General features: G+C 40.3%; 2 protein-coding genes across 9 annotated transcripts; both read right to left on the bottom strand.

Moving 5' to 3' along the window:
- Positions 1–29,300: 29,300 nt before the first annotated feature.
- On the bottom strand, positions 29,301–37,773 carry EDN1 (endothelin 1). The gene is made up of 5 exons (XM_081953059.1): positions 37,275–37,773; positions 34,838–34,991; positions 32,896–33,054; positions 31,771–31,884; positions 29,301–30,642 (listed from the first exon to the last, which is right to left on the bottom strand). Exons 1-5 carry the CDS (start codon positions 37,336–37,338, stop codon positions 30,501–30,503), a joined length of 633 nt encoding a protein of 210 aa, XP_081809185.1. The 5' UTR covers positions 37,339–37,773; the 3' UTR covers positions 29,301–30,500.
- A 14,039-nt stretch (positions 37,774–51,812) lies between these two features.
- Positions 51,813–139,777, bottom strand: HIVEP1 (HIVEP zinc finger 1). Of its 8 annotated transcripts, none has more exons than XM_081950111.1 (10): positions 139,628–139,777; positions 138,663–138,788; positions 132,966–133,095; positions 91,470–91,523; positions 80,617–86,465; positions 70,669–70,796; positions 65,277–65,452; positions 63,506–63,607; positions 56,422–56,939; positions 51,813–53,876 (listed from the first exon to the last, which is right to left on the bottom strand). In XM_081950111.1, the coding sequence occupies exons 3-10, from the start codon at positions 133,009–133,011 to the stop codon at positions 52,704–52,706; spliced, it is 8,046 nt and encodes a 2,681-aa protein (XP_081806237.1). In that variant the 5' UTR covers positions 133,012–133,095; positions 138,663–138,788; positions 139,628–139,777; the 3' UTR covers positions 51,813–52,703. The 8 variants fall into 8 exon arrangements, with proteins under 8 accessions (XP_081806237.1, XP_081806244.1, XP_081806238.1 ...); XM_081950118.1 differs by having other exon boundaries at positions 70,669–70,793; XM_081950112.1 differs by lacking the exon at positions 139,628–139,777 and adding an exon at positions 139,211–139,338.
- Positions 139,778–144,179: the final 4,402 nt, after the last annotated feature.

Raw genomic sequence — 144,179 nt, 5'->3', positions numbered from 1 at the left:
TTAGAAACAACAAAGGACCGGTCCACTGTGCCTCTGCCAGTGCAAATGGCGCTTAGGAAGGCTACATGCTGCCCTTCCAGGCTCCATTTTTGGCTGCAACAGCCTCCTGCTACCCTCTGCCAGTAACAATGGAGCTTGGTGGGGGCTGCATGCAGCACTCCCTGAGCTCCGTTTTCACTGGTAGGAGGCTGCCGTGGCTGAAAATGGAGCTTGGGAGCCCGTTTTCGCTGGCAGGACACAGATGTCCCTGACATGAGTGACCTCGAGCTGGCATGCCCACCCTGACCACACCACCCTGGCCCCCAAGGTCAAACACAACTCTGATGCGGCCCTCAATGAATCAAGTTTGACACCCCTGATCTAAGACATTCATTCAGACATTCTGTTCAACCTGCTCACTTAGAGGCTTCCAGGTGCCATCTGTGAGACACGGGTGTTGCTTTTTTCTCTGCTTTTACATTAGATCGGCTTTTAATCATATCTAGAAATTCAGTGTAAATCCATGTTCAACACATATTCCAAGTAATTACTTTTATTCAAATTACTTGTTCACTGAGCACTGGTTTTCTGTGTTTAATCAACAAAACAGCATTTATTAAGAACATAACATATTGCAGGAGAGTGTTTGATGTTAACCACTTTTATATGTGTCAAGAAAAAAAAAGTGGAAAAAACCCAGCCTCAAAAGAAGTAGAAATTCAAGTGTTTCACGGATTTATGAACCTTGTTATTATCCTTGCAAGACAAACATTTTTGACGTCATATTTTTGTTTCAGTATACATTTTGGAGGTGCACCTGGGCTAGAAAGCAGGTTATTGGCAACAGAAGGTAATTGTCCTGAGGGGAAGAAAAGAAACAACAAGAAGTTTTTCTGATTTTTAGAATCTGTAGGTCAGCCCTCCGAATGGCAACCCTAAAATCTGATTGGTTGCTAAAACTGCCATTGGTGGAGTAGGATTCTCTTTAAAGCAAGGGGGAAAGATGCACTTTCTATGACTTTTAATAGAAAATTATGTTGACTCCATTATGGTCAGTCATTTTTCGTAGGCTATTATACCATTATTTAACAGGATTGTGCAGTGATCTAGATTCAAATAGCAAAATATGGAATGTAAATGGACATCTATGCTAGAAAATCTCAAACCATGTGCATCTTTTCCTGGGCTAACGTTAAGGGAGACACTGCTTTAAGACATTCCTGACAGGCTCCATAAACCTGCCCAGATGCAAAAGGAAATGCTGTTTTGAATCAGATTCCTCCATCCAACTCGATCACTGAGTTCAGGGTTCTTGAGTTCTTGATCTATTTCACCTTAGGTGCTCAAAGATTCATAATCTCAACAAGGCATGATAACTGCTTCCTATTTGTCACTTGATGTGTTCATTTAAAATATGGTAATATGATAGAGCCATTTTCTGCATACTTTCAATCAATCAGAATAGAGCTGGAAGAGACCTTAGAGGTCTTCTAATCCAACCTCTTGCTAAAGCAGAAGACCCTATACCATTTCAGACAATTGGCCGTCCAGCCTCTTCTTAAAAACCTCCAGTGGTGAAACACCACAACTTCTGAAGGCAAGCTACTCCACTGGTTAATTGTCCTAACTGTTAGGAAGTTTCTCCTTAATTCCAGGTTGTTTCTCTCCTTGATTACTTTTGGTCCATTGTTTCTTATCCTGCCTTCTTGTGCTTTGGAAAATAAGTTGATCTCTCCTCTTTGTTGCAACCTCTCAAATACGGGAATACTGCTACCCCATACCTCCCCCCCCCCCCCCGGCAGTCCTTCTTTTCTCTAGGCAAGCCATACCCAGTTCCTGTAACCGTTTTTCATATGTTTTTGTTTCTAGGCCTTTAATCATCTTAGTTGCTCTTCTCTGCACTTTTTCCAAAGTTTCAACATCTTTTTTGTAACGTGGTAACAAAAACTGTATGCAGTATTCCAGGCCTGGTCTTAATCAGGTTTTATAAAGCGGTACTACTAATACCTCACATGATTTTGATTCTATGCCTCTGTTTATAAAACCAAGGATTGCATTAGCTCTTTATGCTAATCCTGCTCTGGTCAGTGACATGGTAGACAATTCTAGGAGGATGTGTATCTAAACGGAAGACCACCAAGCCAGGTATAGTTCTCAGGATATCACTAGCCACTCCTCCCTGTTGCCAAAGTTGGCTACAACTGTGAAACTAGAACTCACTCTTATCTTCACCTCAAGCGATGTGTGTTAAACTGATTGGAAGAAACATAAGTGATTATATGACAACTTCTGACTTCAAGTTCTACTTCTTGTTTGATCAGCTGTTTGGGGTTCAAGATACTTCAAACAAATCCCCAAAGAAAATGTATAGATAGATTTTTGGATAGATACAAAGTTGCCCTTTCATCGTATATAAGCTGCAATATAACATGGAAACTAATAAAACCAAAGTTCTGGTCCTGAAAGTCCAGCTAGGATAGGATACATTTATTATCCATTAACTGGTGGGGCAAGAGCCACGTTTTTGATCAGGAAAAGGAAAAGCAAGTCAGACAGCAGCTCCAATCCACCTAGATTTGATCCAAATATTTCTACAACTCACCCCTAAGGGATTCCCAATTACCAGTCCTCCTTTCAACTTTTCAGTTGTCTCCCCTGTTTATTTGTTTGGGCTTAAAAAACCTTTTAGCTATTTACAGTGCATTTCTGGTTCAAGAAATCTGCAAAGGTGGCCGCATTAGTTCTGCTAAAAGAACTCCGCAGCCCATGTCTTCTTCTGTTCCTTATACAATGTAATTCTTTGGTTCATTAAAGCCAAGAGACTGACAGATGAAAGGGTGATAGATTAACTAAAGAAGACTATTCAGGACCAGGCAGTTTGGAGTGTTCTTTGTGCACTATAATTATTTCTTCCTTCCCTCCTTTCCTTCCATCCTCCCCCACCTCCAAAGTCAGGAAGAAAAATGTCAAACACGAGAAACAAGGAGCGGGTTTGCAAACAAGTTGTATAAACAGATGAATTACCGTGCTAGATCAGGCTGCTGGTTCATCCCGTTTAACATGATGTTTGTGTCCAAGTACAGCCGGTCTTATCCTCCTGGGAAGCTTCAAATGAGTTTGTGAAATGGATAGCCATTCACAGTTTTGTTTTCCGCCCTTGCTTTGGGTAATGAAATTGGCCTGGCTCCTAAAAAGTGAGTTTCTCTCTTGCTAGTTCTCTCATCTAAATGGATACGGATGCTTTCTAAGAATCTGCCAGAATCACTCTCAACATCTAGTGCTCCCCAAGAGAAATGTTAATGCATTCTTAGGGCTAATGCCATAGATGTGGTTAATGGGTGTAACGATAAGAATAACTTTGGCAAACATGCTGCCGTGCCCCCCCCCCCAATGCTTTCTGTTCTTAACATCTATTGTTTGAGCCAAGCAGAATTCCATTAAATAGAAGGACACTGTGCACCATCTGGGTTCATCCCTGGTGTGATACCCAGCAACACTTTATGCTATTAAAAATTGCTTTGAATATGGTTAGGAAATATGGTTAGATAACGCATAGAGTTCAAGCCAGAATTATTTCTATTAGGCATTATAACAGATGGCTATGATAAAGGAACAATACACCTAATACTACGCATCCTTACCACAGCAAGAATGGTGCATGCACAGCAATGGAAGAGTGAAAACACCCCTTCGGAGGAGGAGATAATAAGGAAGATACTAGTCTGTGCAGAAATGGATAGGCTAATGTTAAATATAAAAGACAAAGGAGAGACAGAATATCATGACACATGGAGCAGATTCTATCAATGGTTAGAAGCACGAAGTAGAAGTAGGAATACGAGAGAATTAGGGTAAGGGGACCTGGAATGAGATATGCATCATGGTATTAGAATGAATTTGATGGTCAAAAATAATTGTACCACACTAGCACTGTTTAAGTAGTATATATGTTATTTGCTTTTACTTTGGTTTTTATGGCAAGTGAAATGCCAGGACAATCACACTGTGTTCAATATACTTATATGTAAATAATAAAAATATATTTTTTTTAAAAAAAGAATTGCTTTGAATTTTGGCATACGGTAAATGGGATAAATAAATAAGGCTATCGAAATTGAGGGGTTTTTTTTCCCCCATTAAGACAGCTAGCTTCAGGGAGTCCTCAACTTACAACAGTTCATTTAGTGACCATTCAAAGTTACAACAGCAGTGTAAAAAGTGACTTACAACCATTTTCACACTTATGACCGTTGCGGCCATCCCCATGGTCATATGATCAAAATTCAGATGGTTGGCAACTGGTTCATATTTAGGGCTAAATTGTGGTCGTAACTCAAGGACTACTTGTATTGAAATGGCCAAAAGGTTTTTTTTAATAAATCAGCAAAACTCTCAACTGTGAATATAGACCCTATAAAAATATTTAGATTTAAATAAGGTGTCATCTACATATTACTAAGGTATCCTCTATCTGGGTATAGAAGTAAGGATAGGATTCTTTCAAAATTATGCCTTATAATGCAAGTAGTCCTCATTTAGCAACTGCCTTAGATAGCCACAATTCGCAAATACAATGGTAATAGGCAATAGGAAATGGTAGTAAAAAAACATTTTCCTATTAGTGAGTGCGCTTATGCCCAAATTTGTGTATTAACAACAATTCACTAATGCTGGTGTTACTGCACAAGAGAATCTGAATGAGACAGCAGCAACAGCAATCTTAGCAGCTTACCACACCGGTGGTGGGTTTCACATTTTGTTACCACTGGTTTGCCCCACATATGCGCACCCACTTCACATGCCTAAATAGTGCCTAAAACATGCCTAAATAGGATGGCATACAGCCAGGACGGGTGGGTAGACCCACCTGCACTTTCTGCTACCGGTTCGAGGGGTTGAAGGTAGTGTGTGTGTGTGTGTTTATAAAAAAAGATCAAAACTTTATTTGAAGCTCCAGCCACGTTTTTATAAATATTTATTCCCACCTTTGAAAGGTTTCATCAATTGAATATAACTCTATTGGCATTTCTATCTTTCCCCATCCCTTATTAAGCCCACAAGGCTTTCATACAAAGGTGCCCCTTAATAATTGGAGGCACACTTATACTGTGCCCTACATTGTAGGGAATTCAGCATGGTTTATTGCTGCATTGTCCCCCCAAAAATTCATCACATTCCTGCAAATTGGGTGAGATTAAAACCTAGGAGAGAGCAAGGTAGAATTAGGGTATTCGTGGCATTGACCTCCTTGTCTAAAAAAAAAATATTTCCATTTAATCAATTGCACATATATAGAATTAACGGCAGCATGACTCTTTTTCATCCACACTCTTTTGTGAATGCCTGACAGTCTTCTACAATCTCTCCTTAAACCTTCCATTCACACATCTGTACATTGCAACTGAGGACACCCTGGTCAAGACTTTAGGAAGAAAAATCCGTCTGGTTCAGTTCCAAGCTGGTAGAAAGACGCTGGAAATAAAATGGAGGCTGAATGGAAAGAAGGATTCAGTTTACTGATAAGCAGAACCAGCATGTGGTTCTGGGACAGCTGACAAATTACCTTGATGAGTGCAAGGATTTTTATACAATTTCAGAAATGCTGCAGGGGTTGTGCAATGTAGTGGACCTGGTGTCTTCTGCTATTCTAATGGTGATGGGTCAATCGAATGATGTCCTAAAACAAGGGTATCAAACTGGCAGTCTGTGGGGTGGATGCGTCATGTGCAGGCCACGCCCACCCCAGCTTCGTGAAGGGAAAAAACATTGTGATACATCATGCGACGGCAATGTGATGCAGCGAGTTTGACACCCATGTCCTAATAGGTCACATCCTGTCCATAGAATTTGGGGGGAGGGGCATACATTTTAATCCCAGCTTTGGGGGAGCTGTGGCTGAAGGTGCTTTGAATAAACTGGCCTGGATTTCTTAATGGGCACAAATTATCCATCTCTAAAGACTTCAGGCATCTGCTGGGGGCTGTTTTACTATGCAGGAAAATGGGGCTGCTTTCTGCCTTTAAGACAGGCCTGTCAAACTCTCAGCCCACGGGTCGGATATGTCACATGCTGGCCATGCCCACGCCTGGTTTAACAAAGGGGGGGAAAGTCCCAATACGTCACATGACACCGCCATGTGGACGCGAGTTTGATACTCCTGCTTTAAGAGCATGTTTCTCCATTTCTCCTTTGGAGAAATATAATATTCTGCCTCTTAATATTCCCCAAAATAGTTCATTCTCTAGGAGGGGGGGAGCTTTCCACAAGGCTATTCACTGAAATGCTTTCAATGAAATGGCATAGACGCTGTTTGCCCTCTCAATCTATTATTGTAACAGTTGACTTGAAACTCAAAACAGCTATTACGTCTTTGACTGTAATTCTTGCAGTCTCAGGACACTATTCTAGCTAGAATGATAAAAACCGCAGCCCAGAAATCTAGAGGGAGCTAACTTAAGTGACTGCTTATCAACCAGTTAATGTGAACTAATCAACTAAGTGCAAATAGGATGGAACATAAACAGAGAAAACACGTAAGTGTAAGGAGCTGCTTTATAGTGAAAATGATGCCAGATAGCCATTGATTCCATGTCTCAGATGATCCTATAAATAATAAGGAAGAATGTTTTGGATTAATTGGTTTCTCTCACAAAATATCTTTTGCATTGTTTCAAATAGTATCTATGTTAATTATTGCAGGAGCTATTTAATTTGATTACTAACCACATATTTCTTCCTTGGCTATTATCTGAGCACCACATTTTCTAATTAAAGGCATTCAGATCTTTCTACTTTATCCAAGGAAAAGGTCAGGCAAAATTCATAGGAGGTATGTGTGAGAAAGATAGATAACTATGTTTTTTTAGGGGGGTAAAAGGAAACAAAACAGTTGCTGCAAAGGAACAGGGGTACATTGTGTTACTTGTCTTAGTACTGCCAGTTCCAAAGAGATCTATGACTAAAGATCTCAAGTGGCCATGCATTTCTCCAGGTAATCATTTCCAATTCAAAAGCGTGAACATATTATTTAGAATAACCATTGGCTACTAAGAAGCTGGAGCTGATTTCCAAGAAATAAGACACACCTATTTTTATGTTGCTGATTAGTTAAGAATAGCACTAGGACCATCTCAAACCATTAAACCAAAAATACATTTGATCCTGGACTGTATCACTAACTCTGTTCATGCCAATAACTTCTTCCTCCCTCTCCATGCCCTGAACTTTCCATACTCTTGTTCCATTACAGTGTTGTTTAGGGTTGACATAATTACTGTGCAATGGTTTTAATTTATTAGTATTGCCCGAAACTTCCAGTATCTCAAAGGGGAACAGTCTGTAATTTTACTATGAAGTGAGTCTGAGCCATGAATTGTAGAAAAAATGATAAAGGGGGGTTTTAATAAACCTACAAGACGCTTATGACCACAATTCATGCCTGATTTTTTTAAACCATGGTTATTAAGCAAATCACTGCAGTTTTTAACTGAATCACATGATTGCTAAGTAAATCTGACATCCCCCCATTCACTTTGCTTGTCAGAAGCCGGCTGGAAAGATGGCAGATGGTAATCACATGACCCTGGGACACCACGTATGTAGTAAGTACATGCTAGTTGCCAAGTGTCCAAATTTTGATCAAGTGACCATGGGGATGTAACTTTGAACGGCCATTAAACAAGTGTTTGTAAGATGTGGACTTCCTGTAACAAGCTGTTTTTCAACACCAATTCAAATATACACTATCTATTTAAATGTCCAGATATACCCTGCAAACAGTAAAGTAATATTTTCATGTTACTCTTGGTGACTTCACAAAAAAAACATCCACCCGGGGTCTCATGTTTTTGTTTTACAACAGTATGGAAGTGGTTTGCCAATGATTTCCAGGATGTTTTTGTTTTGACTTCTCAGTATAGTCTACCAGCCTGGTATTTCCTGGTGTTCACCCACTGAAGTGTTAAGCAGACCTCACCAAGCTTAGCTTTCATAAATCAGCCAAGGTCAGCTAGGTGCTGCCAATCCTTAATGAAAGCACAAAGGCTCTTTGCATTTCTTTTAAGGCCAATCAAGACAAAGTGAATTTTCAAGAAGGTTCTTTAAAATACTCTAGATTTTTTTTTAAAAAAACCATGTGCAAAACAAAACAGAAAATTCCACCAGTGTCGTTGTTTATGTTGCTCAGGAAATACTTTTTTATATTTACTCTGTTGGAGTTTACCATGTTGGTCATGCATGGTCTTATCAGTTTTTCTAACTTTGGTCAATTTTTGGATCAAGAACCTGATGAGATAATTAAAGATCTTCTCCTAGGTAAAGGTACCCCCGCACATGCGTGCTAGTCGTTTCCGGCTCTAGGGATGCTGCTCATCTCCATTTCGAAGCTGAAGAGCCAGCGCTGTCCGAAGACGTCTCAGTGGACATGTGGCCGACATGACTCAATGGCGAAGGCACACAATGTGCTGTTACCTTCCCACCAAAGTGGTCCATATTTTTCTACTTGCATTTTTTTACATGCTTTCAAACTGCTATGTTGGCAGAAGCTGGGACAAGTAACAGGAGCTCACTGCATTATGTGGCGCTAGGGATTCGAACCGCTGAACTGCTGACCTTCAGATCGACACACTCAGCGTCTTAGCCACTGAGCCACCACATCCCTGATCTTCTCCTAACCGATGTATATTACACCGTTTTTTTTTCTAAGGATGCTTCATTGCTTTTGAGCTATTACTCCTGTGCTATTTCTTCAGTAGGAGTCACAGCATCTGCTTTTTAACAAGCAAGCAAGGTTGCACAGGTGATTCTTTTGCCCATCAATTTCCAAAGGACCCTTTCATTCAGAATCCATTGGAAGAAACCCTTCCACAATTTTGTTCAGCATATCAAGACTATAGGATGGGTCTCCAACCTTGGCAGCTTTAAGACTTGTGGACTTCAACTCCCAGAATTCCTCAGCCAGCATGGCTAAGAATTCCTCAAACAGCTGAGGAATTCTGGGAGTTGAAGTCCACAAGTCTTAAAGTTGTGGAGAACCCTGAAGGCAAAAATGCAAAATTGTGGGAACCTACTCCCTTCCCTGTTATTTAAGTATTGGTCCTGACAGCACCTTTGACATGCCAAAAGCTGAAGCTGTAAGGAACCACAATTGCATGATTAGATACCAGAAAAAGTTGACGTCTCCTGGATACAATTTGTCATGAGGTGTGGGAGACATGCCATTTGCCTGAGGCAGCATGATGGCCCTAGTGATTTCCCATTCTGATCAGTAAAGTCACTCTGTTCTTTTCACTCAGCTTAATTGTTCTAATTACAACACAAGCACTACACACCCAGAGGGGAAAAATGTACTCATTTTTTTTATGAGCCCATACCCAACTCACTATTGTTCGATACTTCACCCTATTTGGAACGGATGCCCTTTGAGCCATGACTAACTCAATCCCAAGACCTGAATCAGTCTGAATACACCCCACAGCTCTTCTCTATTTTTGTCATCCAGGTTTCTCACTGACTACCGGTATTCACGACGCCAACCATCGAAACTCAGAGTAGTTTCACTGATGAACACACTAGAAGTTGGATTGAATTGATTATGAAAAGCTGGTATCACGGGATGGCAACAGCACTTCTGAATAGCTTCCGCTTGAAGAGTTTTAATTCAGCCGATTTACCTTACAATAATTTTTTCGCTGTCTCTGCTAACTCTGCTCACTTTCAGTCTCACTGTAGAGGTTTAAATCATCTCACACTTTGGAAATGCCCTTTCACTACTAATTACTCTGTAATAGGTTTGACAGCCTAATCTGTTCCCAGCTGTTTCTCCACTCCGTTGAGGGACAATCACAAGAAAAAACAAATTATATTTGTTTTTCCATAGCTACCACCCATTTTTTAGACTTAGTCCACAAATAAACAAAGGGAGTTATAAGTGCTCTATTCATTTCCAGGTCTTAAATTCAATTCAATTGTACACAGTAAATCATAGTTTTGGAATAAAAGCTACATAAATTAGTGCAGCCTTATTCAACCTCTAAATATATTGGATTTCAGCTCCCAGAACTTTTGAAATTATTAATATCAAAGCATTTATAGAGTCCGAGATTGGAGAAGGCTGAATTAAGAGCTAACTTCTATATTAATTATATGTGTCTATATTGATTTCTATATTAATTGTAAGTTTCAAGTCAAGCTAATGGTAGAAATAGCCTTAACCCAGTTTAGAATAGAGGTGCATAACCTAACACTACAGATATGAAAGAGGAGGAAGTGGTGATGGTGGTGGTGGTGGTGGTGGTGGTGCTGGTGGTGGTGGTGGTGGTGGAGGAGGAGGAGGAGGAGGAGGAGGAGGAGGATAGTAGTAGTAGTAGTAGTAGTAGTAGTAGTAGTAGTAGTAAATTTGTATGCCATCCAACTTCCAATGATTCCGGGTGGCTGAAAACAATAAACTGAGAAATTACAATAAAATAAAAATATATAAAAGATGGCAAGCATAATGAATTGAGAGGACCTCACTCTCCTTCACTGAAGGCTTGGGTAGAGATCTACGTAAGTCTTCATGGCTTTTTAAAACATCAATAGAATGTATCTAGATCTTGAGGGGAGGAACAACGTTTTTCCAGAGAGAGATGCTACTGCAGAGAAGGCACACTTCTGAGGTGCTGATATATGATGGATGTGGTCTTTGCAAGTTTGTATTCAAGAATATGGAAACGTATCTCTAGTATTTAGGAATATACGGTTCCTTGAATTTTCAGCTAAATAGGTATTTTGGAGTCATGGGGGCACACATGGTGCGCCTATTAGTGACTTCTTATAAAAGCTGCACCTTTTTTTGGTTTCTCATAATAGCTACAAGGAGGTACACATGTGAGTTAAAGAGTGACTAGCAGGGACAACAAGATGCTTCAGAGCAGTCAAGGATGACACAGTTGACTGCATTTGGCACTGATGTTAATTTCACAAAGGCATACACTTCTTCCCTTGAAATATGAGGCTGTCTTGTGAAAAATATTATCCACCAACCTATTAATCCCTATTAGCACTGTATATAGAGGAAGGCTTAATCCAACTTTCAATAGCACTGTTACAAAATAGTTATATTTTGTTAATGTACAAAAGGTATACAAGATACAATTGCATCTTTGTGAAATATGGGTTGGTATTTCATTATAATGCTGGTACCTATTTTTTCCTTGAGGAACTAGGACTTGCAGTACATGGCATCTTGGCATCGTTCTAGTTCTGTGTAGTTGCCTAGACTATGATGTCATGGCCGAGGTATACATGAGCAGGATACCTCAGCAGGAAATAGAATACTCCAGCTTAAGGCTAATAATTAATTTATTCATTAGGTAAACTTGCCGTTCTATCTTTCATTTAAAATGTTGTGTTTTGTTTTGCTTTGTTTTCTTTCCAAGGGTCTCAAGATCAACATTTTTGAGGTCATGTAAGCTATTCAGAGTCACCTCAAACTGTAAGATAGTAATAGCAAGAGAGATTTCACTCTTCACAGTGTTTTACAGTCCTCTCTAAGCAGTTACACAGTCAACATATTGCACCCAAAAATCTGGGTCTTCATTTTATCAACCTTGGAAGGATGGAAGGATGAGTCAACCACGAGCTGGTCAGAATTGAACTGATGGTAGTCCGTAGAGCTGCAAAACTGCATTCTAACCACTGTGCCACCATGGGTAGGTGGCATATAAGTTTAAGAGAGAGAGAGAGAGAGAGAGAGAGAGAGAGAGAGAGAGAGAGAGAGAGAGAGAGAGAGAGAGAGAGAGAGAGAGAGAGAGAGAGAGAGAGAGAATGAATGAGTCCTATTTAGGGTAACATGCTGTTTCTATTGTATACTGCTTTTATAGCAATTGTCCATGTACAGTTCTTTAAGTTTAATCATAGTTTTTGCAAGAGCTGAGTGTTGAATCCATTGAGTCTCTCCTAACCATAATCCAATCCAATCATTGTCATGGTTGACTAAAGGGTCCCTAGCATCTGGCCCAACATTACTTGTTGGCATGGCTTCTGCAGGGTCTGACTCTGACACTAAAAACTTCCTGCCCTTTGAGATCCTTTAGTTGAAGATGGCTGAGATTCAACCTGCAACTTTCTGCATTGAAACCAAGATTCTTTCCCTGCTATTACAGTCCCTATTACAGCATCATGAAATTGATACCTGCAAAGGATTTGATCGATAGCAGAGTCTGACAGAAATTGCTCTAAATCAAATGGCTTACATCTAGGCCTACATCATCCTAACAAATTATCCGCGGGCAATTTGTGTGTGAAACTCATAAAAAGGAATTGTTTGGTTGCAAGGGCTTGACTATATTTTGATGTGCTGTTCACTCAGCAGTCAGGAATGTAAGACTGCCACACTGTACTTGCTGCCTAAGTTCAGGCTAGACTTTGCACTTATCTGGTGGCATTTGAAGTAGTAACACATGAAGTTCAAGGAAGAGAATCGGGGACAATCAAAAGGACAAATGAAAGAAACCGGAGTGAATCAGCAGTAGCAAACATTCAGGATATTTCCATTTAAGCTCTCTAATATATCCTTTAAACATGTGCTCTTTATCCTGCACTACAATTCTCTTTTCCATAACTTTATAGAATGCTTTCTTAGAACAGCCTTCCTCACAACTAATGTCATCCGAACGTGTTCAATGATCATCTCCTCATTCGTGTTCAGCATAGCTAATAGATGGGGGAGGTCGCTGTGAGCACACGAATGAAGGAGAATATATCTCCCAGGATAATGTTGCAGGATCCAATCTGGGTCAGTCACCGGGACCAGAGGTTTTGTCTTCCAAGCTTTCGGACTCATACTGGAACACATCTTCAGAAAACTTCTCTCTAGGCCAGAGGTGTCAAACTCAATTTCATTGAGGGCCACATCAGGACTGTGGTTGACATCAAGGGGCTGGGTGGGCATTGCATACTGAGTGGGTGTGGTCAACTGGGTGGTGTGGCCAGCTTGATGCCACTCACTGGGCATGGTTTACTGGGTGGGCATGGTCAACTGGGTGGGCATGGCCAGCTTGATGCAACTCCCCAAACTGCTGGTATGTTTCCTCTTCACATTGGGTACATCCGGCTGAAGCCACACTGGCCCAATGTTTTCTCTTTGTATTGGGAAGACAGGGCTCAAGCCATGTGGGCCAGCCCCTTACATTTTCCTGGGTGGCCCCATGGACTGGATCCGACCACATCGCAAGCTGGATCTGGGCTGCACACCTTGTGTTTGACACCCCTGCACTAGGCTAAAGAGAAGTTCCCTAAAGATGGGTTCCAGGACAAGTCCAAAAGCTCAGAAGACAAACCTCTGGTCCCACTGATTGACCCAGATTGGATCCTACAAAGTACACAATGACTTCTAGTCAGCCTTTTGTATATTTTTTTAATATACCAGAAGGCAATGGCTAGTGCCAGGACAAATTTCAATCAGTTTTCCTTTTATTATATTAAATACAGTTATTTTTTAGAACATGTGTGGAAAGAAATTTCCTTTGGACCTCCTTAAAAATGACAATATGATAACAGCTTTTATTGGCCCTTGCACGGGGACCTTTCAGAGTTGTGTATAGTCCATGAGCTTCAAGCTGTGTGTCTCTGGCCTATAAAACGCAGTCAAGGATGTGCAAAAATATTATTTTACACTGTTCAGCTGCTTCAATTATAGTTCCATACCTCAGTCCTTTCTTTCAATAGTCCATTTCCATCGTGGCTTCTGTGTAGCATCATGTTTCAGTGTTTCAGTTTAACTCTTCCTAGTAGAGGTGCCTGCGGGGTATGGTACAAATCTCAAGATGGTGTTACAATCAAAGTTCCTCCTGCTTTCCTTCTGTGCCTCATGTGTGCTTTGAAGCTTTGATCACACCAAAGAGGCCACCACCTTGCCTTTTCTTACAACCCTGCAGACCCTCCTGTTTCCTAGTTCGAGTAATTTCAAGACCCAGCTGTGTAGATGGGCATGGACATATTTTTGCTCTTGCTGAGAAGGGAGTTCCTTCTCCCAGTGAGTTCAGAGTCATGTTTTGACTACTTCATAGCTGTCTAATTGTTCTGTCACTTCTGACTTTTTGTGACCCAGCTAATATCATTGTGTCACTAATCACTTTTCCTCAAAATGTGTATTTTGTAATCAGTAAAATGGGTCTTTTCACATAGGAATGTTTATTAGCTTAGCACCCCTATTGAAAATGTAATGCTATAATAGATATCTTTTCTTCGTTAATCCGTTAATTCAAGGGTTTCCTGTATCGGTACATTGTAATAGCAGTATATTTGTACCATTATATAACATCATATTATACATGTCATATTTGTTAGCGCTATGTTAATATGTAACTTTATTATGCATTTTTGTGAAGGTAATAGCAGTCACGTATGAACAATGAGGTACATGAGGTCTCCCCACAGTGGGCAATAAATAAACTATTTTTAATTTCTTAAGAGAGCTGGTGTGGTGTAATGGGCTAGGAGCAGAGAGACTCACTCTCGACCACAAAAATTCATTGACGTTGGGCCAGTCACACTCTCTCTCGACCCAACCTGCCTCACAGGGAACAAAAAGGAGGAAGAAACACTGTGTACATTGCTTTGAGGACTTTACAAAAGGTGGGATAAAAATGTAAGAAATAAAAAAAAGTGTTTTCTGGTAGATATCACCTTCTGCAGCAGGCAGAAAAAATTCCAGAATGAAGACTTCACAGACAACAATCCATGTGAACTGGATGAAGGGATGGCATGATGGTAGATGAGAAAGGACCAAGATGCATGAGAATAGTACAAAAAGAAGCCCAATCAGGCCTTGTTGGAAATTATACAAGTGGGTGGAAACTGCAGCTATCTCAGAGCTTTCCTTGTCAGTAAGACAGAAAAGGTGATCACATGACCACCACGCCAGGACACTGCAGCCAGGGGTGGGTTGCTGCCAGTTTTACCTGTGTGCGTCAGGTGCGAGAACAATTTACAGTGAACTGCGCACGCGCAGTTGCTGAAATCCAAAATGGCGGCGCCCAGCGGAGGCAAGGAAACCGGTTCAGGGGCGTGGCAGGCCTGGATTGCTGCCAGTTCTGTGACCCAGGCCTGACTTCCACTACCCACCTTCCACTACCCACCTGGCAACCATCATAAATATCACAGGAGATACTAATACCACCCTATAAAAGCCTTAATAAGACCAGACCTAGAATACTTCATCCAGTTTTGGTCACCACACTATAAAAAAGATGTTGAGACTCTAGAAAGAATGCAGAAAAGAGCAATAATGATTATCAGGGGACTGGAGGCTAAAACATATGAAAAATGGTTGTAGGAACTGGGCATGGCTAATCTAGTGAAGAGTAGGACCAGCGGAGACATGATAGCAGTGTTCCAATATTCGAAAGGCTGTCACAGAGAGGAGAGGGTCAACTTATTTTCCAAAGCACCTGAAGGGCAGGTAAGGAATAACGGATGGAAACTTATCAAGGAGTGATTCAAGTTCAAGATCGTTCTCACTGTTCTCAATGGAACAGCTTGTCTTTAGACATTGTGGGAGCTTTACCACTGGAAGGTCTCAAGAAGAGACTGCACTGCCATCTGTTCAAAATGGTGTGAAGTCTCCTGCTTAGACTGGAGGTTGGACTTGATGACTTACAAGGTCCCTTCCAGCTCTGTTATTCTGTTGTTGTTGTTGTTGTTATTATTATAAATATGAACCAGTGGCCAAAACATCTAAATTTTGATGACATGACCATGGGGATGCTGTAACAGTCATGTGAAAAATGGTCATAACTTGTTGTAACTTTGAATGGTCACAAAACAAATAGTTGTAACTAAAGGACTTCTGTACAGAAGCGTTTAATCATGTGATGGTCACCATATCTTATTTGATGTCAGTTATGTCAAAAGTAGCGCATAAGAGTCCCTAATGTTAAACATTTCATGGACAACACCCTTGGAAGTTGCATTTCATGAAGGTTTGTCAACAATAGGAGACAACAACGAGTGGGGTTTTTTGGGAGGGAATGTGCAACATTGTCTTGGATTCATCCCACTCACTGCAAATCTGACTTTGTGGCTGTATTTTCCTTCTCTACTTTCAAGTAATATACTCCTGCTTTTATTAGTTCAAGCATTGCAGCTTGGTTTGTCTCTTGTGCTTTATCTTCTCAGTCCTTGCACTGTGGTGGGCATTTTTACCGATAAGGATCCCCCCTCTCTTGAAGAAACGGTACATCAGTAGCTTTACCAAAAATAAACAGCCCAGGAGAAAACTAGAATGCTTGAAGAAAGAAAAATAGTAATTTGAAAAAATATAGTACAATAAAACTGGTTTCAATATTCGTCAATCACATACATACAGTAGGAAGATGGCGCAGTGGTTAGAATGCAGTATTGCAGGCAAACTCTGCCCAATGCCAGCAGTTTGATTCAGACCGACTCAAGTTTGACTCAGCCTTTCATCCTTCCGCAGTTGGTGAAATAAGAACCCAGGTTGTTGAGAGCAACATATTGACATTTGTAGACAGCTCAGAGAGAGCTGTAAAGCACTACGAAGCGCTATATAAATACTCTTGCTCTTGCAATTATTAAATCTGATAGATTTTAATGTCACTTTGAAATGTTTACCTTTCAAGATTGCAGACACAGATGGCTCTTCAAAGGTGACAGCTCATCTATCAGAAACTGTACTTTCCCAGAATCAGAAAAGCAATTTTCTTTCTTTCTTTCTTTCTTTTTTTTAAAGTATATTTTCATACTGCAAACATTCTTCCATAACTATTCTGTTGCTCCTCGTTATAATAAAAACATTCTGCCCCTGGTGGGTTTGTCAGGTTGCTCCTAATCTTATCTTGCAGCAATCATAAGAAATGACGGCAAACATTTTTTTGACATATTTTCTAGAATTCAGGAATCCAAAAATGGTGCAACCGCTTGATATGAAGAATGTACTCCTTAGAAGAAAAAGAAAATTCAATTTACGCCCTTCAATCTCAGAGACAAACCAGTGATGATCAAAGGGTAAGACCACCCAAAATAGTAAAAACGAATATGCAAGCATGAGTTATCCAGAATTCTTTATCAGTACGAGGGCCCAAGAAGCAGTTCATTAAACAGCAGCAGTTGTTGCTGCAAAAACTTTACTTAGGCTTTGTCCAGATACATTATGCTGACTCTTTACCAGTTTTGATTGTTTGCACAATTGCAATAAATGTAGCACTTAGCAATAGCGCTTCGACTTATATACCACTTCACAGTGCTTTTACAGCCCTCTCTAAGCGGTTTACAATGTCAGCATATTGCCCCCAACAATTTGGGTCCTCATTTTACCCACATCAGAAAAATGGGTGAAAGATTGATCAAGAATCAACCTTGAGCCTGGTGAAATTCGAACTGCCAAATTGCAGTCAGCCGGCAGTCAGCAGAAGTAGCCTGCAGTACTGCATTCTAACCACTGCGCCACCATGGCTCTTATATATAGCCGACTCAGCTCATTCTTTCCATGTTATTTCAAAGGAACCATGGTATTCTGTCCAGATCAGGGAGTGTGTACATGACAGGGTATAAGAATTTATTTGTCGTTACTGATAGTCCTCAACTTGGGATCACAATTGAGCCTAAATTTTCCATTGCTAAGCAAGACACTTTTGAGTTTTGCTAGGATTGAAAAGAGATGGAAAGAAAATATAGTGCGGGTCATAAAAGATGACAAATGTTATCTTCTTTGAAACTGCAGAAATAATTTTTTCCCAATGCACATGAAAAGATCCCTCTCGAGAATCAAGCATAGCCAGTTTATTTGCTTCACTGACTCATTACTTAGATATTTTATATTGGCCTTACTGTACTCCATGAAAGATTCTTTAGGTATGATGATGGGCTAAATCCTGGGGAAAAGTTATTTTATGCAATCAATTTGTGTCCAGGTACTTTTAAATGTATAGGGGTCCCAGACTCAATGTATTTTAAATCTACTTCATTTTTTTTTAAAAAAAATCTGGGAATCATGGTATGTTTATTATAATACACTTAGATACTAATAAGTCCAGGGGTGGGCTGCTGGGGGTTCTCAGGGGTTCAAGAGAACCTCTAGCTAAAATTCTGTGCAGTTTGGAGAACGCCCAAATCCCACTCCTGGCTGGCCCCGCCCACCCTGCCAGGACTCCCACGCAGCCTGTTTTGGATGCAGGTACATGCAGGGCAAGCACAGAGACTCAGGGAGGGCAAAAAGATCGGGAATGCTGGAAACGGGCTTTTACTGGCCTCCAGAGGGCCTCCAGAGCCTGGAGAAGCCATTTTTGCCTTCCAGGAGGCTCAAAGAAAACCTTCAGAGCCCGGGGAGGGAACACCCCCCCCCACACCGTGGTGCAGGAGGCTGACTAGGCCATGCCCACCATGGCCACGCCCACTCAGCAACCAGGCCGAGAATCCCTTGCTAAAATTTTTGAAGCCCATCCCTGCATAGCCATAAGATTTGATGTGCAGCACAATGGCATCAGGCTAGCTTTGCACAAGCAAAATCCGCAAGCAAAAACACAATCAGATAAAGTTAAAACTGTGGAATTTCAATGCCATAAACGTGGGTACAGCCAGAGGTATATTCTGTCTCAGGAGCAAGGCCTGGGACTGAGAGTGTTGGTATTCGGTGCAACTTAAAGACAGTAATTGGTGGAAGCCACTTACTCTTTCAATTACAGGGAGTCCTCAAATTACAACAGTTTGTTGAGTGACTATTCCAAGTTACAACACCACTGAAAAAAGTGAGTTATGACGCTTTTTCACACTTATGACCATTGCAGCATCCCCATGGTCACATGATCATTCAGATACTTGGTAACTGACTCATTTTTAGGATGGGTGCAATGTCTGGGGGGTGGTCATGTGATCATCTTTTGTGATCTTCTCCCAAGCAAAGTCAATGGGGAAGCCAGGTTCACTTAACAACAATGTTTCTAACTTAAGAATTGCAGTGATTCACTTAAGAAATATGGCAAGAAAAGTCATAAAATGGGTCAAAATTCACTTAACAGATTTCTCACTTAGCAACATACATTTTGGGCACAATTGTGGTTGTAAGTTGAGGCCTACCTATAGCCAATCTATCTTGGAGCAAGGATGTTTTTTTTTGAAAATGTAGCCAAAGCACAAGGAAAATTGTCATCCTAGGATATGTCTCATACCATCAATTCTTAAACTGGGGGTAATAATTCTCAAGGGGTAATTTGGGCCTATCTTCTGGATAATGGGATAATTTATGATCGCTTGTTTGTGATCAGGTTTCCAGTTTCCGACTGCTTCTGCTTGCACACTTGTGTAAAACAATAGAATCTGGCTAATCACTTAATTCCGAACTGGGAAAAGAGCAGATTTGGTAAGTTGTAGAACTAACGCCTTATAGGATAGTAAATTTACGAGCTGTACATTTTACTAAACCAAACTTTTCACAACCAAAAGTGGATACAAAGGTGTGGGGTTTTTTGCCTCTCCTCATTTGTTCCTGTGTTCTGTTCCTTCTTTCGGTTTTATTACACTAATAAATTTGATGGTTTGAAAGCAGTGCAAAACAATTCAGGACTGGAAATCCAAATCAGATAAAACTATGCTTAAATTCTTGAAACTGCCCCCACCTCCAAACTTCATTTTAAATTTCGTGACTTGGCAAGACTCTTCAGAGCATTTCAGATCATGTTCAGAGGTCTTAAGAGATGTTATTAACTCTTCCCTTGAGTTACTGACATCCACATATTCTTTATGGGGCTCATCCTAATCACAATTCACACATGCAGATAAATCATTCTATTGATACATGCTTTCATTTGCTGTTGAAAAAGACTGGGTTTGAGATTGTGTGAAAATGCTATCTTAACGGGCCTTTTACCAACTCCTTAAGTTGGCAGAAAATAAAACTGAAACTTGAAACTTGTCCCTATTGTCAATCCCTATCCTGCCTCTGTTTCTAGTCATTATGGTCACCTTATCTCTCTGAAAAGCAGAGGTAGCATTCAGAAGATTCTGACCAGTTCTGGAGAACCGGTAGCGGAAATTTTCAGTGGTTTGGAGAACCGGTAAATACCACCTCTGACTGACGCCCCGCCCCATCTATTCTCTGTCTCCCGTGTCCCAGCTAATCGGAAGGAAATGGATTACAGTATTTTCCCCTGCCACACCCACCAAACCATGCCCACCAAGCCATGCCACACCCACCAAGCCACGCCCACAGAACGGTAGTAAAAAAATTTGAATCCCACCACTGCTGCAAAGTAATGGGTCACAAAGCCTAGCAGATTTTCTACACGTACCTCATAGTGCAGTTCTCCTGACTTGGAGAGGTCAATCCTTGGGATAAATATCATATATTTTGCAGATATGTCACCTTGCATTCCAGGGAGAGTCATCAATACCACAGTCCAGAAGTAGAGGTCACCTTGTAGATGTCGCATGACAGTTCTGTCTAGGCATTGATTTTTGTTAAGGTAACAAAATTGGTTACATTCGACTGATGTATTTAATCAAGGGGACAAAGAACAATTGGGCAATATGGATTATCTAATTTTTCAAGGGATCATTGAACTATCTATAGTTTGAGGGTGAAGGTTCGTTCTCCGAGCTTCTGGGTTGGTTTCTGAACATTTCATTACCAGGCTAGATAAAATCTTCAGCCAAGTTTAGGGGGTGTCAGTGTCAGTTAGTGCCAACACCTGAAGCCCTTATAAATAGAGGAACACCACTGAAGATGTTATCTAGCCTGGTAACGAAACATTCGGAAACCAACCCAGAAGCTTCAAGAACCAACCTTCACTCTCATTCCACACCCGAGCTACAGATATTCGCAGGGGTGGGATTGAAAATTTTTAGCAATCAATTCTCTGCCCAGTTGCTGGGGGTGTGGCCATGGGGGGCATGGCCTACTCAACCTCCTGCAGCATGAGAAGGGGAGTGTTTTTGTCCTCCCCAGGCTCTGGAGGCTTTCCTCGAGCCTCCAGGAGGGCGAAAAAGGCCTCCCCAGGGCTCCAAAGGGCCTCTGGAGGCTGGAAACACACCTGTTTCTGGACTTCCGGAACTTCCAGGAGGCCCGTTTTTCTCCCTCCCACAGCCTCTGTGCAGGCCCTGCACTTACCTAGCATGATGAACAGGCCAAGTGGAGAGTCCTGGGAGGCGAAGGATGGGATGGCCGTGTAAAATTAGCATCCGGTTTGCCTGAACCGGTCCGAACTGGCTGAATCCCATCCCTGGATATTCACCACTATTGCATATCTATAGTTTTTTTTTTCTACAGCATCCTCCATTTTCCATGAATTTGAAACTCCCTCAATTCACAGTTAAATTATTGGTGGCGGGGAGGAATAGAAGAGGGGAAGAAGAGACAATGAGTTAAAGTCTCACCTTAGCCATGAAAGCCAGCTGGATGACTTGGGTGTGTCTCTCTCAGCCCAACTCACTTCACACAGTTGTGGTGGGAAAATAGGAAGAGGATGGTGTGTTGGATATCTTTGCTACCTTGAGTTATTTATAAAAAATAATAAAATAAAATAAATAAAATAATAAATAATAATAAAAATAATAAAGACAGACTCCCCCCTATCTCCCTCACTCCTCCGTTCCCCCCCACACACACACACACACATATGTAAATCCAAACCCAATTTAGATATGTTGTATATTTTTCTTCACACAATTGAATTGAATAGGCCCAGGGTACCTGCGAGACCACCTACCGCCACCAGTAGCCTCCCACCATCCAGTACGATCCCACAGAGTTGGCCTCCTCAGGGTGCCGTCGGCCAGACAGTGTCGGCTGGTGACCCCGAGGGGGAGAGCCTTCTCTGTGGGGGCGCCTTCCCTCTGGAATGAGCTGCCCGCGGAGCTTCACATAATCCCTGACCTCCGGTCCTTCCGACAGGCCCTAAAAAGTTGGGTTTTCCAGCAAGCCGGCCTGGCCTGTTAATTTTATTTCATTTTTTAAATGTTATTGTCCTATTAATTGGGTTTGGTTTTTTGGATATGTATCTAATTTCTTTTAAACTTTCGTGATATGTGTTTTTAATGTTGTACGGCGCCCTGAGTCCTTGGGGAGAAGGGCGGCATATAAATCCAATAAAACAAACAAACAATGAAAGGAAATAAAACTTTGCGTAGTATCTTTCTGGTGACAGATCAGCACTTATCTGGCTCGCTATATTTGCCTATCGACCTACAGAAGCATGGAATAATGATCTTGGTAGCAGAAAGTGGAAGAGCAGAGCCACAAAACTCTGCAATATCTCTGCGATGAAAAAAAAAATCTTCTCCAACATGTAGTTATGCACAAAGTCAAGTTATGCATTTGAAAGAACTTCATTTCAGCACAGAACACGGCCGGACGCTGCCAAAAGACAGTGTTTTTACAAGCACCTTTCACCAACTGCTTGCATTTTAACCTAGAATTACAACACAGGGACATCTCGGTGTTGCCAAACAAACTTCTGCCCCATGTTTAACTCTTGTCATTTCACTTTCAAGAAACTATTCCCGGTATGCTGGGGAATGTGGTTAATGTTACCTTTGATTAAGTTGCTCAGCCAGTTGTATTAAGCCCATTCTTCTACTTTTCAGCGGCCAAGGAGGGTGTGCACTTAATATTTCTAAAGCAAAGGAAACTTTGACATGTCTAACTTCTCATTCCTCCGCGAGAAAAACTACACGTTCTGAAACTGACATTGTACGAACTCAGTGCCAGAATATCTTGAACTGCGATGAGATATTCTCAGCAAAAGAGATTCTTCTTCTTGGAGGAGCTGCAGTTGGAATAGATACTTTGCACATTGCGTCCATGTTCAACCCTTGGCATTTTCAGACAGGAGTGGGGAAAAAACCCTGCTTGAAACCTGGGATTGCTAATACAGTACCACTGACTCAGGAAGTTACAATCCACTCTATGATACTCATTCAGGGGTGGGCTTCAAAAATTTCAGCAACGGGTTCTCTGCCTAGTTGCTGGGTGGGTGTGGCTATGGTGGGCGTGGCCTAGTTGGCCTCCTGCACCACGGGTGGGGGGAGGGCTTTTGCCTTCCCCAGGCTCCAGAGGCTTTCCTTGAGCCTCTGGAAGAATGAAAACTGCTTCCGGAGGCCAGAAAGGGGAGGCTCATTTCCCCCCCTCCTTGAGCCTCCGCAAGGGCCCTGCACTTACCTCACATCCAAAACGGGCCGCATGGAGACTCCTGGGGGGAGAGGGGTGGGCGGGACCAGCCGGGGTGGGATTTGGAGGTTCTCCAAACCAGCCATTATGTTAGCTACAGGTTCTCCCAAACCCGTGTGAACTATAGCAGTCCACCCCTGGACTAATTGATAAATCATTGCATGACCTATGGTTTAGTCCCAAACCCATTTTTCCTGCTTTGCCTGGACAAACTGGCTTATCAAAGTGAAGGAGAGCTCAGAGCCCATTAGAGAGGGCTCAGACTTTGCATTCATAGGCAAACCCATGAAGTTTTTGGGAAAGTGGCTTATTCAGGCAGAGTCAGGAAAAATGTGCATTTATAATTCCGCTCACCTTGTACTGAAGATACTGGAACTTAATCACCTAACGAAAACAATTAATTTTTATCCACTCGTTTTTAATAGAATTTTATAGAACTGTGGCTTATGGATGAAAATTTCTCCCAATTGTGTACATAGGACTATTTAGTTCAACAAGATTTGAGGCACAACTTCATCTTATTTCGAAGCAGAAGGTAAGCAATGAGTTTAGGATGGTAGCTAATGTTTCTTAGTGAGTAAAATCGTTAATATTGTTTTGATTCTCTCACTGGGTTCCACATCATCAATATGAAAAGAGAGGAAAGGGAGGGAGGTTTAAGTAAGAAAGATAATGCTCTCTAAGTCATCAATGCTAAGTATCAAGCAATTTCTCCTTGTCTTCATTTTTTTGATAATTAACTGCAGTTTTTCACTTAACTTACTTTTTATCCTCACAATTTTTTTTTCTGTTCAGCCATGTTCAATTTGTTAATCTTTTTATTTGTACTGGGGAAGAGAAATAAAAAAATGCAAAGAGAAATTGTAAAGAAATGGGGGGGGGAATGAAGGGAATTAGGAAGTGGTGAAATTCATTTTTTTTTACTACCAGTTCTATGGGCGTGGCTTGGTGGGCGTGGCATGGGAAGGATACTGCAAAATCCCCATTCCCTCTCCACTCCTGGGGGAAGGATATTGCAAAATCACCATTCCCTCCCCATTCTGGGGCCAGCCAGAGGTGGTAATTGGCGGTTCTCTGAACTACTCAAAATTTCTGCTACCGGTTCTCTAGAACCGGTCAGAACCTGCTGAATTTCACCCCTGGAATAAGGCTAGAAATTTATAATTACAGCTAAAAGTACTGAACTTCACTAACATACATACTTCTACGAAGATTTCAAATTTCTGTTGCCTGCCAGGCTGGAAGGCACCAAATCAACAGGGAAACTAAAACTAGGCATCAAATATAGCATTGGTGTGATTGGCAGATGGCTTAACAGATGGACTGGAGCCATGTGTTTAGATGTGTTTCATAATTTCCCCTGCATTTTGTTCCACTTGCCCAAAGTGGAAGCAAGTTCTGACAGCACTTGCTTTTTGTCTGCCATCTTTTTTTAAAAAAACTTCGCGACCTCCTTCTATGATATCTGCGACTTTCCAGGATCAGGAACCATTGTTTGAAATATAGAATATCTTTCCCCAACTTGATGTTCACCAACAATGCTGAGATTACAATCCCTTAATTCCCATCCAGCGTAGGAGTAATTATATTGGTTCTCGTTAACTTTCTGGGGCAAACCTTAATAAGATGATGTACATGAGGCACTCTAGTATATAAATGTATATAGAAGTATATAAATATCGTTGCTATTTAAAAAGCAACAGCTTCTGCAATACATTAATTAAACAAATCTTTTATTCTTGCTTGCTGCTCCTGCTGCTGCTTCTCAAAATAGACTGTTTGACAGATGATGGAACTGCCACTGAGGGTTAGTAGAATAATACAATACAATACAATAGTAGAGTTGGAAGGGACCTTGGAGGCCTTCTAGTCCAACTCCCTGCCTAGGCAGGAAACTCTATACCATTTCAGACAGATGGCTATCCAACATCTTCTTAAAGACTTCCAGTGTTGGGACATTCACAACTTCTGGAGGCAAGCTGTTCCACTGATTAATTGTTCTAACTGTCAGGAAATTTCTCCTCAGTTCTAAGTTGCTTCTCTCCTTGATTAGTTTCCACCCATTGCTTCTTGTTCTACCCTCAGGTGCCTTGGAGAATAGTTTGACTCCCTCTTCTTTGTGGCAACCCCTGAGATATTGGAACACTGCTATCATGTCTTCCCTAGTCCTTCTTTGTATTAAACTAGACATACCTAGTTCCTGCAACCGTTCTTCATATGTTTTAGTCTCCAGTCCCCTAATCATCTTTGTTGCTCTTCTCTGCACTCTTTCTACAGTCTCCACATCTTTTCTACATTGTGGTGACCAAAACTGAATGCAGTATTCCAAGTGTGGCCTTACCAAGGCATTATAAAGTGGTATTAACACTTCACGTGATCTTGATTCTATTCCTCTGTTGATGCAGCCTAGAACTGTGTTGGCTTTTTTGGCAGCTGCTGCACACTGCTGGCTCATATTTAAATGGTTGTCCACTAGGACTCCAAGATCCCTTTCACAGTTACTACTATTGAGCACGGTACCACCTATACTGTACCTGTGCATTCCGTTTTTGTTGCCTAAATGTAGAACCTTACTCTTTTCAGAAAGACATGCCTGGCAGGGCATTTGCCCCAGAGAACATCACCAAAGTGATGCTCTGCAGGTAAGTAGGACCAGCACTGTGCTAATATCTCACAATGTGTTATTTTATTGCCTTTCCTAGGGCAGGACCAGGTGAGCAAATTCAGGACAGCTTGGAAAGGAGCTGCAAATCTTTGATCTTTGCAAGCAAGGGAACTCAGTCTGTCAAAATGTGACCTCTGGACCCATTAGCTGCCCTTAGCTATTTTGTTAACCTTGGATATTTGGGGTACTGTAGAAATACGGAAATATGACAGTTCTCCATTTCCTGTTCTTTAATGCATGATAGCCACTCTTCATTATAGCTGACCAAAACAGCTGGAATACGACATCATTTCATTTTGTTCTTTTCATTTAATTAACAACAAAAACAACATTCAATGTTATGTTCAACTTTTGGTAACTTTTTGGGTAACTGGCATGGGCCCAACCATACAAGGTTTTACTTTCTAAAAGTGAATTAATTTATTCTAATAAATAGATCTATTTTGAAACCTACCATTTAATAAAAACAATACACTCAATATTCACAAGCCCCAAATTGATCAAAAGCAACAATACCCTCCAACTACAATATGTACAAAGTTGTAGAGAACAGTTGAGAGAACAGGAAAATGTAATTCAACAATAGCTAATTTAATCTCTTAATTTTGAGGGGAAGGGGCTGGGTCAAAATAGATAATGTCTGTTTTAATGCATTTTGTGGGGTTTGTGTTAAATTATGGCTATATTCCTACCCATCTCTGATCAGAAGCTTTTTAAATTTCCATTTTTTTAAAAAAAGTGTTGTGATTTGTTGAACACCCATCAAAAGCATGGTTTACACATAATGTAACCCACATAACACTGGATAGGTCTACTTATCATGTTAAAAGCAATAATAGACAAAACACATTATGGTTTAGTATGGTATGACAATTAAATTCACTTGAGTACATTTAAAAATAATTACCTACTAATAAGGTTCACATATCAGTCCCTGGCATTTTTCACTTGATATAAAGATTTATTTCCCTAAATTATTTTAACCTTTTGTGAAGAAGTTGGTTTTATGAAAAGATGGTCCTATCTATATTATGGGGAACAATGGCAAGTTTCTTGGAATTTATTAAGTTCCTTTTCATTCCTATCAGAGGGGAGTCCAAGATGATTTTAAACATTTTCTCATAAATGAAAGCACACAGAAGCTTCCAAATTAAAACCCCTAAGAGTTAAAAAAAAGTTAGTTTTTTATCCTCATCTCCAATAAACGAGCCAAGAGTCTGGTTTTCATATTCTTGTTTAGACTTTAGTTACCCAAAAGGTCTTTGAAAGACACCTTTTCAAGGCTTCAAATTACAAGAAATGTCATTGAGAATAGAGTTCTATTAAGTAGAAAATGTTGTGAACAATTTTGTAAAAGCTTTTCTCTTTGTCACCTGAGTTCTTATTATCTGTAAGTTCACAAATGCTTTCAATTTTAAGCTTCTGCTGACTTTATGTTCGTATAGGAACTGACTATTGTGCGATGCAGCTAATGGAAAAATGTCACTCCTACTTTGATGGAAATTGATTCCTTGCAGGTATTCTAGGAGATCATTTGTCTAAATGGGCTTGTCTCCTAGCAGCCCACAACTAAATGCAACCGCAAAGGATGTTGGGTTTATAACAGATTAAAAGAAAAAAAAATTGTTTCTTTTAGTTTTATAAATGTAGCAGCTTCTATTGTTATGTCACTGGCCCACCTTTTCTGGCCCTGGCTATGCTGATCTTTTATTTACCTTGATTAAAAAATGATACCCTATAATGCTTATTCCAATGGTAAAGAAACATTATTCATTTTAAAGTATAGGCATTTTATGTGCATGTAAAATGAAAAAGTATAATATTTAACTGAAGGCCTATTGTCTTCTATGCAAGAAGAGCATTTAATCCTCCCATTTCCTTTGGAGACTATGTTCTGTAACACTTGTATTTGCAGAGACTGTCCCAGTTTCGGCTAAAAAGGACCCCCAAAAAGCTACTAGAATCCTGCTGCTTTAATGCATATGTGTGTGTGTGTGTGTGTGTGTGTGTGTGTGTGTGTGTTGTACTGATAAATAAATAAAGGGAGACTAGTATAGATCTATTTCGAGCTAATTAGCTCTCATCAGCTAGCCATACCCTTACTGGGATATATATATATATATATATATATGCAATACAGCCCTGGTTCGATTCCCAGTAAGGGTATGGCTAGCTGATGAGACCTAAATAGGTTGAAATAGATCCATACTAGTCTCCCTTTATTTATTGATCAGCACAAACGCAACATATATATATATGATTTTCATTTGATAGCCTAGAACTCACTGAAATCCTTAACCCTTGTCAATATTACTAGTGCTAACAGTTGGGAGCTACCAGAGATTGTTTTGGAAATGTTGTGGGAATCAAAAAAGAAGAGAAGAAAGGCCTACCAACCCCTCTCCTCCCCCACACCAAGCATTCTGCTCCAACTTGTCTGCCTTGGGAAGTATCATACAAAAGATTTTACTTTGTACTGTCTGCTTTTACTAGTATCTCCATCAAGGATGTCTTGAAGAGCATTGTGAGTTGGTTGAACAATTCCTTCTTCATTTCCCTGTGTGTAGGTCCTTGAAGCTGAGTCAATCAAATGTTTGTGGGCTCCCCAGACTCATTCAGCCAAGAGGCAACTTATATGTTTTTTAGTTCAGATTAGGAGTCTTGCCGCCTTCTTTATGAGTAAACCCAATTTGTTTTATTATTCAGAGTTTACAGATAGTCCTTGACTTACAACCATTCCTTTAGCAACCATTCAAAGTTACAATGGTCACATAATCAAAATTCTTGACAACCAACATGTATTTAGAATGCTAGCAGCTTCCAAAATTATGCAATAGTTTGCGACCTGCGCAGCTGGCTTCCAACAAGCAAAGCCAATTGGGGAAGCTGGATTCACTTAATGACCATATGAGTCACTTAACATATTACATATAACTTCACTTAATGGTGCCAAAAAAGGTGGTAAAATTGTGCGTGCCTTTCTTAGCTACCTTGCTTAGCAATGGAAAATCTTGTTCCAATTATGTTTGTAAGTCAACTGTAACTACCAGTACCAGGAGTTGTAATTTCAAGAGACTGTTTAGGTTGCCAGTATTGTAGATATACATCAGTTAAACATAAATTATGCATGAAGACCAATTTGTGTTGATATTTCCAGCAATCATTAACCCAAGTGATATGTATTTGTTTTATGAGGTTGTATATTAAAGTTAATTCCAAGTTTGTTATACCATTGTTTAATGTCTGATATATGGTACCCATTCTTGTCTGAAGTACTTACAAGGAACATTAGGTAATGCAATTTAGATGATCCAAGAATGGAATAAAACATTTTGTTTCCTAAGACTCAATTCAATTCAAATTGGGTACTTGCGAGAAGGATACGATATGTGAGCCATATATGAAGATGAAATCTTGTAGTTTGATGAAAGTGAACAAGCAATGTAAGAGTATTTTTTTTAAAATTCAATATACTATAAAAGAGACTGAGTAGTTCAAAATATTTATTTCTAGTATATTTACCTTAACAGGCATAAAGAATTTTCCAATTTCATACAGAAATTTATAAAACATATAAACATATAGACCAATATGGCCTGTTTCAATGTAAGTTCAACATAGTAAATATAATTGACACCCGCCTGAATATAAATATAATATATAATGGTAAAAAGCACATCATACAAAATATGTTCCAGAAATATTATACAGAAAATTTATCATATAGATAAATCCATTGCTATTCATGTTTGCTCAGGATAAGCCTTTGATCTTAGTTTTAAACTAGCTTTGCCTTCAAATTTTATTTATAGAGAGAATAAAGCTAGATAGTACAACCACTTAGTACAACTTTGGTCATCCAAATTCATGTTTCGCTCAATGGCACTCAATGTTGGTGTTTTCATATATACTGAACTCCATGTATTAACAATCCTTTATCACCCCAATTCTAACAACACTCTTTTAAAAACATGATCCCCTGATAAACAGTGAAGATCTATTTTTTCAAATGACAGTATATCTTTTGAGATGAAGGCAATTCATTTCATTCCCTTACCACCAGATTGTAGACAAACGTAACCTGCAATCCTGAAAATCTAAAACTAAATTAACTAAACTACAGGCAGTCATGGTTAATGGTAAGAGGTTGAAGCCAACACTCAAAACTCACAAAATAGTTGTATGTTAGTTTGGCAAGAGTGCAATTCAGAGCATATGAGGTAGACCTGTTAATTTAGAATATGTGCCTCAATCAAAATAGCACAGTTATTTGGCCTTTAATCATGGTCAGAATTAAGGCATCTCGTCTTTCAAATCTTGGTCTTTCCATTTTTGATCTGCCTTTGGATTATACTGTGACTGAACCCTGACAAATCAAAGGAGTTGATGCTTTAAATGTTACTCTCTTTTTGGAGCTGGGACTCAAACATGTCCATTCTTCGTTTGACAGTCTTTAAAGGAATGGGTTGAGAAGATTTTCTTTGACCCACTGAATTCCAATAAGATGCCAGTCTTTATCTGTTTTGACATCAGTCTGAATGGAATATTTATGTGGGCTCTGCTTTACTTTAGAGAGTTAATATTTAGATCAACTTTCCTTGATCTTTTCCTGAAGTGGAATGTTAAGAAGCCAAAACAAAGCCTCAGCAAAGCTTTGTCAGAAAGTCTTGCTGACTTGAGGATTAGGCCTGGTGACTATGATGCCATTTTCAGACTTTGCCAGATGTTTTGTTTTTCGTACGTCCGGTTATGCTTCAGCTGCTTTGGTTTGTGCAGCTTGCTTACCAGTTTGGCAATATTGGAAGAAGCTTTGATGCTGTTTCGAAGAGTATCCAACCTGCAGAAATAGAAAAGAAATCATCAATTTAAATGATCAAATATGTAGGTGTATGCATAGATATAGATATCACACCTGCTAGTTTTCTTAATCACATGAGCATTTAATTATCCTTTTTTTTTTTGGACATACAAATTATTTAATCTCTATAACCCAGAGGTACATACAGCTAAAGGTATAATATTATTTTTCATACTACTTTTGGATATATTATGCAAGGCGTATAATGTAAATACAAATTTACCTCACTTTGGGAAAAGGTTTAGGAGGTAATTAAACTATTAATATAATATTTGACAACTGGATGGACTCAATTACAGCAGCAACAAGTGCATTGTTGGAAGAGTTAAAGAGGCTGAGAACAGGTCATTCAGAGAAAATCTATTTATGGAATTGCTAAGAGTTGACACCAATTAGTTGGCATATTGATTAATCAATTTAATCTACCAAGAAAAGGGGAATATTAAAAGTATCTACTTGCTAAACACCTTCATACTGGACTTCTGTTAGAGCTATAGCAGAAAGGGGGAATGAATGAAACCTCTCCCACCACATTCGACAACGATGTCCCACATGCAAAATTAAAAAGACGCCTCTGGGAAGTATGACATTATCATCGATAAGAACAAGTAACAAAACCTCATTTCAATGGAATAGCTAAAAGGGGACAGATGGTTATTAACAAACATTCATTAAATTAAGGCCATCTCCTTGGGTGATCTGCATAACAATATGAATTCTGCCATTTACATTTTTTATGCAGATGACTTTAATTGGTGCAGAAAATTGGTCAGTTCCCTGCAGAGGCTCTTGGCTCAAAATCCAAATTGAGTTTCACTGTATATAGAGAACAGTACATTGATCTCTTAACTAAAAATGCTTCACATTGGGGAAAAGCCCTCTGCCAAGTCAATCTAAGGGAAATTACGCAGCTATAAATGTCCATTTTCAAGAACTGGAATCAGCTGCATACACCAGTTAAGAAAATGCAGGTTGGCTTAGCTTCCACTGGGTGGGTGGGGGAAAGAATAACTTTTCGCTTGCTTGAGATTTTATGTAATTCTGTTGTGGTGTGCAGTATATTTATTGAAATCAATCATTTTCCAAAAGTGTAAAGGACAATTTTACCTCTTCATTTTCTTGCTCTCAGCCAGTTGATGAAATGTACACTTCAGTCTGAATCCTTTGCATTCTCTCCCTTTAAACAAATGTTTCCATTCCTTCTCTGTAGTGGACTGAGATCTGTTCATATCAATTTAAAAAAAGGTACAGCTGTGAGAAACATTCACATTTCTTGCACCTACTCTAGCATGTTTATTAAACCTTAATCTTAGTCTTCCTCTATGATTTTATCTTTACAATGTTCATTCATTCATTTAACTGGTCAGATTTAGACATCCTATATGGTATAGGGATTGTGAAGCAAGACTAGGAGTCTACCAAGTTTGACTCTACCAAGGCCACAGGAGTTTAATGGGAGACTCTGGGCCTTTCATCCTGCCCAGCCCAACCTGTCCCATAAAGTTATGGAGAAATAAGTTTGGAGGAAGAATTGTACATGTGCCAATTTCGGGGTCTGAGGAAAGGAAGGATGTAAATTTAATAAATGAATAGCCTGGTGTTCTCCAGGACCCCATATCACTATCTGTTCCCCTGTTTCCCCAAAACAACTCTACAGAGTAGAATAAATTGAGAGGGTAACTAACGCAAAGCCACAAAATGAGCTTCCATGGCTAAAGTGGTTCATGTTTAACAGCTTAATCGCATTGATTTACTCCATGGGTCTCCAAACTTGGCAATGTTAAGACTTATGGACTTCAACTTCCAGAATTCCTCAGTCAGCCAAACCCATGGATTTAGTTGAAGAAAATATCCAAGATCAGAGAGAAGCATCCCATGTCTTTCAAATGTTGGGAGCTGCACTCTGATAGACTCTACCATTAATCATACTGGCTGGGAATGATGATATTTGAAATACAAAAGAGGGCATCAGTTGCCTGTCCTGCTCAAAAGCATCCATTGGGTATCATATCTAAATGCAGACTAGCACCCTAATGCTAGTTGAACATGATAAACTTTAACGACACCCTGTTTCTTTAGATGCTTCAAAGCCCGTAGCCTTTGGTCACTTCATTGATATCACTACAAATGATAGGCTACGGTAACTCAAATATTTAGAGATGAAGTAGGTATATTGGGATCCAATTTATAATCCAGTCATTATAGGCTAGAAGAAAGCAAAAGAAAATTTACCTGTGCTCAGTTCCTGGCTGACAAAAATTCGTACACTTCTTGTCTTTCAGGCTGGCACAGTGGCATCTGCTGTGAGATGGCTGAAGTGTCTCAAGTGGTAAATCTTTTAGGGATCGTCTGGTTCGAGAAAGGCTTCCAAGCCCATATGGCACAATCCGCCTATCATGAAAAAATAAAAAATATATATTCAATGAGTGACATGTGGTCTCCCAATTATTCCTAGACTACAACTCCCATCATCCCTTACTGCTGACCATGCTGGCAGAATCAGATTGGAATTACAGTTTGGAGTGAAACGTCTGTTTTTACCAAGCTACATACACACAGTTATCTTTGAGGCCTATCTCAGTTCAAACTTCTAATAATTTGGCACCGTTAATATCCTCTTACCAAAGAAGCCCCCGCAAGCTCCCTCACACACTGTAGGCGGACCTCCTTTAAGCCAAATAATTAAAGCAGGATTGGTATGTGCTAGCAGCAGATGGCGGCGTTCAAATACATTTCAGCACGCTTATCAAGGATTACACAACATGATTTGTCTGATAGCAGCCTGTCTTTGGCCTGCCTTTGCTAATTTGATTAAGTGCAGTTCTGCCTTACATGCTGTTAATGCAGCAGAATCCCATAGGAGAACGCTGGGGCCAGATTTTGTCTTTGCAAACTTTGCTCATGGTGTACCAAGCCAATTTCAGTTTAATACCACAAATGAACCAATTAAAATTGGATTTCATGCATGAGAGCAAATAGCTGAGCTTGTTTGAACAGTGCTGTACTATCAAACATATATATATACCAATATATATATTGTATTGTATGTAATACAATACAATGCAGAAAAATCTTCATTAAACCTTAGGGTTATGCTTGTAGGCTGACAAAGTCGGGCTTTGACAATTTAATAAAAACAGTCCATGCAAATACATTGCAAAATGAAGAAATATATCCAAACAAATTTTTGCTGGTGTTAATAATCCTTACTGCCCATGCTGCAGTGTGGCACCCTTAAATTCCTAGCTACAAAGGTCAAGATTGCAAATCTATAAACTGCTTAAAAGCAAGCAGAATGCAACTGCATTAGATGTAGAGGCCAATCTAAAAGAATTGTGTTAATACAGGTCGTCCTCGATTTACAACAGTTCATTTAGTGACCATTCAAAGATACAACGGCACTGAAAAAAGTTGATTTATGATCGTTTTTCACTCTTATGACCCTTGTAGCATATTCAGAGTCACATGATCAAAATTCAGACACTTGGCAACTTACTCATATTTATGACGGTTGCAATATTTTGGGGTCATGCAATCTCCTTTTGCAACCTTCTGACAAGCAAAGTCGATGGGGAAACCAGATTTACTTAACAGCCATGTTATGGATTTAACCACTGCAGTGATTCACTTAACAACTGAGGCAAGATAGGTTGCAAAATGGGGCAAAACTCCCTTAACGAATATCTTACTTAGCAACATAAATTTTGGGTTCAATTGTGGTCGTAAGTCAAGGACTACCTACACTTATGTTGCCAGGAAAATAGTTCTGTGGTGTGCACTTGTTACCCTAATGCACTTATTTTTGCACCCACTTATTCTGACCTGGTACTCACTGAACTACAACACCCATTGCCACAATCAGTCTGATGGAATTCATGATCCGAAGTATCTGGAAAATAGCAAATTTTGACGTTTGCTTCTTTGAAGTGCTAGGAGCAAGCAACTCTGCCTGAACGAACAGCCTTTTCCCAAGATTATCCTAAGTGCAATTAGACTTTCCATTTGTGGGGCTTTGGATCTGGCTGATACTTGAGATAGCTCTGGCCAGATGCACCAAAAAGGAGGGATGTGCTGAGCTCGCCTTAAGAGAGGAATCCTAGACTTAATTAAACACAATCGCAGAGTGATAAAAACTACATTAATGGCTTAGTGCCAAGGAAGAGGCCCTACTTACTCCGGAGTGTTAATCCAGATGATGTCCAGGTGGCAGAAATAGACGCACTCTTTATCCATCAGGGAGTAACAGGAGCAACGCTTCACCCGGCGCGGCGGCGAGGGGGCGCTCGCGGGCTGCTTGGTGGATCCCACCAAGGCACCGACCACTGCATCTGAGGAGAAAAAAAAATGTCGGTGAGCGGGACAGGGGCAGCAGCGGTCCGAAGCAGGAGGGAGAGATAGCGGGGTGGGAGGGAAAGAGTCGGTTCGGAAAGGGAAGTAGAGCATCTCAGACAAGCCGAAGAAATTTGGGGAAGTCTGTGGAGCAGCTCCCCTGCCGCAGCTTCGAGAGCTGCACGTGGCGCCTCGCTGAGCGACCCGCAAACAACGCAAAGACCAGACCGGGAAATACAAAAACCGGCTAGTCCGCGCCGCTGGTTTGGAACCGAAACTCCCTGCCCGTTCCGATCTTCCTTCGAAGCCAACCAAACTCTCTCTATAGGGTTGACGCCGGGCGCTCTGGCTGCAAAGGCGAGCGAGGCCCCCAGGTTGTTCGAAGGCTATTCTATTCAGCGCTTCCGAGCACCTAGGCAGCGCGGCTCATGGGAAGTGTAGTCCCAAATAGTTGCAGGGAACTGGACCTCTTAAGACCTCTTAGAATTAAGAACATTTCGGGGGGGGGGCGAAATCCCTTTCCTGTCTATGGAGATTCTCAGTCATCCAGCTCAAAGTTGCCCCAAAGGTGCTTTTTTTCAAGAGGCAACTGGACTTTCTGGTTTTTCTTTGAAGACGTTTCGCTTCTCACTCAAGAAGCTTCTTCAGCTCTGACTGGATGGTGGGGAATATGGTTGGAAGAGGGGGGGGCGTTTTAATTTCCCCACCATCCAGTCAGAGCTGAAGAAGCTTCTTGGATGAGAAGCGAAACGTCTTCAAAGACAAAAAAAAACCCACCCCAGAAAGTCCAGTTGCTTCTTGAAAATAAAAGCATCTTTGGGCCCCTGTCCTGTCAGTTTTCGAAGCCCGGGTGCTTTCATGGGATCGCCCAAACGGCTACGTTCGCCCTCAAAATACACCGGGATTGCAAGTCCCCAAATGCCAAACCAGCACTTGTGAATGAGGCCGGGGCTGGGGAAGGCTATCCGAACGGCAAAAGAGGGAAATTGCTTCAATTGGGACGGCATGGGAGTTAGTGACCTCTACCTGGTACAACACGATAAACTTTAAATAGTGGTTTACCTATCACAGTGGCTAAGCCCAAGCCAAACAAAAGCACATTCTGCCTCGAGGAGGTACGAACCCATACCATCCATCACATTAACCTACGATAGTTTTTAGTGCGGCGTATCGTCCGTATAAAACCGTAGTGGCTTGTTCACAGCGGTTTCTGGGTTGGGGGCGCGGATCGCAAGCTGGGGGTGACAGTTTAAATCAATGGATTCGCGCGCTCTTAATTATTTGGAGCCCTTGGTGCTAGCTGAGCTCGGTTGCTTGCCTTCAGACGTTTCATGACCCAATTAGGTAACATCATCAGCGTTCGTGAGTGTGGGGTTTGCTAATGAATGTGAAGTCTCTTTAATTCTACTTAAGATTTGTCCAACCGGCTCTCAGTCGCCCGCTCAAGTGTTCCAAGATTTTGCTGCCTGAATCTCTCAAAAAGTTTCCAACTCTTGAATCATTTCTCTGGCTAATCGCTTTAGAGCAGCAGTCTCCAACCTTGGCAAGTTTAAGACCTATGGACTTCAACTCCCAGAGTTCCTCAGCCAGCTGGCTGAGGAACCCTGGGAGTTGAAGTCCACAAGTCTTAAACTTGCCAAAGTTGAAGACCTCTTAGAGGACCTTCGGTTATGTTTATGGAATGTGGCTTGACCGGACATAGATGAACATTTTCTTATTGTTTTCTATTTTTCTTAAATTAAGCAGAGTTGTTCTAAAGTCAGGTCGCCTCTAAATTTAATAAATAAAATTCTGGGAGTTGGAAGTCCACAAGTCTTAAACTTGCCAAGGTTGAAGACCCCTGACCTAGAGAGCTAATGAATCCAGCAGGCAGAACTGTTCCTACCACAAATTGGAAGTTATTTCTTTAAAAGAATTCTGCTGCTAAAACGGGCTCCCCGACCTCCAGCCAGGTAAAGCAAAATTGGCGAGTGCCGCCGCTAAAGCGAGCTTTACCAGCGGGAGATCCCGCCACCTCTCAGCAGCAGACTTCGCCTGCGGGGTTGAATCTATTAGAGGACCAGATTTCGGATGAATTGTCTTGAGCACCCGGAATCCTGGAGTTGCCCCTTGGCGAGGCTAAGCAAGCGCCTGAAACTGGCTGGGGGATAACGCTTTGGACCGCAAAGCATCCGAGGTTGCGCGGTCTTCCTTGGACGGGTGCAGTCTATCGGCAAAGCCGCACCTGGGCAAAAATCCATCTGCAGAAGAATGGAGAAATTCAACAGGACCCTTTAACTTACCGGCGTGTTGAGCTCCCTGGCTGATCACAAAAAGCAGGGGAAGGATCATCCGCGCGTAATCCATCCCGACGGTTCCTCCTGCTAACCCAGAGGCGGGCAGTGCAAACAATGCCTTATTAAACCCGAGGCACAGGTTGCTTTAGTCCCGAGGCAGGTTGCAGGCGAGCACGAAGCGCAACGACCGTCCGATCGCTCGAGTTCCCCGCCCGAAGCCAGCGAGCTGAGACCCTGCCTGGCCGCAGTGCGCTAAAGTCAGCCGAGAGGCAGGCTGCGCGCCAAGAAGGAGGGCTCGTGGAGCAGGTGGGCAGGCGCTGCTTTCTCCCCGCGAGGCTCCTCGAGCGCTTCTGGCTGAGCTCGGACTCTCGGCGGCTCCTTTTATACGCACCCCCGGAGAGCGGCGTAAACAAACCCGACTTTATTATGTTATTGTGTTATTAGTCACCCGGAGTCAACGTGCAGAAGAAGATAAGGGCAGGCTGGAAAGGAAATCGCTGCAAGCTTCAGAGAGGCAGACGCCGTCTGGCAGGGTTACACAGGAAAATAAATACGCGGCGCAGACTTTTAGGAAAGGAAGACTCCCGAGAGCGAAGGGCACTTTCGGCGCTTTGCCCACAGGGGGCGCGCTGCTCGCCAAAACCACGGCAGGTCGTCCCCCCCCCCCCTCCGAATTTCTATAGTGAATTCTTTCTTGTTCAGAACTGAACAATAAGGAGCCTAATTATATCTTTCCTTTATTAAACACGCACACATTAAAAATAAAACCTGTACCTTGATAAAATTTTCATCAGTTGATTGCAAAAAGGCCAGGGATTGTGGGCTAACTCTGCCGACTGCAAGCAGTTCAATCCTGACTGGCATTAAGCAGACTAAGCATGAGCTTAGGGCACCAGGCCCAAAGGGGGAAACCACAAAAACCAGTGAAGATTTGTACAGTATGTACAAAGGATGGGCACCAAGATTTGTCAGTGCTTAGAGCACCAGTGAGCCTTAATTGGCCACTGCTGACTGGCTCAAGCTTGACTCAGCCTTCCATCTTTCCAAGGTGGGTAAAATGAGGATCCAGATTGTTGGGGGCAAAATGCTGACTCTGTAAAACCACTTAGAGAGGGCTAATAAGCACTGTGAAGTGTTATAGAAGTCTAAGTGCTATTGCCATTGCTATTAAACAGCAAGATCTGCATATCCCAAGTCCTTGGAAAGGATCTGATAGGTGGGTGAATATGCCAAATCCAGTCTAAATATCAGACTGTGAGACCAACCATAATAGTAATAATATTATTCCAACCAATTCCCAGCAACTCTAAATGGCTTAAAATTATTAAAACGTTTTAAATCTAGAGAACACTACAAAAGACATAAAACAGCAGAAGGCAAAGGGACGAGGGTGGCAGAGGGGAACAGAAAGGAAGAAAAGGCTCTCAATTATCCTCCCCAAAGGGTCCTTTGAAATCCCTGTTTGTCCATAAAACTTTCTGCCTTTGGGTACGCTAATAGACATTCAACCATGAGGAAGAAGGCTCATATGGCAATCATCATACTGATGCAGACATCACTGTGTGAATTGACATTTCCTAAATGACACACTAAAATGAAGAATATGATTCAAAGTATTGAAAAACATAATTTTCTCAATTCTGGAGAATGGGTAATAAAAATGATTTCACAGGTTTTGAAGAATATATAGGTTGGCTCCTAAGCAGGCAGGCAGTCCGGAAAGTGTCCCAAGTAAATTTTACTTATCCAATCTGGATTTGGGGGGGGGGAGGAGCACTTGTGGATCATGTAATCATCAAATTGCTAACTTGGTTTGTCCCCCTGGACTCTGCAGCTTAATGAAATACCCAATTAACAACTGGGAGTAAAGATCATTCTTTCCTCTTATCAGAGCTGTTACATTTCCGACACTTGACATGTTGCAGTTAACAAGTGATATCAGGTACCCCTCCCTGTTGTGAACAGTTTCACCTGCTATTTCTTTAATAGCAAGTATAGTTAAAGGCAAAGATAAACAGACAAAGTGACAAAACCACAATTCTTACTAGCCTGGGTCATCTGTTATTTTAAAAGAACTATCTTACCCACCAAAGATCTGGATATATATTTTTTTGTGGGAAGCTTTTTTCGTGACTATTTCTGTGCTTTGAGAAATAGATCAATTAACAGTAAACCAAAATGTATTCACTGTAGCACAAAAAGCTTTCTTTGGCCAGCAAATTTTTGTTCAAGATAGAGAGACCACTTCATACTTTTCACCCTTCCAGTTTTAATCCTAAAAATGCCATGAACCTTTTTTAGTTGGAGAAGTGGAACATGGATATTTAGTGCAGAAATTCACATTTTTGTTACGTTTTATTCTTTTGTTTTTCACTATTAGGTGTACAGCCTATTACTATATTTAAAAAAATTTAGGAAACATGCAACTAGCCCTCCACATTTAGTCCCACAACATATATAAATAGTTTAAATAGAAAGAAAATGATTGTTCACACTCACAGTCATATTATAAAAGAGGAAAAGAATATTTCCTTATTAGGCATAATTGTGTATATTTGCATAGGTACATATGGAGCAGAATGACTTTTGTGATGCTGGAAGGTCTTCTAATATCTATGTTTTGTGTTATAGATTTCTCTGTATCTTTCTGTGACCTGGACTCAAAAGGTTCCACCCTATCTAGGGTGGTTTGATCTCCCTGGTTCTTTCATCCTGTTGAGCCAGAGGACATTACAGTCCCATAATTAGAAGCCTAACCATTCAGAACTGGTGTCAGAGATAAGGGATCTCCATCATTCAGGGCTTCATTGAAGCTCCACACACCTTTTGTCCCTGGGAGCCACCTCTGTGAGGGATTAGTGGACCTTTGAAGCTCTCTCTGCTGCCCCTGTTCATCCTTTGTTGCAGACCACAAAGCATATATTCTTAAACATCAAACATCTGCAGGCATTAACAGTTAATTAGCACTGCAATTTGCTTTCTACAGACAGGCTTGGATTTTAACTGGGAAACTATTGTAAGACTGGGTTTGGCCTAGTACTCCAATGGTGGGCATTGTTTGAGAAGTGATTCAAATTGACAGTTCTGGAAGCTCTGGCACTTTGGATTACAGCCTTGCTTCAACATTGGAGGAATTGGGTCGCCTGCCGGAAAGGGGTATGGTAAAGCTCACCACCGAATCTGGGCACTCACCCACATCAGAGAGCTTCCATGTCATGCCCTCCCTTCCCACTGCATTCTTCCAATGTTGATGAGGTCGTAATTTAAAAAATGCAAGAGGGGGAAAATCTCTTATTTCAGGCATATTTGTGGGCACTTATCCAATAAATCACTGAAATATCACAGCCTCGCTGCTCAGTTCTCTTAATTTACACTCACCTTTCTACTAGATGATTTCACTCAAGGCAGTTCATGGATGTGCAGAAAAATGCAAACCAAATTATAGCAAATCTGGAATGTCACTAAGCTATATTAATAAAAGAGCAGTTTACTTAGTGGCAAACCAGCATCTAAATCAAAGGTGATTTTGTAATTATAACCCTGTTTGCACAACATACCCGCCCATGGTTTATTCAACCCAATTTTCTGGGTTGAATAAACATACGGTATCATATATTTATCGCATGGCTTAAATATATGCGCTAGGCTAAAATGCAGCAAGCCAACTTGTGATTTGATGTGTGATGCAAAGGCAAGCTGTGGATTGTGCAGAAGGGGAAAAATTTCTGTTCTTTATATCTACTGAATCTTCTAAAGATGCAGCGATAAGGTCACACAGACAAAGTATGAAGTTTTTCATTATTGTGGCTTTGCTATTTAACTGAGATGGTAAATTATTCAATTCTCACTAGAGTAAAAGATGACTGACACATTTTTAAAAATGCATTAGGTAACTAAGTGATTATGATCATTAAAAAAGTCAGAGAAATGACAATTATAGAATTTGTTTGTACACACACACACACACACACACACACACACAAAACATAAAGAGAAAGTATATCGAGAGAGTTCACATTAAGTATATTTTGGCACAATTTCTTCAAGTTTCCTTTTTTTTCTGGGCATTGTACGTCAATAAGAACAGTAGATCTCCTAGGTCCTTTCTAGAAATATAGAGATGTGAGATCCTTTCTAATCTTACAAATAGTGTGATAATGGGTTCGGTATCATCATGAGCACATTTCAATAGGTTAGACATTGACACTGTCCTTTCCAAAGGACTGGTGGGCATTTGTTCATACCTGTAACTGTTCTTCTCTGACTTTAAGTTGCAAGTCTAGTGAGATAGTTAGCTGTACTTTCTCCAGAATTACCCATTTGAATACAGAAGACTGCTTTATTGTCACTTTAATACTTCCCAATAGAAAGAGTTCTTTGTATTTAGAAATAGTTGGACTATGGTGGCTCACAAGGTTAGGACACCGGTGTGTCCATTAGCAAGCTTGCGTTCAAGACCCAGTTGCTGCTGCTGGATGGGTTCCTGTCACTCGCTTCAGCTCCTGCCATCCCAGCAGTTCGAAAGCAGGCAATCACGAGTAGATAGATGGGTACCACTATCTGTTAAGTGGGTAACTTAACAGAGATACCAAAGGAGCTCCCAACTCTGGGCAATGGTGATATCATCAGGGGATGCTTTCACCACCAAACAGCGTTGATGCTTTCCGACACAGTTTTGTATTTTGCATTGTATGACAGAGAAAAATACAAAATACAGCTTTTATCTCATGTCTTCATTGTTAAAAATTAAGTTAACAGGTAAGCATGCTGCGGGGTGACCCTGGACATGTTTACTAAGAAGTATGTCCCATTCTGATCCATGGTATAATAGCTAGTGGTTTAAGGTCTAAGAGAGTTATGTGACATATTTTACATAAGAAAGTCTACTGCAGGGATGTCCAGGCTTGGCATCTTTTAATATGTGTGAAATTCCACTCCCAGAATTCCCCAACCAGCACTGGGGAATTCTAGGAGTTAAAGTCCATAAGCCTTAAAGTTGCCAAGATTGGACACCCCCATTCTACTGTCTGAAGGGCTGTCCCAGCCAAGTCTAATTTAAAGGTTCAGAACTACAATAACCGAGCTGTCCACCGCCGCCACCACAGCAATCACTTTGGTTCTGAACTGAACTGCTCACCTCTAACAGTCTTAGTCCAACTGACTGTGGATAGCTAGATTACAGTTCTATTTAGATTACGGAATTAGATCCACCTGTCCATGTATACCTATCATTTAGCTTGCATTGCTTTTGTGAACCGCTTGTTACCAGTTTCTACTGATGCTCTTCTGGTGATGCTTAAACGGTTACCAGATACAAATTGTATTGGAGAAAGTAATAATAAAAGAGAAAAAAAGGAAGTGTGTTTTCAAGGCCCCCCCTCCCCTAACCCCAAGACATATGAATGCACTGATAAAACATGTTGTTATGAATGTATCTGCTCAATTTTTTTTTAAAAAAAAAATCCAGATATAATATTGTATTTGCTTGCCAGTGAGGAAGTTTCTTCCCACACATACATTCCAGGATGATATCTCCAAACTCAGCTGCATTCCTTTTAGGACCACAGATGAGAGAGAGAGAGAGAGAAAAAAAGAGAAAATGATTGAGAGTTCCACCCAAGGGGGAAGATGGATGGGATGCGCATATTTTGTTTGCCCATTTCCCACCTGGTTTTGGAAATAAAATCACTGACTTTTCTCCACTGCTGCTGAATTGGTGTCTAGCAGATAAGAGGTCAACACCCATAATTTCTCCATCATTGCTAGAGGAAGCTACTCGTTCTGGTGAAGAAGGTCCTTTGAAAGCAGAAAGATAGTCTATATCCACACAAGATGCTTAGCCTGGTGATGTTTTCTGGGTTTGCTCAAAACACTGAATAATTAACCAACCAAACAGACTGCATTCAGGCAAGATGCTAAGAGACAAACAAACAAGTCAATCCTATCCAAATTTTGCACATGGTACAAATGCAACAACTAGGTCTTTCAATTTGTTTGGCTAAACATATTATGCAGATTGAAGCAAACATTATAAATTCAGGGTAGAAGCCACAAGCCAATATCCCTGAGGACTTTACTCATGTACAGTGATGTTGGATTCCTTAAAAAGGCACATAACACATTCCCCAAATTTTGCTAGTTATTTTCTTTATTACTTTGCTCCTGCCCACTGCCTTAATCAGATTCATTTGATAATGAGTTTGAGCGAGCTATCAAATCAAATAGAATGAGTTTCGGCTTTGTTGCCTGTTTCAGAGTTGTTGCCATATATTAAAGGAATTCAAAATTTGAGAGGACCTGGGCAACTTTCCATCTAGGGTTGTCGTGAAAGAAGTGACACTATTTGAAAGAGGGAGGGAGGGATCCATTCATTCAGAATCAAATCAAATCAGCAAAGAATGAATGCCTAGATTTTGCTCCTAACTATCCTAAGGGAGGGTTTTTGTAAAAATACATTAGTTTTGGAGAGTATTTTCCTACAAAACCGTGAAATGGTAAACAACCCACAATTCCTGAACCTCATAGTAAATGGGCATGCAGTAATGAATTTGGGAGAAAATGAAAACTAATACAGTAGGCACTATTCTGTATTATATACTACATAATACTATAGTTTTACAGTAGTAATGGTAATAGCCCTTCGTATGATGGAAGCTTTCAAATGCCTATTTTTTCTTCATTTAAAACTCTATGGATGACTAGTGGCCATACTGAAAATGGAGAATATTCTACCCGATTTATCTGTCAAAGAGCAATTGTGTTTGGATCTATTTGGGGAAAGGAATGTCATATGTCATGAAAAAATGCTGTGATGTTGCCTTTCCCTGGAGACCAAATATTAAATTATAAGCCCGCAGGGCTTTTTCAGGTAGGGCTTTTAGACCTTCACATTGCAATGGAAGGTTATATTGATTGGCACCTTGTCGTTCTTCCATAGTGGATTTGAAGATGACACCTTGATGACTCACATGCTGTCATTGAAACACAACTTCTGAGAGAGGACCAACCTGTCCCCCGTAGTGTTAGGTTGGGTCTGAGTGATTCCGATTACATTGTACTGCTGCTGTTGTTGTTGATTGCTTTTTTAAGCTGTTCCTATTTACAGTCTGTTCTATTTCATTGAATGTCTCTGTTACTGTGAAAGACAGAAATTGGTGAATGTCGTCTTTCACCGGTGAATGTCAACACATACCAAATACGTAGGGTTAGGGTTAGGGTTAGGGTTAGGTATTTAGTGTAAGTCATAAATAAGGGTATTTAGCAAATATTTCGGACATACACCAAGCGACTATGTGAATGTTGAAACCCTAACCCTAACCCTAACCCTAACCCTAACCCTAACCCTACGTATTTGGTATGTGTTGACATTCACCGGTGAATGTCGACATTCACCAGATTTCTGTCTTTCACAGTAACATCTCTATCCTATAAATGTAAACCCTAAATAAATAAATATTCCAAATCTAGAAGTCTATGGAGATTCTCAACCATCCAAGTTGTAGTTTCCCTAAAGGTGCTTTCGAAAAGCAACTGGACTTTCTTGGGTTTTTTTCTTTCAAAACAATTGAACTAAACAAGCTTCTTGGATAAGAAGCAAAATGTCGTTTTTTTTAAAAAAAGAAAGTTCAATTGCCCTATGGGAAAAGCACCTTTGGGATCCCAAATCTAAATCTACTTAGCAACAGGATGGTAGATGTGCTCTCTTCTTCTTCAGACCCTGCCTTGATGACAAGCCTTTGCTAGGTTCTTCAAAATGTATGATTCAAGAAAAGAAGATAGAAAATGCATTCAATTGCCTTGTTAGGCAGGAGATATGTCACCCGGGAAGCTGTAGTCTACGCTGGGTGTTTGGAGTATCACATGGGGGAAAACTACCTCTTTATCTGGGAATGAATGCTGATGCCTGTTTTCCTCCTAAATGGGCAGATAGGATTAAATGAGAAGTGCATAATGCCTCCATATCTTGTTCCACATTTTTCTAGAGCTGATCTCAGGTGTGAGTTATTTTAAAGTCATGGTTGTCAGCTTGAGAAGACTGATTTTCTTTTACCAATGATATTGCTTTAGTAGAAGAATCAAGCCACAAGATGGTGCTGCACTCTACATTTTTATGATACAAAAAAAAACCCTGGAATGAAGTAAAATACAAGCTAGAATTGAATAGTAGTCAGTCAGTGGTAACTTTTCCCCCCAAGTGCTTTTAGTAGTGGAATAAAAATTCAACCTTCCTGCTTTCTCCATATAAAAGTAAACTATAGGTGAGATCATTGAGCCAAAGAAATCAACACAACTTGAAGACACAAGCAATTTTAGAGAACCAGGAATAGAGCTTTGGAGACATTCTTTCAAATTTCCACTGAGCAATGATGATCAATAGGAGATTTTAAGCAGTGGTAACACTGTGTTGTTCCAAGGCAGGAGTTTTTAAAACAGGTCTGTTGAACAAAGCATAGTGGCTTGGTTTGCTTATAATGCTAAATACTAATGAGTGAGGTCATGTCAAGTTGAAAGCAAACCAACCACACTAGGCTTAATGGCTTCATGTTGTATGAACCACAATGATGTTCCAGTCTAGGCTATCTCAAAGGAGTGTTCTAAAAATAAAAGAGGAAAAGGTTACACAGCCCTCTTGTGTTAGAGGGAGGAGGTCAGTGATGGGTTCTTACCGGTTCGACCCGGTTTGGCCGAACCAGTAGTAGCTTGGCGGCATGGATCGCTGGAACCGGCAGCAACCCAAGCCTGTCATGCCCCCAAACTGGTTCTCCTGGCAGTACCATAGGCGGCGCCCTTGGCTTTGGCTTAGGCGCATGAGCAGAAGCATTTTTATAGTACTGCACATGCGTGCATGGTGCATCCCTAAGAAACCGGCAGTAGCGGCTGCCAGAACCCACCACTTGGAGGAGGTGATACTGTTGTTGTTGTTGTTGTTGTTGTTATTATTACTGTTGTTATTAGTACTAGGAGAACTATTTTATACAAAGTGTTACTAAGACAACAACAGCACAATGAGGCAGGTTGTTTTAGGGATCTTCCAAGATAATATATTTTCCCTTCAAACAATACCAGAGGTATCTGTCATTGTGCAGAAATTCTCACTGATTTATTGATTATAGGTGCTTTAAGGTTAAAGGTGCTTTCTTTTCCTTCATGGAGTTGAGGGCATCATACATGGTTCTATCATCTTCCCATTTTACCATTACACCAATTTTACCCTGAGATGTGCGTTTAGATTGAAAATGGATGATTAGATAAAAGCTGCATAAGTTCGAGGCTTGAACAAAATTCCATCTAGATCAGTGATGGTCACCTTGCTAAGAGATAAAGATAGATCCAAATATTCCAACTTCCTTCCAAGAACCTATGTACTGAGGAATGTAGCCAGAAGAAAAAAGCTACACCATAGATTATATTAAGCTTGAATTTGACTTAAAAGGTATGACTCAAATATGTTAGTTTAGTTTAATACTAGTTTACAAATAACACTAAGCCATAAGCTATAGTTTAAGAACCACTATATCAATGCCCCACATTTTGCGCTAAGTTAAGTACAAACCACCATGCTATGGTTTAGTACGGTAAGAGGATTTGTAATAGCTGTTTTATCTCATGACTTTCACTGCGTCTGAAATATACCAGCGCATTTATACTAGGCTTAATATAAATCTATTGAAACTAGGCTTCTCCATCTAACAGATATATTGCAGTATCTTCCATACAACATAAACATCTAAAGCAGCGTTTCTCAATCTTAGCAACTTTAAGACCTGAGGACTTCAACTCCCAGAATTCCCCAGCCAGCTATGCTGGCTGGGGAATTCTGGAAGTTGAAGTCCACAGGTCTTAAAGTTGCCAAGATTGAGAAACACTGATCTAAAGCAAAGGCATAGCTAGAAGCCTCTATAGGAAAAAGAACCAAGAATTCTGTTTCATGCATGTAGGGTAATTTGTAAATAAATGTCTTCGCAAAGGCTGTTTCGCTCTATAAATCATGGATGTCAAAACCTTGGCAAGTTTAAGACTTGTGGACTTCAACTCCCATAATTCCTCAGCCAAGTTGGAAGTTGAAGTCCACAAGTCTTAAAGTCTCCAAGGTTAGATATCCCTGCTATAAATGCTCAGATTGTATGGACACTGGATGTAGGGTGAAAGCTATCATAGATACAATATCGGAGGTAAGATGTATCGTGTGTGTAGGTAAGAGCTTTTGGATAAGACTGCTTTCTAAAAGCTGTTGAGCTTTTTGTTCTGAAGACTCATCTTACAAATCTTTATTGCCATATTAAGATTAATTATTTTTGTTTGAATTTTGCTCTTTAATGACTCATTAGATTTGCTGTGTACTAAATAGATTTTTTTAAGGAAATGAGCCAGATGGATTATTAGCATTTATACTAAATAACGACGTGCTCTATTACTTAGATACAACTCTCCCGCTTCAGTGAGCATTCAATTCAGCCATATTATCGCAAATTATTTCAAATTCAAGCTCTTAATGAAAGTATCTCCTTATAGCTACTGATTAGCACTTGCAAAAAAAGATAAAGTTGCAACTTAAACTGCATTCCTATATTCTACTCACCTGGGAGTGATTCCCATTGAATTTAATGGATTTACATCTGCATAGGCATATATAGGATTATGCTATCAGTACCGGAGGAGATGTCTCCTTCAGGATATAAAAAGGCACTTGGGTTGGGTTTAAAAAAAAAAATGGGAAGAATTCCAAGCCTTCAGCTTTTCAGTTTAGGGATTTACAATTTGATTGCTAAGGAAGCAATATTGTGTTGTCCAAGAAGAGACACAATGTCATTCAGGAAGAGATCTGCAAATAAAAGCTGATAATTAAGCAAAATTTAAAAATGCAAGCTTTTATGGTATGGTGGACCATTAATGATCATTCTACTGAGTGCAGAAATCCAAATCAGGAAGCAGAGGAGCAACCCCAAAAACCAATAAATCACAATAAAAAGTTGATAGTCTGCAAGCATCTAAAAGGGCCGCAATGTAGTGCAAGACACTGTCTATTAAGGGATGCATCATCAAGAGAGGTAAAGACATTTCTTTTTGTACTGTAATCTTACCCCTTCTCCAAATATATGAAAAAGCCAGGGCATGAGATAATTTGGCCTGTTTGCAGATTTCGATACTTTTTTCCTCTTCGTATTGTATGATTATATTCTATTAAGTCACCATTAATGGGACAAGGGCATGGAAACTGGACTTACTAGTATATACCACTCCCAACTTAGTCACTTCACCATTCCAGCTGAGAATAAATGGTTGTATTCATGCTTGCCATACTTACTGGCAGACTTACCAGTACCATCAACCTCATTTTATGGAAAATATTCAATTGATGAGTTGAAGAATATAAGCAAGGATGTTTCAACCAATGCTCTGTCCCTTTCTTTGAAAAGTGCTTTTGATGCTTTTAATAAATCTCTGTCTTTGTAATAAGAAGAAAATTACATGAAACTCCTCTCTGCTCTACTAAAGCCAGCTGTGATGGAACTTGCACATTTATGGTGAAATGAGAGAGATGAATCACTGGGACGAGGAGAGAATTCTAACCCCTCTTAAAGTCTGTCTTTTAAAAGTGGAAGTAAATTGACTCAGCAGTGTAAGAATGCAGTACTGTAGTGATTTGAGAATGACATCAAAAACATGTGGAAATATCTTTAATTAAAGAGAAATAGAGCAATAGCAAGAGCACTTCAACTTACATACTGCTTCACAGAACTTTATAGCCCTCTCTAAGCAGTTTAGAGTCAGCCCATTGCCCCCAATAATCTGGGTCCTCATTTTACCCACCTCGGAAGGATGGAAGGCTGAGTCAACCTTGAGCCTGGTGAGATTTGAACTGACAAGTTGCAGGCAGCTGACAGTCAACAGAAGTAGCCTGCAGTACTGCATTCTAACCACTGTGCCACCATGGTTAGGCTTATTATATAAACATTTACACTTCTACAGGTTTCCATAATAAATCTGATCGTATTCATAGAGAATTCTCTTATGACTTAAAATAATATCGGTTGAGATTGGAAAAACTGACACATCTATTGGTTTCCAAATAATTCCTGAAAATTATTTGGAAAATCTCCTAATCATACTCAAGAAAATGAACCCCAATTTTGCAACATATTAACGATAATATGTTGCAAAATTGGGATTCATCTTTTTGAGTATGATGACTGGAATATCTTCTTGTGCTTTGAAAAAAAAACCCAATCATATTCCAGAAATTTAAATGCCTCAGCTTGCAATTCAATAAGTTCATAGTAAAGTTTACGGAGGATTTTATTAAAAAGAATAAATTTTCATAAAAATGGCTACTACAGCACGCCTTTAGTAAGCATTTGCTCAGGAGAAAATTTTGTTGGGTGACATCAGATAGTCTGGAGAAGATGTTGGACTAGGAAGATCTAGTTTCATTTTCCTATTCAGTCATTTAATTTATCAGGAACATTGTAACAGCTGTGATAGAAAAGGGAATGGAGAAATCCAGTTTCCTTGGGATAACACTGAATTACTTTTGAATTTCAGCAGATGGCATTGCAGTTCAAAACCATCATAAAACTCACAGGCAGGCAACTTGAGATAACCATTTTCATAAAACTGCTCACCACAGTGTTTAAGTCAGACATTATGTCAGGAGCAGCTTTTTTTCTGGCTGCAAGAAACTTCACACAAACCTTCTTAACAGTTTGGTGGCAAATCAAACAAGTCTGTTTTAACATTTGACCTCTTTGGGCAAAACAAACCATGTCTCACAAAATAAAGCGAAGCATGCCTGGTTAATTAACTCATCTCAATGCAAGGTTTTGCTTCACTGACTGAACTTCAGGAATGCAGGGTGGTTTCGTTCACTTCAGGGGAATCTTAAAGTGGGTAGAAAGTATTCTGCAGGGATAAGCCACAGTGATCTAATGGTTTATCTGGATTTTAAACGTCTTGGTCTCCAGCATGATTTCCTTACAGCTTCTACCCAACATTAGATCTCTGCCGCCTAAGCAACCTTCAGCAACGTTTCAAGAAAATCTAGCAAGAAAATCAAATGACTTTATGCTCGATCTCTTTCAGGATTTGGGAAGTCTGCTCAGCAGTGTTATGAAAGGTAACACAAGCGCTCATATAATCTAATGGCATCATATGAAACAGCAGATTAGGCTGAATCTTGCACTGAAACTTTAGCATTTTCATTGCCATATATTTCTTCTTCAAGTCAAGCTTATTCTGTACTACCATATTAAGCATGTTAATCAACATATATGTGCATATAATCCACTTATCATCTTAATAATGCAAGGGCTATTATTTTCAGCAAACAATGGTGACTTTTTTTCTTTTCTTTTCTAGGACATCTGACCAGGAATTGTGCATTCTAAGGCAAATTAAGTCTAGAATTGAGTGGGAAATTTTCCATTCTTTTCCCACCTCCTCTTAGTATTAAGAATGTTTATATATTAACATTCTTGTTAATGTTTATATAATGAATATTTAAATAGCCTTTAAATATTAAATCTTACTTCTCATATCTAGCTATGGACTAGGATTATATAGGATCGTGATGGCACACATGCCACAGGTGACACCCAGAGCCCTCCGTGGGCATGCGATCCGTCACCCCAGCTCAGTTTCGCTGTGCATGTGCCTCCCGTCAGCCAGATGGTTTTCGGGTCTCTGCTGCGCATACACGGGGGGGGCAGCGCGCATGTGGGAGATGTGCACACAAGCGCAAGGGGTTGTACGAGCGGGTTGCACGCGGGGGTCACACGTGTATGCACGGGATGCATGTGGGGGGTTGCACGTGCATGTGTGGTGGTCCGGGCATGTGGGGGGGTTGTGCATGTATTGCATATGGGTGTACGCGCACACACGTTTTTGGCACTCGTCGCCAAAAAGGTAGGCATCACTGGTATAGGATGTGATTCCTCACAGCGTTCCCCCCCCCATATATATTGGTTGTATGATTCAACCGCATCCAATCCTTCAAAGTTAAGGGGCAGGTGACACCCATGTTACTTGCTGTCTTGGCTTATCGAAGGAAACACATATGTTTTAAAGATATACGCTAAAACAGTAGCCCCCAACTTTTTGGGCACAAGCGTTCTGGTTCTGTTTTCATGGACTGGGGGGGGGGCATGGTTTCATGCGCTGTCTGGATCTCATGCATGTGCGGATGGGGGTTCACTCACTTGTGCAGAATGGTCCCTGGCCGCAGGACGGTGCTGGTTCATAGCCCGGGGGTTTGGGACCCCTGCTCTGAAATCTTCATCCTATGCAAAAAAGCTCCAGAGCAAGTATAATTTAAACTACTAACATAAATGAACAGCTACTATAGCATTTAAATCTTAACTTTGTTAAAAATGGAAACAACAGAAGTACCTTTATGCTTGTTTTTCAGTGAAAATAAAAAGTATCCTGAAAGGTTTACCATTGTCACAAAGGTAACTATATTTAATTTTGTGACAGTCCGACTTTAATAAAGCAGCTAAATTTAACAAGAAATAGCATGAGCCTTCCTTTGTTTTTTTTTCTTTTAATAAAGGACTTTAACAAAAAAAGAGAAGTTGTTTTTTTGAGAATATAAAAAAAAAATCTATTGAAAAAAGAAAAAAAACTCCGCATTTTGGAAATTCTCTTTACAATACTGCTAAACAAAGAAATATATCACTTTTCCATAACTCTTCTAAGAACTAATTGGATAGGATGGAGAGGAACAAGGGAGAAATTATTAGCAATGTATTTACAATTTTAATGTTTTCATCATCATTATCATCACAGAACAGAGTTGTTCTTTCTTGTTGGTTCATTTAGAAAGAGTTACAACTTAAGCCAGTAGTAAAGTCAGTAAACAAAAATTTTACTGAAATAGTTCAATAACACAGATACGGGATTTTTGTTTTAAGTGTAAAGCTAATGTCATACATGAGAAAAATGGACAGAACTTCTTCCCTTCCCCCCAGACTAATATGGGTACAATAAATATGGAGTTGTACATAACTGAATCTGTACATACAAACTTCGCCCCACAGCCATAAGAATCTACATTTAACAGTGCAACATATAATTTAATCATTTCATTTGACATAAGATTTTTTTACTTACGAAACAAAAGTAACTACTCAGGTTTAATGTACATATAATATATAATTTTGACAATCTGTACAGTTTTCTAAACATAAAACACAAAAAAGGCACAATTGTCTATACAACATGTACAAAAAAATGGCCGGAGCTGACAAGAAACAACAATTATTGGTCAAGAGTTCATGATTGCACAAAGATTAGTAATGAGTTTGTGTCAGAAAATATGTGCTTTAAGTAAAAGGGAGGTTTGCAAAGAAACCTAGTAAGTGTTACTTTAAAAAAAACATACACACAAAACAAAACACCCGTAACCCCACACACAACTCAACATGAAACCAAAACACTCTAGGTTGCAATTACTAGTCTGTCCTCATCATCACTGCTGCCATCACTCAAGTCAACCTTCGGCAGTCTTTTTGACCGATGGAATTCTTTATCCTGAGGGACCATCTGATGTCTGGGGGAACTGGATAAAATGTCTGAATTCACTTTTGCAGGAGGCTCCGACCCAGAAGGCTGTCCCACCTGAATAGCACTAATATTGCACTTTGGTTTTTTGGGACTCTCCAAGTCAGAACTTTCAGAGTCCAGATTATCCGGGATATCACGTTGTCGATAGTCCCTTGCAGGGCCCACTTTCAATCGATTTTCGATGCTGTACCGCTTGTCAGCAAGTGCCTTCTGAGAAGATAGAGCACTGGCAATCTGAGCAGGGTCTGGAGTAGCTAAGCTTCCAGAACTCTGGAGTTGGAACGTTTCACAAGTGTTATTTCTGGAGGCTGGTGATTCTACAATCCCCTGATCATCTGCAGTCTTAGGGCTCACCGGAGAAGCTAAAGTTGGCAGTGCTATGTTTAATATTTGCAGGCCCGGAATGTGCGCCTGAGGACTAGAGGTGCGCTGAGAGGAAGGGTTTGCAGTCAACACTTGTAACCCTACGGCATTGAGCGTTAATCCCGAATGATGTATCTGTGGTGTTAGGCCAGTGCCAGCCAGGCCTAAGATATTCACCGTTTCCATGCTCAGGGATGGAAGAGGCTGCAGGGCTGGTGTACTCAGACTCTGGATGCCCGGCACATTAATTTGGCCTATAGGGATACAGGGAACCACACTGTTCACTTCTGCTAGACCAAGGTGATTTGCAGTGCCGGAGACCGCACAGGCTGGATCGCTGAGAGCACTTGTAGTTCTATGGATCACGCTGACAGCAGGAATAGTGAGCTGCACTGGCCCAGCTGGAATGGGTAGAAAAGTAGAGTAGGTGGCTAAGCCAGCAGGTACCACGTGGATCCCCCCCACTGGAACCACTCCATAGGGACTCTTGGTTTGTTGTTGAGAATGCAAGGGGAGGTGGCTAAACAGATGAGTCTGGGGAGGTCCTAATTTCATGGTCTGTTGGTGTTCTCCATGCTTTTGCTCTTGCGTCTCTGCAAAAGGGGATGCCACTGAAGGAACAACAACTGTAGTTTGTGTACTCTGGTCTGTGGGTACAGAAGGAAGTCTAGTAGAAGCTGTGCTCTGCCCAAGAAAAGAGAAAACATGAGAAAGGTGTTTACAGTAATAATTCTGAAATATGCACCTGCTAGTTCCTTCTTAGGCTGAAATGCATAGAATTTGATTTAATTGAGAGACCCGAGTTTCAGTTCTTCAATGTTTTAGACTAAAAACAAGGGTGGAGTTCCCGGTTATTTGATTTCAAATTAATTTTGAGAATCCCAAAACATCCTCTGTGTTTCTACAATTGACACAAGACTGGACTCTATTTAAAACTCTCACTATTCTAAATTCTTAGTGAAAAAGTTACAACATTAACTAGCACATATTCTTTTTTCTGAAGAATTATCCAGGCAATATGGCCTTGCAGTGACGTTAAAAATAATCTTAGGATATTTCCACTGGTACCAGTGACAACCTGTGTCAAGACTGTAGCACACTTCAGGCATTCAGAAACCAAAACAATCACAATACAAGCACTTCAATTAAATCTCTCTCTGCTTCTCTACAGGCAACTGCACATCCAAGGTGGAAAGGTTCCATGGAACTGAGCAGAACAACCACCCAATGCTATTTCCATACTGAAAATAAACATTTTAATGTTAAAACCAGGCCAAGTAACCAATTTAATCAATAATAATAATAACAATGACAACAATTTTATTTATTGAATTTAGAGGCTGCCTGACTTCAGAATAACTCTGGGCAGCTTAACTTAAGAAAAATAGAAAACAATAAGAAAATGTTCATCTATGTCCAGGCAAGCCACATTCCATAAACATAACTGAAGGTCCTCTATGACAGGGGTCTCCAACCTTGGCGACTTGAAGACTTCTGCAAGTCTTCAAGTCACCACTGTTGGAGACCCCTGCTCTATGACCACCCTACCCGAATGCCTTGAAGAACAGCCAAGTTATAAAACATCATCAGATGGAACCACATGGATCTTTGAGAAATTTCATCCAAAGAGTGTATCACCACAACAATGAGGGCATGTTTCCTGGATCCCAATGGATGACACTTAATTGAGGGGACTTGGAATTCCCCCTATTCTGACTGAAATTATCTGATGGATAAACTCTATTTGAGAAATAAATTGGCCCTCTGCCATGAAGGACATTAAAGGTGATAACATTGAATTGTGCACAAATAAAGGGTACAGTCTTGTTTTAAACCATCTTGCTAAAATGGACATTAGCAACCGGGTGACAGATATATATTTTTTTGTATTCACAGTCCAAAGAAGGCTTCTTTCTCTGCGAGATTTATTATCTTGAAAAGGGCAGCAAAATACACATTTAAATGAGTTTAGGAGATGGTTAAGTCTATTTCAAATGCTGTTAAAATCCAAAATGGACCAAAGCCAAGAAATATGGTTGACAATTCATCCAACATAGTGACCGTGAGTTCACAATAACCAAATCTGATATAAAGCCGGACTAGATAATGGGTTTCCCCGAAAATAAAACAGGGTCTTATTTTCTTTTGAACCCCAAAATAAGCACTTGGCCTTATTTTCGGGGAGGTCTTATTTTTTTTTAGGTGCAGGAGGCAGCGAGTGTGGTCACCTCATGCCTGCTGCTGTGTTGCAATATTTTTTGGGGGGACTTATTTTTGGGGGAAGGATTATTTTAGAGCATGCGCTCAAAAATACAATTGGGCTTATTATGCAGGGAGGTCTTATTTTCGGGAAAACAGAGTAGCCTTACAGAGAACTTAACGTAGAAGCTTGCTATTATTAATACTGCCACAAATTAAGTAAAATAATGAACTTCTGTAATTCTAATCACAGTTACCATGAATCTTATATCAAATGTTTTTCAGTTCCTTCTGAAAGCCAGGGAACTAAGTGGCTTAGCCTGCCGTGTTTGGCAAATACGTCTTTAGTCCTCTTCTATACATCATTCCATGGTTAGACTAAAGTTTAGACGTAAATAGCAGTGATGCTCAAAGTAATTGAATACTTCAGATTAATTTTAATTGATCCACTACTTTCCAGAAAGAACCGATTTCTGCTTTAGACCATAACAGAAATGAACACACACACAAACGCCCCACTGTTCTCCCCAATTCAAAATCATTCACATCCAAGTAGTAGAATATAGCATGTCCAGAAAGTGATATGCATGTTAGTCCTCAGCGGGCTACACAAAAGCAACTTTAATGTGAATATTGAAACTAGGATTCTTCAATCCTACATTTTCAAATTCCTCAACCAGTTTGAGCAGAAAAACTGGAAACAAGAATTTCTGTACATCTGATGGATATTACTTGGTAACTCCCATTCTCCTCAATTCAGCCATTAAGAGAAAGGATGCAAGTTATATCAGTGTTATATTTTCAAAAATAAATCCTATATATTTTGTTGCACCAAAGGTACACAATACACAGTCTAATTTTCCAATTTTGTAGTGACTCGTTTTTTGTAAATGCCCAGATCAGCATGGTTAATATCTACCGTATATCCAAACCCACCCACCCCCATAATTATGGGAATAAAACAAGAAGCACTGCCTACTTTCCCTGCAATAAATTCGGGAATTAAAAAAAAAAAGCCTTTTTCTCTCACCTTCAAAGTTGCTGTAGTACTAATAGGAGGAGTGTTGCTTCCTAAGACTTCTTTTGCACCTGGGAAATCCACATACATCTGATGACATGATGACCGATGAAATGTTTCTGAAGACACAGCAGGTTCTGTGCTTGTTGCTCTGTCTTGCACGCTTTCCTTTTTTGCTTCTCTGGAAATAGCTGCTAATGGTGGCCCTGAGTTCCTTAAGTCCAAGTGCCCTGTACTAAGTACTGTCATTTTTGTGAGAAGTGCTTTTGGCAGGCTATCCACAGAGTCTACGTGAACCCCAGCAAAACAGTCCAAAACTCTACTTTCTTCATCAGCGCTTGAAACCTCATGAGAAGCATTTCTTGAGGGGTGATGTTGTGGACTGGCTGAAACAGAGGGAGTAGCAGATAAAACTGATTCTGCTTGGCTATCTTCATCATCATCTTCGTTATCGTTGTCTTCATCTTCTGGCCCATCTGAATCCTCTGGATCAAATCCAGACTGTTCATAATTTAGCCGTTGCTTTTCACCTGGGAAAGAGAACAAAATTAAATTCCCATATAACAACCCAGCAGTTCAGAGGAGATTCCTTGCACTGCATTTACTTTCCTTTTCTGAACATGAACTTCATGGACGTAAATGGAAGTATATGCAGAAATCCCTATGAAACCTCCCTCCCCCCCCCCCCCCCAGCCAAAAAGTAGCATGTTGGACTGAAGGACTTTAGCGTGGTTGATTCCATAACTGGTAGAAGGTGGAAGAAGCATTCAGACTTTTTTTTTAAAAAAATAAGGGGGAATAGTTAGACATGCAAGATATCCCCCACAGATACAGCACATCACATTTCGGTTTTAATCAACTAACCACATATAGTGTCACTAAGACCTTACTAAGATTGAATAAAACCCTATGAAAGCAAAGTTTATGCAGTGTAACAGATGGATAACAACCATCTTTTAAACAGTTTTCAGGGGGATACCCATGGTAGTCTTTTTCGGTGCAGAAGCTCATGATATCCAGCAAATTGACTCCTTTGTTGGCTTTTTCTTATTTATTTTAATTTATTTGATTTTTTAACTCTACTTTTTCAAGCAAGGATCATGGTTTATTTATTTAATCCAGTAAATTCTTCCACTGCCCAAAAATAATTCCATTTGCTAATAGACTCCTATTCTTGAAAATCTTATCCAATTTTACCTCAATTTTTTAAAGCTGGTTTTTCATTAGAGTTGGAGGTTTAGATTCAGGCCTTGGGTCAAATGAATATGGGAGGAAGAGTGGTGTTTATGGACCAAAGTAAAAAATCTGTGACATATGCACCTTTTTTCATAACAGCTGTCTATCAATCTATGCTATTGACATAGAATACAGCTAGTTCTGTGATGGCGAACCTATGGCATGCGTGCCACAAGTGGCATGCAGAGCCATTTGTTAGGGCACGCGAGACGTTGCCCTGTCAGCTCCAGCGCGCATGTGCACGCTGGTCAGCTGACTTTGGCCTTCTTTTAAGGTTGCTTTTCACCCTCCGGAGGCTTCAGGGAAGCTCTTGAAGCCTCCAGAGGGCCTCCGGTGGGGCAGGGGAGGCTGTTTCCGCCCTCACCAGCCTCCTAGAAAGCCTCTGGAGGGTGAAAAAATCACACCAAAGCGAGGGGAAGGTTTGCGCTGGGGTCGCGTGCGTAGCATTATGGGTGTGGGCACGCCTACGCATGACCCACCTGTGCTCCCCCCGCTTTTGGCATGTGATCCAAAAAAGTTTAGTCATCACTGAGAAAGATCATTCTAGTTTAAGAAATCATGATACTCTATATATCTTTCAAGGTAAAAGGTGAAAAAAGGCTCTTTTGAGTTTAAAATAATATAAAGATCCATATAACATAAGTGGGTTTTTTTTTAAATTTATACACTGCCTTTACCCTAATATCTCAAGGCATGACATATGAGGAGCGTATCTCTCCTAACCTATGAGGCTACTTGGATGAGAGAAAGTATGACTGAACCAAAATCACCAAGTAAATTCAAGGTCAAGTTGAGATTTGGACTCTGCTCAGGAAGTCCTCAGGTTACCAGAATTTCCATTCCTAAATGATGCAATTGTAAAGTGACCACATCGCTTAGCGGTAGCAATCCTGGTTGCTGTTGTAACCCCAGGACTATGTGGGACATTAAGTAAGAATTTCATGTGAGTTCAATGAGAATAGGGGCAGAAGTCCCAGGAAATCAGGCTGTGGGGGAGAATACAACCAAACAGTGGTTCGCCATGTGCTGGTTCTACAAAGCATGAGCTTTTGGGCAGTGCCACGGAGGGGTGGGGAGTGCCACAGGCATTTGCTACAGAGAGTGGAGGAAGGGTGAAAAAATGGTGGGAGCAACTTCTGACTTCTCTATTGATTTTATTTTTGGAAAGCTGGCAGAAAACAATAGAAATTGCAATCACAAGACTGCAGCTTGCTGTGGTATCATAATCATCAGCTAGGCACCAAGAGCCGAGACTTTGATAACATGACAGCAGGGTCTCTGCAACAGCCAGAACTCTGAAGATCAGTCCTAAGTCCTCCTCATTCAGCAAGCATGATAAAATATCTCTTTTTGTTGTTCACATTTCCAATGTAAATGTGAAGCGCCTTTATACATTCAAGACAATTTCTCTGGTGACAAATGCATTTTATAAAAATTATCTTTAAGATTATAATGTAGCGTAAATTTGAATCCTCTCCACCATATATTTCCCTACTGTTGCACTGTATACTATAATCAAAAATTTTAGCCCACTTTATCATACTATCTTTCATTTCTTTTACTTTTAGTTCAAATCTCAATAAAAGTTTATATATTGTAGCAAATCCATGTTCACCATTTGTACACAATTTCATTTCAAGCTTAGTCTTAACAATGTTCAAAAGCATATTCATTTGTTTACATTAAACCTTTTTAATAACTATAAATAAGAAAACCATTAGCAATTATATCCCTCTGCCACCAATTGTTCTTTTGATTTTATTTGATCGTATTCTGCTTGACAAAATTCTACTATCTCACAAAAATTAGCCATTTATGTTTGCCTATTATATCTGAATCAGTGGTCATAACGTTAGAACCACTTGTAATAAACAATGCTATTGTTAAACTCTCAGTGATCAACCTGGGAGAAAAAATATAGATTCCAAACAATTGAGGAACTGCTGTTGATTGCTCTCAATTCATTCTGAAACTCTGAATCATATGAATCGTATAGTGATTAATGCAAATATTTAACAATACAAATAATCAAGAAACAGTTGCTTTTGAGAATAAAGATTATTCCCTCTACATGCTCCAGTACTGAGTAACAACTAATAGGAGATACTTACCTTGCTAAAGATGTTATCAGTAAGCTCTGAAGCAGTTGTTAATAATGTGGTTAGGGATATGTGGTCTTCCCTTTTTCCTAATAAAATATTTCTTAAGAGCTTCACTAAGAGGCTTTTTAATATCATCCACACTAACTGTAAACTTTAGAGTTGATGAAAATGATAAATGTAGAAGAAATGATATGATATTGAATAAGGTAACTGTTCTTTCTGTACTGTACTTAATGTTTTTTTCTACTTCAGCCAAGCTATTTGCATTGTGATTTAATTACTATTAAGTTTAAAAAGTATTTCTGAATCATTTAAGATTTACAACTCTCAAGGAAATTTCAGCTATAGTTTGATAAAATATAGCTATTATTTAAACTAACAATGAATCTTTGTGCAAAGATCCAATTTTTTTAATGTGTAAAATACCATATGCATAACACATTATTAACTTACTGCTTATAGTAGTGACAAAAACCACTTTCCTTACGGGACATAAAGCTATAAACAAAGTATAGCAATAGTATTTCTATATAAAACATGATGAAAAGATTTTCATATAGACCATATTAAGTTTTCACAATGAAAATCCCTTTGTGCAGAAAAGATGTTTTATATTAATTTGTATCTATCACACTTTCAGTTTTACATATTTCCTTGCTTAAAGTTTAAATGTCTGAAAAATTGAATTATATTTATATCTGTTTTATTTTTATTCTTTCTTTCTAATACTGACATCCATTGGGAAAACTCATATTTGAGCAACTTAAAAACATCAGATTTAAAATTTATCCTGAAATAATACTGCTTACTAGCTATCAAGCTCCTTAAAAAAATGTTTAAAATATTATTCAAATAGTTCACTACTGTTGGAGGGACTCTTGCCATTAACCATAAACTAAAATATAGATTTTGCCACATAAATAAATACCTTGGTGGGAAACTCTTTGATAAATTATGCTGCAATTTCTTCTGCAGAAATTAAATTTGTGATTCACTGGAAAAGAATGAACTCAAATGGCTGCAATCCTAGAGCTTAAGATTTATTTTATTTATTTATTTAATAAATTGAGATGTCCGCCCATCTCATAAACATGACTCTGGGCAACTAACAATTAAAACCAGAGTAAAAACAAAAGCATAGATATTAAAAGTAGTAGAAATAACAACTGAGAATACTCATAACACTCACATTTGAAATGCTACCTATCAAACTGAAAAATCCCAAAATCAGTGAAAAGGCAAAGAACATGGTGGCTTGCATGGTTAGGATTCTGGCTTGGAGTTGAGCAAGGCTGCGTTTGAGACCCAGGTGCTGCTGTGAGATGTCTGCTCCTGTCCTTTGCTTCAGCTCCTGCCAGGGATGTGAAAGGAGCCCCCAATTGGGCATCCCCCAGGGAAAGGTATTGTTAATCCTTTCAACCCAGAAGCACCTTGGTGCAATGCGATGTGAGTGATAAGGCCCAAGCCATTGTTACAGAAATAATGAATTTTATCTTATCCCTTCCTTGCCATTATTTTGGAAATTCAAAGATGAAATAATAAGCCAATTTAATCCCTGCTCTGCTTTTATACTTTTAGGTATTGTTCGCCATCCAGTATCACTAGGTTGAAATGCTTTAATTAATTAAAAGTTTTGAATAGTTTTGAACCTTTAACGTTTTTCAATCTTTAAAAACCAGAGAGCATTCTATTTAATAAAATATGTGCTGTGTATTCGTGGGGTAAGCCTCCTCCCAGAGTATCTAAGGATGGTTTTTGGATACTGGTAGTCCTTGATTTACCACGAGTTGCTTAGCAACCATTTAAAGTTACAATGGATTTGCAAAAAAAATACTTCAGATTTGAAGTTCTGACACCTGCCCCACCCCTGCGGTCATGTAGTTACATTTGGACAGCAACTGACACACATTTACACCCATTTCTAGCATCCCACAGTTATGTGACTACAACTTGCAACTTTTTTTGCTGGAAACCGTCATTTACATAAATGACCACTGTAGACAATGGTTTCACACAGCATAAATTATGGATTTGTTAATAGTAATATTTTGTTAAATATATGGATTGTTTTTTCTAGTATTTTTTCAGTCTTTCTTATCTATTTCATAAGAATTGACAGTAAAACAAGGCTAATGCTCAGATAGAAATTTAAGCCACTCTATTAGCTGTTCTTCATCCTTATGTCTCTTATTTCCTATATTTTAAAGCAGAAGAATAACTTTGAGATTGGACAGTTGAGTGAAAAGAGGAACTAGAATGTATCTTTTAAAAGAAAAGCTATTGTTGGTCAACAATAATTTGGGAACTTTCCATCATAGTTGTCATAGTGTTTCAATTTGGTTTTGTGAGACTTGCTGATTAAAGATTGGGAGGATTTAGAACAGCAGGATTGGTAGATAGTGTGATGTTTTCTGGTTTCAGATTTGCTATCATTTGGGTATTAGTAAATACCACTTAGTTTCCCTTTTATGTTCCCAATCACCCTTCCATCTTTCATCTTCTGATCTAAAGAATGTTCTTCCCACCCAAAATATAAGGTTAATATGTTTGGAATGCTGGCTTCTGAGCTAAGCTGTCAGGTTAGGTGAACCATTCAACGTGATATAGTACAACTTAGCCGTATCATTTTCCACAGTGCTTGCCCAAGCTTTCATTGCACATTCCATTCAGATAACAAAATGCCCAATGCCAAATTCATGTATTTGGAAGAGGTTTCTGTTGAATTCCATGGAATTTCTATAAAAGTATATCCAGGACTAGCTTCAGGTCACTCACAATTCGATCTGAACTTCAAAAATGTTTAAAATGTGGCTCTTCTCAAAAAATTTAATTGATCCAAAAATGTTTGCGAATACTAGCGAAGATTAATACTATTTTGTCATCTCCTTATTAGGTTATTTTGTAGGATACGTAAACTAAGCCTTCATATTTGTTGGTAGATTTTGGACAATGGGTGCATCTTTCTGAGATTTAGATGTGTAAATTAATATATTCAGATCTAAATATTTGATATATACTTAACAAAGTGCAGTATTTTCATATTCTACATAACTTTCCCCAGTCTGATATCCCTTCCCTAATTGTCAAACTGTATAACCTTTGGAATTTTGTCAGTTGAAGGCCAGTTGAAGAGTAACAGGTTGGTAAAGTTGTTGTGGAGAGTAGGAAATTTTGCTTTAGATCCTAATTCATGGGGTCTATTTAAACAATAACCTCTCCTTTTGAATCCCTGTATGTACATTTTGCAATTTGTTTATTTATTTACATTATTTACTGGATTTAGGTGCCGTCCATCTTGTCCAGATGCAATTCTGGGGTAGCTTATGAACATGTATATGGATCATCTTTTGTGAGACTTCTAATTAAATGTATTATATACCTCAATGGATAAAAGTATCCTCTATCTAATATGCTCTATCCTATGACTCAAATTAGGATCTCAAAATAGAGATTTTGATCTTATTGTTTAGATCAGTCAGAATTAAATTGGATTTAATTCATTCAAGTTGAATTAAATGGAGGCTTGTGAGTTTTCAGTATCTTTTTCCAATGTTATTACTAAAAAAAAATTGGTAAGTAAATTAAATTTCAGAAGTGTACCAATTGAAATGCATGTGAACCCTAAATGAATTGGCTGTGCAATGTATCTGAAATGCTTCTTCCATGAAAGCAGCTGAACAGGAAGCCTGAGCAGAAAAAGGGAAATATCACAACCACAAATATGCAATTGAAATATTAAGAATTATGAACATCTTTACCATAGTCTTCTAGATCTTGATCATCTATTAATCCCACTGAGACTCCCAAATCCATACACTTCTTGCTATGCGCTTTGGACTTCATATGTTTTGTTAAATTTCCTAAAATAAAAACAAAACCAATTATGTACTGTTTTACTTTTAAAGTTGAATGCACAGCAGCACAGGACCGTGACCATAGGCATGCCAGTTGTCACATATCATATAGGATCCTTTGGTTTGTGATAGCTTTATAATAAATTATAGAAACTTATAGGAAGTCAATAAATTACTTTTGCTCCCAAGGATTTTAACATTATTTTTGATACTCCTAGACCAGGGGTCAGCAACCCATGGCTCTGGAGCTGCATGTGGCTCTTTCATCCCTCTGCTGCGGCTCCCTGTTGCTGGTCGGCTCCACAATTATTAGGGTTACGGTTAGGGTTTTCAGTTAGGACAGGTAGAGGAAAAAGGAAGCCATGCAAGGAGGGGACTATGGTGGGGGAACCAGACTTCCGGTCATCAGAGGAAAAAGGATGCTGCACTAGGAGGAGACTCTATGGTGGGGGAACTAGACTTCCAGTCGGCTCCAGAATTGAACGGGTGGGCTTTTGGTTAGGACTTTTGTGGCTCTTTGAGTGTTTAAGATTGCTCTGTCCTAGACTAAGCAAAATAAGGCTTATAAATGTAACAGTGGTTAAAAAGGTAATGGGTAACTATTTCTACACTGTTGTCAAAAAAAACTATATCTATCTGTAAGACACCAGGAGTTAAGCTTGATTTGAAGGAGACTTTTAAAGGAAAATAACGCAGACTGTTGCTGATTTTCTGGAATTTGCTGTTTTACTGATATTTTTGCAGTGCTTCTTATACTGTACAATGATTAGCTTTATTTAAAGTTGTAACAAGCTTTGACATAATTAAAAAAAAAACAATTTTATAATATGCAATAACTTTTCTTCTATAGTTTCATAAAATTTGAACTTTATATTTGCATTTCCTTTAATTAAAATAAGCAATAAAATAAAGCAGTTTGTTACTGTTAAATGCTATGAGGGAGCAGAATTACACAAAAGCTCTGATGTGAATGTCATCTCACTTTTATATAATTTACAAAAAGGTTAATTTCTTTTTTTAACTATCTAGACTTATGGCAGAACAAATAGACATCAGCATGCCCCTAATACACAGTGCTAATTATTTGTTCACAGATAATGATTCAGTATTTTGGGTGATCAAATGTATTCAAAATGTTCTTACATTTTTCTTATACATCCTTGACTACAGTAACTCCTTATAAAAAACAGAAGAAATAGTAGCTTACCCAAATCAGCACCATTATAGTTTGTAATAATGAGCTAAGCCTGAATTAATTGCAAGAATGAAAACTGTAAAATCAATACCATTGCAGGGTATGTCTGCCTGATAAATGGCTGTATGACCAATTATATACAGGATGTGTTCTCAAAAGGGGCAGATTCTTCTGTACCCAAAATTCCTCCTGGGTGTTTTGGCAGGCAAGGAAAGTCTTATTCATACTTAAGTAATAGACATGGCCCGTTATAAATTCTTTTGAAGTTCTCATAGCTTTATAACAACCTTCTAAATCCTGAAGCAAGAGTTTTAAAAATTGCAAAAATCTCTATATAGTTTATCATTTATAAAGTCTATATAATTTACAGAAAATCTTGATCATGTATTAATTTAAATATGACATGTCAAGCAGAAAAATATCTGCTGAAGCAACCTGGGGATGGAGGGGACCCAAAACAATGATCCATAACTGGACTACCTTTAGTCTTGAAGGAAAAATTGCAATAATTGCAGTGATATGGCCGGACATCTGTATGCGTGCGAATATGTTTCTTCAACATGCTGGGCTTTTTACAGCGTATCCCACATTCTTCACATATATATTTTCCTCTTCCTCTCCCGCGAACATAGACATATTCTTCATTTGATTTATATCTAGTTTAAATGGGACAAAAAAAATTCTAATATGAGCAATAGTATTATGGGAATAAATGTTAGGCATGGAATTTGGAAAACACTTGAAATAGAAATCAGCTCATCAACTCTGATGTTGCAATGTTTTAAAAGTTCCTTTTTTAAAAATTACAATTTGAAAATGTGAGAACAGCAGCCCAGCACTACAGTCTGGTTAAAAAAAAAGGCGGGGGGATGGGGGAGAATACCAAATTTGGAGTGTCAGGAAACGTTCTAGAGCAATGTTTTTTGCAAACTTGGCAACTGAGATGTGTGAATATCAACTCCTAGAATTCCCCAGTCAGATTTAAAAGTTTTCCGGTGGATTCGAGAGAGGGGTAACCACGTGGGTATTATCACAGCCTGATTGGTCCATAGACTGAGAGAAAGCTGATAAAGGCTCCTGCCTTCCCCTTTACTTCCCAGTTTCCTCTCAGTCTTTCGGTCCTAGTGCTGAGTAATTCATCTACTGGTAGGAATAAAATTTCTAATATTATGGGAATTAACAATTAATTCGGTTAATTGGACATTTTAAATTCCAAATTAGGCTGCGGCCCAGAGACAGTTCTACTGTCCAAGCGGCTGGGGGAGGGCCCCGTGGGGCAGCCTCGCCTCCCCCCGTGGGCCATTGGATTCGAACTGGTCCCTGGGGTGCGGGGGTGTCGGATTCAACTTACCGCAGCTGGGAAACTGCCGCTGGCAGTTCTGGCGCTGTTAAAAGCGCATGAAGAGCCCCGTTAGCCGCCCGCTGCCGCTGGAGCAGCGAAAATTTGATTCGCGCCGTCCCGGCTCCCTTAAAGGGACGCGCGCGTGTTTTGAGGCATGCGGAGGCTCGTTAATGCAGAGGAGCCTCTGCAGTAAAAGTTGTGTGTGGAGCGGCGTTTTAAAAAAGCCGCAAATTTTCTGGAAGCTGGGGCTGGAAGGAGGAGGTTTTCTCTCCCTTTCGGGAGCCTCCTCGTGGTCTTATTTACACAGGCCACTGAATATTATGGGCGGCCATTTTTTACCATAGAGTTGCGGCGGCCATTTTGTTTTCCCTTTATTCAGAGTTGCGGCGGCCATTTTGTTTTCCCTTTATTCAGAGTTGCGGCGGCCATTTTGTTTTCGCACCTCATGGGCATCGCATACCTCCGGTGCGAATTGCAGCTGCAGTTCCTCAGTAGAGAGAGTTAGCAGCCAGCGAACCCCGCTTATTGCCAGCTGCTTTCATTGTGCAGTGAAGACACGTGAGTGGAACAAGGGCAAATGTGCAGGAAGCTAATCTTCCCCAGGATTCTGAATGTGCTCCTGCAGAAGGGGGAGAGCCACACGTGAGCAGACCCAGAACCAGGGCTTTTGATAACCTTTCGTGGGGGGGGGGCGCCCCTTCCGCAGAGGGAAATGACTCGAATCCGAGTCTTCCCATAGGCGGCCGTCTGGCAAACTATGCGGATCAGTGGGACGAAGTTACCACAGACGCCTGGGTCAGGGCCACCGTCCGGTTCGGCCTAAGACTGGAGTTTCTTTCCACCCCTCCGAACTTGTTCAGAACGTTCAACCCCTCTCGCGACCCGGAAAGGCGTCGACTCATGGATCTCGCAGTGGCACATCTCCTCGAGATTCAGGCGGTCGAACCCGTTCCAACCGCAGAGCGCGGGTTAGGCCACTATTCAAACTTATTCGTGGTTCCGAAGAGTTCGGGGGGCTGGAGGGCGATTCTAGATCTCAAGCGTCTCAATCAGTACCTCCTTTACAGACGCTTCAAAATGTCTTCCCTCAGGTCCATTCTCCAAGGGGTCAGGCGGGGGGACTACATGGCCTCGATCGACCTGACCGAGGCCTATCTTCACATCCCCATCCTCCCAGCCCACCGGAAATACCTGCGGTTCTCCCACGGGGACCGCCATTTTCAATACCGGGCTCTACCCTTCGGGCTGGCCTCAGCGCCACGCACCTTCACGAAGGTCTTGGCGGCATTGGCGGCTCACCTGCGCTCAAAGCCAGTGAGGCTCCAATGCTACCTGGACGATGTCTTGGTCCAGGCACAATCCTTGTCCCAGGCCACCCTCGACCTCCAGTTCACCATCAGGTGCCTTCAGTCCCTAGGGTTTTCCATAAACTTCCCCAAGAGTCATCTCACCCCGTCCACACGCCTCTTACACTTGGGGACGGTGATAGATTCAGGGACAGGGATGGTTCAGCTTTCCCCAGACAGGCTCTCCAGTCTCAGGCAGCTCGTACGCAGAGTGCGCAGAAGTCAGTCAGTTTCCATCCTGACCTTGTCTCAGCTACTTGGCAAGATGGTCTCCTGCATCGGCGTGGTTCCGTGGGCCCGGCTCTATCTGCGGCCATTGCAGTGGGTCTTGATCCCTTACCAGAGGAAGAGGATGAGCAACTCCCTGAGGTCTCTGCAGCTTCCTGCATCAGTCCAAGTGTCTCTCCAGTGGTGGCTGTCTCCTGCCCTAGATCGAGGCAACACGTTTTGGGAACCGGACAGGGTGAAGGTGACGACAGACGCCAGCCTGTTCGGCTGGGGAGCGCTGGTGGGGACCAGGATGGCGCAGGGCCGCTGGTCCGTATCGGATCTCCAACACAACATCAATTGGTTGGAGCTGAAGGCGGCACGTCTGGCCCTACAACATTGGACAACATTGCCACGAAGGCCCACATCAACCGTCAGGGGGGCACGCACTCCCGGGCTCTCTGGCTAGAGGCGCTGAGACTGGGGGAGTGGGCGGAGACGCATCTAGAGTCGCTGGTGTCCGAACACATCTCCGGGGTCTCCAATCATCAGGCGGATTGGCCGAGTCGTGCGACACTCGACAACGGCGAATGGAGTCTCCATCCACAGCTGTTCCGGAAGATTTGCCACAGATTCGGCGACCCGCTGGTGGACCTGTTCGCCACGCCACGCAATGCACAGCTCCCGAGATTCTTCTCCCGTTTCCAGTGCCGGTCAGCAGAAGGGACGGATGCGCTCCGGAGCCGCTAGCCTCAGGGCCTTCTTTATGCCTTCCCTCCCATTCCCCTTATCCCAGGGACCATCAGGAAGGTAGTGTTAGAGAAGGCTCAGGTCATCCTCCTGGCTCCCTATTGGCCCAGGAGACCATGGTTCGCAGACCTGGTGCTCCTCTCGGTGTCCCAACCATGGAGGATTCCTCGGGAGGAGGTTGTCTTGTGCCAGGGGGTCTTGATACATCCGGAGCCCCAGTGGCTCCACCTGACCGCCTGGCACTTGAGCGGCTGCTCCTGAGGGAGGCCCACCTGCCCGCCAATGTCATCGAGACCTTGGAGGCGGCTAGGTGTCCCTCCACCACCAGGATTTATAATTCCACCTGGTCTGCCTTCGTTAGGTGGTGCACACCGTCAGGCCTAGATCCCACCAGGGCCTCTGTGGCTAATGTCCTAGACTTCTTGCAGAAGGGTCTGGAGGGCGGCCTAGCGCCCAATACTCTGCGCAGGCCGGTGGCCGCCCTAGCCACGGTTTTGAAGGGGGAGGGGTCCTTTTCACTTTCACACTCCCCGCTTATCAAAAGGTTTCTTAAGGGGGCTTCTAATATTCACCCCCCTCCCGTTCACAGATTTCCCACTTGGGATCTCCCCCTGGTCCTCAGAGCCCTTACGGGTTCTCCTTTTGAACCTATCAGGTCGGTGCACATGCGACTGCTGACACTCAAGGTGGCGTTTCTGGTGGCCATCACGTCGGCTAGACGCATTTCAGAGTTAGGCGCCCTGTCTTCCAGGGACGACCTTTGTATTTTTCACCTGGATAGGGTGGTTCTCCGCCTTGACCCTTCCTTTCTCCCGAAGGTGAATTCCCCGTTTCATAGGGCTCAGGAAGTTGTTCTCCCTAATTTTTGCCCAGCTCCTTCCCACGAAAGGGAACGCCTCTGGCACCGTTTGGATGTTCGCCGGGCCTTACGAGTCTACCTCCGGAGGACGGAGGAGGTGCGTAGGTCTGAGGCCGTTTGTTTCTTTTCAGCCGGGGTCCCTTGGGGCTAGGGTTTCCTCGGCTACCATAGGGAGATGGATTCGCCAGGCCATTGAGGTGGCCTACCAGGCTTCAGATAGGGTTCCCCCATCGGGTATCACTGCCCATTCGACTCGGAGTGCAGCCACCTCGGCAGCATGGGCAACCAGGGCTCCCTTTGAGGACATTTGCAGGGCTGCCACTTGGGCTTCCCCGACTCCGTTCATTCGCCATTACCGTTTGGACTCCTTTGCCTCCGCGGAGGCATCCTTTGGTCGTAGGGTCCTACAGAGGGTGGTGGCTGACCCTCCCCCAGGGCCCTAGTTTTCCCTCCCTGGGACGTAGCTTGGGTATGTCCCACGTGGTTACCCCTCCCTCGAATCCACCGGAAAACGGACGTTGGTCTTACCTGAACGTCCATTTTCGGAGGATTAGAAGGAGGGGTAATTTCCCGCCCTAGGTAGTTAGCTGGGGCCGGGGGAGGGCAGGGAGGCTCCTGGGTCTTCTTGTGCTTCCTTTCTGCAGGTGCTGTAAAACCTTCATCTTCAAGGAAACTGGGAAGTAAAGGGGAAGGCAGGAGCCTTTATCAGCTTTCTCTCAGTCTATGGACCAATCAGGCTGTGATAATACCCACATGGTTACCCCTCCCTCTAATCCTCCGAAAATGGACGTTCAGGTAAGACCAACGTCCGTTCTCCAGACACATCTAAAAGTTGCCAAGTAGAAAAGCACTGTCCTAGATTATTGAAGAGAAAGCACAGTGGGATGCTTTGCTTGCAAGTTCTGTATGTATTTATGTGCATGTGTTTTCTTAAAAATCACAGTGTATTTTTAATTAAATAGTTTGTTTTGGGGCAATGTGATTTTGAACACTGGAATGTGACTTCTCTACTGCCATTACACTTTTGTGCTCTGAGTTAGGCCTTTTATTTTTCACCAAGCTACACTTCTTTTAAGCTCATGAATTTGCTTTCCTGAAAATTCAAGTTTTGTGACTTGATGCACCCACAATGACATAATACATTCAAACTGACAAATGTTTCTACTTCACTATAAAAGACTCAGATGCCTGTTATCTAAGTTCTACCCCAAAAGCTGTTCAACAGATTTGCTGGAAATTGTGCTAAAACAATCAATTCCGCATAATGCAATACAAATTTTATTTCACAAAAACAGAGGGTGAAATAATCAGATTTCAGTTCAAAATAATCAAAAGTTATAGCACTTTTAGGGAAAATAAAACACTCACCCTCCATCAAATATTTTAACTCTTCTTGGCTCATTTTTGGCTATGTTCTCAATATCTTGATCAGTACTTAGTTCAGAGTTTTCTTTATTGCTGAATTTCTTTGCTGCCTTTTGTTTAACTAATGCCTGCTGAGATAAATGTAAATCAACTCTTACAAGTTTAACTAGCAGATTAGTAGCATTTGTAGTAGCATAGAAATCAAACCTACCACTTCAGGCAAAATTATTCTATAAGTAGGGTACAATCCAATCCATTTGTGCATCTAATCTTAACTAATTCAGAATGCATGTATACATTACAAATCAGTTATTTTTACATTTTGATTTAATATGCCTTTTTAACATGATTGATACATCCATCAATATCAGCTGTCAGACTGCTTTCATAAGCAACACACATTTTCTATATTAGATGGAAAATAATTATCCTTAGTTCAAATTATAGGATCACCACCTGAGACAAAGTACGTTTATGTAGATAGAAGCACCACTGATTACAACGAGATTAATCATTAATGCAATTAGGAATGGAATTATTCCTTTTATAAATAAAGGAACCTTACATATATGCATTATGCTCCTTCTGTAAGCCCCTGTTGCTGCATATCAGATTTATCACAGAGAAATACTGTATGTTATTAAAATTTGTATTCAAGGGCCTAGTCCAGTGGTGGCAAACCTTTTTGACAGAGCACACATGCTCGCCGGGGCACAACCCAGAAGAGGAGCTGCCCAGGGAGCATGTGTGCGCCAGAAAATGAACTTCTGGTTTCCGGTGTGAGCATGTGCAGTGGCCAGCTAGTCCTCCAGTTTCTGTCACGCATGAGTGCGTGATGATCAGCTGGCTGGCACATATGCTCATGCCAGAAAATGAAAGACCATCTCTTTCCATTTCCGGCACTGCCGCACGCACGAAAGCCAGCTGATCATCGTGCGCGCATGTGCGACAGAAACCCGAAAAAGGAACAGTTGACGCCGCACGTGCCAGGCAACATGGCTCTGTGTGCCACTTCACCACCACAGGCCTAGTCTCTCCTATGTATGCACAGATAAAAAAATCTGTCTACATAGTTCAAGACAGGGATGTATCCTATAATTTATACATTGTAAAACAGATGTAAAATATGGGTGTGGAATTTCACTATATTGGAAAATTATTTTCATATTTCTGATAGGACTGTTAGAAAAAACACGAAATTTGTATAGGCTACACCTAGTGATATTAGATCGATGAATGGAGAATTTTCTCTCTACAAATCAAAACATACAATTTCTAGAACTATTTATCGTATTACCAGTAAATGCACAATAAATTATGCCAAATATTTTGATCAACTTTTAGCGTTCATAGTTAGGTCAAGTCAGCTTTTCTTGGAGCAAAACCTTATGTGTACATCTATTACTCCTCTGCCATTACATATATATAGGATAAGGTTATCATACTAAGAAAAGAAAACTAAGCTGTGCTTTACTCTCTATTCCTTCTACGACCCATTTTTCTGCTCTTTGATGTCTTTAGCATTGACTGGACTTTTTGTTCAAGAACTGGATAAAAAGGCTACAAAGAAATAATGAATAATACATACTTAGCTCCATCCTCATTCCTAATGATTGTCTATATTATACTGCAGACAGTACAATACCCACTTCCATTAGGTACCAAGTTTGGGGTACCATCCATGCAGCGTTTTCGATTCATGTCCTGTTCATGACTGTGTGTAGTATACTACTTTTATTAACACCAGGAAAACTTCCAGGAATCCTAGCTTGTATGGCCCATGCTGGCTGAGATGCTGTATTCTCAACAGAAGGAATACATTAGGTGGGGTAGGCATTTAATCATGCATAATTTTATTTATTGTGCAATTCATCCACAAATATTTACAGCTATACTAGTGATAGGAAATACTGTTGCTGTTTAGGCCAATCAATGGCCTCAATATGAACAATAGTAAAATTTTATTTGATTCGCTACTTTGCCCCATATTAATTGGGAACAAAAACTGAGACCACTGTAGATAGCATTTATGTAAAATCTTTTGGCTCCTGACTGCAATTCATGGCTGTTAATTATAATATTCATAGGCAGGCAGTGAATGCAAAATAGAAAACTTGTTTTCAAGCTATGCTAACCAAAAGTTAAAGATAAGTTTTTAGAAATTCTGATTCTTTGACAATAACCAAATTTGTTCTTACTCTTTGCCACTGTATTTATTCATATTATTTATCTTGATATCTTACAAAGGAAACTATGATTGTATCCAATATCACCTAAATTACCGAAGCTAGAAAATAATGCAGTTCAGAAACATGGTAATTCAGGTACTAGCAAGTACAAGGCTAGTTCTTTATTTGAACATATATCCTTGTTTCCTCCATCTTGAGGTCAATTCAGATACATAGATTTTAACTTGTAGAATTCCCAGAAATAAACAGGCCCACACATATAGGGCAATTAGCATCTGGAAAGCTGAGTTATCCAGGCCAGGCTAGTTAAAAGAATGAACTATCAGAAAAGAGCATATGCATTCAAAATGCATTGGAATTACGACTAAGTGGAAGGTACTCATATTTTGAGTAATAATTTTTGTAGTCAAAACAAATTCAATTCTACAGACTTGGGCAGAGCTTTTAAAAAGGATTTTTTAAAAATTCATAATGATTTCTTCTTTATTGTTTTCAGTTTTCTACTGAAATCTTATAGCCTTCACTGGTATCATCATGCACGTAATCCTGATTGACTGTAAATTTCACATTTTCAAATCATTTATCACTTAATCCTAATGGGGTTTTAATCAGCACAAGGATACAGTAGTTCAGGGAAAAGACAAGCAGCGAACTGTAACATCAAATATAGTCTTTAAAAGACCACTATTCTGGCAGGGAATGTTCTCCTTTTTAAAAAAGAAATACTGCACTGCTCCCTCAAAACGGCCCCCAAATGAAAATAATATTTTATAAGTTCCTTACTTTCTGGTACTTGAAAGATGACATCAGTCATAAGAGGATGTATGTGTTCCTTACATTACAGCCCAAATGTTTTTGTCAAGGAAAACTATATTCTGCAATCTACACAAACTATGCAAATAAACCAGACTGTATTTTCCATTTATTTCCCATAACTAATTTAGTGAGTCAAGAAGCATGATTGCTGATGATCTTACCAATGAATCCTCTAATCCTATGGAATTAGTCTGAGCTGAGGTAATTCCACATTGAGGAAATTGAAGTATTTTTTTTTGGGGGGGGGGGGATAATATCTCATCCTGTGCTGGCATAGAGTTCACATACAACAATAGCCATATCTAGTATAACAAATATAAAGATGACCGAAAGAATGTTGGTTCTGTAGTAAGAGAAAGAACAGAAATTCTAGGGTGTACGTGAATGACAAACTTGCCTTGTATACAGGTATGTCTCAACTTATGACAATTGAGCCCAAATTTTCCAGTGCCAAGCAAGGCAGTTGTTAAGTGAGTTTTGTCCCATTGTACAACCTTTCTTGCTACAGTTACTAAGTGAATCGCTGCAGCTGTTAAGTTAGTTGTTACATGAATCTGGCTTCCCCACTGACTTTGCTAATCAGAAGTTTGCAAAAGATGATCATGTGACCCCAGGACATTGCAACCTTAATAAATACATGTCAATTGCCAAGCGTCCAAAATTTGATCACATGACCATGGGGATGTTGCAATAGTCATGAGTGTTAAAAAAACCGTCATAAGTCACCTTTTTCAGTGGTGTTGTAACTTTGAATAGTCACTAAACAAATGGTTATAACTCAAGGTTTACCTGTACATATATTTAAATCAAAAATCAAAAACTTCACTAGATATTCTATTAATATAGGTAACTTCCATCAATATTTCCAATAATTTTGAGAATAAGATCTCTAATTATTGACTTAACAGTCAAAAAGTTCCTTTCCTATAAACCTATGCCTAAACCATATGGACCCTGGACAAAATCAGTATGTTTAAGCCTAAGATTGTCTCTCAAAGATTCTCACCTAGATTCCCAGTATACTGACTGACTCAATCTACATGAATACTCCATTACCTAAGGGAGCCGCTTGAAATGGAGGTATCCCATAAACTGGAAACCATTCCTTGACTACAACTTAATAACTATTATTATTTATAATATTGATTACTGTATAATTGAATTCATACAATTATCCAGCGTTTGGGTTTCTCTGTGATTTCAGGTTTATAGAATACATATGCTTAGCAATATTGATTGAATGTATTATAGTGCATAATCTTATCAGTGATTTATATTGTGTTGACCATCAGGTTTAGCTTAGATCTTAACTAATGGGGTAATTTTAAATCTTTTTATACCATGTAATATATTCAGCTGTTCATAATAACTAATAATATATTTTAAAAATTACCTCTGTGACATTTTAAATTTTTTGTTTATTTATTTGCACTTTATTGCATTTTTCTTGTTTATTTATTTACATTATTTCTATTTTTCTTTCAAATGCCTCATAATAGCAAAAAGAAAAAACAAAGAAATGAAGCTATACTATAAACTAATTCAGCTAAATGACTTCAGTTTGTAATATAATGTATACTGAGTGAGCCCCAGTATAATGTTATGCTTATGACTCCAGTATAATGTTAAGCTTATCACTCTATATGTTCAAATATCCTTGCAGTTTGAATATCTGGTAGATATTTACTCTTATGTGTCAAGTTTCTATTCCTGAATGGTAGACACTATTGTGTGCCCAACCCACAGGCCACATGTGGCCCTGGATAGCTAGTAATGAGGTCCCACAAGATCATAAACGTTTAACATTATGCAATTTATAAATATTAACTATATTATATGTTTTATATGTGATGACCCAAGACAATTCTTCACTCAATGTGGCTCAGGCAAAGCAAAACTACCATGCTCTACAGCTTTGACAGGCTTGGTACTGACTCCCGGTGTGACTTATTACTCTTGTGTGTGTTTATCTGGCCACAAGTATCATTTTTGGAATCAGAATTTGGATTATGTACTATGTAATATGTATGTACATCATCATAATGATTACTTTTATTAAAAACCAGTATGGGATATTCAATTTTTCTTAAATGCTGGATTTAAGATACTTCTCCAAAAGTTAATTACATTAAACATATACAAAATTCTCACCCCTATGGGTGAGATTGAGATTGTCTTTCTCAATCTCAGATCCTCTAAAATAGGCCTGAGAGTTTGAGGGTTCTGCGTAATATCTTAGCTATTTCTACAGTAGTCCTGAACTCTGGTGTTGTTCTTGGGATCTGTTGACGCCACACTCTCAGTTTATGAATCACAGCTCTAAGTATTCCTATCACCAGTGGGATACTCTGGTTGTTACTTTTCGCATCATCTATAGTTTCTCCTTGAGGGCCTGGTACATTTTCATCTTTGAAGATACCTTCTGCCTGATGTTGCTTGGCACCAATATAGTCATCACCACTGCTACCTTCTGGTCCTTATCTACCACCACCCGTGGTTTAGTCAGACCTTCCATCCATCTGCTTAGACCTCTATGTATAAACCTCTAACCCTAACCCTAACCTGTGTGTGTTCATGAACTGACACATATGATCCCAAAACTTCTCTCTATAATGCCTAGTAGGACTTTCCATGTTGTTGGGAGGCAAGTTATTGACCTACAGTTGGAAGTACTGCTTCCTTGTGGGGTCTTTCATGATCAGCTCTGTCCTTCCTTATGTTAGCCAATCTAGGTTCATCTATGCAAACTAGACATTCATGCACTGCTGTTCGTTTCTTTAGACAGTAATGTGAATCGCATCTTTGCCAGGTGCTCTCTGGATCTTCATGTTTTGACCCACTGTTGGATGTCTATTACTGTAACGGCGACTGCTTCCTGTTCTGGAAAATGGCTGTGGTCTGCTCTTAGGTCCTACAGCCATTTTGCACTGGTGTTATATATTTTTATTTTCTCTCATATGTTCTTCCAGTACTATTCAGTCTCTGTTCTTAGTGACTTTGCTCTTAATGTGTTGTTACATTGTAGTTGGGGGTACACTTTAGATAGTTCTTGAGAGAACAGGTCATTTTATCATCTTGGCCTCTGATTCTCTAGTGCATTTTCTTAGCCTAGTGTCAGTTCTTTGAGCTTTTGTTTAGGGTCCCTAGGGCGTCAGAAGAAGTCAGCCCTTGCATTTGTTTTCAGTAGCTGAAGCCTATACTCTTATATAGTTCCACCAGCTGATTAACCTCTCTTTATGTTGACTTGATCCTTGCCTCCAACATACCTTCTCTCTCTTTCTGATTCTGATTTTGTGTATTGTTGTTTCTCTTGATTGTGTAATCAAGCATCTCCAGAATTTCTGTCATAGAATTCATCATAGAATAAGAGTTGGAAGGGAACTTGAAGGTGTTCTAGTCCAACCCCCTGCTTAGGCAGGAAACCCTATAGCATTTCAAAATGGTTATCCAACATCTTAAAAACTTCCAGTGCTGGGACATTCACAACTTCTGGAGACATGTTGTTCCACTGATTAATTGTTCTAACTGTCAGGAAATTTCTCCTTAGCTCTATGTTGCTTCTCTCCTTGATTTGTACTGTACACCAGTTCATTGGTAGTAGGGATTGCCATGAAGGATCTACTAGCATCTTCTAGCATGCTAACTGATGGTACTGTTCCAAAGAGTCTCAGTAATGAGTCTTGAGGGCTGACTATAGTTAATTTATCCATGGTCTTATGCCTTGTATCAGCTGCAGTGCTCTGTAATAGAAGGGATGGCAGTAACATTCCATCTTTAGGTGTTGGCTGCACATCCAGTTGTTCTTTGGGATTTCCTTGAGCCCAGGATGTAATATATAGTTGATCCAATTCAAGTTGTAACAGCAGTTGAAGTATTGGGTAACTAGCTGTTTATTGGTTAGCGTGGATGTAGGTCTTCTGTCCATTCATAGTTCCCTTATACATTTCATATGTCCCTACTCATTAGGTCTATTGTTGTAGTAGCATTCCATCAATTCCAAATCTTTTGCCTCATGCATGTATGACTTGTTCCAGTAGCCCACTTATCATCAGATTGTCCTGATTCCCCAATATCTAGCACAGACTTCGTTAATTCTGGTGATGTCTGAGCTGGTGTGACTCCCTTAGTTTGTACCCTTATATAAGGTAAACAGGTGAACCATTAGGAAATATTTGCCAAAGGAACTCTACTTGTAATGTAGGTACCAGCTGGGAGTCAAACTGTGGTCTCCCACATTAAAATGTGACACTTTAACCACTATGCTATCCAGCTACTATCTATAGTATTTCTCTCTGTTTCTCTGTCTCTCTTTCTACCTACATACACACACACACACCACATATGCATACGTACATTACATACACATATATAGTGTATATATTTGCACACTTATACATCAACCGAAACAGTAAGAAACAAGAAACAGTGAAGACAGAATGAGTGGAAAGACTAGCCAGAAACAGGAAAGAAAAATTATGTGCATGAAATAGAATAGGATGGAGATGAAACAAAATGAAATGATATTGGACAAAGGAGGAAAGAAAAAGATATAGATTATAGAATGCTTAATAGCCAATGCATTCTAGTAAATTCCATTGACTAGTATGACTTTTACTAACAGTGTATATGCTTCAAAAGATAAAAATGCTCTCAAGTCAAGTTTGATTCCTGCTAACTGCATAAACAAAGCCATAAAGTTTTCTTGACCGCAATACATTCACTACCGCCAACTCCCCAGGAATTTTCTAATGGTCTTCTATCCAAATACTAAACAGACAACTAATCTAGACAAAGTCAGCTAGAATGCTCACTTCAATCATTATGACAGGGGCGTCCAAACTTGGGAACTTTAAGACTTGTGGACTTCAACTCCCAGAATTCCCCAGCCAGCATGGCTGGCTGGGGAATTCTGGGAGTTGAAGTCCACAAGTCTTAAAGTTCCCAAGTTTGGACACCCCTGCATTATGAAATCTACAATACTCTAATCCAAATGAGAGTAAAATGAAAGGAAGCTAACTCCTCTTGCCTTTTACTGAAGTCAAAATCACTGCTTCTTCCTCACTAGGACTCCGAAGGGAAAAATAGAACGACAGAGGCAACTTTCTGACAGTAGGTACCTTGCATTTCTTCAGAGTCTTAAACTGTGCCCTCATCTAACTCCTTTCCCCTCTCATATTCCTTTCATGTAAATATATGACGAGCTATCAAGAAAAAAGGCAAAGAACATACTAAACAAATAGTGGCATTAAGCCTGCAGTATAAACTTCTGCAGTTACTTCAAAAAAAATTAATTACATAAAGATTAGCCTCATTAAATATGGAATATTTCCATGCTTGGGGTCTCATTAACACTTGGTATACATATAGCATTTCAAAAGTACCAGTAAGTATAACTTGTAAGAACATTACATGTAATTTCTGAAGATGACATTTATGTTTACAAATAGTTATTCTTTGTTCTATGTCTTTCAGATTTAATCTGAGCATTCCTAATAAAAATTACATACCAAGGTTATTCATTTGCTACATTTTAGTTACTGTTCAATAAATCCAGTATCTATAACCTGGGTTTTACCAGCTTTCAACTGAGAAGAACGCTACAAAAGTAATGCTGGAGTAAGGAGAGGCTGTTAAATGAAAAAATGATAAATACGTTCTCTTTCCAGTAAATTAAGCAATTTGGGCAACTGAAGTCAGAATTCTTATATAATCTGAAATATTAACAAAAAATAAACTTGACTAGCAATCAAGGCTCTAAGAGGGGGAGCTATTTAACCTTTTACTTCAGCTAATAGTAGTTCTGGAACTATGTTTAAAACATCAGTGGGTGATGGTGGTGGAAATGGGACAATTTCATTTATACCTGTAGGAGGTGAATGTATATTACTCTTGATCTCTTATTCCAAGAATTGATGTACAAACTTTGTGTGTGTGTGCAAATTACTCTTATATTGTCATAACAAGTTTTAGTGCAACTGTTTATAGAAGCATCTATGTTTTGGCAGGTGCTTCATGGAATGTATGCTACTAATATACTGAGTACTGAGAATTTCATTTGATACTTTTAAGAGTTCGCTATCATGATTATTGCTGCTATGAACACATAAAACTCTAAATTGCATTATGTTCCATAAGAATGGGTAGATAGCAGTGGGCATGTTAAGTTCATCACTTAAGCAATGTCATCTTGTGGAACCCAGGATATGTGCTTTCTCTGTTATGGTACCTGCCCTCTGGAAAACAATATTTCCTTAGATATGTAGGTGAATTCTACCATGATGCTGTCCAGGAAGTTATTAAAGACCTGGCTCTGGATCGGACCAAAATTTGAGCCCCCGTTGGATGGGTTATTGGTTATATGTTCTTTCTGGGCTCATACACCATTCTTTTGTATGTTTTGTAGTTTTGTATTTTTTAAAAATTATAAGCTTCCTTTGTTCATTGGTAGCTAAGGAGCAATATATTGTTTGAAATAAATAACTAAACATTCTTCAAATTTTCTTCAGTCTGATAATACATCTGTTCATGCAGATATTATCTGGCTATTGCACACCTCTAGAATGGTGAAGCTTGATTTGGGGAAACTGCACTATAAAGTAGCTGAAGGCATTACTATTTCATCTCACTTTAAAAAAAAATCAAATTCATTTGGCAAATTTAAGAGAAATATTGTGTGTGTGTGTGTGTACGTATACACACACAGAGACAAAATTTCCACAATCAGTTGGCTTTTTTACTGCTAAAGTTATGCTTCTCATGAAATGTGATCATGTTGCAATCATAGCAATATAGTTAAGATGTATTAGTAATACGAAAATATACAGAGTACTGCCAAGTTTTTCCCAAATGCAAATCTGTTACACATTTTTTTTAAAAGCTACTTAAATACATTAAACATAGAATTTCCCAGTTTAAGATAAATGTAGTTAATGCAGTTATTAAATACCTTAAGTAAGTTGTTCTCCCATTTGCTTGAGTAAACCAATGTGTCAGATTTGAAGGTGGTGCTTATTGCTTGAGTATAAGATGATTTTTTGTCTTTCTGTTTTGAATTCAAGAGGGAAAGTGCAATCTTTGTTGGCAAACCAAGCGGGTTGGAATTGTTGGGACTGATAGACCAGGAAGAATAAGCTGAAGACTGTTGGTCATGTTGTAATAGATGTACTGGTTTCCTTTTTAACAAGTAACACCATGTAAAGTTTGTTGCTGTCTTTAGGCTTGGAAAAGATAATCTCTGTGTAACGCCTGTATTTACAGTAGAAAAATTAGTTCCAGAATTTGCTTGGCTGTGGATATCGGGTTTCTTGTTTTCATTAAATTCTGGGGACATCCTTTCTTGACAGTCACCTAGAATTTTTAGAAACGAAGGAGTGTTCTGCGGAACAGACTGATGAGGCCTTCTGCCTGCAAAGTCTGTGGTTCCAGAAGCTGGTAGACTATCTTGTTCTAAGGAGTCTTTTACAAATGAATAACTTTTAGACTGAGCAGATTCAGGCGAATCAGACAACAAGGCATCTGATGAATTATTGGCTCCACCGCTTTCATCATCCGGATCCAATGGGAAACTTTCGAGGGGCTCAGTAGTACAACTCTGTCGTACTAAAAGTGGCTTCTTTTGCTTATTAAGTTCATTTGGTTTAATGTTCAATGGATGCAGTGATACAGCACCTGTGATAGAAACAGCTCCACTTTCATCTTTAACACGTTTCTGATGTTTTTCCATGGCAATGTCTAAACTATTGGCTGGGGAAAGCATGCGTTTACTTGAAGCTGTGGCTTCCTGTTGAAGGAAAAGTCCACCAACCGGCACTTTCTGAATCAGATTTAAAGATCCTAATGAAATTGGCATCTTGCCTTCCGTCTCATAAACTAAGTTTTCAAACAAAGATATTGGCTGGGAACACGGCAAACACCTCACGTTGTTTTTGTGGGACTTTGGCATCGAAGCCTGGTCTTTTGCTACTGTCACTGATGTAGTATTTAGTATGCAAAGAGGCTGGCTTACTTGATCCTGGGTAACTAGAATTTGAGGAATGGGTGCAACAGAAGCTAAGCCATAGGATGGAATATTACTGTGAATACGTACAGGAACAAAAAAAGGTTCTGCCTGATAAACTGAACTGCTGTTGTTATTAGGAACAGTTTGTGCTACATATGGCTTGGCCATGTTATTATTTAACTTACTAAATATTTCTAATGAAGGCTCAGTTTGATCCATGCCAGCTATTTCCAGACGACCTGAAGGATATTGCTGTTCTACTTGCAAGGTTTTAATATGAAGTTGATATTTAGGTGCAAAATAATCCCCTTGCTTACAGTGCTGGTTAACATTTTTTTGACTTGCTGATCCTTTAACAGATGCTTGGGAATTACGACTCAGTGAGGACTGCTGATCATGGTGATTTAGACTCGATCCTACAGACTGTTGAGTGGAGGGAAAGTTAAGAAAGTTGTTGCTCTTTACTGATTCCTGCAAAGCCTTGATATAATTTTGTGGGTGCTGGGAACCTGAAAAAATGTCCTCCAAAGGTGTCTCAGAACTTTGCAACTTTTGAAAAGACTCTGCTGAAGTATCTGCTTGAAGAGCTGTTTGCAAGGAAGTCTGGGATACACTGTCAGGCAGATTCTTTTCTGGAGCAATATTTAAAGAGATCTGTCTTACAAGAGGTCCCCTCCTCCTTTCTAAAAGAGGTACATGTCCAGGGCCACCACTACTGGCATTCAATTTGGAAGAGGAGATCTCTTTAAGTGAGGCAGGTTTCGATGCAGTCACACTTCCGTAATCAAAGCTCTTGCTCCTAGAGTCAAATACTTCCATGGAAGGCTGGGTACAATTAATTTGTTCAGAAGCAGCACGTCGCATTTCTCTGTAATGAGGACCAGGCACACTGAGTGTGTTTGAACAGGGAGGAATTTTGATAAATTCCACTGATTTATTAACAGGATCTGCTCTGGAAGCATTCTCATTCTTAGTGAGTTCATCTCTATCAAAAGATGCCGAGAAGCTAGATGCACGTGATAAACTACTTTCCCGACTGAAACTTCTAGAAAGTGTAGATTCAAAGCTTGAATCAGCAGATGACTGCTCAATTTCAGCCAAACGAATTCTTTTCTTTTTGGGAGGAAGTTTTTCGGTGGGTAGCTTTGATAGTGTTTCACTTCGTTGAGGCCAGTTGAATTTTTCTGTTTTGTCAAGATCACTGCATTGGCATTCCTGGTCTCTATCTGGCTCTTCTGTAACCAGTATTTCAGGAACTTGTATGTTATGTTGGCGAACAAGTCTTAGTGGCTGTACTGTTGCATTCTTTTCATTAGGAGAAACTCTACATTCATGATGAATTTGATGCCGTGTTGCTTCGGCTGCCTGAAGACTTTGGGAAGCACTTAAGCGTGGATGCTTCTCTTCTTTAATTGCATTATTCAAGGAATGGAACTTCTCAGGCTTGTTAGCTGGGAAAGAAATAGGTGATATTCTTTCGAAAGAATCTGCTTTTTCAAATGAACTAGGTCGGCTTAGGGAATTTGTGTGCTGAATCACAGAAATTCCAGCACCTTGCCTTTTCAGCTCATTTTTTTCATGCACAATTGGAACACTGTGACTCTTCCCATGCAGCAACATTTTTGGCTCTGTGGCTTGCTCTGTGATTTGAGTCTCTGTCTCATCATGTGCCAGTCTCTGGACTGAAGTGTTGTATGAATCCAGGAGAGCAGCTTGTTTAGAGACAGTGTCTCCTGGTTTATTTTGGCTCTCTACTTCTGCAATATTCTTTGACAGGCTACTGGTATCATTTGTTGGTGTTTCATCATCCTCATCGCCAACACTTTTCATTTTCCTCCTTTTTCTTATCTGAGGTGTCTGCTCCCACACTCCAGTTGACGTTGCTACTCGGTAATGAAGGACTTGTGGTTGTGTACTGTTCGCAATAGTTTTATGTTCAGAATCTCGAATAGCTGCCTTGGTTTTTGGTCCATGCAACTCTGAACAATAAAACTTTTTATGGTTCTCAAAATTCTCCAGTTTTCTATATCTATTTCTGCAAGTCTCACACTCAAACATTATTCCTCGGCCTTGATGTGATTTTTTATTTTTTTCCAAATTTGAGCCTTGTACAAATGACTTGCTTCTTGCCATTAAGAATTCATTTGATACACTGCATCCGTAAGTTTCATCTACAGATCGTGCCGGTCCAAATGTGTGCCCTTCACTGGATGACGAATCTTCTATTGCTGTTTGACGAACAAGTGTGCGAGTGTGCCCAGTCTGGAGCTGTGGAGGGGAAGGTCCTGGCACAAAGACATCATCATACAAAGAGGCAATTTTATCATCAAAAGACTGACTTCCACGTAGTGGATGTGGAGGAGGGATTACATTGGTAGGTATAGCTGAATAACTGGTAGTAGGCATAGAATTACTTCTGGTTATGGGTAAACAGTCAAGGGTTGGTACAGACAAGAGAAAAACTTGCTTTGACTTTTCAGTAGGCGTAAAAGGAGACTTTGGTATATCAGAACTTGAGCTTGTTCTTCTCCCCATTGGTTTTAGGTCAAACTGGAAGGAGTCTTTAAAAATATAGGATTTGGGAGAATCAATACTGCCTCTTCTAGAAAGGGATGTTCTACGTGGTTTCACACTGTCCAATTGCTTGTCATCTACTACTGCCTCATTATCAGATATTAATTTTGAAATGCGTTCTTCAAGGGTTTTTGTGGCCAAAGGTGGTCTCATTTGACCTGATGAAAGAAAAGACTTATCAGGACAAGTAGTCTGTGCAGGAGCAACCATTGTGGTGCTCATTCGTGGCCCACAAATTTTACTTAAGTCTTTTTCAGTTGTGGGGGGTCCTTTCAGAAATGGAGCTGGTGGACTCATGGTCTGGTCTGCACTTTCTGAACGTGAGAAATAGCCTGAATCAGTGCTACCTAAGCTTCTAGGGCTCAGGAGACATTTTCCTTGTTCTTGAGAACAATCTGTTGCCTGTTGTCTTTGTAACTGTGCGTGTATTGTTGTCCCTATAGGGGTTCCGGGCTGTTCCTCAGAAACATCTGTTTGTTTTTTCTGATATTTGTTTGTATCAAAATCTTTTATCAAGTCACTGTAAGGTATATCTGATTTCACGTTTGTGACTGTAGAGCTGGGGACTGTTCCTTTGAGCCCATCATGTTGTGAAGGAGACATATTTATAGGGTAAACAATGACCTTAGGTAAAGCTGTTCTTGCTTGAATAGTTGACTCCTGAAGTGAGGAATTGCCTACCGTATACTCTGAGTTGCTTAGTGAGATGGGATTACCTTTGCGTAAGGGTTCGGAATTAGAAGGGATTTTCACTACATGAGTTGGTTCCAGTTCTAATGATCCTTGATCATCTTGCCTCTCATCCGCCGTACCTTCATCATCACTGTCACCACTTTCTTCTACATCCGAATGAATGCTAAGTGCTTTATCAGATTCATGGGAGAGAAACATCCCGGAAGAGTCTGGCTGGACGACACGTCCAACTTTGATAGCATGGGCGTGGGATTTCTTGTGCTTGTACAAATTGCTTTTAGTTTTAAAAGAAAATCCACAGGTCTCACAAGGATACGGACGTTCTCCTGTGTGGGAGCGGATGTGCTTTAGGAGAACACTGGGCTTAGCACACGCCCTGTTACAATACTCACAGACATATTTTCCCATTTTTTTAGGCTTCTGGACTTTAAGGAGGTTACATATTTGTTCTGCGCCAGGATTGACAACGGAGGCTATCTGGGCTGAATTGTACAAGGGAGCTATGGGTATCTGGGCAGTAGAGCTGGGTAGTAGAGCTGGATTAATTGACAAAGGAGGTGACTTTGCTACTAAGTGATTTTGACAAAAAGCCTGAGAAACAGACGACTGGGAGGTTACCGAAGACGTTACTGCTGTGCTGTATATATGTTGGAGTTTGAGATTTTCCTGATTCTGTTGATGTACCACAGAACTAGTGAAATTTGGGCATGCAGTTACTTGCTGACTGTGTTGTCCAGCTTTTGCGGGAACTTGTTCTTTTGAGTGAGCCGCTGAGTGCATCTGTGCTTGTGAAGTCTTCCCTGATGTTGTTACATGCACAGTCTGTGGAGTGCAAGGATAAAACTGAGATGCAGCTACATTTTTTTGCTGTAATGAAGCCTCATGACTTTGGGCACTCCGTGTATTGGATGCAAGAGAGGAAGAGGTGTTAACAGTTCTGTTTGGTCTCAGTTTATCAATCTGCATTCCACTAGAAGGGCACTCGTGTGCTAAAGTGTTCAGTTCAGGCTCCATTGCTTTCAGTAAGACATCAAATGCAGTATTGGTACAGGAGGACAAGTTATTACAATCAACAAAACTAATACATTCATTGTTATCTATCTTTGATATACTTGAACAGCTAGTGGAACCTTTCTTCACTGGTAAATGTAGTTGAGTTGAACTGTATTCTTTTACTGACCATTTATTTAAGTCCAAGGACTGAGGTAACAGAGATGGTTTTGTGTGTAGTATAGTCTCTGCTGTAGATATTTTAATAGCTACCTCGCTATTAAATGTCCCCACATTTTGTTTATTTTGTTTCCCATTTTGTGAAGCCAAACTAGGAGATTCTTTTAATAGTTCTGAAGTATCAGGAAGTATTTTAGAAGATGCTGAATGGTCTTCTACTTTTTCTTTAGATTTTGCCTGAGCTGGAGTTCTCAAAGGTGATTTGGGTATTTTTGTCTGATGATTCTCAGCTACAATCTTTTTTCGCTTCACACCTTTAACTGTGTCTGTGCTCCCTCTTGTAATAGCCTTGGAGGTGTCTGCCCAAACACAAAGAAATAAAATCACATCATGAAATGAGCAGTTTAATTTACAAAGCAGTTTCAACTCACACAATGCTCAGTTCTTTTTAATCCATGCTTTTTAGAATGGGCAACTACTAAGCTACTACCGTAATTTAAAAAACTCATAGTAACTCATCCAGATTTACCTGAACCTGCTTCAGCAGAATCAGTCCAACATAAAACTTCAAGAATTTGGACAATTCCAGAGTCTCCACTTTCTTATAGTCTGTTTGAATTCTACAAAATATTACTTACACTTTTTTTTTATATGAGACTAAACAAAGACAAGAAATGTATCAATACCTATTATTCCACTTCCATCATTTACTATTCCATTACAACCTACTTGCATAACTGATTAACAAGCAAATAAATAAAAATAGTCTAAGTGTTTATGCACAGTTAACTATGGTCCACTATAATTTTATGATTTGGAGGGAACAGTTTAAAAATGCAAACTCTCTGGATACTGGATTTAATATGAATATGATTAAAATGAAGTTTGACTCAAGCATATTCCATAATATGTTCTGTATTTATTTATAAAACTCTGGGTGGCTCAAATGCAAAACAATAAAAACAGCATAAATACAATAAAGCACACATACACACATATATAAAACAAACTTTGAATACAAAATACAAAAGCTGAGGCACCCTCTGTCAACAACATTGTCCTGTACTGGGTTCCACTAAACCCTCACTCCTAATCCCTATGGGATAACACAGGATTTTACAGACTTCCAGAAGGGCAACATACTCAGTGTCACCAGATTTATAGGATGGGGGGGTGGGGGGTGTTCCAGAGGGAAGGCACAACAACATTCTTGAATCTTACAATGGCATTGTTTCACAAAAGACGTAAGCCCACAAGTAACATGTACCATGAATAGCTTTAAAGGAGAAAGACAACACTTTGAATTGTACTCAGAAACATGCTAGAACCAATCAGCTCTTGCTGTAGTGCAGTGGTTCCCAACCTTTTTTTGGCCATGCCCCACCTAAGCATCTCTAAAATCCTGATGCCCCCCCCCCAGGGATGGGTTCTGGCAGGCACTACCGCTGGTTTGCTCGTGTGTGTGCTGCACACGCGTGTGCATTTGGTGCACACTGCGCACACATGCGCAGTGCAACAAAAATTGTACTGCACAGAAGCAAAAAACAAGATGGCAGCACCTACAGCGCTGCCCAGAGAACCAGTTCAGGGGCGTGGCAGACCTGGGTCCCTGCCGGTTCCAGTGACCCAGGCTGCCAAACCACTGTTGTTTTGGCCAAACTGGTCCAAACCAGTAGGAAGCCACCACTGCCCCTGTGACATATAATTTTTACTTTACTCAAAAGGTGAACTCTACTCCACGGAGGAAACCTAAAAGGCCATTAACTTGGTTTAAACAAAGTTCAAATTGCCCCCATTAAAAATCAAATTTCCTCCCTGTGGGGCATGGGCCCCACGTTGAGAACCTCTGCTGTAGAGGTATTAGATTGGCAAATCTTGGTGTACCCAACACTGTGTGATGCTGCATTCTGAAAGCACTGAAGCTTCCAAATGCTTTTCAAGACAGTCCTATGTACAGCATATTGCAGTACAGTAATACGGACAAGAAATGATTCAGGCATCAGGACCTCTCAATCTACGAATTGGTGCAATTGATGTGCATGAAGATTTGTGCAAGGTCATCCTAGCTACATCTATCGCTTATTCCTCAAGCAGGAGTTGTTAATCCCAGATTACACAACAATTCCGTCTGGTAGGATGCTTCTCCATCCAGAGTTATAGATGGAAGACTTCAGAATCAGAAGGTCTCAAAACCCAGAGACATCAAGAACATTCTGTCTTGCTAGGTTTCAGCTGCTACCTGTTCCTCCCAATCCAGCATCAAGGTACTGGGTGAGCACCTCTACAGCATCAGTTGCACAGCCTACAGCAGAAATGTACAACTGGGTATCATCCATATATTGATGATATCTTACCCCAGTGGTTTCACGTAGATGTTAAACAGGAGTTAAACAGGAATAGAGAGAGTTGAACCCTGAAGTTCAACAAAGCAGAGGCCTAGGGTTAGATCTTTCTTCCATTCCAAATACTAATGTCCCTCAAGGTAAGAGGATAACCACACAACAAAACTCCCACTCCCAATCCTGTTAAGCCAATCCAGAAGGATATTGAATGCTGATACAGAAGAATGAGGACAGATGCCCCACTCCCATCCCATGCCTCCACAAGTCATTCATAAGCATGACCAATGCTGTTTTGATGCTTAAGCCTAGCCTGAAAATACACTATATTGCCAAAAGTATTCGCTCACAACTGCTTCTGATTATGTGGATGGGGGAGCGAATACTTTTGGCAATATAGTGTAGATTGAAAAAGATCCAGATGATCCACTTCATCCAAGGCCCTTTGCAGCTGGGAACTAAGGACCCTCTCAACAATCTTCCCCCAAAAGGAAAGGCTTGGAGACTGGCAAGAAGCATTCACCACAAGTTGCATTCAATAAGTAACCTCCCAGGAGGTCTTAACCAACCAGAAGAGATACAGATATCCAAACTCATGGTCCCAAGACTCTCTCCACTTCCTCAGGACTCAAAGGTTAGAATTCTTTCCAGATAACTGAGATTGCACCTCAGTTCAATTCCCTATGACTTGCCCAGGCAGAATCCAACTCCAAGCAGATGAGTGACTTTATACAACAGATGTTTAAGAATAGTCTTCACAACAGCCCTGGAGACATTCCTCCACCTGATCCTTACCAAGGAGGGATCAGATTGCAGGAAGCCTGGTTGCAAAACAATTATCTGCAGATGCAATAAGAGCAGAGAAATAAGTCCATTTTCCAAACTGCCAAATTGCAAGCAGCTGGCAGGCAGCAGAAGTAGCTGGAGTACTGCATTACAAGGATATGCCACCACAGCTCTTGGTTACATCTTTACAATGTAACCAATAAAGTAGTCCCAGGCCACTTTGAGTCCAAAATCCAAAAAGTGAAGCAAAAGATAGTCAAAATGACTGAATAGCAGCCAACTTCAGATAATACCTAAATTATCTGTTGATTGCTGTTGTTGTTCAGTCACTAACTTGTGTCCGAATCTTTGTGCCACCATGAAAAATAACATGCCAGATCCTCCTGTCCCCTCCACTATCTCCCTAAATCTGCCCCAACTAATCCCACTGTATTGATGACATTATCTCATCTTCTGCCGTCCCCCTTCTCCTTTTGCCTTCAATCTTTCCCAAAATCAGGGTCTTTTCTAATGAGTCCTTTCTTCTCATTTGGTGGCCAAAATATTTGAGCTTCAGCTTCAGTATCTGTTCTTCCAAAGGACAACCAGGGTTAACTTCCTTTAGGATTTAATCTGTAATTTGATCTCCTTGCAACTAAAGAAGTCTCAAGGTCTCATCCAACACAAATTATCTGTAACTGTAGATAATTACTTGTATGAATTATCTATAACTATAGATAATAAGTTCTTCTAATTTGCAAGGATAGAAAAGAGGAGTAACATCTGTTGCCCATGCAGTTCTGTAATATCTTCATTCAAGGAACTGCTGCATGAATTATTCTGTAGAAGGGATGAAAGAGTTGTGACCTCTACAGGTTGCTTTTGTGGAGTACTACAAACCAGATTAATACTTGGCTATAATCAACAAGAACCTCTGATTCCAGGCTATTTTCAACACTGGATTATGGTTTTGATCACATTATTTTATTTTACCAACTTCCAACTGATGTCTAATTCTCAGCAAGTTGTTGGCTTTTCTGGTTAAACTGAGTATTTCATAACCATGAAAAGCATCACAAAACATGCTATAATCATTTGAAAGTATAGTCAGTATCTTTAAGAGAATTCTGTATTTGGCAAAAAAAGCATCCAATGTTTCCTACATAATAAAGATAGAATAGCATTAAAAGTAGAACTAAATCAAAACACACAGTGTGCTTCCTTCTTTATTGTCAAAACAATCCCTGCTCTGATAGTTCTGGCAGTTATACATTATTTCAGCACTGAAACATTTTTTAAAAACATGCAATTACAAATGCTACTGTGCTTTGAAATTCTGCATCAGAAATGAATTTTCTAGTCAGTTACTGAATCAGAATTGAGTGTTTTATATTGTACAGTACAAAGACTTAATAAGATGCAGACTTTAAGGTCCTTTCAGACCCATAACAAATAGATCAGGATAGACTGATCCTTATGGTCTATTCTGAAATCTGTCACTGATGTTCCCAATTTCTTTCCCTCAAAATAACTTCTAGCGCTTCAAGCATGGCAAGTACTATCTTACAGGAAGTAAAGCTGTATTTTAATGAATTCATAATATACACATTATATATGTATTGTATATACATATATGTGCCGCAGGGGTGGGATTCTACCGGTTTGGCCCAATTTGGGCAAACAGGTAGCTCAGAAGATCAGCGGTGAGCGAACCGGCTCGCTCCTACCTTCAAGTGGGCCCGCCTGCCCACCCCCGGTTATACTTACCTTTATTTCCCTGTTTTTTAGCCCAGCTGATCAGCGCGGCAGAGCGGATTGCTGCACCTCAGCTGTTTTCCTGTGAACTATGCACGCGGACACAGTGCGTGTCAAACATGTCAGGAGCATGCGTGCGGAAGCGAGTGCATGCGCGCGAAGCGTGCACTCAGTGAACCGGTTGTTAAACCAGTAGGATGCCACCCTTGATGTGAAGCCATGAAGAAAATAAAGTAATAGCTTAAAAGAGTATGCGCAATGAATGATGATATAATTTGATAATTATTTTCTGGAGTATCATGGAGCATTAATCTTTCCTTTGGGAAAAAATGTTCTTCATATTAGTACAATTCAAGCTTTTTATTGCTTTATTGTAAGGATTTAGTTTGTGCTTTTTCTTCATTAAAATCATTCCAAAATCAAACTAAACTTTTTTTCATATCAGAACTACAGTCTTTATATTATGAGGCTGATGGGCAAGAATAAGAAGGAACATGATTTTACCTTTTTTAGAATCTTCTGTTTCATTTAGTTCTTTCTGTGCTTCTTCAATTTTATCTAAAAGAAAAAAATATCAAAAATTTTAAAAAGCAAAACTTATTTTAAAGTATTACACTTTCTTAGCTAAGATGTTGAATAACCAATTTGTAAAAGATTCTTGATATTACTGAGTAGCTTACACATACATAATGAAAATATTTCCCATAAAACCACATAAAAACAATATAATTCTCGAAGCAATATCTTTTTTTGCAATCTGAAAAGTAAGCATCATAGCCACTCATTTGCATTGGTCAACTTTCTTAAGCTTCCAACAAAACACAAAACAATGAAAATGCAGGATATTACTTTTATAAATAAAACTCTCAGAAAGAGAAAGACCATTGGTTTACCTGAAGGGTCCTTTTCTGTGCACTGCGGGAGAGTCCAAGCAATGGGTTAAATCAGTCTGGTTGCCCTGGGACTGAGGAATCTTTTTCCTTGGCCACACTTCCTGGTGTTGCTTGGCGCCAGAATTTTGAGTAGGTCTGGAACCGTGAAGACTGGAAGCGTGCAGACACATTGAAGGTAAGTCCAAGTTGACACGATGGTCACGAATCCCTGGACGGAGAAGCCAGGGTGGGTTGGACTCTCCCGCGGTGCACAGAAACAGGTAAACCAATTGTCTTTTTTCTGTGCACCACTCGGAGAGTCCAAGCAATGGGACATACCCAAGTTATGTGCCACTAGGGTGGGCAGAAAGGCAGTCACGGGATTCGGTCATGGAAACAACCACCTGGCGAACCCTCCTGCCAAAGGAAGCTTCGGCTGAAGCATACATGTCCAGTTTATAGTTCTTGACAAGGGGCGATGGAGAAGACCAGGTAGCCACCCTGCAGATGTCGTCGATGGGGGCCTGGGTGGCCCAGGCTGCTGTAGTGGCTGCGCTTCACGTGGAATGAGTCTGCCCTGGTCTGGTATTCGTAAGCAGCTGCAATGCATGCTCTCAGCCACCTACCAACAGTGGAGGGTGACATCTTCTTGCCCAAGAAGCCAGGCTGGAACGACACGAAGAGGGCCTCTGACCTGCGGAAGTCTGCAGTGCGTCTGATGTATATCCGCAGCGCCCGTCTGACATCCAACTTGTGTCAGATACGTTCCCTTGTGTGAGAGGGACGCGGGCAAAAGTCAGGAAGAATGACCTATTGCGCCGTGGAACCAGGTGTTAACCTTCGGGATGAAGGCTGGATCCAGATGCAGCACGACCCTGCCAGGATGTATGATACAAAGGTCTTGCCGAATGGACAGGGCTGCCAGCTATGATATACATCTTGCAGATGTTATTGCTATTAGAAAGGCAGTTTTTAAGGTGAGGTTGTGAAGAGATGCTGTGCGCAGAGGCTCAAAGGGTGGTTAGGTAAGGGCCTGTAGAACTATCGATAGCTGCCAGGTGGGGTAATGGTGTACCGTCGGCGGGCGTAGGTTGGAAGCGCCTTTGAGGAAACAGCGAACCCTGGGGACCTTGTTGAGAGGCAGGGTCGAATCGCCGGACCAGACGGTAGATAGTTCCGCCACCTGTCGATGAAGAGTGTTCGGGGCGAGATCTTTGTCTAGGCCCCCTTGAAGAAAGTCCAATACCCAGGAAACAGGTGCGGTGACTGGGTCAAGGTGGCCTGCATATGGGCGGAGAGTTCGGGTTCCTGAACTTACCTGGGGTCCTCCCCAGTGGTAATCCCCGCAGGAGGGATATCCTGCTGGGTGGGGTTGAAATCGGTGAACCCACCCTGGGTGTGGTCCTCGGGGGGGGGTCCTGGCTCCGAAGCCCAAGAGGGGGCTCGGGAGCCCGGTTCTGCCAGCGACCTATCAGGGAAGAGGTCCTGAGATTCCACCTCCTCATGAATAACTGATAGGCGGTCCCTCCTCAGGAGCTGAGAGATGGCTGCTCCTCAGGAGCTGAGAGATGGCTGGCTCCACAGGAGAGGTAGGCTGAGGGGCTTCCTTCGCTATCTGGCATTGGGTCTTTTCTAACTGTTTATCAAGGCCCCGCTTTCGCCTCTCAGCGTCCTTGGTCGCTGCCATGGAGGGTGCCTTGTAGGGATGGCTGTCCTGACTGGCTACCCTGCCCTTCCTTGCCCCTTTTCCCCTGCCTGCGGAGGATCCCTTACTAGGGGCCTGAGATAGGCCTGGTCTACTGTCAGAAGAATCAGATGTGCCAGGGTGCTCCATGGCTTGGTGACAGGACAGTAGATGAGAAGGTGGGAGACAGGAGTGCTGGAGACTCTGATGGCTATTGCTGGAACAAAACAATTAGGAGCAGTAATGAGCAAAAGGACACAAAAAAAATAAATACAAAAAAAATTAAGGAGCACTTAAAGGTGTGCAAAAAAATCCAGCCACTTAGATATGGAGGCGAGAAAAGACCTGCAACCGAGGCTGCAAGGCCTGGCAGAAAGGCAGGGAGGAGCAGGCAGAGAAAAAAGAAAAAAGGGGCCCTTTAACCATTAAAAACGGTCCTCCCTGTGCCGGTGTATGACCAGCAAGTGGCCAAAACACCAGCGCCGCTTAGGGTATGCTGTGGGTGGCAGTGACCCAGTCGGAGACCCGGACAGGGCCAGCTAGCCACCCTGCGGCTTTCTGCTGTAACGTGGCTGAGCGGAATAGCCCCTGAGGAAAAGGGTGCAAATTTTTTGGCCCTCCAAAATGGCCACCGCTCTGGTGTGGGGATGAATGGGAGGCAAGATGGCGGCTGTGCTGTTTAAAAGCGGCCACTCATCCCTCCGCGGTGGGCTGCGCCCTGCAAGGGTGAAAAAACAGCTGGGGAAGGCTAAAGGAGCCGCCGGTAGCCACCAGAAGCCTCGCCGCCCTTTGCTGTGTTATTTGAGCTAGCAGCGGCTCCCCAATGCCATCTTGAGTGCAGCACGGCAAACGGAGCACCCACCACCACCACGCCTACCTCTGAGTCTCTTAGACCAGTGGTGGGCAACCTTTTTTTTCAACTGAGCCAAATCTCGCCAAAACCACGATTGAAATTTATTTTGAGAGCCACATTTTTAAAACCAAAAATACATAGGATGGTACATTGTTTTTAGTTTCAATAAACTCTGGCATTTGAAGCACACAAGTCTTAAAGCTGTCAAGTTACAAGATCCTTGCATCCCTAACCCTTTAGGAAAAAAACCCCAAGGGGTCTTCAAACCTGACAGCTTTAAGACTTGTGGACTTCAACTCCCAGAATTCCTCCTCCAGTCATGTTGGCTCAGGAACTCTGGCATTGAAGCATGCAAGTCTTAAAGTTGTCAAGTTGCAAGACCCTTGCACCCCTAACCCTTTAGAAAAAAAACCCAGGGGTCTTCAAACCTGACAGCTTTAAGACTTGTGGACTTCAACTCCCAGAATTCCTCCTCCAGTCATGTTGGCTCAGGAACTCTGGCATTGAAGCATGCAAGTCTTAAAGCTGTCAAGTTGCAAGACCCTTGCACCCCTAACCCTTTAGAAAAAAAACCCAGGGTCTTCAAACCTGACAGCTTGAAGACCTGTGGACTTCAACTCCCAGAATTCTGAGAATTGAAGTCCACCAAAGGCATCAATCATATTAGCCCAGGGATCTGCAAAATTGGCTCTTATGACTGGTGGACTTCAACTCCCAGAATTCTGAGAGTTGAAGTCCACCAAGGGCATCAATCATATTAGCCCAGGGATCTGCAAAATTGGCTCTTAAGACTGGTGGACTTCAACTCCCAGAATTCTGAGAATTGAAGTCCACCAGTCTTAAAACAGCCAACTTTGCAGACCTCTGTGTTAGCCCAAAGCCTGGCGCTGGGCGGGCCTTGCTCCCCCATTGGTGGAGCCCCAAGAAGCGAGGAGGGAGAAAAAGAGACGGAGGCCAAGGAGCTTCCCCCCCGCCCCCTCCCAGCAAAAATCTAACCGGGGAGCCGGGCGGGCAGTAGCAAATTAGCCGATCACGCCGCGTGGGCAGTAGCAAATTAACCGATCACGCGGCGTGATCAGCTAATTTGCTACTGCCCGCCCGGCTCCCCGGTTAGATTTTTGCTGGGAGGGGGCGGGGGGAAGCTCCTTAGCCTCCGTTTCTTTTTCTGCCTCCTCGCTTCTCGTCCCCGCCCGACTTCAGGATCCTCCCTAATCATTGTGGGTTGAAAAGAAAAAAGGGAAAGGGGCGCTTGTTTTGAAGTGCCCGAGAGGAGGGAGGGGAGCGGGCGCCCGGCACACAGAAGAGCCGCATTAAAGTGTGTAAAGAGCCGCATGTGGCTCACGAGCCGCGGCTTGCCGACCACTGTCTTAGACGATTCAACAATGATGTAGAATGGAAAGAAAAAGTTTTGGTAGGAGAAGTTAAAGGGAAGTAAAAAAGGAAAAAGATACAGGTAGAAATTGGAGAGTCCAAGCCTAGGTAAAAATTCAGCTGGAGCTCGCAAAAACAGTCCTGAATCGGGCGGACTGAGGAAAAATTCTGGGGCCAAGCAACACCAGGAGGCGTGGCCAAGGAAAAAGATTCCTCAGTCCCAGGGCAACCAGACTGATTTAACCCGTTGCTTGGAGTCTCCAAGCGGTGCACAGGAAAACATACAGAAGCAAAATTATAACACAGTAACTCATGAATGCTAATGTTTAATCTGTATAGTGAAAAGAATTAAAAACAGCAAGAAACGTTATCTACTAGGCATGTCTACTACTAATTCTTACTAAGGCTGCCTATTCTTCCTTGAATGAGATAGCTTGGCATGTCAAAAATGTTCTCATCCCTCATCTAAATTAACATGAGAGTTATATTAAAGTCTTTTCTCCTTTTAACTCTCCAACTATCTTGGACAGAAAAAGAAGAATATTTGAAACATTCTCAACTCCTAGTGACGTCATTGACATGGCCATATAGTTTTACTGGGGATGGGGGGACAGGGACGGGGTGGGGAGAGGTAGGAATGGTTTGTACTGCCTTGCTCCAGGATGCCTTATAAGCTTCTTGATCTACCTTTATCCTGGGATTCTGGTAGCCTCCAAACTAAGGATTAATGAAATCTGACCCTGCTTAAATTTTTGAGATCAACCAAAGTTGGCTATATACTTGACTGCATTGGACAATTATTTCCACAATTCCTAATTCCTGTTGCATTTTATTGGAATTATGAAGGTTATGGGTTACAATATTCACCAGCTTCATTAAAGTAAAATCAGTAGATTATCAAGTAGATAATCAAGGATGCTTTCGTGTGCTCAGTGATCATCAGCAATATGTGAAGATTACAATAAAGCTACCAAGAATGCCCTGCTTAATTGATAAAGCCCAAAGTATTTAAAACTCTTTCTCAGCATATATGTATGTGTATATATAAATAAAAAACTGGAACTATTATTCTTTATCTGTGAACTTGCCAAATTGATTTACAGTCTCTGTTTCAACTTATTGCCATGACAACCATGACAGGTTGCTATTATTTTCACATCACCTTGCTCAGTCAAAATGAGATTTACACAGGCCCATCCAATGAAACCTTATCCGAACTAGGATTTGAATCAAGATTGCAGTCTAATAATCTTTCACAAAGCATTTTATTATGCATTTGCATTTCATAAATGTGTGTGTGTGTGTGTGTGTGTGTGTGTGTGTGTGTGCGTATTTCCTTATACTCCAAATTCTGTAATTTGTATTCATTAAAACATCAGGATGCTGTGAGGGGTGGATGAATGGGAATGCTATTTTAACAATGAATGTTTTGCAAAATGTATATATAACCATGAAAAATAAGCACTGCCTACACTGCCTATCAAATGTTTATGATAATCAATTCCACCTCCATATCTAGCTGATGAAATCTGAAATCTCCATCAACAGTAGAGATGTTTCAGAATTGATGCCCACAATAATCCAGAATTTCTGAAAACGTGGAAAGCAGATGCAGTATCTACTCAGAATTCCCCATATACTGCAAACCATTGTAATAATTTCCAAATGGTACAATCAATATCAAGTGTTCTAAAGTAAAGAAGTAGCTGATGAATATCCCTTGCTACCTAAAATAACTGAACAAAACAAAAACTGAAAATAAAGTAAAGCCTCTTAATGCTTTGAAGTATTTGCATCCCACATTTCATTTTTTTATATCATCTAACACTCCTTAGTTTATAGGGCTGACGTGCTTTTTCAGAGCATATCTGTGCCTTTGTATCCTGTGTGCCTTTGCCTTTGTGTGGTTTGAACAGATTACTCTAATCTCAGTAATGGAATTCTATTCCTTGCTATCAATTCTCCAAATCAATCAGACTCAAGTATATGAATAGCTCCAATCCCATGCAAGCAACAATTTCCTTCGATGATAAAGCACAATGATGCTATTTTGTCCCACCTTTGTGGCAATCTTTAGGGGCCATTATTATCATGTGCCCAAAGCCAGAGTTTCACACACAGCAGCTTTACAGACTGCTGAAAGCAAAAAGGAATGAAAGAAGCAATTTCAATGGTTCCATGCCTTGCCCTTGTGATTTGACATCTTTCTAATTTAGTTACATTCCCACCTCCACTTCCAAGCTATGTATTCCCAGATCCTCCTTTATGGTTCTATGAAATGCAGCAGCTCTTTTTAGCATTCAGCATTAAACATGGAGAGCTCAAACGGAGTAAAAAAATAATGTTGCAGGCTACATTCAGCTGGCAGCTCCCAATGGGAGTTGTACTTGCATTAACTGGAACACGAACAGAGTTTTCTATACAACCCAGAACCATGTAATATAAGGATCCCAGACCGCAAAGAGACTTAACATCTGTGATTATGCAAATGTGTATAACATTTCTTCAGAGGTTTTGGTTGAATGAGTGAAGGTTGGACAGAATAGAGGTCAGCCTTCATTTGCAGGATCATTTTTTCCCCACATTTCCACGCTTTCTTCCTTTCAAGTGACCACATGAAGTTAATTTATGATGGGGATTTTTCGTAAGCATTTCTACAGCATCCTGGCTGAGATAGACTAATCTGTCGTCTTGTTATTTCTTCATTGGATTACTGTAATGCACGCAGGACAGAATTAGTACCGAAAATAATTCAGAACTAGGCTAGAGAGAAGTTCCCTGAAGATGGACTCCAGCAAGAGTCTGAAAGCTCGGGGAAAAAAACCTCTGGTCCCAGTAACCAACCCAGATTGGGTCTTGCAACATTATCCTAGGACAGGGGTGTCCAAACTTGGCAACTTTAAGACTTGTGGACTTCAACTCCCAGAATTCCCTGGCTGGGGAATTCTGGGAGTTGAAGTCCACAAGTCTTAAAGTTGCCAAGTTTGGACACCCCTGTCCTAGGACAATTATATTCGCCTTCATTCATGAAAATTCAGAACTGTCTGAAAAAAATAGTGAGAAAAGATCTAAATGAGCTAAGAGAACAGAACATAGAACACTTATTCTAATTGTACTGCTTATCAATTTATTTTTATGTAGAATTTAAACTCTACTCAAGAAGAAAACTAGAGAGGCCTTCCTCAAGTATGTCTTTACCAAGGAAGACATTTTATAGTATGGAAGTCAATATTTGCTAATTACTATCAAACTGCGGAATTCTTTCAGTTGTGAAAACTAGTTTTTTTTTTAATGCTCATTGGATTTCTGATGATCCTGACACTGCAGAGACTGTTCAGATGCTGTATTTGTTCACTTTGATTTTACTGGTTTGTTTGTTGCTTGCCTTTTGAAGAAAGGCACATGTTTTAAGTAGATCTACTACTGTCAGCTTACACATGTCATTGATGCTGACGGGTATACCTCTTCAGTACATTATGTGGACAGATGATACAGCTTCAGTTGGAAGGCTTGTAATGTTCTCAGGCAAAGTCTCTCCAATAGTAAAGTTCTTTATTTCTCAAGTCCTGTTCTTGAAATGTGGCTCTTTATATCCCAGCATCATGATTTGTGCATATTCCTTTGAGGTTTTACTGCATTGTCCGCTATTTCCCATTAACTTTTTTTCAGTCTCAAATGCAAACATTCAAAAGAGCACTGGTATATGCATAGCAACACAGTTTATCAGTTCTATTAAATTCTGGTATTTACACGACATAGTCACTTGGTTTATAGTTACGACAGACCACCCCAAATGGTACTTGCAACCTGGTTTCAAAGTTCTGAGGGCTGTTTTCCTTCCCATGGTCATACGACTGCATTTTGGGTGCTCGGCAAGTGACCCACATTTAAGGCCATTTGCAGCAACCCACATGTCATGTGACTGCAATTTACTATGTGGCATTTACTTACAATGTTCAGCAAAAACGCCCCCTAGCAAACCATTAGTTTGCTTAAGGCTGTGGGGATTCACTTAATGACTGTCATAAAAAGGTCATAAAATTGGGTCACTCACATAGGTGACCCGCTTTACAACCATCATGACTTTATGACCATAACGGGCAGGATTCATTACGCTAGTAAGTCAACTACTACTAAACAAAAAAGAAAAGAAAAAAACCAGTCATGCCAATAATAAATTGGAAGCCATAAGATTCATACTTCTGTTTGAAGACAGACAGTAAAAAGGTGTCCACAATGTCCTTAAATAACTGGTTCCATGGTTGAACTGCTCTATTCTTATCTTAAAATGCAATTGAATTAAGTCTTCCTATAACTTAAATTGTCCTGTAATTTTGGATGCTACAGAATACATCAAGACCTTTCTGCTTTAAGGAACTGGAAGCTTTCAAAAAATACATTCCCAATAAAACTGATAAAGAAATAATATTACGGTTACTCATTTATATTTCTATCATGCAAAATGTTATTCACTAACAGTGAACTGGTCCTGAAACACAATGATCGAAATTCCACTCCCAATTACTGTTACTAAGTGATGACTACTTGTACAAAAATAAAATCTTTGGGCTCAGCCTAGAAAGTTTGTGACAGGTTGTGCAAAGTGTTACAGACTGGATGCACTTGAATTATATTGATAGTAAGCAAATGTACCTTCACCTAAAGCATTCCTTTACTGTGCCACTACTAATCAACTGATGACAATGTTGCTTTGTTATATGGTAGCTGAAAATCTCTTGGTTTCAACCCATTGTCTATTGGTCTGCCTCTGAAGACTGAAAAGTTTCATTAATTCCAAATTATGTGACTGGCATAAAATATCCATGTGTAGTATATAAAACATAGATCCTAAAATAGGTTTCACTGGTTACCTCTTCCAAAGTTTATCCGTTACTTGAAATATCTGGAAATCCACATGCTGCCCATTTTATTTCAAAAAGACCTTTTGCTACCAATAGGCCACAGGGAAACTACTCTCTTTTAGTCCAACATCTACAACTATATGGACTTCCACAGTCAATATGATATTATGCATGCTGTTAAAACATAAAATAGTTTCACATTACGGGATACATTTTATATGTCCTCATACTAGTTCATTGCAATCTAAACAATGTATAGTGTTTTTAGCAGTGCATTTCTAATCATTTGTTGCAAAGAAACAGATGGGGACAAGCAGATGGTATTTCACAAATAACTTGGAATTCACAGACTATAAAGACACATGGATGCGTTATTTGCAGCGACTATTTCTCATTTAGGACCACAAGGCCATAGTATATAACCATGGTAACAGACTAAATGATCAGGTATGACCAACAACTTTCCTTCTGAGAATTCACTGAAGAGCTGTTTCATCTTCTCAGCCTTTACACAATAAACCTCTACTTTCTTCCCATTTATCATAACAGGCATACGCAGTTCACTCCACACATATTCTATATCCTCAAATATTTGTTAAAATAGAGAATGTTGACATTAGTAAGTATAATGATCAAAACCTATTGGATTGAATGAATACTGTGTTCAAGCACTGGCTTCTCCAATTACCTGTATCATACACCTCCAAAATATTAATTTTGTTTCTCAGAAAATCAGAACTTCCTGTCCCACAGTTTGAAAACTTGTAATTGGATTCCACATTTCTGAAATCGAGAATTTAAATGATACACTACTGTTCAATATAAAGGTTAAGGATAGTATCTAATACTGACCTGACTCCTAAAAAAACAAAAGATCAATGAGCGCTTGTATAAACTTAGACTTACCACTAGGAGTCAGCTTTGTATAAGTAATTATTAGAATCAAACGTTCCCCAGTGTACAAGAAAAGTTAATGCTAATAGAAATTGATAACTTTTTGTACATGTTAAGATAGGAAGAGTATTAATACAACTATCTTTCTAACATCAGATACAATATATTGGTAAATAACTCTATTGTTGCAACAGCAGCAATTAATAAGCATGCTATGAAAGCTTTTCTATGAAGTTAAATAGCCCCAGTCAGGATGCAGTACATTAAACCACCATTTGCTAAATAGACAAATGGACTTAATGATATTACTGTGCCTCAAACTATACCTGAATGCAACACCAGTGGCTGTTATTTTCATTGATGTGTGAAATACATAGATAGAAGTTAAATTTCAAAGATTCACATGTGCACGTACGAGCAGTAATATATTTGGAGAATGTATGTATAAGCAGCTGAGCTACCACATTTTTCTTCAAAGAGTCTTCATGATACTCCACCCTTGATCACCAGCAGCGTGGGCACTGAATTGTTTCATCACACCAATAATGTTACACAAATTGATACCATAAATATGTAATTCAAAATGATGAAGTAGTAAGTAGAGCTGAAAGTTTGAGAGTAAGGGCTGCTAGTGTGGTAACTCTGATGCTATGCCTGTCACAGACCATTAGTCTGAAAACAAATTTCTTGCAGTTCAAGAGCATGTTTGAATAGACCATACAATATATTTGATTATGCTTGAAAGATTTCACCTTCCCTTAATTCAAATAAAGGTAATCTTCTACATACAACTGGAGTTGAGCCTGGATTTACAATCCAGGTAAACAATAGTAAATTGTTGCAGATAAGCAGGTCACCATGTGACCAAGCCTAATTTTACAATGTTGCTGCAATTGTTAAGTGAACACCATGGTTGTTAAGTGAATCCATTTTAGCCAATGGACATTTTTTTTTGCTGGAAACAGGAAATAAATGCCAGAAACTGGCCAAAAAACCCCAATCAAAATTGTTACATGACCATGAGATGCTGCAGATAGCTGTAATGGTGAGTTGATTGCCAAGCATCCAAGATACAATCACATGGCTGTGGGAGACAGTGGAGGGGTGCAGCCATTGGAAGTTCAAAATCAGGTTGTCAGTACCTTTGGGGTGGGAATGAAAGTTGTCGTAAATTTAAATAGTTGCTAAGCAACTTGTTGTCAAGCAAGGGCTATCTATAGCAGATTTGCAACAACCATCTTATAAGTCCTTTCACATCAACCTATCTAAGCCTCATCCTATGCCCATTCCAGTGGTGGGATATGACCGGTACGCCCCGGTATGCCCTGGTACGGCATACCAGTGCCTGCTGGGAGCACCAGGTACCATTCTGGTACGGTGCTCCAGAGGGCCCACCCACCCACTTGCTATTTGAGCCAAACGGGGCATTTACACATGCGCAGAGCATATGACACTTGAGCGATGCTCCGCTGAGCAGCTGGAGTGTCGTGGGCAGTGGGTACGCATGTGTGTTCTGTGTGCATGCTGCGCACGTGCACGTAGTGGGCACCCGGCCCCATTGCACCATACCCGTTGCACCAGGATCCGGAACCCACCACTGGCCCATTCCTTACCTGCACCCAGGTTTCCTTATCTTATTTCAAAAACAAGGTTTTAGGCAAGCCAATTAGAATCCAGTTTTCACTCTTGATTAGCTGCCCATAGGCCCTTGTTTCCCTCAACAAGAGCTACCCACAAGTTGGAACTTTGTATGATACTTAACATAACCTTTAGAAGCCTAGCTAGCTTTCAATTTTAGATCTCTGTAGTAAGATTGCAATGATTTGGGACACAAAAGTACCTAAAAGTCTTTTTATCAGCAGTTGAACATTTGGCCTTGTTGATGGTCTTTATTATGTAATAAATCAGTGCCACATAGAATTAAATTTTATTGTATTAACCGCAAAAAGAATGTTGCAGTGCTGCATCTGTTCACTGCTTATCTGCAACAATTTACTATTGTAAATCTTAAAGTTTACTACTGAAGACAAGAGATATAATAACTTAGAATAATACATCAATATAGACTACAAAGTAGGGCTTTACAACGGGGGGAGAGCTCCTATGGAAACCTGAAGATTAACAAATTTATTATAGTATGAGGTTCTGTGAATAAGCATCATAAAATAAAATATATTCATTATAGTCATCATCAAATTAAAATGGAGAAATGTCATAGTGTGTTTTGCATTTCTCTAATTTTTCTTGTGTTTTCATGTTTCCTGTTGAAGGTAACCATTTAATAAAATATTTTAAATGGTAAATAAAATATGGTAATAAAATATTTTATTAAATGGTTTAATAAATTTAGCCCATTGAACAGGACGTTTCTATAAATCACACTAAGCCATAATATGGTTTCTTTCTGATTTACATATTATGCACAAATTGATGTATATGCACCAATAAATATATTGTTAATTTAAGAACAATTAAAATGAATGTAAAGCTAGCATTTGTTAACTTAATAGTAACACCTGAGGCTTAACATGATGTATGAACAGGTTTATGAGATACAATTTTGACTTCCTGGATTATTTATAGATATTTGTTTGTATATTGTCTGAACTTTTAATCAGTCCTGAGACATGCAAGGCAAATACTCTAAAGCAGAAATGGAAATTATTCATCATTATTTTGCTCATCTACAGAACTAACCCAGACTTGATAATAAATCATGCTTTAAACAAATTTAGGCTTAATATGCTGTGTGAACATAAGGAACTATAATTCAAGTACAAGGGTGGCTTATCAAAAGCAAAAGAGTTTTTACAAAATAAAATAGATTTATGTGAGTCAAAGGAGAGATAGAACCAAAAAGTTTCAAATATATACTTCATCTATCACAGTAGATGGCAGCATCAAGCTGATCTTGGCATATCAAGAAAAAGATAAGCACAGTTATTAATATTAGATGAAACTACAAGGAAATCCCAGTATTTATAACTAAGTAGGGTATTTGAAAAAACATCCTAGAATGTGATTAAAGAACACCATTTTATAAAGTTTCTAAGAGTACTCTGCAAGTGGTCATGAGGTCATTAGAATGTGTCCTTGAGGAAGCCTTTAACTGAATTATCTAGTTTGGGGGGGGGGGGGGGAACCCACACATTTTAAATTGTTGGGGGTCACATTATGCTTACAAGAGGATTTTATATGTCTACATAACTTATTCCCCCTCTCTCTCTCTCTCTTTCTTTCTCCCTCCCTCCCTCTCTCCTCTATTCTTTTGGGGGGATTTATTTTTTGCAGTTTTCTCTGGACCATCAGTAGAAACAGAAGCATAATTTTTTATACCCGAATATACTGATGCAATAAACCACTTTACAATTCTCAGAAATAGTTAGCATTTCTTCATTTCCCACAAGGTCAGAATATATGGCTCAAATGTATACTCAATATATGTATCAATTACTTATTTTGAAAATATATTCCAGACTTTTTCATATCCCTCCCTTCTCACCTATATGGATGTTATGTGTCTTCTCATGTCCTCTTCCAGAGACATGGGTTCTGCTCAGTACCTTAGCTGTTCCTTGCACTGCACTGTACTGGACAGAGATCTCTGATGTTGTTTCTGGGATCTGTTGGAGCCTTTCTCCCAGATTAGGAATCACAATCCCAAGAGCTCCTATTACTACTTCCCACTTTGGACTTGACACATCCTCTCTAATTCCTCCTTCACACCCCAGTATTTCTCCAGCTTCTCATACTCCTTGATGTTGCTGTCATTTGGCCCCACTATAACTATCAATACCACTCTTCTGGTTCTTGTCTATTACCACGATGTTTGGTTGATTGAAAGTCCTATAGGATCCTCTTATTCTTCACAGTCTTCTCTGGAATCTCCCATCTGGTTTTGGGAGGGTCTATGCCACATACTGTGCAGATGTTTCTGAACACAATGCCAGCTATTTGATGGTGCCGTTCAGTATATGCTGTTCCTACTTGCCCCAAATATATTGTATATGTAATGAACTAGCATTCTGAGCTGTTGTGCTGGATGTTGTCCCAATTAACTATGTAATTGTAATGAGATCTAATTCTAATAATACTATCAAGAACACAGCATAATTCAGATGAAGACATTCCATGGTTCCCTTAAATTATAAGGGTATTTTGCAATAAAATCAGGAGATGTGTCATGCTTTATTTCCGTTGCACAAGAATTATTTACTGAAAATCTGCACTGTGAAACCTCAAAGTGAAACAGTTTATTCTTTTCTTTCAGTTGACTATAACAGCTAAAATGCAGTTAAAAATAATTGTAAGGTCAGGAAACAGTTTTGATTTTGATCTATTTATCAAATAACTTTTACTACTCAAGCTAACAATCAAACATACTTGAGAATTACATTCTCCCTCCAAAAAAACCAAATTATCCTCAAGCCCTTAAGAAGCTTAATAGTAAAACAACTGTGTGCCTCCCTAAAGAAAAAAAACCCCATCTGATAGCTATAAACAGCAATTGTTGTACAATATTTATGAAGCTGGAGAAAGACATACCAGAACAGCAACAAAAAGCTAGTACATAAATATAAAGCAGCATTATAGTTTGCAGCACAGTATTCCCCAACACTATGCTAAAAAAAGAATAATCAGAAAGTTATACCAACACAAGAAGCCATACAGAAGCTATACTTTGTATAACTAACAAAATCAATACTGATCATTACTTGCACCCATATAAAACAGTAAATTGAACAGATAGTTTTAAACAGATTTGGATTATATATCTTATTTAACAAAGTAATGTATTTTGTTATAAATGCTATTACCTATTAATATATTTCAGTTAACTGTACAATGTTTAAGCCACCATAACCCGTTTTCTTCTCCTATGAATTATTACAACCTATGATAGTATCATCTTGTTGCGGATATTCATACAATTTGAATATTTATTTCATTTTTTTAAAAAAAGACTATCAAAATCTATAATATGGCTAGAATGCTGGAACAAATATATATTGGTGCAAGCATTCAAAAATAAATGGTTGTTTGTCCCATCTGATGTTTGAAACATTTACTACACAAGAAACAAACATCAGTAAGACACATGGAAATTAATAACTGTTTCACAGGGTAATTTTAGTACATTCAAGCCCCATCAGTGACTATTTGCATAAATGAGATAATCTCTACCATACAATCCACAACTATCCACCCAAAGTGCTGCATTTATAGCTCAAGATTTGAAGCAAGAAGAAAAGTAAGGACCATCTTACATTTAGAACACTTGGTCCTTCAAAATCCAATATGCTTATCCTGCAAATTCAGTTACCAGGAAAAAAAAGTCAGTCAATTATTACCACATAATAACTATGAATTGCTCTGTACCTATAATGCAACCTTATTTCCTACTTCTCATTCTTTTCCATTCCTTATCTCTTTCCAACTGCAATAGGATCATTTTAATATATGGTATTTACTCGAAGTTGTTGCCAGAACACTTGCAAGCTATCTAACATGAAAAATACGAATACTAAAGGCAAAATCATATTTACATTCTCTTAATTATAGACATAAATTTAAATTTAATAAACTTAATAAACATTTTCCAAAGCACTGTAGTGAAATGTTAGAATTACAGAGAAAGAAATCGTCAAAATTTATGACTGAAAAAAAATATTCCCAACAGAATCTTTTAAAAATAAAAGTAGCAATATCTGCTTTTCTTCAAATGCCCACTTAGAGCAGTAATAATTGATGGAGAAAATGAAAAGAAAAACCCTAGAACTTACCAAAGCAGACAAAGCCTTCTTCTATACAGTAATTTTTTTCATTCATGCTAAAAATCTCCCAGTGACTAACTCTTGGGATGGTAAAATACTTTAACTGCACTAAGGGCAGTGTTTACTCTTACTGCAGAAATGCATATTTCTGTTTACATATTGCTACTACAAGCAAATGCAAAATCTACTGTACCCTGACTTCTAGAGCAAATTAATCTTACAAATCTGGGTATTTAAAGTTTGTTCACATGACGATATAAACTGCAATCAAGCCTTCACACAGATATCACCCATGAATTATTTCTATTTATAGCCATCTTAATATTGTAAACTTCTCCCCTTTTAAAAATAAAAGGAAATGCAACATTGTTTAAAACACCACAGAAATAATTCCTGTCCCTAGATCCTTCCTTCCAATTAATTCATACCCATTGCTTTATATTTTTTCTCGTAATCTAGAATAATTAGGCATCTTTTTAATAGTCACATTACCCGAGAGCTGACAGGTCATCCCCCATTATAATGCCACAATACACCTGAATTGCCCTGTCACATCATGCTATATTCAAAGCGCAATTCTAAGACGTAATCTCTTGCAGGCTTAGGGATCCTAGGAATCCTCCCCCGCTATCTCTCCATGGCAACAGTAGCTACAGTAAAGGCAGTCCACCTCTTACGCAAGCAAAGGGAATATGAAGCATTGCCAAGAAAGAGGCCACAAATGCCAGCAGTCAAAACATCACTCTTACTCCTCCCTGTTTAATTGTTGTCTTAAAGAAACAGCAATCAATCTGATTTGATTTGCTTCATGTTAGAAAAGCCTGTGCACGTTGATCTGCATTGGGGTGGCTGGAAGGGGGAGGGGGGAACAGAGAATGGCAAATTAGAACTCCAAGTACTTTCCAGCGCTTCAGAGACACCTTCTTCTCAAACCCTTCCAGAAAGATTTTGCTTTCCGCTCCTTTGATTGACAGGGTTTCAAGCACCACATTTCTCATCCTTCAGTGTAAAACTCTTAAGTCCAAGAATACGACGATATCCTACCTTTGAAAAGTTTTTCAAACTAAAAGCTTCCTTTGTTTTCTTTGAACAACACCCAACAAAGAATATGTCACTGGATTGCTTTTTACAAACTTGTGGGATGTTTAAATAAAGTTAAATTAAGAGTCAGATGTTTATTTTAAACAATTACTTTAAAAAAATAGATAAATGAGAATAGAATAGAATAGAATAGAATAGAACCTGGAAGGGACCTTGGAGGTCTTCTAGTCCAGCCCCCTGCTCTGGCAGTGGTGGCGAACCTTTTTTGGCTTGTGTGCCAAAAGGGGGGAGCGCAGGGGGATTGTGTGCAGGTGTGCCACACCCATAATGCAATGCCGACCCCCAGCGTGCATGCGCGCATGACCAGCCCTGGCCCCCATTTTTTGCATGCTTTTCTCTCACCCTCCCCAGGCTCCAGAGGCTTTATAGGAGCCTGGGGAGGGCAAGAACAGCCTCTACGAAAACGAAACAGGCCCTATGGACAAACCGGAAGTTCGGGAATGGACTTCCGGTTTGTCCATAGAGCCATTTTTAGTCCTCCAGAGCCTTCTGGGACCTTCAGAAGGCTTCCCTGAAGGCTCCGGAGGACGAAAAACGGCCCTATGGACAAAACGGAATTGACCTCTGGTTTGCTCGTAGGGTTGTTTGTTTTGCCCTCCAGAGCCTTCAGGGAAGCCTCTGGAAGGCCCCTGAAGGCTCCAGAAGGCTAAAACTGGTCCGTTCCTGAATGTCTGGTTTGCCCGTAGGGCCGGTTTTTTCCGCTCCGGAGGCTTCAGGGAAGCTCCTGAAGTCTCCAGAGGGCCTCGGGGGGGAGGGGGGCTGGGGGCTGGGGAGCTATTTTCGCCCTCCCCAGGCTCCTATAAAGCCTCTGGAGCCTGAGGAGGGCAAAAAATGGCCTAAAAAAAAGCTGAAGTCAGCTGGCCAGCGCGCGCATGCACACTGGCCAGCTGACAGGGCAACGCCTCAAGTGCCCTGACAAATGGCTCTGCGTGCCACCTGTGGCCCGCGTGATATAGGTTCGCCATCCTGGCCCTATACCATTTCAGACAAGTGGCTGTCCGGTCTCTTCTTAAAAACCTCCAGTGATGAAGCACCCATAATTTCTAAGGGCAAGCTGGTTAGTTGTCCTCATTGTTAGAAGTTTCTCCTTAATTCGGCAAGAGCCTGAAATATTAGATCAGCTTCAGCATCAAGATTAACCCAGGGTTCAGCCATTTTCTTCCGCAGAGGGGCCAGTGGCCTGTATTGTGAATGAATGGTGAGCCCCCTCCCCACTTTCTCTCTCTCTGTCTGTCTCACAACTACCCCGGTACTTGGAAAGACTATTCAGAGCAAGCCATAGAGAAAGGTTTCTTTCTTAGGGAAACAAAGGTGTGCTCTGCAAAGTCTTGGAATGCCTCTTGTGATTGGAGAAATGAATGCTTATGGAGGGAGGGAGAAGAGACTTTAATAACTGAAGGCACACAATAAACACGTCTATATTGATATATTGACTTATAACTCAGTCTAAATTGTTACAATTTGTTAAAATAGCATAGTCTACATAAGGTACAAGATAGAATTACAAACATGAATTGTTTTTAGGACCACTATTGAGCCTGCAAACCCAACCCAAGCACTGGTATAATTGTTACTCTTGAGATTTTCTCAACTTACAAGTGGTGTTTTTTTTCATTAAGCAGGCATGGAAACAGAATTGTAACATAAGTTTTAAAATGATTATTGGTCAGACATAAATAAGCCTTTAATAAGCTTCCTAGGTCTGGAAAGTTCTCACACACATTATGAGAATTAATCATGCTTACCATAAACCTACTGCACTCATTGGGGCAAATTAATCATGGCACTCTCTTATCTACTTTCCAGAACAGATACACATTAATGGAGGTATTAAAGCATTTTGGAGTAGTACAAGCAAATAATAAATAATGTTGTTAAACAGAGATACTGCTCTATTGATCATATGAATGCCCAGAAGAACTTCCACAGAATTGGATAATTGCAGTAAGAGAAAGGCAACTAGGCATGATGAATCCCTACCATTCAGAAAATCCCACAGTCAGAAACATGTATAGAGGTTATATGACTTTAATGACTTGGTTTATGTTCAGAACAATTCTACAATTCAAGCTTCAAAACAGTCAGGATATTCAAGTTAGGATTTTCAGTCAAGTTAAGAAATGTTAGTTAGTCTAGAACAGGGGTGTCAAACTTGTGGCGTCACGCTGTCATCTAGTGACGTATCGTGAGTTTCCCCCTTTTCTAAACCAGGGGTGGGCGTGACCAGCACATGATGCATCCGCCCCACATGTGGCGAGTTTGACACCCCTGGTCTAGAAGAAGAAACAATGGCCACTCAATAATCCAATTTAGAAGCTACCAGGGGCATGGATAAACTGTCTCTGTATAGAAAAGAGATACAAAGGTAGAAAGAGATTTCCATTTGTATAGAAATGTCATTTAAATATGGTAGATGTTCTTTACAAAGTCTCGTCATAAAAGAAAAATAACAGTATTGCAGGCTTTGTACTCGGGAGGTTAGGAACCATCTGATTTCCTCGGTTAAGACTGCCAAGCAAAAGAAAAGATGGTGGTAACTGATCCCTGCCACCACAGCCCCAGTTTACTTTCTTTATATCACTACCATCATCCTTGATTATATTGGTCTGTACCCTACTTATTTTAGCATAATATTTTATGGCCAAATCCATAGGCTTCCAAATCAAAGCACAATAACCAAAGAAAAATGAAACAATGTATGTTGAACCTATCTTTCACACTTCAGATGCCAAAATTCACAAGATTTATGTCAAGATTTATGATACGACATCATGGCTCATAGTTCATCAATAGCCCTCCTCCACAATAAAAGCTATGCCTTTCTTCACTGCTGTTCTATTGTGCACATTTTCCAGGTTAAGAACCTGGACACTTATTGAAAATCTTTTTATTGCCCTATACTAAAATAGTCTATCCAAAGATATCACAAACACCTGCAATAAGTCATTTTGACAGCACAAAGTGGAAAACAGGATATAGAATTGCTGTAATACTGAAATAAACTATACGATTAGATCACAGAAATATATTTCTACCTTCATGTGAGTTGTCTTTGCACAACAAGCTAAACCATGTTTTAATTCAGTAAGTTACACCTATGAAAATGCAATTGGTGAATAATGTGATGTGCCCACCCAGCTATGCTGTTATCTGCTTGCTTCAATCAAGTGAGAAAAAGGAAGCAGTAACTGGCAAATATCTGCCTTTTCTTCATCGATAAGAATGAAGTCAATTACTGAATGTGTAATTGATAAAACACCAATCATGTTAAGACAACTTTTGATGATTTAAGCATACATTGCAATATGCATCATTTTCCATGACATTTTTTGAAAAATGAAAAAAAATATATAAAAATATATAATGCAAAAAGCTTGGTTGTGATTACCTGTTGCATCCCTATTTCCACTTGGATGGGACTAAACTCTTAAATTTGCAGGTTTTAAGTTGATTAAGCACATTATCACTTATATTCCACCTGACCACTCAAGAGACATATATAATTCATTTATTCTTCTACGATCCTGTGAAATAGTTTCCTATGAAAGAAAGTGACTGACTTGAGTCCTAATATCCATCTGTTACCAATATCGTTACACTATGGTTCTTTTGGAAGCTGAATATAAAATTGCATTAAAAGATGTTAATATTAGCAGAACATTTTACATAATTTTGCATTTTTATTGTACTGGCAGTTTTTTACTGTATAAATGACTACCTAGTAATGCTATTAATTCAGAAAAATAGCCAATAATCTACATTATAATTTAGAGCCCCAATTTATCCACACTAAACTGACTACAGGTAGTCCTCAACTTGCGACCACAATTGAGTCCAAAATTTCTGTTGCTAAGCCAGACAGTTGCTAAGTGAATTGTGCCCCATTTTATGACCTTTATTGCCACAGTTACGTGAATCACCGCAATTAAGATAGTAACATGGTTATTAAGTGAATCTGGCTTCCCCACTGACTTTGCTTGTCAGAAGATTGCAATCACCTTGGAACATAGCAATGGTCATAAATATGAACCAGTTGCCAAGTATCCGAATTTTGATCACGTAACCATGGGGTCATGTAAAAAATGGTCACAAGTCCCTTTTTTCAATGCCATTGTAACTTTAAAGCATCACTAAATAAATGGTTGTAAGTCAAGAACTATCTGTAATTCCACAAATCTTATTGAAGAGTAGGAAATGTGTTTACTGGAAACCTAACCTTATTAGAAAGAGCATAGCAGAGTTTTGAATAATAATAAACAGAAATGCATCTGATAAACTTTACATCCTACAGTAAAGACCAGCAAATAAGCAAATATAAAAATACAGCTTTTTAAAGGGATTTGGGTCTCAAAAAAGGGAAAAAGAGTAGCAAAATGATGATACCTTGCCTAGGATAAAATGCCTAACAGATGATCCTGGATCCTGGTGGTTAGCCGAGACCTCATTATTCCAAGTAAAGTTTTCTTCCAATAGATAGTTGCATGATAGAGGCATTTCACTTGCTGCTGTAGTTATGCAGTCTTGTTGGCACCACAAAATTTCATTTATGTTTTGTACATGAAATTCCCACTTTAAAAAACTACTATCTCAAAGATATTGTGTATAACATTTGAGTATGTATAAATCTTTATTATGGTCAAAGACCAGCAATACACATTACTTTTTACCATATGTTAAAAAAGTACTGACATTAAAATATAATTAAAAAGTATTGACGTTAAAAGTGGATAATAACATACATGTTCTCAAATTGTTCGGGTCACTCCCTGGTTTACCTGGGTGCAAAGCCGATAAGTATGGGAGTAAATACAATGGTCCAGAAATTGTTAGAGATATGTCCAAATAATTGGTACAAGATGACAACTATACTTCTGTAACCAATTTTTTTCTTGTGGACATTGCAGCAACACAGAATTTGCCACTGCATACGTGATAGCTGGGTTTGTGTCCTGGAGGAGAAAGCCTACATAAAAATTGTCTGCCCTCCCTGGCAATCTCTCTAATAAGGGGAGAATAACATTTGAGCTTTTCAAAGCACATATCATTTAAGTTCCTAAGATGGATGTGTTTAACATAAACATGAACAGTCTGTTGAATCTTCTCACTAATCAACTTACAGCTGATTTCCAGTAGGAAAAAATGGCTATCTGAATGTGTTTCCAGAGAAGCTCTGAGAGTTGAATTCTCCACTGGCTAGGCTTATCAGGTCCCCTAAATTTGAAGAAACTTTTGTCAGAAAGGAAAAATCTTCAGAATCAAACCTTTTGCTCCTCTAGACAGCTGTGGCTTGCAGAAAAGGCTCCGGAACTAAACTTATTTATTTATTTATTTATTTATTATTTATTTATTATTCATGCTTCTAGACCGCCCCCTCTCCCAAAAGGGACTCGGGGCGGTGTACAGTCCATGCAAAATATATCAAAATACAATAAAAATTGAATATGTACAGTTGGAATGGAGGAGGTTAAAAATGGAATTAAAAGAACTGTACAAAGCAATATATATAAATATAGGATTTTGAACCCCTAAAACACACACAATAAGTTAAAAACAATACCCCTAAAATAACCAGTTAATACATTTGCCAGGAGGGACAGTTGTAATTATGCCAGGCCTGCTAATCGGAACAGGTGAGTCTTCAATTTTTGCTGGAAGGAGCGGAGGTCGGTAGTGGTTCTAATGTCGGGGGGGAGGTCATTCCAGAGGGTTGGGCCCATCACAGAGAAGGCCCTACTCCTTGGTGTCGCCCGTTGGCATTGCCTAGTGGACGGCACCAGGAGAAGTCCCTCTCTGTGTGAGCGAATTGGCCGCAGGGATGTATGTGGGAGGATGCGATCCCGCAAGTAACTAGGTCCCGTGCCATGGAGCGCTTTAAAGATGGTAATCAGCACCTTGAAACGCACCCGAAAAACCACAGGTAGCCAGTGCAGCTCGCGCAGGAGAGGTGTTACGTGGGAGTACCTCGTACTCCCCATCACAGCCCGCGCGGCTGCGTTCTGAACTAACTGCAGTCTCCGGGCGCGTCCCAAGGGCAGCCCCATGTAGAGAGCGTTGCAGTAATCCAGGCGGGACGTCACCAACGCATGAGTGACCGTGCGTAGGGCATCCCGGTCCAGTAGGGGGCGCAATTGGCGCACCAGGCGAACCTGGTGGAACGCCCCCCTTGCCACGGCTGCCACATGGTCATCCATTGACAGCCGGGCATCAAGGAGGACGCCCAAATTGCGCGCCCGTTCCACAGGGGGCAATTGTTCGCCCCCTATGGCCAGCGATGGAATCAGCTGGCTGAACCGAGGTGCCGGTAGCCACAGCCACTCAGTCTTGGAGGGGTTGAGTTTAAGTCTGTTGTCCCCCATCCAGACCCCGACGGCTTCCAAACACCGGGACATCACTTCGACAGCCTCGTTGGGGTGGTTTGGGGTTGAAATATACAGCTGGGTATCATCAGCGTAGAAGTGACACTTAACCCCAAAACCACGGATGATCTCACCCAGCGGCTTCACATATGTGTTGAACAGGAGAGGCGAGAGGACCGACCCCTGTGGCACTCCACAAGTGAGTGGCCTCGGGGTCGACCTCTGTCCCCCTGTCAACACACATTGCTTCCGGTCGGAGAGGTAGGAGCCGAACCACCGCAGAACGGTACCTCCGACTCCTATCCCCTCCAACCGGCGCAATAGGATACCATGGTCGATGGTATCAAAAGCCGCCGAGAGGTCTAATAGGACCAGGATAGAGGAACAACCTCTATCTCTGGCCCTCCAGAGATCATCGACCAACGCGACCAAGGCTGTCTCCGTGCTGTGCCCGGGTCGGAAGCCGGACTGGCGTGAGTCTAGATAATCGGATTCGTCAAGGTGTTGTGGAAACTGCTGCGCCACCACATTCTCAACAACCTTCGCTAAAAAGGGAAGGTTGGAGACTGGACGGTAATTAGCTAGCTCCGTTGGGTCAAGCGAAGGCCCCTTAAGTAAGGGCCTCACCACCGCCTCCTTCAAGGCGGTTGGCAAGGATCCCTCACCCAATGAGGCATTCACCAGGCCCAGAAGCCAGCCTCGGGTCACCTCCCAAGATGCCAGTACCAACCAGGAGGGACACGGGTCCATTAAACATGTGGTGGGTCGCAGCCGTCCACGCAACCTATCCAAATCCTCGGGGGCAACAGAATCAAACTCCTCCCAGGATGGTCTCACAAGACTCGCTGTTGGCGGCCCGTCTGGTCCACTGAGGGGGGCCCATCCACTCCGGATCTGAGCGACTTTGTCCTGCAGATATTCCCCAAACTCCTCTGCTCTGCCCTGCAAGGGTGCCCCCCGCGTCCTCTGTGACAAGAGGGAGCGGGTCACCCTAAACAGGGTGGCAGGGCGGTTATCCGCGGACGCAATAAGAGCGGCGCAATATCTACGTTTGGCCGCCCTTAATGCCACAAGGTAGGTCCGCAAATAGGCTCTTACCTGTGTTCGATCAGATTCGGAGCGTGAGGACCTCCACCTGCTCTCTAGACGTCTCCTATGGCGCTTCATCACCCTCAGCTCCTCGGTATACCAAGGAGCCCGGGTGGGTCGCTGTCGCAGGAGAGGTCGCAAAGGCGCAACCCGGTCCAAGGCCCCAGCCGCCGCCGTATTCCAGGCGGCCGCTAGGTCCTCCGACCGAGCGCGGGTCAGGGCTACAGGTAATGGCCCAAGCTCCGTCTGGAACCTATCCGGTTCCATCAGGTGCTTGGGGCGGTACCAGCTTGGACCGTCTGGTCCCGCCTCCTCGCGGTGGGGGGTAGCGCCAGGGAAGTCCAGCCGGAGACATGAGTGATCTGACCATGACAGGGGTGTGACAACTAAGTCCCCTATACCCAGATCACTCGTCCACTGCTCAGATACAAAAACAAGGTCCAGTGTGTGGCCACCTTCGTGTGTGGGGCCCTGAATTAATTGGGTCAGGCCCATGGCTGTCATGGAAGCCATGAACTCCCGAGCCACCTCAGATGCTGCTCCCGTCGACGGCAGGTTGAAATCCCCCATAACCACAAGCTTGGGGATCTCAACCGCCGTCTCAGAGATCAGCTCGAGGAGCTCGGGCAGGGCCGCTGATGTATAGCGAGGAGCCAAGTATACAATCAGCAAACCCAACTGCCTCCCTGGGCCCCATTTCACTCCAAGGGACTCACACCCGGATATCTGAGGAACAGTGAACTCCCTCGGCTCTAGACCTTCCCGTATAACTACCGCCACCCCACCACCCTTACCCAGGGCCCGAGGCTGATGGAATGCACGGAAACCACGGAACTTAGCTGGAAAGCAGGGCAACAAGCAAGTTTGTCATGGAAAACCCAAGTCATTTTTAAATACTTCTAAAACAGATACTTAAATGAGCCTTCTACTTCTTAAGCGTATAATTTTGCATATTTGCCTTACTGTTTTAAAGAGTTTTTCAGCTGCAGCCTGATTTTTCTTTTTGATAAACTGTGTCATTGCAGAGGTTCCGTGATTGAAAAAGACAAGGAATGGGAGTGTTGAAGTTGAACAAAAATAATGAAGCTTGAAACTATTTTCTAAATCTACCTTTGAAACATAGAGACTTGAAGTTTCGGCGGGGACTTTATTTCTCCCTTTAATAAGCCTGCCTGATCCACTAAAGAGCTCTGCAAGTGCTAATTTTAAGAAGTGCGTTGTCTGAGTAGAAAAAGCTCCAATTACATCTATATGTGGCCAGAGTTTGTAGAAGACAGCCCGAGTTGGAGGGGAGCAAAGTTAAACATGTCATCAACTTAGAGTCGCTGTATTCCCACAAGCACTACAAGTTCAACCCTTCTTAAATTATGTTAACTCTTATCTAATGCCAATTTAGTATTGAACGGCAATGGACCAGTTTCTTGTGTATAGGCTTGAATAAATCTACACTGCACATTAACCTAATTTTTTGCACCTGACAGATCTATAATTCCTGGCAATATTTGAGTATAACAAGAGAGAATTAACGAGCAGAATATTGCCTATAATCTATTGATTTATCGCAATAAAGCTTATAACATATTTATGTGACAATTTGTGAATTCATAACATGACAAGAAATGATTGCTTGAGGGAATAAGAAGCATTTTGGAAAAATATTCAAATAAAACTCTTCAAGCAACCCAGGCAATGGAAACAAAAACTGAAGTAAAGATTGGCAAGCTTTCAAAGGAACTTTATAAAGAAACCCATCAACTTTCAGGGGACATTTAATAGATAAAAAATAGAGTGGATTTCTTGGAGTGTAGATGTAGAGGATGACCTAGCCAACATGGTCCTGTTGAAATTATGAAACAAAGAACTGGAGTTACAGTTTCGAGCTGTCCTTGAAGCAGCTGAGAAAAACACAAGAAAAAGGGAAAAGAAAAATTGAATTAGAAATAGACAAGATATGTAGGAAATACTCCCGCTGTACCACAAACAAGAGAACCACAAACAAGGAGAACAAGAGAACAAGTTTTGGATTGCCACTTCAAATCCAAACTGAAGATTGACAGTGTGGACATAATCATACTGAAGGAAAATCCTGATAGGATTTTGAGAAAAAGAAAAGATTATGCCTTTCTAACAAATATTTTAAAGAAGAGAAAGATTCCATGTTGTTGGGATAAACTTAAAGAATGATTTTTACCTATCAAGAACAAATATTCAGATTGAACTTTATAGAAAAAGGCAAAGATTTCTTGGTTAAACATAAACTATGGAACAAATGCAAGAAATAATGGATTCTGACAATCAGATTGATCTGGACCAACCTCAAAGATCAGATATAGAAAAACAGAAGGAAACTGAGGGAACAACTGCACAGGACTTTGACACATTATTTAAAGATGGAGAATAAATATATAATATGGAATGAAAATGGAATGAATGCTCCATCAAAGCAAAAGAAGATATTTCACTATTAGAGGAAATTAAATGTTGATATAATTTGTATACAAAATTGGCGCTTTGTTATTGTATAAGCTGACTGCAGTAAAAATTCTTTATGTGCAAAAATAGAAAGATACATCAATCCCATGATGGAAAAATGGATGGAAAAAGTGATAAGAGTGAGCAGAGATGACAAAATTAACTTTTTTAATCAGAGAAAAGAATATATCTCATTTCAACTCTACCTGGAAACTTCTTCTAAACTTTGTGCTCAAGACAGAAAAAAAAATGAAACCTTGAATTTGGGATTTGCTGATTAGATTAGTTTACCAAATGTAAAAGTCAAAAGTTGAGACTGTAATGTTATTTTGCAATCTATTGCACTGAAAAATGCTGGAAGTCAATGCTATTTCCCTTTTCCCCTTTATCCTACATTTCTCTTCTTTTCTTTTCTTTTCCTTTTCTCTTCCACACATGTGGGAATCAGAACATACTGGAATTTATTTACAAACATAGTAATAGATGTTATTGTGCACTGCATACCTAGGAATAGATGGATTGGCCAGCCTGGTACATTAAAAGTGAGTGCACAATAATTTGAAGTAAGATTGATGCTGGTGAATGAGTAACATTCACTTTACATCAACGTTTCCACTGTAAAGTATTTTGTACCATTGTTCCTAGCAACTTGTAGGAATTTGAACTTTGTGGAAATTTATAGATAATAACCATATACATATCATGAATTAAGCTTTTATTCAAACAATTTGCATGTAGCAAGTTACATTTTAATACAAGCAGCTATAGAACAATACAAAACCAACACGGTTTCAACTTTTCTCCCTCCCCTTAACAGTTTTTAACAATTAAATATTTTTTTAAAGTATGCTGTTTTCCATCTAAACGTGGAGACAGCATATTCAGTCCTTTTTCAAAACAATTCTCCAGATTCAAAGATAAAATATTTGGCATATGTGTAAAATAATTAAGCATAACAGTTTTTGTCTTTAATTATTTTTTACATGCAAAAAGTAAGAAAAATAATTAGGACTCTTCAGGTTTAGATATTTTATTTTTACCTGATTTTTCCTAAACTTTTTTCTAAACCAGATTTCAATTGGAGAAGAAATGGTGAAACAAATTCTTTCAACCTTAATTCTTGCATAATGAAACTCTTTAAACTAAGAATAACATTTCTTTTCCAGTGATAAACTTTATGTTATTCTTCCACTTGTGAAGACAAAGAGTGAATATAGACACAGATTTCAAGCTCAGATTCAGTCATATGCCACAGTGAAAAGGGCAACAAACCTTTTTTTCTGTCTATGTTGCATACATGGAATGCAATCTAGCTATAGTGTTTAAAGTGTCCTAGAAATCTTTAAGGAATGTTGGCCCGGAAGTTCCAATGAAATGCTGCTGTGACCTTTTAACTGAATATTTTAACTGGGCAATGATAAAATTGCTCCCATTTACTCCAAGCTAAATGGATGGTCAAAATTGGATTAGTTGATACCATTGGGTCATTACCATGTTAACAGGGCGATTTCTAATGTGAATTTCAAGCAAGTGGGCAAGGTATTTTATTATGCCTGTTCTGTTAAATGTATTGCTTGCTCACCTAGCTGGTTTAGGCTGTCAGGGTGGGATAATGAACTGGATCTGGGTAGCAGTTAAGATCTCACTACGGAAGGAACAAGTATGGACTACCTTTAAAGAGACACTGGTATGCCTCCTTAAGTCCACTATCACCCTATTGTAAATGTTCCATTTTTTGTGGAAGGTTGGTAATATGTAATACAATAGTTATCCAAATTTGCTTCCCATTCTTGAGGAAAGTTGTAAAGATGGTGAGCTGTCAATTACAAACGATCATGGAAAAAGAGGGCTATCTGAATTCTCATCCAGTTGACTATATGACAGAAAGAGTCGTATTAATAGATGGCCTGGGACAGGAGTGGGATAAAAAGAGTGCCACATCCCTTCTCCTAGTGGAACTCTTACTGGTCTTTGATACTGTCTTTTATGCTTTTAGTTCCCCATCAGAAGAAGGAAATCCTCGAAATTCAACCAGTCATTTAACCCATTTCAAAGTTATGGCTGCTGCAGTGTCCCACAGTCATTCGCCCTTATGATGACCATGTAGAGGTTGCAGTGCCCCCTATCTTCCCCCACCACATCCTGCCCCACCAGAACCCCAGAGGCCTTGGGCCTACTCCCTACATGTCCATCACATACTTACCTTTTGAAAATCTCAGACCTCATCTTGCAGAAGGAGATCAGGCCATGCATCCCTGGGCCATTTGGCTGCCTCTTGGAAGTGGCTGTTATTTTTAGCAGGCCCATAATGTGAGTGAACCAAAATGGCAGCCACTTCTGCAAGGCCACTGCACAGCCCACGGATGAACTGCTCCATTTTGATGCCTTAAACACAGTCTGCAGAGCAGATATTTTCAAAAGGTAGAGGAAGATGTGGGGGTGGGGGTGGGAATCAGGCCTAAGGCCTGTAGGAACCTGAGGGGGGAAATGTCTGCAGGGTATGATGGGGAGGGAAAGGCCTACAGTGACCTGGTAGGGGAGAGAAGGGCCTGTGGAGACCTAAGCGGCAGCAAGTGGAGCATGGGGTATCTTGGGCAAGGGGGGAGGCCCGGGCCAGGCAGGCCTGGACCTAAGCTAGGCCTCTAAGAACCTCCCCCATTCAAGGCATCCAGTATTCCACTTAGCAACCTGTGCATTCATTTAGAGGCTGTATTGAGAAGAACGGGGGGTAGGGATCATAAATAAGGACATCTCACTTAATGGCCATCACCAGTTGTGGCTGTGATAAGCAGCTCCATTACAGTAATATTTCAAGTACTATCTCGTATTATATCATGCTTTAGTGATTTTGGTCCTTCCTAAGTGGGCAATTTTAGTCAGTGCCTATGATGAGAAAAAAAAAGAGGTCTTAGGCCCAGGGCTCAACCCTCTCTTCCAACCTATAAGGGAGGTCATTCATAGGCATTTGGTATGATATACAGTAGATCTGTGGATGATACCCAATTCTGTATCTCAATCCAGGCTTAAATGGGAGATGTGGCTGAGGTCATAGTTTGGTGTTTGGAGTTTTTCAGAGTCTGGCTAAGGAGATTCTGAAAGACTCTGGACAGGGTTGGATTTAGCTGCTTGCGAGCTGCACACAGACTAACATGCAGTTGGGACAGAACAATAATGCTAACACTCAACACAAGACATCTTAGGGCTTTTCTACTTTTGATACTGGGTGAGTTATGATCTCTCTAAGAGTACAGGCTGAAAACCTGGAATAAAATTCCAAGTAAAATTCCCTAGCCTAGAAGGTTTTTTCTCACAATCAGTTGATATGCCAATTTTATTTAATCACATCATTGTGATAAATCCATCCATTCACTGACTAGGAAATATAATGCTGAATCTACTATTGATCTTCTTCCCTATCTAAGGAGTCTAACTGGCATGGTTTAATGATTCAGCATCAGAGGGAGGAAAACCACACTGTTACTGCATTTCTGGTGTCTGTAATTACTACGTTAGGTGAATCACTCCAAATAAATAATCAATATATTCTTTTTTATCCCCACTATACCACTATGCTATTATTGAAACCTGACTGTTCTTATTACAGTGTTAATTGTTCTTGTATTAATTTTGCTGGGTTTTTAAATAAGAAACTTTGTAGATATTTTTTAATAGGCAACATTGCAGATAAATTTTTAGATTAGAAAAAGATGTGTTCATAGTATTAAAAAAAGATTCACCTTTCTTTCATATTATTTTATTATTATCCAGCTACAATTTTTTAAAAAATTACTAAAACTCTTAAAATTCCAAAATAGGAAGATAACTGCATATTTAATTTCAATTCAATATAAGTATATTTGGAACAAGCAACAGTTGTTTATTTATATCCTACCTTTATTATTTTTATATATAACTCAAGGCAGTGAACGTATCTAATACTCCTAGATGGAGAATTACCATAGAGTGGTTAATTATAACTCCACTTATTAACAAATGTGATCCCTCGTTTATTTTTCTTTGGGGCAAGAGTCAATCATCAAGAAAAAATAGGTTTGAAATTATTTAGGCAAGTAGGTAAATCTTTACATTAGATTTATGTATAAACTAGACAGATTAAAAATTAAACACGTAAGCCCACCCTGAAGCCAAATTGCTGAGATAGCCAAACCATTGTCACCATAGCAATTTATTGTCTTATTAATATTTTCAATTTGTTAGTCTTGAAGATACAGACAGGACTTACAGAAAAGTAAAAGTTACAATACTTGTTTTGGGCTTCTCTTATCTTTTCCAGATGATTGAACTGGATAGGATCGAACTGGCATCATGTTTAAGAGAAGGCTCTGCCTTGTGGCTAGGGCTTATTTTCTTCTACTTAGAGGAGGCAATTATTAGCCATATGAGTACCAGTAAACAGTCAGTGTAACGTAAGTTTTAAAAAGAGATCAAGTTGATATAAGAAATTATACGCTAGCTAGTCTAAAGTTGGTTCACAACAAAACATAAACATTGTAGGAGAATAAAAAATATTTTCTTGTTTTATTAATTTATTTTATTAATCTCCAATATTTTTTAAAATACCACAAGCCTGTTGATAAGAATAAGGATGAAGTAATGCAGAATTTTATTTTCAAGTCCTTCATCAGTCTTTAAATAAACTCAACAATCATGAGATAGGATGACAAACACTATTATGGACCAGTTACTAGTAAAAGAGATTAAGGAGAAAACAATAATTTTCATATCTGAGAGGTGTACAAGTGGAGTCTTCAGGGGATCACAGCTTGGCCAATTCATTTTTATTTATCTGTAAATGCTCTGAAGTTGAAAAAGAATAGTGAGGTGGAAGGTTTTCTGATGATACCCAAGCTGTTCACATAATAAAATCAACAACAGATTGCAAAGAACTCCAAAAGGATCACCACAAACTGGGGAAATAGGCTTTAAAATGGCAAATGCGGTAAAATGTAAGCAAGTGTAATGTTACACATATTGGCTCTAAAAACTCAGCTTTTACACACACATTAATGAGTTGCAAGCTAACTGTGACTGATCAGGAAAGAAGGCTTACTCAGTGAAAATAACAATTCTGTGTTGCTACTATAAAAGCAAAACAAAAGGTAAATTCTATGGTTGAAATCTTAGAAAGCCAATATAAATCTACAATGAGTTTTCATTTAGAACAGTATACATAGTTCTGAGTATCAAATACCTCAAAAGGTAGAAGAAACTAAAGAAAGTATTGAAAAGGCAATATAATGATTGGGAAAAACAAGAATATAAATCCATCTATAATGTGGAAATACAGATTAAAAAAGTGTTTTTCCATCACTCAAAATGTTGAAACTGTGTCAATTAAGCTGCAAATTTTATTGCCAGCAGATCTGATACTGCCACCAATTTAAACTGTTTTAAAAAGAGAATGGACAAATGTATAGAGGGTGAAGCTATCAATGGCTAAGACATGGTCCATTGTCCTCATCCAAGCAAGAGACTTCCTGTGTTCTGAAAAGGGTCTATTGACTGAGATGCTGCCCCAAAGAAGAGATTACAAAACTCAACTGGGTGTACTTTGCCATATTGTCAAAATCTCTTCTGCATAGTTTATGCCAGAAGTGTCAAATCTACAGCCCTGGTCCCTAGAGATTGTCTTATGCCTAGGGGTAGATTGCTGCCGGCATTTCTGCCGCTTCAGGGCACACACAATTTTGCATGCATGTACACCTCCTGCCAACCAGCTGATTTTCAGGTCTGCCAGGCATGCGGGAGATGCGTGCACTTGCACAGGGATTGCATGCACATGTGTGGGGGCGGGGGGAACTGGGGGCGCCCCACACATTCCATTTTTGGTGCCAGGAGGCTTCAGGGAGGGCCTCCAGAGCCTGGGGAGGCTATTTTTGTCCTCTCAGAGGCTCGATGAAAGCATCTGGAGTCTGGGGAGGGTGAAAACTCCTCCCCACCGTGCAGGGGGGTCACACATGCATGCACGGGGGATTGCATGCGCAGGTGGGTGGGGTGCATTGTATTGTGGGTGTGGGCACGCATGCGCGCGCTCTCACACGCACAATTTCGGCACGTGGGGACCAAAAGGTTCGCCATCACTGTACTAGAGAAAGGGGGAAAGTTTCTATAGAAGACTTTTGCTTTACACAAGCAGGCCCCTCTTACTATGTTGTGCGAAGTAATTGTTCTTCTTTCCTGATGTGAATTTATAGTGATGGTGGTCAACATCTCAATTGTGTGAGAGAAAAGAGTCCATTGTTCACTAGTAGCATAAAAGTCACTCAGCACTGATACTGACCATTTTAAAATTTAGGAGGAAGTGTCTTTGGCTGACCCGTTCCAAAACACCTAAACTTTACTTAACTGTTTTCCTTTTTGGCTTTCTAACAAGAGCATTCCTTTCTAAAAAACGATCAGGTCAAAATTATATAAATTTTAAAATGTTTATTAAGCAATTTTTAAAAAAGTAATCTGGGAATTCCTATTTCAATAATGGAGCAGAAGTAAGCACTGAACCTAAACGAAATAATATACCATCAGATGATTTCTCAGAAAGGGTGAAACCTTTGAGTTAAGTAGAATCCTCAACCCCACCTCAAACTGTTTTTGCTACAGTTGCCAAAGCTGCATTTCCAAAGCCTATGGGAGAAAGCCCGATTCATTAGGGTACTGACTCAAGAGACACATTTGCAGCATTGTTTACCAGAAGCACAGAATTCAAATTAACAAGCAGGTACAAGTCCATGATTGTATTCAACTGCCTGTTTCTTAAAGTGCATGGGGAGACTCCCAAAGGATTAGTTGCTAAGTGAAGACATATAAGGAAGAAAAAGGAAGAGAACGACAGAAATAGTTTTTTTTTAGAAGGATAACCCAAAAAATTGAAAAGGGAAAAACATGGAATTCCATTAGAATTGCAAGCACAATTTAAAATAAAGTTCAGTTGGCCTTGTCTTCTCACAAGCCAAATTTAACAGAACTTAACCACCAATCTCCAATATATACACAATCTAACTTCAAAATTACATTTCTAACCAACTGAATTAGAGGCAAGAACTATTTTGAATTACTGAAATGCTTGGAGATAAACATGCTTTATCTCTTGGTAATTGTACTCCTAATTTTATAGAACTTTCAAATAAAGATCAAAGCAACCATAAATCAGAAATAATTTCACATACTAGATTCATTTTACAGCTGAGAATGTAAGAGAAATCCAATGCAGTCATACCTTCTCATCTAGGTAGATTATTAGCATCCATTTCCAACCGGAATATAATTTTTTTTTTCTACATCCAAGAAAAATGGACCAACACAATACTAAATCCCATCTAAGCTAAAGTTCTAAAAACAATGCTGTCCCTTAAATATTTCGTAGAAAAAAAAAGGTAGAAACTTAAGGAGAAATGGAAGAAACATGTCCTTGTGTTCCTGTAGTTAACACACCTCTTAGGAACAGTTATTAGAGTTGCCCACAATTAACACTTGTTGGGTGCAGTAACATGGTTTATATTATACTATTCTGCTTTTACATTTTGAATCATTTTATTCTAAGAATATTTTGTGTCTTCTCAGTTGCAGGTGTTTAATTTTACTTTCTGTTGTTTTCTGTGTTCCTTTTTACGCTTTCAACCAGTTCTTACTTACATGGTGCTTTCAACAAATTCTTACTTATATAATGTTCAAACACTAATCTTACTTATATAACGTTCAAACACATGCACTAATATTTAATGAATTTACTACACTAGATTTCTCATTAATTGTAGCTTCGGGATCTTTATTTCTTTCTCTCTCTCCCCCCCCCCCCCACTTTAAAGATTATGTTTGCAGTTATACTCCAAAAAATGTTAGCAGTCGACATGGCAGGTCTCTGACTTTACAATTTTTTTCTTGCTTTCTCTAATTTTCTAAAGTGGGTTTGGGATGGTATTGGTGTTGCAAGCATTATAATTTACTGGTCACCAAGTTACTTTACTTCAAAACATAAATTTGTTCTCAGAAAGCATTTTGCAATTTTCAAGGAAAGTGTTACTCATTCTTCTTCACTACTAACAAAGGCTTGAGTTCATGAGACATGAACAAAAGTTGTCTGTAAGTCAGCAGCCATAGAAATTGATGGGATAAAATAAATAACTGAAAAGATAAACAATGCTGTTAACATTTTATGAATACATTTTAACTGTTTTCATAGCTTGGATGATTACTACAATATTGAATGTTTAATGCTAGTATTTCAACAGCATTTTTTCTACCGGAAAATGAGAAGAATCTTTCAGCCCAATTATATGCCGCCCTGATGTAACTTAAATTATAGGCTTATAGAGCAATACTGAAACTTTAAGTGTAGTTTTTTTTTTCAACTTAGGCTGTCTACTCATACAAATAATAAATATAACAGGAGGATAAGAGACTGACAAATAAAATTGCTCTAATATAGCTCTCATAGCACAGAAGTTTTTTTAAAAAAATACAATAAATGTGTTGTACCCGCTGGAAAATTCACATATTTATTATGGCTTAAATTTGTACAACCTAGAGAACCTGTTAAGTAGATCAAAGCTGGGTAGGAAATAGATCAGGCTAAACTGGTATATTTGGGGAAAATTTGAATGATATTGGCAAGGATTACTGAATCTCCTTTTTAACACTGGCAACACAACAACTTTTCTCATTTTACCAATTGAGAAAATAAAGGTACCCAGGAATGGATTTTATATAAAACCTCAGTTTCAATTCGTGAGCTCAAAAGAAATTCCTGGTCTTTCAACTAATTTCCATCCCAGAGATCTCCAGGAGCCTCTTTAAATACGTTTTTCCCATGGATTTGGAATATTTTGACCCACCTATTTGCTTTAGTTTTGTATCAGACGATTTATTCTTCTTTGGACTTGCTTGCCTGGTGATCCCTACAGGCTGTGCTCTCCCACAGACACCATTTCTTTGTATAGAACAATAACTATCTCTGAGCTTCACGATGGGCCTAAAGAAGTTATCGCCTGGTAAGGCCTCATCAGTCCCAACATTAAAGGGACAGGACGAAATCAAAAAACAACTACAGGACTTAAATGAACAGCTCAGAGAGACGAAACAGCAAACCACACAGAATGAACAGAGGATAGGTGTACTAGAGGAGGGTGCAGTTGGGGTGAGAGACGAGATGAAGACAATCCAAAGGGGGAATGTAGAATTTGGAAATCAGATGTTAAAAATGGAATTTGAAAGGATGTTTTTTTTCCCTTAGGTTCCAAAACTTGCCAGAAGTTGAGAATGAAGATCTTAAGGAGTTTATGACCACAATACTAGCAGAATATATTAACAGAGATAAACAACAGCTTTGGTGGGATATTGACCTGATCTATAGGGTTAATTCAGCCTATGCAAGAACACACAATGTTCCAAGGGAAGTTCATGTTAAATTTCTTAGAAAAACTACAAGAGATGAGGTTCTAGGAGCTCAAAGGGGAGGACCATAAAGAAATAACCATTCTTAAACAGATCCCAAAGAAAGTAAGAGATAATAGAAGGAAATATTCCTTCTTAGCAAAAAAAATTATACAATAATGGGGTCTGGTTCAGGTGGCTGTTACCAGAAGGCATGTTGATTTTCTGGGAGAGCAGTAGAATTAGAATCAACACAGTAGTGGAAGCAGAGGCTTTCACTAAAAAACACTGTGCTCTCTTAGGTGAAATGGGGGATGTTACACAAGAAACAAAGGAGGGAGGGGCTGAGGCTCTGCCAGTGGACGGGGGGAGGGAGGATGCGACAACTAGAAGACTCAGATCACAAAAGTGATTTGAAACATTATTGCAATTGTTGTTACAATGTACCTTTATGGAAGTGATACAAAACAAATGATTGAAACATACTGATGATTTTGTGTTAAACTCAAAACTGCTAATACTTATGTAAATGTTGATATTTTTCTATTTTTGTTTGTAAAAGTTGTGAGACCTGGGGGGGGGCTTCTCCCCCCCCCCCCCCGCACAATGTAGCTGTCAAAATGTTCTATAACCCTATAATCCCTTTTCCCTGTAAAACTTTTAAAATCAATAAAATTTGAACAATTAAAAAAAAGAAATTCCTGGGCTCAAATATGTGATTTATTCTTTTTAGGACGCTAACAGGACATGATTGTTTTTCCTATTTCTTTTTTGTCTCACCCTTAGTCTTGGAGTAGTCTTTGTAGAAGAACTGTGCTAATCTACCGCATAGTGAGAGGGAAATCAGGAGTCTGATAGTACTTTTTGTGGCTAATAAATTTTATTAAATAGCATACTCTTTTGTGAGCTTTAAAAACTTGTGCCTTTAAAAAAATGTGTTACTCGGGAAAGTTGTATAAGACTCCTTATGAGCTATAATCTTGATTCTCACCAGTGATCTCTCACCCAAATTCTAACCAGGCTGAACTTTACTTGGTTCCAAAGCCAAGATAAGGTCAGCCATGAACCACCGCCTGCTGAGACTAATATTCCTTTCCAAAAGCTAGATCACTAATTTCTTCATTTGTTCATGTTCTGTTTGTATTTGGAAAGAAAATTTCTAACTTTAAAGAAAAGCATAATATTCTTTTGAGTATGGCCTTTGTTTGCTGTTCAATAATCACATAAAGTGTTGACGTTTAAATATCTAGGACCAGGACAGTATCTAATACAGGAACATTAGCAACATGAGTTGAGATGCTCACTTAAAGGTTCTTCTCAGACATAATTGTTATTCCCAGAAATATGAAAACAACATTATCTAGCCCAGTGATGGTGAGCCTATAACACAAATGTCACAAATGACAAGTCATGCCATTTTTTGCTAACACGTGGGGCCTGAGGCCTCCAAAAACCATGCAAGCATTATCATGCAATTTTCAGAGACTCCGGGGGCCCTGTGAGAGGAGGGCTATCTCGGGCAACTTCCAGAAGTCCAGACAGGAGGTCAAGACAAGCCTCTTTTGTCCTTGGCAGGGGTGTGGATGGGGAGAAGGGGGAGTGATATACCAGCAGAATTAAGGTAAACATGTTCTGAACTTTTGGCATGCCAAACCCTAAAAGATCCTAGCCTTGGATTCTCAGTAATGTGCATAATTATGGAGCTCTGGAAAATAACATACACAGTAAGGATGAATAAAATAGTTCTTGAGGCAACCCCTAGCTCGTAAGGTGATATGAATAGAACTTTTGGATCACAGGATTTTGACTTGGGTTATACCCTGCAACTATGAGAATACTATTTTTCACACATGAATATGGCAGAGAACCTATTCTACAGCACTTCTACCATTTATTTTACTCATATTATGTTGGGACCGGAGTTTAGATTGAAAACAGCCATGCGTATGTCAATTTCTGAAATAAAAATATTGATTTTAATGGGGCAAAATATTACTTTCCTGTAAGCTTTCCTCCAGATTTTATAAATCAGCCTAGTTCTGATCCATTAGAAGCACAGATGGGATTGCGTCAAGATGTTCTGCATTATGTTCATTCCAAAACTGAAAACTGGAATCAAATCGCTACAAAAGCCTTTTTTTGTTTCAGAGTCAGATAGCATATCTAGCATCAGATAGTGTATCTTTAAAACTCTGGCAAGCAAAACCTCAAGCATTTTTGCCTTTGCAATACTGATGAACCTTTTGGTCAAATAAAGTGACCACTTAAAGCATCAGTGGCCAAAAGATAAGTCATGGTTAATATGTAATCCTATAAAATCCTATGACATGCAGTGAGACATCACTCAAGTCTAATCTAGGCACAAATTTAATGACAAAAGAACATCCTTTTTATTTCATTCAAGGGGCAACCTATCATAATTCTCAAACTGTAACTTGCAACTCCCAGGAATGTTGTGAACAATTTACAAGAGATTTGCTATTTTCTTTTTAAATTTTCCTCTGTCAAGCTTGGACTTTGAATTTTTGCATGCTCACCAATCTGTTCCTTTTTTGGCAGAGGCATGAGGATTCTGTAAACTCAAAAAAACCCAACACCCATTTGATTTGATGTTGATACACAATTTTTGAAATGAAAATGTTTATAATCACTTATTTCTTTTACAAAATGTTTTAATGTTGTATCTATTAAAATCTATCATTATCTCATTATCTGTAAAGTTTTGTGACTTGCTTTGACTATATAACTGTACTTTCTGGAATAGAGTTTTTAGTAGAATTAATATGGACAACATTCTAATTCTGCAAGATGTAGCAGCTAATTTTTTAAAAAATTCATTCCATGTTAGTGATGTATTAACATTGACCATCAATGGTGGGTTTTTGCTTCTGTTGGAAATATTTGTTTTCTCTACAATCTTTGCAGGTGTGGCACGTAATAATACATCCATATTCTCTGGAGGATCTGTAGAAGTCTACATGTTAGTAATTATTAGTAAAATGTAAAAGCATTTATTAAAGCTTAAAATTTCATAATACAAGTGGGCTCATTTATCTCTTGCTCAATCCTAACCTGAATGAAATCCTTTGTTTAATTCCCGAGAGCTGGCAAAAATTCATTTATCTTTTTAGACTGTTTGCAGTTTTGGTAACTTTTGGGAACCCCTGCCTTAGATAAAAACTGGTTAACATTTCTTCATATTATTTTGACACAGGTAGTTTTTCTACCCTAGCAAATCAATACTGTTTTAACAAGAGAGCAAAAGACCACACCAATATGTATTGGTATTTTAATGAATGAGAAATAAAAACCGGTATAACAGTATTGCCTTTTGATTGCTTATTTAATTAACTAGAGAGGACAATGCAAAGTAGTACATGGAAAGACCCCTTCCAAATGTTTTCATTCAACTCTTTTTGTCTTAATTAAATAAATTAATGTACTTACTAATCCTACCTACAAAATGTGTTTATGCAATGAAGGAACAGTACTTAGCAATGCATTCATATTTTTTCCCATCCATTTTCACAAACAGAAGAACAAACCAGAAAAAAGAAAACTTTGTGCAATGTGTGACACAGAAACTACAGTGTATTTATTTGGAGAAGCCAAGGCATAAACTAATCACAAATCCTGATTTAAAAATTGGTAAAGGTAAAGTTTCCCCTCGCATATATGTGCTAGTCGTTCCCAACTCTAGGGAGTGGTGCTCATCTCCGTTACAAAGCCAAAGAGTCAGCGCTGTCTGAAGTAATCTCCGTGGTCATGTGGCCGGCATGACTAAACGCCAAAGGTGCACAGAATGCTGTTACCTTCCCACCAAAGGTGGTCTCTATTTTTCTACTTGCATTTTTACATGCTTTTGAACTGCTAGGCTGGCAGAAGCTGAGACAAGTAATGGAAGCTCACTCCATTACTCAGCACTAGGGATTCGAACGGCTGAATTGTCAACCTTTCTGATCGACAAGCTCAGCGTCTTAGCCATTATGTTTATGTGTGCGCGCATGCATGTATTGCTTGTACTTTCCACCCATTCCTCAGGTAGTGACTATCACAGTTAGCAACTATTCACAAATATGATGGTAATAAAAAGACCATTTTCTAACCAATCTATGCATTCATGACGAGGCCCTTGCAGCAAATAGGCTGGTCAGCTTCAGCACATTATTGCAGCCTGATTCTGCACAAACAGCTGATTGGCAGTTGGTTCGGCCTCCCGGAATACCACCAATCAGCTGTTCCATGCTACGGGGATCGCCACAACCTATAACCAACTCCATGTGTCGTGTTTTCGGCCTCCCCATGTCGCGTTTTCAGCTGTTCCAGGCAGCAGGGATTGGCGGCAGCGGGGATCTGGAACCTGCTGAAAGCACAGTGCGCGGAGGCCAAAAATGGGTGCGCAGAGGCCAAAAATGCAATGCATGGAGGCAGCGAGCAATGACGATGTGCTGTGGCAATCCCTGCAGCCTGGAATGGGTCTAAAATGGTGTGTGCAGAGGTCAAAAAGCTATGTGCAGAGGCCAAAAACACAATGTGAAGAGTCGGTGATTGGCGGCAATGTGCTGTGGCGATCCCCACAGCCTGGAACAGGTCTAAAACGGAGTGTGCAGAGGCCAAAAATGTGACCTGCGGAGGACGAAAACGGCTGGCGGGTAAGGGCCAACGGGTGGTTGGACCTTCAGCAACATTCATTGTATAAGACACACAGACATTTCCATCCACTTTTAGTGTGTGTGGGGGGGAAAATATATTTAGAACTTTATCTGACTGAGATGACAGCAACAAGAAGACTTTGCAGTATTTCTTTGTGACAATGTGTTATTTAGTGACCATTCATTTAGCGACCATTCACTGCAAGACCTAGTCTTGAATGTAACAGTCACTAAACGAGAAATGGGTGTAATTCATGTAAATTAAGCAAAGCTTTTGAAATTAGAATGGTTTTTGAAGAAAACAGCAACCAAAACCAATTTCAAATGTCATAGGTGCAACAAAAAAGCTTTAAGTTAAGTTGCATTTAGTACATATAGGAAACTATAGCTTGTATGAACTTAATGTTCTTATATTAACCTTTAAAACGGATGAAAACATTACTAAATAGATCAGAATGCATGTGTCCAAGAAAATGGATATTGAAACATATGTTAGCTTTAAGTACAAAACACTTCTTTTAAATTACTGCCATTACACTAATTTTTGAAAGCAAGTTCATTTTAACATTACTCTTTATCTTAAAATTAATTCATTGAAATATTAACACTCTCACATAAATCTTTCTTTCTTACCTCTCAAATTTTTAGGATTTATTTGTTTTGTTCGAGGCATTCTCATCCAATCATAGGTAGTTTTGCAGAAATGGAGAATAGATCAAAAGAAGATCCATAAATATGCCAATAAGGTCAATTAATCCACATACTGGGGAGGAAAAAGATTAGATTAAGTAATATCAGAAGCAGTGATCTGTACATACAATATCTATTTAACGAGCTGATTGCATTACAACAATATGGACTGCCAGTAATCACATGAGACCAGGCTAACCTTCACATGCAAAGTAATTACTTCTTCATTATTTTATTTTATAGACTATGGCCCAGAAAATATCCCATTGTGTCTAGCGCAGATGATCTTTATAAATGATGTACTTAGAACTAAAAGTTTAACTATCTCATTCTTTAATTATCTACACTCAACATAATTTTTTCTACAATCACCTCTTTAAGAAAAAAAAACACAATTTAAAAAGCAATACATTAATTATGACTAACTGAAGTCAATCATATAGAACACTTTAAAACTGCATCCACAATTATATTTAAAAAAAACTATTTTAAAGTTTCAACCCACTTGTAATGGAAGTATTTTAACAGGACAATCCTCTGTCATGCCAGCATGTTAGGTCACCAAAATATGTGAGCAAAATAATAGGTTCTAATATTAAGATTGTGACAAAGTTGCTGAGTCAGATCAAATCTATTAAATTTTACAGTTTTTAAGGAACTGTAAAACCCTTCCTGAAGGAGATGCCTCCCCAAATAGTTTAAAACTCCACTGCAGAAATATTTATTATGTGCATATAATGAATAATCCAATATGGTATTTCAAATCTGTTCCGCTAAAGTTTCCTCAGATCTCAGACAGAAATCAAAAGGCCTTTAAAGAAAAGTTCTAAGAGCTCATTTTGGATTACAATCAAACACAAATTATGCACCCTACAAAAACACAAAATGTTCTCTATTGCTCAAGAGAAAAATAATTCTAATCCACCTTTCCTAAACTACTTGTTTCAGTTAGTTTTTAATAGTGTATATATCTTGTTCAGGGTTTATCCACTCCAACAGAATGATTAAATTGTGAGAAAATTTAATGTACAGCCATCTTTCTTCCTTGAAATAATTAATGGGAATCATGTAATGCAGGGAAAGGGGAGAGATTCACAAATGAGTATGTGTGGCTATGAAGGAGTTATTTTCTTTGACCCCAATATGATAATTTATTTTTCCCTTAGTTTCAGAACTCTTGTGTTTTTAAAATGTTATTACTCTTCAGGGCCTTGCTAGGTCAACAAAAATGTGAAAAATACTATGTGAAACATGGATAGTTCTTTAATTGGATATCCAGGTTATTACCAAACGTATTATGCTGCCAAGTCTTAGACAAAACTGTAGTTAAAAATATCAGCCTTTTCCTCACAATTCATCCCAGATGCTGGAGTACTGGCTGGTCAGCTATTAACAGCAAATGAATCCTTTACCCTAGCAAGAATTTTTAGACTCAGTATATAAAAAGCACATTACATAATATTTATTCTTTTAGAGTAGTACTTCCGCTGGCCACCAGCAGGATTTCCCTTCTGTTTTTAGAATAGTTAAGGATATAAAAGGCGCTCGGGTGACAATTCTTTCAAATAGGAAAACATCAAGCATCTCTTATGTGAATAACTGAGGAAGGGCAAAGGGAAAGAATAGTGGGGGGGGGGGGGACCCATCAGAATTAACAAAACAGCATTACAGGAAAAAATGGAAATGAAATGAGGCGCAGTGACGGCGGGTAGCCCTGTGAGAAGTACTGTTGCAAAGGGGAAAAAACATGAATGAATAAAGAGGGAGGAGCTTGGGAAAACCCCTGTGCAACGCAGAACTGAACAAAGCACAGCACACATGCCAGGAGGTGGAGGAGAGCGAGTGCAAACCAGGACCGACCCGAGGGAGGGAGAACTCACCGGGATGCCTGGTTACCACAGCCACAGCCCAGACGCCCAAACCTACCTTGCTGAAGCTGCAGACGCCACCGTATAAAAAACGCATGCAGCCCAAAAGGCCGGGAAGAAACAGGAGCAAACGCGCCAATGCAAGCCGAACCAAACCGCGCCAGCCAAAGCCTACAACGCGAGCCGTGCAGGCTTCTCTCCGGCCCTTGCATTCGCGCCTCAAGCCCGACTCTCCCTGCCCCGAAGCTTTCATGATTAAAGGAGACTTCTTGGGGCTGACGGGAGGGGGGTATGTTTTTCCCTCAGCTTTGAGGGCTCGGAGGCTCCGCGGGGGCTAAAAGAAGCGGCCAAAAGGGGAAACTGGCAGACCCGGGGGGGGGGGGAGGTGTACGCGCTTAGGTCTCTCCTTCCGCCACCCTTCCTGGATTCCCCCCCGCAGCCCTGCTCAGTAGGCAGCCAGAGCTGCTGCTGCTGCTGCTTCTGATGGCGGCGGCGCCGGCGTGAAGAGCAGCAGCCACCGCGGCAGCAGCCGGGAAGCTCGTCGACCCCAGCACGGCGGCGACGTCTGGGATCCTCCTTTGCTTGACAGCCGCCTCCACAAACATGACCCGGCGCTAAAAAAAAGAAACCCCTCCCCACAATCCTCTTCCTCACTAAGGCCTCCCCTCTTCTGCCATACGCATCCCTCCGCCGGCTCAGCACAGACATATAAACACGGCAGCAGCGCCCCCCACCCCTTCAGCACCTCCTCCTCCTCTTCGGTTCAACTCTCTCTACCCCAGTCACTCCAGGCACGTCGCGATGGGCCGAGAGAGCCCCCGAAAAACGGGCCGGAGTTCAAACCGGGGGACTGGGAAATGAGCGAAGCCTTTTCTGCTGCGCCAGGTGTCCACACCCGCGGTTCAGCCTCGAGAAACATTTCGCCTCGGTCCTCGAGGGCTGCAGCAGAAGCATGCCCGCGGCCGTCCCAATCCCGGCGGCTCTTGGCCCTTACGCACCCTCCAGTAAGCTGTCTCCTCGGGGACCGCGCCTCATCTTGGCGGGAAGTTCAGCGCCCCTCCTTTCATGTCGAGAGTCACCGCCAACTCTGCCCGCATCTGTTCCAACTTGGGAGCTCCCTGCCCGCCTACCATCTCCCCGGGGCTCTTTTTCCCCGCGGATACCTTCCTTCACGTCCATAAGAGCTGTTTGCTCATACCTAGGAACTCCAGCTCCAGCCAGCCTCTCCTGCCTGCCTCCGGGGAGGCAGGTGTCGCGTCATTTTCCCCGAGAAGCCTTTCCTTCTGGAGAGGAACCCTCTCGCCACTTCACACCTACGTATCTCTCGTACCTTATTCCAAACCCGCGCTCCCCTCCAAGGACCTTTGCTGCCGCTTTGCTCCGAACGGTTACCTTCCCCGTATCGTCTACCCCTCTCCGCGTATTCCACATGTTTCACGGGCTACACGTCAACAGTCTCCCCGGCTTCCACCCTCCCCTGCAAAACCCACAACCCTCTTTTCCCGCCCCGGGCTGCATCCTTTCCTCCCCCGCCGTTTACACCCAGGATTAGCAGCCAAGCCTGAACTAGCCACCCCTCAAGCCCACCTTCCCATCCTCTCCCGCCACTATACAAAGCCCGGGTAGCAGGCAGAGGAAAGGAGAGGGTGCGGCGATACCGGGGGTAGCAGGTGGACAAGAGAAACACCCAGTCTGCAGGGGCGCTCGGGGGGTTAGGGGGGTGGCCAAACGGGCTTGGTGGGGCATGTCACAATCGGGTACTCGAAAGAAAGCAGAGCGGGACTTTGGAGGTTTAGGCGAGGAAGTTGGAGAAATTAAAGCGCAAAGGAGGCAGTTGTACAGGAGGATTCAGGAACAGTAGGAATCCATAGGCAAAAAGGGGGGGGGGGTTCAAAGAAGGTGTCAATGGGCGGAGACACCCTACACGGTTAAAGCGGGGGGCTGGCTGGAACGGCTGCCGCCACCACTTCCCCTTTTCTTTCTCTCCCCCCTTCCTCTCTTCCCTGGTGCCCTTCCCCCATTCTAGTAAGGGCGAGAGGGAGGGCGGGGAGAGAGTAGAGCACGCGACCGGCTGCACCTCCGGCCTTTTTTTGGGGGGGGGAGAGGGGGAAGAGGAGATAAATGGAAAGGAGGGGGTTTGCTTTACCTTCCTTCACTTTCTATTGCAGGAAGCGGGCCGGGTGACGTCATCGGGTCTCCCGGGCCCCGCCCCCTTCTCCGTCTGCCTAGGAGAGAAGGGGCGGGGCTTGACGAAGGAAGGGGTGGCCGAGGGGCTTTCCTCGCTTCCTCTAGACCTCGACGAGGAAGGGCAGAAGTGAAACTAAGAACTTAAAGCAGGAGGGGGGAGGGGGAATTCCTTTGCTACCGTTTAGATCCTCCCACCCGAAGAATCCCAGCAGCTCTTTGAGCAGCAAGTCGCTTTTCTGGAAAGCCCTGGTTTGCAAAGCAGCTGGGACCTTCGCGGGAGGCAGTGTCCTTGGATTATCAACCATCATTGCTTTGTCTTTAAAAGTCAAAACTATCTCCCCCGCCTGGCCTTGTAGCTGTGTTTTCTCTACAGGTCCTAGAATTCCCAGGCAGGCTGACTTGGAAGTCAAAGGACTGAACTTCAGTATAAATATTTTACTTTTCAACACTGCCTAACACAGGCTGTTTCAGCAGCAAGCTGAACTCCAGTTTTACAGGTTATATTTCACATAGAGTTATTGAGTGACCAGCTTATACAGACACTTAAAAAAAAAAAAAGGATTTCTCCAACTTTCCCAAGTATTTCTAAACAAATGAAATATGTATGCTAAATTTCTATTGCTAATTAAGGCATACATAGTTTGAGGAAGCACGCTTTAAAAGAAAAAGTGTCAGGGACAATCATCATTGTAAGACACCCATCAATCAAACAGGAAGAACTAGGCAGGCAATGATCTTTTTTCTGCCTATCTCATTAAAATTAAAATCCACTATTAAATCTGGTCAAGGACACAAAAGTATTGGGAAATGTAATAAGCTGTGAAATGTTATATGATAATACTGGATCTGCTATTTAATTATAGAAACACTACCCCAGGCTTTCTACAAAATACAGCTTAATGGGGGGGGGGTTTCTTTAATGGACAAAAACATGGAAGTAATAAAAAAATAGTAGGGAATTTTTATAGAGACAGAAAGATTGCAAGTGGTCCCGACACAATTATGTAAATAAGGTAGAGCAATGACATAATGGAAGCCTCTTCTATTATTGTGTCATTCTAACTTAAGTTTTAGAACAATGGGACAAATACTGATGCACAATAGCCCAACCATACTGTCTAGAGTAGTTCTTACATTTCAAGGTTGACAATCTGAGAAATGACTGGGAATATATGTTTGAAGTTATAGGAAATCAAGCCAATCTCTGAATTTGTCCACCCTGGTGTCGTTGGGATGTCTACCTAAAAAGAATGCTGAACTCTGAAAGAAACAGCATCCAGCTTCTTGTAAAAGGAAGAAGAAACAATTCTGTAAAATGATGGTCCTGTCATTCAGATCAGGGTTAAGGACTCTGGATTCAAGGTATTACAAAATTCCCACTCGGCCACCACAACCAAAAACAAAGGATGGAAACAGCTGTGGAACAGCCCTTTCTGAAGGCCAAAAGTATGTCACATCTGCAGAAATTGGATGCCCTGCTATTACTACATTTATTCAGAACTAACCAGATCCTAAGTAGTTTTGAAGAGGACAGTGTTCAAAGACCGCTCTATCTACATGATCTTATTTTTGCCACTGTGTTTACCTGTTATGCTTGTCCACTATATTACTCTCAGTTCTTGAGTGATTCACAGCAGATGCCTTCTAATGCTAAGCACAGCCATCATCACCCTGGAGTTTCTTTGTTTTTTTGTTTTAAACAGATTTTTCTCTAGAAAGAAAAAAAAACGATGAGAGAATTGGTGAATAAAAAAGGAGAGAAGACTTCTTCGGCATTTAACATACAATCCTTTTTGATAAAACCGTCTACTCGTGCAGTAAATTTGCCTGGAAGCTGCCCTCTCCCTCTGGCACACCCACGACGCCTAGCGCCATCCTATACACGACCGTGGAAGCAGCTCACAAATGGGGGTCTTCCCTTGAGGCTGAGCGATCCCCAAGCTTGCAAGCCCAGCTATCCTTCCATAAGATCTGCTGGACTGTCGCTCTCCTTGGCGAAAGGGAGCTTCCTCGGATCCAGAAAAGAAAAGATTAAAGCGAGGAAAGGGGGGGGGGACACAACCATGCATTTGGATTTTTGGGTGATTTCCCTCCCTCGGGAAAAGTCCAAACTTAACCGGGAAGAGTCCTTACCGAGGCAAGCAGCGGCAGCGCTGCCGCCTCCAGCCCTGGTGCCCGTCACACGCCCCCCTGCAGAGGCCCATCTCTCCAGGACCGAGACACGCACACACCCTCCCATGTATGCACAATCGCTGGGGCTGCTGCTGCTGACGCGGAGATCCCGGAGGTTCCTCCTTGCTGCTGGCAGGTCATGCAGGCTGCGCTTGCCGGCGCCGCCTCCTCCTCCGCCTCCGCCTCCTTCCTGGTTGGGTTTTCCCGTTCGCTAAGGAGCCACGCTTTAATCCCCCTCCTACGCCTCCTTCCCGTTGCGACAGACTGAGCCAAACTGCGCGGGCACAGAAATATGCACACCCCGCACCAGGCGAGCGGGCCAAGCGCCCCTCTCGCCGCTGTCAAATCTGTCCCGAAAAACCGGGGAAGGAAACTTACCCCAAGTCGGCGCCGGTTCTCACCAGTTAAGTTTTAGCGTGAAACGACAAAAGCCGAAAGAAAAGGAAGGCAAACCCCCTTCGCTGTTGGAAGTGGGCGTGAGAGGAAATCAAAAGGGGAGGCGCCTAAGGCTCGCTCACTCGTTCTCTCTCTCTCTCATTCTTTCTCTCTCTCTTCTACCTCCGCCTCCCTGTCCCCACCCCCACCCCGCCGGCGCTTGCTCCCCTTTGGCCCTGTCCGGGTTTTCGCTGCGCGGCTTTGATTGGCTTGCATTGCAACCATCAGCTGTTTATAAAGATCGTCAGTAGGGCAACGGGATCTTTTTCCAGAATAGGAAGGAGTTCCCCGACGAAATCCTTGCTTTAGCGGAAAGCTTGATTTATTTTATTTTTTTCAAAAGCGTACACTGTGCAATGCGACCTTTTTTTCTTAAGATTGTCTAATACCGATGACATAATAAATACTACTGAAGGCAATTATCCATAAAAGGTTAAATAATGGTAAAGTAATAAATAGATATACAGAAATGAGTCTAGTAGTTTTCCACACTCATTTCTAAAATAACACAATGCTCTGATTCGTGTATCTTTTCTTTACTTGGAAGTACGTTTTACTTTATTTTTCTAAAAAGTTCAAGGTAGCTCATAACTTTCAACAAATAAAGCTTTCATTCTATTCTACAGTGCTTACCTTATTGTAATCCCTGCTGAATGCATTGACTTATAAATTTCCTGAATCTTAAACTTGCCTTGCTTAAGTGCCATCAATAAAGGCTTCAGAACATCCTTAATGCACCAAAGACAGCTTTTAGAAACAGGCTGTAAACTATTGTTGTAGATTATTTTATTTTCTATTTAGTAAACTTTCTATGAATTGATGACTTCTAATGATTACACACAGTTCACTCACTCAAAATCCCTTGCCTGTTCCTGGTATGCCTGGAAGATCTTCAGATGTTCAGTCCTGTGTATGTGAAAATGTCCCATTATCCCATTCCCAGGTAAATTACAGAAGTTTCATCATCCCCAACATCTGATCTAGTTTTAAATGGTGTAGAAAGTTATCACCCAGCCATCTCCCAGAAAAATGAAATATCCTAGGAAATATTGAAAAGGCAGAATATTATATTTCCCTGGATGTGAAAAGGGAGAAACATGTTTTAAGAGAGAGTAGCTACCTGCAGCTTCCTGCCCACCCACTTTGTCAATGGGCCATTAAGATGCCCAAGCCTTTTACATAATAGAGTTATCTCCTTCAGCTCCAGGGTGATGGGATTAAGGCATGATTAGCCTTTACCTACTCACTACATGGAATCTGAGAACTCAACCAAACCTGGATTCAAAACACAGCTTAGAGAATTGTCCTTGCATGGCCCCATAGGAATCTGACAACCAATCAGAATACATTTCCTACACAGGAAGAGGAAACAGAGAGGTGGGGCTGAAAGATTATAAACATCCCAGCAAGCCCCTTCCTCGGCCCTTCTCTTCTTCCTCACCCAACATTGAAGCATGTGATCACCTTTTCTGCTCAGGAACTCAAGCCATGTGATCCTGTCCACCATTAAACCATCTTTCCAAGCAGCCTCCAGAGTCTTTTTCCCCACTTGGAGTCGAACCCAGAAGGACATTTCTTTCAACAATGGTTAATTATGTTGGGCCATTTTACAATAGTCCAAATGCTTCTTTCCTTATTGGTACTTCATTCTATAACAAAAGAGTTAACTGACGCTTGAAACTTTTGATTTTGAACACTTACTGCACATCTTGATTGGGGCTGATAGTTGTATAAAATGTATTCACCCATTTTGCCAAGTTCAATGCACTAGATAACAATCTGCTTGGATTGCTACCTAGGAATAAGAAAGCTCTTAGGCCTATAGCATTGCCTCTAGTCTTAGTTAAAAGTATTGGAAAACTTTATTTTAATCTAGTAACAGCTAATTGGTCCTGACAAATTATTGTGGAACTTCATATAACTTCCAAATATGGTTTCAATTTCTATTGTGGAATTTCACATAATTTCTTAATTAAATTAAGTATTTTTCAATACTTAATTTTGTTCTTGAAAATTTTCACCAATAAAGTGGTACATGCATCAATGTTCTGTCAGTGAACATATGTGTGTATGTGTACAGAACTGTATATGTGTATTCTGTACATATATGTATATCTGTACATATATGTATACATATATGTATGCTTGTATGTGTTTGGCGTATATATGTATGTGTGTGTGTGTGTGTATTCACATATACACAGGTTCAAATCCCAGTAAGGGTATGGCTAGCTGATGAGAGCTAATTAGCTCGAAATAGATCTATACTAGTCTCCCTTTATTTATTTATCAGGACAGAAAGAGGGAGTAGTGACCTTACTCCCATATTTGGGCATACCAGGGGTTGTACCACTAATACATACCTATTTCCCTGGCTCAACTGATAAGGAGGCGAGCCTGTGGCTTAGTGGCTAAGACTCCTGCCTACGATATAATACAGCCCAGGTTCAAATCCCAGTAAGGGTATGGCTAGCTGATGAGAGCTAATTAGCTCGAAATAGATCTATACTAGTCTCCCTTTACTTATTTATCAGTACAAATACAACATATATATATATGTATATATAAAATGTTGTATTTGTGCTGATAAATAAATAAAGGGAGACTAGTATGGATCCATTTCAAGATATTTAGCTCTCATCAGAGCTAAATAGTATGGATCCATTTCAAGCTATTTAGCTCTCATCAGCTAGCTATACCCTTACTGGGATTCGAACCAGGGCTGTATTGCATATTAGGCCGATGTAATTGCCACTAAGCCACAGGCTCTCTTCCTTATCAGCAAGGCCAGGGAAATAGGTATGTATTTGTGTTACAACCCCTGATATGCCCAAATATGGGAGGGAGCTCACTACTCCCTCTCTCTGTCATTCCCTGGCCTTGCTGATACATATATATATGTATGCATATAGGTATATACGTAGTGTGCCATAAGATAAGGTATATCTTCACCTATAGATATATTATAAATATAAATATAGTATAGATAATTTGCTCACATCACAGCCAAGGGCATACTTACACAGATTGATGGTTTCTATCTTGCTTCTTACATATTCACTATAGTTTATTTACAATGCCATGTAAAATGTACATGTTGGCTGAACTTCATGTACCATTTGGCCAAGTGCTGGGGCAATTATTTCAAGTGCAGAGTACAATTCACAATAGGTATTAATTTACTTCCCAAAAAGTACAACAAAGGGTATTTTCATCTAATCATTGCAGGATCTAGGAACAGAGACAGCAGTTTTCCATATCTTCCTATCCGAGTTTTAACTTGAATCACCCTCTCAAATAAGAAAACGTGTTTAGTATTTTTTTTACTTTACCTCTATTTTTCTCTTTGTCTTTTTTGTACTCCCTCTCTCTGTCATTCCCTGGCCTTGCTGATACATATATATATGTATGCATATAGGTATATACGTAGTGTGCCATAAGATAAGGTATATCTTCACCTATAGATATATTATAAATATAAATATAGTATAGATAATTTGCTCACATCACAGCCAAGGGCATACTTACACAGATTGATGGTTTCTATCTTGCTTCTTACATATTCACTATAGTTTATTTACAATGCCATGTAAAATGTACATGTTGGCTGAACTTCATGTACCATTTGGCCAAGTGCTGGGGCAATTATTTCAAGTGCAGAGTACAATTCACAATAGGTATTAATTTACTTCCCAAAAAGTACAACAAAGGGTATTTTCATCTAATCATTGCAGGATCTAGGAACAGAGACAGCAGTTTTCCATATCTTCCTATCCGAGTTTTAACTTGAATCACCCTCTCAAATAAGAAAACGTGTTTAGTATTTTTTTTACTTTACCTCTATTTTTCTCTTTGTCTTTTTTGTTTTTCTTTTAGAGGTATGCCATGACAATTCATGACAATGGAAATAACAATTTAAAAAAGAACTACCGGCACTTCTCCTCCTCCTCCTCCTCCTCCTCCTCCTCCTCCTCCTCCTCCTCCTCCTCCTCCTCCTCTCTAATAATCTGCAGTTACATTCACAGTCTAAAACTATGCCAGATCAACTTTTAGGCAGATTAATAAGAGTTGCATTGCATGCTATGATTCCTAGCCATTCATAGATTTTTTTTCATTATTATTATAGTTGTTCACACAGCCAGCCAGACATTTAGACCATTGGCATTTTTATCCATCTTTTGAGTTCTTCCCAAGATCCTAGGATAGGCAAATGTTGTTTAATGGTATTATCTAAGTATCATTGCAGGATATAAACTGTACCAAGTAAAGTTGCCTTTTGCAATTGATTAATGGTGATTTTGTCAATGCCGTTATTAAAACCATGCTTCAATTTTTTTGGGATTGAACCCAAGGCATATATTACATTGATACTATTTTTGCTTTCATTTACTAGTCATTTTACTTCTGGTTGGTTGGTCGCATAGTCATTATTACTATTATTCAATTATATGAATAAATTAGAAAAATATAATTTTAGTGTCCAGTACATTTCCAA

The sequence above is a fragment of the Natrix helvetica genome (genome assembly GCF_964273705.1).
Source record: "Natrix helvetica genome assembly, chromosome: 4".
Lineage (NCBI taxonomy): Eukaryota > Metazoa > Chordata > Lepidosauria > Squamata > Natricidae > Natrix > Natrix helvetica.
The sequence above is the reverse complement of the archived record's forward strand: the minus strand, read 5'-3'. Positions and strand labels throughout refer to the sequence as shown.

Coding starts and splice junctions, on each gene's coding strand:
- EDN1 (XM_081953059.1), bottom strand. CDS start 37,338: ATGGATTACGCGCGGATGATCCTTCCCCTGCTTTTTGTGATCAGCCAG. Junction 31,885..32,895: donor CAGCCAGGAACTGAGCACAG/GTAAATTTTCTT, acceptor TGATATGAACAG/ATCTCAGTCCACTACAGAGA. Junction 30,643..31,770: donor GAGAGCAAGAAAATGAAGAG/GTAAAATTGTCC, acceptor CTATTTCTGCAG/GTTGGATACTCTTCGAAACA.
- HIVEP1 (XM_081950111.1), bottom strand. CDS start 133,011: ATGAGAATGCCTCGAACAAAACAAATAAATCCTAAAAATTTGAGAG. Junction 91,524..132,965: donor AAATCCTAAAAATTTGAGAG/GTAAGAAAGAAA, acceptor TTTTTCTTTTAG/ATAAAATTGAAGAAGCACAG. Junction 70,797..80,616: donor GGGAGAACAACTTACTTAAG/GTATTTAATAAC, acceptor CATTTATCTCAG/CAGGCATTAGTTAAACAAAA.